The 144,179-nt window shown below is 43.1% G+C and overlaps 8 protein-coding genes across 8 annotated transcripts; 4 read left to right on the top strand and 4 right to left on the bottom strand.

The window, feature by feature from the left end:
• Nucleotides 1-33,178: 33,178 nt before the first annotated feature.
• LOC309517409 (vomeronasal type-2 receptor 26-like) lies at nt 33,179-48,154 on the bottom strand (the record flags this gene model as incomplete). The annotated part of the gene is made up of 7 exons (XM_082196646.1): nt 33,179-33,488; nt 33,545-33,552; nt 39,826-40,938; nt 43,007-43,234; nt 45,778-46,044; nt 46,916-47,207; nt 47,979-48,154. 7 exons carry the CDS (start codon nt 48,152-48,154, stop codon nt 33,179-33,181), a joined length of 2,394 nt encoding a protein of 797 aa, XP_082052772.1.
• A 14,336-nt stretch (nt 48,155-62,490) lies between these two features.
• Nucleotides 62,491-83,896, bottom strand: LOC309517408 (vomeronasal type-2 receptor 26-like; the record flags this gene model as incomplete). The annotated part of the gene is made up of 9 exons (XM_082196645.1): nt 62,491-63,392; nt 63,976-64,102; nt 65,368-65,595; nt 68,178-68,469; nt 68,988-69,100; nt 78,572-78,799; nt 81,338-81,604; nt 82,665-82,956; nt 83,721-83,896. The coding sequence occupies 9 exons, from the start codon at nt 83,894-83,896 to the stop codon at nt 62,491-62,493; spliced, it is 2,625 nt and encodes an 874-aa protein (XP_082052771.1).
• Nucleotides 83,897-87,887: 3,991 nt separating this feature from the next.
• On the bottom strand, nt 87,888-96,707 carry LOC309517407 (vomeronasal type-2 receptor 116-like; the record flags this gene model as incomplete). Its single annotated transcript, XM_082196644.1, has 6 exons — nt 87,888-88,789; nt 89,498-89,624; nt 91,447-91,578; nt 91,685-91,912; nt 95,509-95,800; nt 96,532-96,707. 6 exons carry the CDS (start codon nt 96,705-96,707, stop codon nt 87,888-87,890), a joined length of 1,857 nt encoding a protein of 618 aa, XP_082052770.1.
• A 5,942-nt stretch (nt 96,708-102,649) lies between these two features.
• LOC309517406 (vomeronasal type-2 receptor 26-like) lies at nt 102,650-109,137 on the bottom strand (the record flags this gene model as incomplete). Its single annotated transcript, XM_082196643.1, has 7 exons — nt 102,650-103,551; nt 104,443-104,569; nt 105,048-105,275; nt 106,157-106,440; nt 106,783-107,041; nt 108,102-108,393; nt 108,929-109,137. 7 exons carry the CDS (start codon nt 109,135-109,137, stop codon nt 102,650-102,652), a joined length of 2,301 nt encoding a protein of 766 aa, XP_082052769.1.
• Nucleotides 105,797-125,665, top strand: LOC309517405 (olfactory receptor 10D3-like; the record flags this gene model as incomplete). The annotated part of the gene is made up of 3 exons (XM_082196642.1): nt 105,797-105,870; nt 116,116-117,070; nt 124,754-125,665. The coding sequence occupies exons 2-3, from the start codon at nt 116,156-116,158 to the stop codon at nt 125,663-125,665; spliced, it is 1,827 nt and encodes a 608-aa protein (XP_082052768.1). The 5' UTR covers nt 105,797-105,870; nt 116,116-116,155.
• Nucleotides 111,629-112,558, top strand: LOC309516892 (olfactory receptor 10G4-like; the record flags this gene model as incomplete). The annotated part of the gene is made up of 1 exon (XM_082195847.1): nt 111,629-112,558. The coding sequence occupies one exon, from the start codon at nt 111,629-111,631 to the stop codon at nt 112,556-112,558; it is 930 nt and encodes a 309-aa protein (XP_082051973.1).
• Nucleotides 125,666-130,026: 4,361 nt separating the features above from the next.
• Nucleotides 130,027-130,965, top strand: LOC309516890 (olfactory receptor 10S1-like; the record flags this gene model as incomplete). Its single annotated transcript, XM_082195845.1, has 1 exon — nt 130,027-130,965. The coding sequence occupies one exon, from the start codon at nt 130,027-130,029 to the stop codon at nt 130,963-130,965; it is 939 nt and encodes a 312-aa protein (XP_082051971.1).
• A 4,217-nt stretch (nt 130,966-135,182) lies between these two features.
• On the top strand, nt 135,183-136,124 carry LOC309515929 (olfactory receptor 10S1-like; the record flags this gene model as incomplete). Its single annotated transcript, XM_082194242.1, has 1 exon — nt 135,183-136,124. The coding sequence occupies one exon, from the start codon at nt 135,183-135,185 to the stop codon at nt 136,122-136,124; it is 942 nt and encodes a 313-aa protein (XP_082050368.1).
• Nucleotides 136,125-144,179: the final 8,055 nt, after the last annotated feature.

The raw sequence follows: 144,179 nt of genomic DNA, 5'->3' as shown, positions 1-144,179 counted from the left end.
CTGCATTCTTTACAATAAAAATAACAGCAAATTGTTACCTTGTTTCATGTTTTTTTTGTATTTTCCACTGACCATGTTTTCAGTTTAGAGTACCTATTATTAAATCATTTTAATACCATATACTAAGTCCAGAAATTACTCTAAACTTTAATACTTTCATAGTTTTACCCTAATTTCCTTCAAACATTTTTACTGAAGCTAATTTTCTCCAAAGCTTAGCAAATTCTCAACATTCATATAACTTATAGTATTTTTGTAAATAGTCCTTAAATTTTCTCCAGTCCTCTTCTGTTGTTTCCTCTCCCAGATCACGGATTCTGCCAGTCATTTCCGCCAACTCCATGTAATCCATCAATTGCGTATGCCATTCTTCCAGCGTGGGTAAATCTTGTGTCTTCCAATGTTTGGCAATAAGGATTCTTGCTGTTGTAGTTGCATATAAGAAAAAAGTTCTGTCCTTCTTTAACACTTTCTGGCTGACAATACCCAGGAGGAAGGCCTCTGGTTTCTTATGGAAGGTATACTTAAATACCTTTTTTAACTCATTATAAATCATTTCCCAGAAAGCCTTCACTCTCGGGCAAGTCCACCAGAGGTGAAAGAATGTTCCTTCAGCCTCCCTACATTTCCAACATTTATTATCAGACAAATGGTATATCTTTGCAAGTTTGACTGGGGTCATGTACCACCTATATATCATTTTCATAACATTTTCTTTCAAAGCATTACATGCTGTGAATTTCAAACCGGTGGTCCATAACCTTTCCCAGTCTTCAAACATAATGTTGTACCCAATGTCCTGAGCCCACTTTATCATGGCTGATTTGACTAACTCGTCCTGAGTATTCCATTTGAGCAGCAAGTTATACATTCTTGAAAGCACTTTTGTCTTTGGTTCAAGTAGTTCTGTCTCTAATTTCGATTTCTCCACCTGGAAACCTATTTTTTTGTCCTTTTTAAAAACCTCTTGGATTTGGGCATAGTGTAACCAGTCATGCACCTTGTTTTTTAATTTGTCTAAGCTCTGCAACCTCCAATTATCTCCGATCTTTTCTATAATCTCACAATACTTTGCCCAACCAACCTCCATATTAAGTCTTTTTCGGGCCTTTGCCTCTACTGGTGAAAGCCACCTCGGAGTTTTGTTTTCTAGCAAGTCTTTATATTTAGTCCAAACTATGAACAAAGCTTTCCTGACAATGTGGTTTTTAAACAGCTTGTGAACCTTTACCTTGTCGTACCATAAATATGCATGCCATCCAAAAGCATTATTAAACCCTTCCAGATCTAGGACATCCGTGTTTTCCAATAAGAACCAATATTTCATCCAGCAGAAAGATGCAGCTTCATAATATAACCTTAAGTCCGGCAGGGCAAATCCCCCTCTTTCTTTCGCATCTGTTAATATTTTAAATTTTATCCTGGGCTTTTTGCCCTGCCAGACAAACTTCGAGATGTCTTTCTGCCACTTTCCAAAACATTCCACTCTGTCCACAATCTGTAGGGTTTGAAACAAAAATAACATCCTTGGCAATACATTCATCTTAACAGCTGCAATTCTTCCCAACAAGGAAAGTTTCAATCTTGACCAAATTTCTAAATCCCTTTTGATTTCGGACCAACATTTTTCATAATTGTCTTTAAATAAATTCAAATTTTTGACAGACAAATTAACCCCCAGGTATTTTACTTTTTTTACCACAGTTAATTCTGTCTCCTTCTGAAACCCATCTATTTCTGAAGATGTCAAATTTTTCCCCAACACCTTAGTTTTATGTTTATTCAATTTAAAACCTGCCACTCGACCAAACTCATTTATTAATTCTAAAGCTCTTTTAGTACTGGGTTCTGGCTCCCGTAATGTTAATACCAAATCATCTGCAAAGGCCTTTATTTTATATTGTTTTTCTCCGACCTGTATTCCTTCTACCAACTGGTCCTTCCTAATCAAATTCAATAGCACCTCCAGGACTGAAATAAATAACAGGGGGGATAAGGGGCACCCCGTCGTGTCCCTTTTTCAATTTTGAACTCTTCTGTCACCACATTGTTCACTATCAATTTAGCCTTTTGTTCTGAATAGATTGCTTCTATGCTATTTTGGAATGCCCGTCCCACTCCCATCCCTTCCAATTTTTTCTTCATAAACTTCCAGGAAATGTTGTCAAAGGCCTTCTCCGCATCTATAAAGATTAACACTGCTTTCGTATTCAATTTTATCTGCAATAATTCCAGGACATCTATAATGTTCCTAGTATTGTCTGACAGATGTCTGCCTGGGAGAAAGCCTGCCTGGTCCTTATGAATTACATCATTTAAGACCTTTTTAAGTCTGTTTCTCAAAATATCAGCAAAAATTTTGTAATCCACATTTAGGAGTGAGATGGGACGGTAGTTCTTAAGTTGAGTCTTTTCAGATTCCAATTTTGGTATCAATGTGATGAAAGTTTCTTTCCACGATTCCGGTGCCCCCTTCCCCTCCATAATCTGGTTGCATACCTCCAATAATGGTTGAGTCAAATAGTCCTTTAATGTCTTATAATACTTGGAGGTAAGTCCGTCTGGACCTGGAGATTTACCTAGTTGCATATTCTGAATGGCACTCTCAATTTCCTGTGGTGTTATTCTGTGATTCAGGGTTGTTTGTTTCTCTTGGGATAATTTTTGTAATCCATTTAGTTTTATAAATTGGTTTATCTCCATCTCTTCCTGAGGCCCTTGTTTAAACAATTTTTTGAAATATCTCAGGAAACACTTTCTAATTTCTTCTGGTTTCTGAATACTTTCCCCTTCAACCTCCAGATTGGTAACAAAGTTCAATTTTTGTCTCTTTTTCAACTGCCATGCTAGCAGTTTTCCACATTTATTTGCTGATTCAAATGATTTTTGTCTCATTTGTTTAATTTTCCATTCTACTTCTTGATTTATCAATTTCGAATATTGAGCTTGGTAAAATTTAATTTCTCTTAAAACTTCTTTTGACTTTGGGTTAAGTCTCAGCCTCTTTTCACCATCTCTTATCTTCTCTAATATCTTATCTTTTTTCCCATTCCAGAGTTTTTTCTCTATTGAATTCTGTTGAATCAGAAACCCTCTCATGACCGCTTTGCTCGCATCCCAAATTGTTCTCTTTTCCACCGAGGTGTTCAAATTTAATTCAAAATAGTCCTTCAAGGTTTTTTGGGCCTTCTTCACAATCTCCTGATCTCTAAATAGAGTGTCATTCATTCTCCATCTGAAAGATCCGGTTGGCATAAGTCTCAGTTCCATTTTTAAAGCATTATGGTCGGAGCAGGTTCTAGGGCAGATTTCTACTTTTTTTGTTTTAGGGACCAGTCCTCTAGATGTCCAAATTTGGTCGATTCTTGTCCAAGATAGGTGGGCCTCAGAAAAGAATGTTCCTTCTTTACCTAGTGGGTTCTTTGTCCTCCATATGTCAATCAGGTCCATGTTGTCAGTTAGTTCAAAAAAGATTTTAGGTAATCTACCATCATTAGTCAGGTTTTGGTGTTGTGACTTGTCCATGTAAGTGGAGACCACCCCATTCATATCTCCCATCACGATGATGTTGGTATAGTCAATGTAGTCCAGCATTGTCTCATGCAGCTTTTTGTAAAATTCCGATTTCCCCTCATTAGGTGCATATATTCCTACTATCAAAAATTTTTCTCCTTGTGTTTGTATTTCAATTGCCAAAATTCTTCCTTGTTCATCTTTAAACAAAAACTTTGGTGATAGGTTCTCTTTTGCATAGATCACTACTCCTCTTTTCTTTACCTTGTCTGATGAAATAAATTCTTGACCTAATCTTTTATTGATTAAAACTCTCCTATGAAGCCTAGTCACATGTGTTTCTTGCAAACAAATAATGTCCAATTGTTCTTTTTTCAATATATGAGAGATTTTTTTCCTTTTCTCGGGGGAATTTGCACCATGAATATTCCAACTAAATAGCTGCAGAGACATCCTGGATCAATCTGTCAGTCCAATAGGGATGGATCTCCCTTTTCTAATTTTTACCTTTTTCCCTTTGAAATTAAAAGATAGTCCTTGGGGAAATTCCCACCTGTAGGGAATTGAGTTGTTTCTCAACAATGCAGCGAGGTCTTTAAATGTAATTCTCAAATCCAAAAGTTGTTTTGGTATATCTCTGTAGATTTCTGCTGTCTTACCCTGAATCACCAGTGAGTTTTTGAAATGTAGGCTAAGTATGTTATCTTTTTCTTGCCTAGATCTCAAAATGATCAGGCAATCTCTCGGTTTGTCCTTCCTCGCCACTCTTCCCAATCTGAATGCGGTGACTATTTTAAAGTCCTTGTCTTCTGCTAGGCCCCAAGACTTTGAAATTTCTGCTGTCAGGAAGCCAATCAAATCTTCTTTTTCAGATTCTGGTATATTTCTCAGCCTAAGATTGCTCTCCCTATTTCTCAGTTCCTGCATGGACAGAAAGGCTTGCTGTTCGTTGATCTGTCTACTCAGTGGCCTTACTTCCCCTCTCACTTCCTCAATCTTCTTGTTGGCCTGTTCTGCTTTTAATTTTGCTTCTTCGACCAGTTTCCAATTTTCTGCTGTTGCTGTTTTAATATTCCCTATCACCTGTGTATTTTGATTGACTTGGTCAGTCAATTTGTTAATAGTAGCTGTTACTTGATCAAATTTGATCACCTGTTCATCAGCTTTCTTATTTAAAGCTGCCAGCTGCTCCAGTATTTCTTTAGAAACTGGATCCAATCCTCCTGAGGCCATATCCCCTGGAGCTGGCTGTTTAACTTCTTTCTCCTGTAGGCCTGTAACAGTTGGAACAGATGATCTACGTGGCTGCACAGTTAAAGTTGATTGCAACAGTTCAGTCTGTTTTGCTTTTTTGGCAGCCCTTGTTTTTGCTGCACCACTCATTCCACAGCTGTCCGTGCGTCAAGGTCAAATTGTAAATCCCATGGGAAAGCAGTCCAAGACAAAAACATCCAAGCAGAAGATTTGCAAAACAACCAGCAGTTCTCAGAGACTAGATATTCCACAATCCTGTAGGGGGAGCTCCCCAGAAGTTGAAAGGCAGAGAAAAAGGCAAAAAGTTTCCACCATTAAGTTCCTCAGAAAAAATAGAACAAAGGGAATAAAGGAGAGAACCTTTCAGATTCACTTTAAACTTGCAGTGCTTTACCCAAGCCAGATGATAGTTTTTAACAATGGTGCATGCAACAGTTCCTTATTTGTATCTCACCACTTTGCCCAGATGCAACATTTAACTTTAAGAACAGTTACCGCAGTTTGATGGATCTTTTGTATCCAGGCAGTCCGGGAGCAGGGAGCTAAATTCACAAAGCTTTGTAATCCACCAGAAAGAGGAAAAACCCCAATCCACAATCAATCCATGCACAGAATAAAATTTTTCCTTTCAGCCAAGTCCAAATTTGCGAAGTAAAATCCTTCTTCTTTTAAAGAGCCCCTCTCCACACTTCAGTTTTAAAAGTCTTTGCTTAAAACTTTAAGCAGAGCCGGAAGACGGACTTCCTTTTAACGTCTCCCGCTTTCAGCCGAATTTCTCAATTTAGCGTTCAAAAATCTTGAGTTTCTTACTTACGAGTATGTTGTTTAAAGCCGAATGTTCAAAGAAGAAAGGTCAGCGCTCATCAGCAGCAGCCGCGCAGCTTCACTTCCGCGGAAAGAGCGATGAACTCACAGCACTGCTACCCCTTTCACGTTCCGGAGCCCCTTACGGGGTCCCTTCTGCGTTTCCGAGGTCGCTCCTGGTGCCCGCCGAGTCCCACGGCCACGGGCTCACTCTACCCGTGGCTTTTCTTAGTGGGTCTCCGCTCTGCTGCAGCGGACGACCCTTTTCCGCGGAGCCCCTTTTCACACCGCGAAGAGGACCGCCATTGCTGTTTCGCGCCACCTCTGGCGCGAAAGTCTAGCTAAACAGGTAGCTGAGAGAAATAAACAGATAGCTGAGACAAATAAACAAGTAGTGGAAGCATCAAGTAAAATTGATTTGAATACAACAAGTATTAATATTCTGGGACAGAAGGTGAATACCAACACAGAGACTATTGAAAAATTATTACAGGAATCTGCTTTGACTCGAAAGATAGCCGAGGAAGCAAAAGATATTGCAACTGCTACTCAAGAAAAGATTCCACCAGTATATAAGAAATTGGAGGACCATAATTTGACATTGTCTATGATTGAATTGAAAGACAGACAAATAAATTTAAGAATTAGGGCTGTACCAGAACGGGAGAAAGATAATCTGGTTGACTTTCTTACACAGGAATTCATAGACTTTTGGCAACAGGATTTGGGGAAGGAAGAATTTAAGATAGTGAATGCATTTAGACCTGGAAGAAGACAAAGCAAGAATAAGGTGAGGGACTGTTTGATTACCTTTCGAACAAAAGAAGAGAGAGATAAAATTCTGAATCTGCATTACCAAAAGACTTTGGAAATTGATGATTCAAGTGTGGTGATATTCAAGGATATTCCAAAACATCTTCTGGACTTAAGGTTTAACTACGGAGATCTAGTGGCCCTGTTGAAAAGAAATAGAATCCTTTTCAGGTGGGAATTTCCTCAAGGCCTGTCTTTTAAATATAAAGGAAGAAAGATAAAAATAAAATCAGTTGATGAAAAAGACCGGTTCTTGAAAGATCACGAGGAAGACCTACAGAAAGAAGTGGAATCTGGAGAAGAGCCAAAAGGCCTATTAGACATAGCAAACTTGTCCTTTGGATTGCACGGCCCAGAGAAAGTGACACCACCTACAGAACAAGAACAGACACTCGGAGCAGTTGGAGGTAAAGTGAAGTAGCCCCATCAAGGCTCTGCAACTGTTAAGCTGGAATTGTAATGGTTTGAACTCTCCTCGAAAGAGAAAAAGTGTGTTTCATTTATTAAAAAAAGAACAATTGGACCTGATTTGTTTACAAGAAACACATATAACAAGGGTACACAGGAAGTTATTGATTAATAAAAAATTGGAACAGGAGTTTATCTCATCTGACAAAGTAAAAAAAAAGAGGAGTTGTGATTTATGCAAAGGAGAGACTATTACCGAAATTCATTTTTAAAGACGAACAAGGAAGATTTTTGGCAATTGAAATTCAAGTACAAGGAGAGAAATTCTTGATTGTAGGAATTTATGCACTGAACGAGGGGAAATCTGAATTTTATAAAAAGTTGCATGAGACTTTACTGGACTATTTGGACTATAATTTGATTTTGATGGGGGATATGAATGGAGTAGTATCTACAAATATGGACAAGGCACAAAGACAGGTAGTCATCAAGGAGGGTAGATTACCAAAAACATTTTTTGAGATGACAGATAACATGGACTTAGTGGACATTTGGAGAGTAAAGAACCCCTTGGGAAGAGAGGGAACCTTCTTTTCTGAAGCCAAGATGACATGGACTAGAATTGACCAAATATGGATAACTAGAGGAATGGCACCAAAGATTAAGAAAGTAGAAATCTGCCCAAAAACCTGCTCCGACCATAATGTTGTAAGGATGGAGATGAAACAAATATCAACCGCATCCTTCAGATGCAGGAAGAATTACACCTTATTCAGAGATGAAGAAGTGTATAAAAAGGCCCATAAAACTTTGAGAGACTATTTTGAAATAAATATGAACACCAATGTAGAAAAAAAGAGTAATCTGGGACGCAAGTAAAGCTGTTATGAGAGGGTTCCTGATACAACAGAATGCAATAAAGAAGAGAAGTCAAAATGAGAAGAAAGATAAAATTTTGGAGAAAATAAAAGAAAGTGAGAAGAAATTGAAAGCAAAACCAAAGTCCCAGGAGATTTTGAGAGAAATAAAATTATATCAAGTACAATATATGGAAATGATGAATCAGGAAATAGAATGGAAAATTAAACAAATGAGACAAAAAACGTTTGACTCAGCCAACAAATGTGGGAAACTGCTGGCCTGGCAAATGAAAAAGAGACAAAAATTAAACACTATTACAAACTTAGAAGTGGAAGGGAAGAGTATACACAACCCAATTGAGATTAGAAACTGTTTCCAGAGGTACTTAAAAAAAAATTATATACACAAGGGCCACAGAAAGAAATGGACATAGACCAATTTTTAAAGACAAATGGATTACACAAAATTTCCCAAGAAAGTAAATTAATGTTGAACTACAAAATATCTGAACAGGAAGTAGAAGGTGCCATTCAAAACATGCAATTGGACAAATCTCCAGGAGCGGATGGGCTGACTTCTAGATACTGTAGATCTCTGAAAGAGTGGTTACTGCAACCTTTGAAGGAAGTCTGCAATGAAATACTGGAAGGGAAAAGGGCACCAGAGTCGTGGAAAGATGCGTATATTACACTTATACCGAAAACAGAGACTGAAAAGACTCAGTTGAAAAACTACCGCCCTATATGGTTACTTAATGTGGATTACAAAATTTTTGCAGATATTTTGGCCAAGAGATTGAAAAAAGTTTTGATGGAAGAGATTCATAAAGACCAAGTGGGCTTTCTTCCGGGAAGACACTTGTCTGATAATTGGAGGAATATAATTGATATTTGGGAAAAATTAGAAGTGAATATAAACACTAAAGCAGTTTTGATATTTGTGGACGTGGAGAAAGCTTTTGTCAACATCTCTTGGAGTTTTATGAAGAAAAAATTGCATGGGATGGGAGTAGGCCAAGGTTTTGAAAATGGTATAGGTGCAATATATTCTGAACAAAAAGCTAAATTAATTGTAAATAATGTGGTGACGGAAGAATTTAAGATAGAAAAAGGGACACGACAGGGGTGCCCAATCTCCCCATTGCTTTTTATATCGGTCCTGGAGGTTCTGCTAAATATGATTAGAAGGGACCGGTTGGTTAAAGGTATACAGGTCGGAGCCAAACATTACAAACTAAGAGCATTTGCAGATGATTTAGTATTGACGCTACAGGAGCTAGAATCTAGTACTAAAAGAGTTTTAGAACTAATTCAAGAATTTGGTCAAGTGGCAGGTTTTAAATTGAATAAGTTAAAAACTAAGGTTTTAGAGAAAAATTTAACACCGATTGAAAGAGATAGGTTTCAGAATGAGACAGGATTGACTGTGGTAAGGAAAGTGAAATATTTGGGGATTAACATGACAGCCAAAAATGGGAACTTATTTAAAGACAACTATGAAAAATGCTGGGTCGAAGTGAAAAAAAGATTTAGAAATCTGGTCAAACTTGAAGTTTCACTGCTGGGTCGTATTGCTGTGATAAAGATGAATGTATTGCCAAGAATGTTGTTTCTGTTTCAAACATTGCAAATTGTGGACAAAATGGATTGCTTCAAGAAGTGGCAGAGAGATATCTCTAGATTTGTCTGGCAGGGCAAGAAGCCCAGAATAAAATTTAAGATATTAACAGATGCAAAGGAAAGGGGTGGATTTGCCCTGCCAGACCTTAAACTTTACTATGAATCAGCAGCCTTTTGCTGGTTGAAAGAATGGCTACTTCTTGAAAACACAGACATTTTAGACTTAGAAGGTTTTAACAATGTATTTGGATGGCATGCATATTTATGGTATGATAAGGTCAAAGCATATAAAGCATTCAAAAACCATATTGTTAGGAAAGCATTGTTTAATGTCTGGGTAAGATATAAAGACTTATTGGAAAATAAAACCCCAAGGTGGTTGTCACCAATGGAAGCAAAAGCTCAGAAAAGGCTCAATATGGAGGCCAAATGGCCGACATATTGGGAAATTTTGGAACAAGAAGGAGACAAATTGAAATTGCAGATTTTCGAAAAATTAAAAAAACAAAGTGAGAGATTGGCTTTATTATTATCAGATAATGGAGGCATATAATTTGGATAAGAAAATCGGCTTCCAGGTGGAAAAGTCAAAATTAGAAACAGAACTGTTAGAACCCAAAACTAAGAATCTGTCAAGAATGTATAACTTGCTGTTGAAATGGAATACTCAGGATGAAACGGTGAAATCTGCTATGATTAAATGGGCACAAGATGTTGGACATAATATTATGTTTGCTGACTGGGAACAGTTATGGACCACAGGTATGAAGTTTACGGCATGTAATGCCTTAAGAGAGAATATTATGAAAATGATATACAGGTGGTACATGACCCCAGTCGAGCTTGCAAAAATCTATCATTTGCCCGATAACAAATGTTGGAAATGTAAAGAAACGGAAGGTACATTCTTTCACCTTTGGTGGACGTGCCCAAAGATTAAGGCTTTCTGGGAAATGATATATAATGAACTGAAAAAGGTATTTAAATATACCTTCCTGAAGAAACCAGAGGCCTTTCTCCTGGGCATGGCCGGCCAATTGGTGCCAAAGAAGGACAGAACTTTTTTATGTATGCTACAACAGCAGCAAGAATACTCATTGCAAAGTATTGGAAGACACAAGATTTACCCACTCTGGAAGAATGGCAGATGAAGGTTATCGACTACATGGAATTGGCAGAAATGACTGGCAGAATCCGAGACCAGGGAGAAGAGTTGGTGAAAGAAGACTGGAAGAAATTTAAAGACTATTTACAGAAATATTGTAAAATGAATGAATGTTAGAAGGATGTTGGATAGAAACTAAGGGGTTTCCAGCTGTAATGCTTTAGGAGATACGGGGGAAAAAAAGGTTTATAAATGGGTAAAAGCTTAATGGTAAGGATTTGCTGAACTAACAAATTGAAGTGGAATACAAAGAAGGGAGGTATGAGGAGGTCTGGGGAAATAAGCGTAAGGAAGATATGGTATGGAAAATTATTTGTTTTTTAACTGTTTTTATGTTGTATTTTGTATTTTGTTTCTTTTATTTTTTATTTTTTCATTGTTATATTTTAAAAAACTTTAATAAATATCTTTTGGGGAAAAAAGAAACTGAAATTGACCAATTCTATGAAGACTTACAACACCTTATAGAAATGACACCAAAGAAGGATGTTCTTCTCATTATAGGGGATTGGAATGCTAAAGTAGGAAATCAAGAGATAAAATGAACAACTGGCAAGTTTGGCCTTGGAGATCAAAATGAAGCAGGGCAAAGGCTAATAGCATTCTGTCAAGAGAACAAGCTGGTCATCACAAACACGCTTTTCCAACAACACAAGAGACGACTCTACACATGGACATCACCAGATGGGCAGCATTGAAATCAGATTGATTATATTTTCTGCAGCCAAAGATGGAGAAGCTCTATACAGTCAGCAAAAACAAGACCTGGAGCTGACTGTGGCTCAGATCATCAGCTTCTTATAGCAAAATTCAAGCTTAAACTGAAGAAAGTAGGAAAAACCACAGGGCTGGTAAGATACAATCTAAACCAAATCCCTTATGAATACACAGTGGAAGTGAGGAACAGGTTTAAGGATTTAGATTTGGTGGACAGAGTACCTGAAGAACTATGGATGGAGGCTCGTAACATTATACAGGAGGCAGCAACGAAAACCATCTCAATGAAAAGGAAATGCAAGAAAGCAAAGTGGCTGTCCAACGAGGCCTTACAAATAACAGGGGAGAGAAGGTAAGCAAAATGCGAGGGAGATAGTGAAAGATACAGGAAATTGAATGCAATTTCCAAAAAAAAAGCAAGGAGAGACAAGAAGGCCTTCTTAAATGAGCAATGCAAAGAAACAGAGGAAAACAACAGAATGGGAAGAACAAGAATGGAAAGAACCAGAAAATTGGAGATATGAAAGGAACATTTCATACAAAGATTACCATAATAAAGGACAAAAGTGGTAAGGACCTAACAGAAGCAGAAGACATCAAGAAGAGGTGGCAAGAATACACAGAAGAATTATACCAGAAAGATATGGATGGCTCGTACACCCCAGGTAATGTGGTTGCTGACCTTGAGCCAGACATCCTGGAGAGTGAGGTCAAATGGGCCCTAGAAAGCACTGCTAATAACAAGGCCAGTGGAAGTGATGATATTCCAGCTGAACTATTCACAATTTTAAAAGATGATGCTGTTAAGGTGCTACACTCAATATGCCAGCAAATTTGGAAAACTCAGCAGTAGCCAGAGGATTGGAGAAGATCAGTCTATATCCCAATCCCAAAGAAGGGCAGTACCAAAGAATGTTCCAACTACTGCACAATTGCACTCACTTCACACGCTATCAAGGTTATGCTTAAAATTCTAAAAGCAAGGCTCAAGCAGTATGTGGACCGATAACTCCCAGAAGCGCAAGCTGGATTTAGAAGAGGCAGAGGAACCAGAGACCAAATTGCAAACATGTGCTGGATTATGGAGAAAGCTAGAGAGTACCAGAAAGACATCTACTTCTGCTTCATTGACTATGCAAAAGGCTTTGACTGTGTCGACCACAGCAAACTATGGCAAGTTCTTAAAGAAATGGGAGTGCCTGATCACCTCATCTGTCTCCTGAGAAATCTCTATGTGGGACAAGAAGCTACAGTTAGAACTGGATATGGAACAACTGATTGGTTCAAAATTGGGAAAGGAGTACGACAGGATTGTATATTTTTTCCCTGCTTATTTAACTTATATGCAGAATTCATCATGCGAAAGGCTGGGCTGGATGAATCCCTAGCCGGAATTAAGATTGCCGGAAGAAATATCAACAATCTCAGATATGCAGATGACACAACCTTGATGGCGGAAAGTGAGGAGGAATTAAAGAACCTTTTAATGAGGGTGAAAGAGGAGAGCTTAACATCAAAAAACCGAAGATCATGGCAACTGGCCCCATCACCTTCTGGCAAATAGAAGGGGAAGAAATGGAGGCAGTGAGAGATTTTACTTTCTTGGGCTCCATGATCACTGCAGATGGTGACAGCAGCTACGAAATTAAAAGACGCCTGCTTCTTGGGAGAAAAGCAATGACAAACCTAGACAGCATCTTAAAAACTAGAGACATCACCTTGCCAACAAAGGTCGGTATAGTAAAAGCTATGGTTTTCCCAGTAGTGATGTATGGAAGTGAAAGCTGGACCATAAAGAAGGTTGATCGCCGAAGAATTGATGCTTTTGAATTATGGTGCTGGAAGAGACTCTTGAGAGTCCCATGGATGGCAAGATCAAACCTCTCCATTCTTAAGGAAATCAGCCCTGAGTGCTCACTGGAAGAACAGATTGTGAAGCTGAGGCTCCAATACTTTGGCCACCTCATGAGAAGAGAAGACTCCCTGGAAAAGACGCTGATGTTGGGAAAGATGGAGGGCACAAGGAGAAGGGGACAACAGAGGCCGAGATGGTTGGATAGTGTTCTCAAAGCTACTAGCATGAGTTTGACCAAACTGCGGGAGGCAGTGGAAGACAGAAGTGCCTGGCGTGCTCTGGTCTATGGGGTCACGAAGAGTCGGACATGACTAAACGACTAAACAATAACACCTGCCTGCTTATGCAGAGAGGATGAAGCCAGCAAAGTTTATTTACTTACTCGGGCAATCTAAGAATACCGTGTAATTTTAAAAGCTGTTGCATATTTCTTTATATCTTCAGCAAACCATATTTGTTTTTGCCACCTTGAAAATTTGGGTATCATCAAAAAAGTTAAGTACCATACTACTTGGCTATATGCTTTTCCTATTTTTTATGCCATCTCTTTTCTCATTCTCCTACTCTCTTTTCTATCTCTCTTACCACAATTAGATTCAAAAGAGTTTATTGTTCATTGACAGTATGCACATAGCCTATATGTACAGAGATTTCTAATAAAATCTCTCCATGCATTTAAAAAATAAAGTTCTAAAGCCATCCCCCCTTCAAATCAATCAAAGTTATTTTCTGTCCGATATAGCATATAAGGAATAATTAAAATAATATTAATTAATGGTTACTTACAGTGGGGCCTCAATGAAGTCCTGGGAAGGGTGGTTCTTGAAGGAAACCTTGTGGACTATGTAAACAATATGAGATGCCATTGCACCAATGACCAAGTCACCTGGCTCATGCCACTCGTGTGGAACATGAACAGGATTATTTGTTGCACATTTAGCATTTTGTCCTTGGGACACTATATTGGGGAGCAGCAGAAGCAGCAGGAGGAACATCCTGATTGCAAATACCCTTGTCTGCATGGACTCCCCTGCTTCTCTCAACAGTATTATTCCTCTCCTCCACCTGATCTGAATAATACAAATTGGGTTGCTGCTGACTATGTCAATTTGGTACTTTAAGGGACACGTATCCACCTTATTGTTAACTTGAACACGGTCACAACAGAATGCCTTGGATGCCAAATAAGATGCAGCGGTTGATATGAAAGAGGGAAGCTGATAACTGATAAGTAACAGAGGCCAGCCTTGTTGTCTATGCAGCACAGAGGAGCTTATGATCATTTCAGCCTTGCTTGTTGATCCTTTTTTTTTCACTGTGACATCTGGAGGTTCAGTCAGGTGGATTGATTATTGTAATTTGAGTAATGATAGGGTAGAGAATCACTTGTGCATTGTTTTTGGATTCTATGGCACATCAGCAGCAGGGGAACTTCCAAAATATTACTATTATTATATTTAAAATATATTTTTTATTGCTTTACCAATATTGTCCCAATAGCGACCTCATTATAAGAATACCAATTTTATTTAATTAATGCAATTATGAATGCCTATTATTCAAATGCCAAATTATATAATTTAATTAAACTGGCCCCCATGCATGCTAGATTTGATGGCTTCATTCTTCATTATTTCTGTGTTCCACTATGTTAATAATTTCCATTGTATTCCATGTACATATAATAATCTCTTAGATAACAGCTACAGTCTTGTGATTTCTGTTTGTGTTGGTATATTAGGTAATTTCTAAAGTTTGAAGTGAGGAACTCTAAGTGTAATCCTTATTCTTTCCTGCGTGTGACAATTTCCCCCCATGATGTTTTCCCATCCATATATGATGCTGTATCCTTCATTCCTGCAACTGTTGATGGTTCCCATCATGCCCTGGGAGAAGGGTTATCCCACAGTTTCCAAAAGTCACTGCATCGCTTTGTCCTGTGATTCGGCTTCCAGTAAAAAAGCAGTTTTCACCATTTTTTTCCACCCTAGGAGGAACGCTCTGAATCCGGACTGCAGATAGTGAATCCAAAAGCATCTATTGCCACAGCTGGTAGACAAGAAGCTGGATCGTCAATGTAATTATATTTGTAACATCACAAAATCATAGACAAGGAATGAACCTACAAGGTCAGCAGGATGTCTAGAGTTGAGCTGTCCCCATCCTTTCCCCACTTCATAATTTGTTAGTACTGGGGCATCCTTCACTCTCCCACCTATGTAACACTGATCAGACATAGTTTGCCATCACATTAACTGAATGGTAGCAGCAATTCGGCATAGCATCCTTGCCTTATCAAGAAGTGGGGGCACTGAATTACAGCATCAATAGACCAATGGGATATCAGATCCACACAAGGCATGATGGAGAACAGCAACAACTGCTGTTGTTGCTCACGCCCATGTGCCTGCTCTCACTTTAATATATTGCTCCCACCACACCGAACAACCTTTTACCCGAAGGCTTAAAAACAAAACCTAACTATCCTAGAATATCCTGGGGCGGTTCTTTGTGATGGGAATAACCAAGAAGTTGAAGCAAGTGCTCTTTACATAAACAATAAAGATTTATTTTTAAAACAAGGTAGTATAATATAAGTGGCGAAACTTAGGTTACTTCAATAATAATATGCTAGTTCACTTTAATTCACTTTCAGAGGTTTGGGCTTTATAGTTCAGTCCCTTTCTAAGGCGGTACTTTCCTTCAGTTACCTACCCCTTTAACAAATCCATCTCCTGAGGTACTTTCAGTAATAGTCTTAAGGGCTCACCCCCACCATCCTTCACTGGGATTTGGAAGTCTCTTCTTTCCTCAGAAGGGTATCTCCCCTTCAGATTAGTTGGAGACCTAAGTAGACTCATCTCTTTCAGCTCCTCCTTCTCTTGCCTCACACCCATTCTCCCAGCAAGATTTGGTCCTTTTACTCCTGCAGGACACTGGAGTGGATGTTTTATTCCAGAACCAACTCTTCCTCCTCCACACTCCTATCCTATCTCCCTACCTAACTCCCAACCTCTCCAGCCTCCCTCCTCAACCACCTCAACTCAACTCCCCTCTTAACCACACTCTAACTCCATCTCCCTCGAAATCAGCTCCTTTTAAACCCTCCCTGGAATCACAGCCAATCATAGGCTGCCGTTCTTTAACCATTTTCTGGCAGAAGAAAAAAGTAAAAAGAAATACTGGGGACCAATGTTTCTATCACAACAGAAACAACATTTTACAAGGACTGGAAGAAACACCACGGACAGAATCATCAAATCAGCACTTCTAGCGTGTGTGGGGGGCACCTAAATTACATGATTCACTATTTGAATAATTAGTATTAGTACTATAATTTGGTATTGATATAATGAGGTTATTATTGGCTGGTAATTGAAAATTAATAAAAATTATTATAAAAGAAATAGCATAAATAGAGTTTAGAATCAGGGTTACAGGGAACCAGACAGAGGGCCTTCTTGGTAGTGGCGCCTGCTCTGTGGAACGCCCTCCCTTCAGATGCGAAGGAAATAAGCAGCTATCTTCTCTTTAAAAGGCATCTGAAGGCAGCCCTGTTTACTGAAGTTTATAATATTTAATGCTGTACTGTTTTTAACACTTGATTGGAAGCCGCCCAGAGTGGCTGGGGAAACTCAGCCAGATGGGCGGGATATAAATAATACATTATTATTATTATTATTATTATTATTATTATTATTATTATTATTATTATATAATCAAGTTTAGAAACAACACATCTGTATTCTTAAAGATGGGCTTATTTGAGATATTCTCTGCCACCACTCTTTCAAACTGGTTGGAAGTATAATTCAGAAAAAAAGTTTTGTTCTATTAGTGTTAGTAATATCCAATGCGTTTTCCTCCAGTTAATGTTGCATATCTATGCTACTTTTCTTTCTTAAAACTATTTAAAAATCAAGGGAAATGGCTGTTTTAAACTTCTCCTTCTATTCATCAGCTGCTTTGTGGGTGAGAGATAAAGAATGTAGAGCCCTCAACTATTTCACAATGTTTTTTGCTTCTTGGGGGTTGGACTCGATGGCCCTTGTGGTCTCTTCCAACTCTATGATTCTATGATTCTATGATTCTATGATTCTATGATTCTAGTCCCCTGTGTCGTCTTCAAGATGAATTTGTAGATTCCATGAAGTAATTGATAAGAAACTTTTTATCAAAGTTCATTCATTCATACAGTACATGTACAACACTGAACAACTGAAATTAACTATTTCTAAATGAAAAGGCTTAGAGTTTTGCTATTAAGATTCCATTTGCTTTAAATATACAGAAATACATGACAGGTATGTATGGATGTATGACAGGGATGTATGAAGGGGTAGTAACTCTAGCGGGGAACAAGTCGTGCTCCTTCTGGGGTAGTTTGTCTACCACTGACGCCCACCCTGCGCTCAGTTCTCACCTGTAGCTCCTAGAAGTTGTCAGCTTGCAACAGCAGCCACTTCCCACGAAACAGATTCAACTGGCTCCCTAAACTAGGTGAGGGCAGCCAATGGGCCTCAAATGCTTAGTGAGTTATGGAATTTCTCTGCATGCAAAGACAGGATATAGCAGATGAGAGCAAAAGTGGGCCCATTGCTCAAAAAGGTGGCTACAGCAGGTGCTGAAGAGGAAAATGAGGGGCAGATGGGTCTCATAAATCTAGGAAGGGAGCCCACCTAGGAGAAAGAAATTTTGAACCTAAACCTCCACTGCTTTTCAGCATTACTCATTTGTGAAAAAGGCTTTGGGAGTAGAAACTGAGGAAAAATCTGTACCCATTGACTTTGGGACCTCTTTGGTAGACAAAACAGTTAAGGAGGAAACTCTACAAAGATCCAGAGAAGGAACTTGGAAAGTGATACCCGGCAGCAAGTCCATGTATTATAAGACCCAACAGAACCACAAATTCCACTGTCATTTATACCTTTCTTTTGATAGCTGCTCTTTGTTGTTCAGGTCAGGCCTCACCACAATAATGTAGCATTTAGGGGTGAAAATGCAAGCCAGTAACCCAACACCGGAAGCAAAGATGGAGAAGATCTCCACAGCCACCATGTATTTTCCTCTGGTGCTCAGGTAGGTTGGAATGAAGGAGAGCCAAACACTGCAGAAGACCAGCATGCTGAAGGTGATGAACTTGGCTTCATTGAAAGTGTCAGGCAACTTCCTGGCTAGGAAGGCCACCGTGAAGCTGATAGTGGCCAGGAAGCCCATGTATCCCAAAACACAATAGAACATGGAGACTGACCCTTCATTACAAAGAAATATGATTTCTTCAGGCATTGAGTGCATGTCCACATCTGGGAATGGGGGAGAGGTTGCCAGCCAGAGGACACAGATCCCTACTTGAACAATGGAGCAGGAAAAGACAATCGAATAAGCCAGTTCTTTGCCTACCCATTTCCTCATATTGGATCCTGGTTTGGTAGCCATGAATGCCAAAACCACCAATATGGTTTTGGCTAAGACGCTGGAGAGGGCCACAGAGAAGACAATGCCAAAAGCAGTTTGTCGGAGAAGGCAAGTCACCATATTAGGTTTTCCGATAAACAGCAAAGAAGAGAGGAAACAGAAGAGGAGTGAGATAAGGAGACCGTAGGTGAGGCTTCGGTTGTTGGCTTTGACTATGGCTGTATTGCGATGCTTAATGAAGATGCTGAGCACCAGAATTGTGATTAGACAGAATAGAAGCACAGAGGAAGTTGAAACAATGGCCAAGGTTTCATCAAAGGCTAGGAAGTTTGGAATCTTAGGAATGCATAGATCCTGGCCGCTGTTTGGATACTGATCTGCTGGGCAACTGACACATGTTTCCATGTCTGAAAATACACAAACAATGTGTGGCAATTTGAAGTAATCAAAAGTATTCTTATAAATTTCCTCATCACTCATCCATTTAGCATAGTGTTTACTACATCAGAATGTATAAGACCTTCAAGCCCAAATGCTTTTGTTAAACAACCTAATTCTTAGAGGAGAAAACACCTAGTCCACGCAAATTTTCTAGAAGTTGGAGGTAAAATATTTTAGTTTCTACGTAAAAAAGAAATCTTCAAGGTGTTTTAAAGATTATAATATATTGATGTTATCTATAAACTGTGAGAAGAACACATCTGTTAATTTAAGCCTTCCCTCCTGCAGCAGTCTAATGTCAACAAAATTGCCAGGAGCCCAGAGGTTCTGCATTATCTTAAGATGTCATTTCTAACCTTTCTCATTTGAAATCATTCCTTCTGGACATGGATCACAATCATAGCAGCAAAACTTCTTCCCCTCCTTCTTTTTCTTCCCGTAACCAGGATGGCAGTTGGCATTGCATAGAGAAAGCGGTGGCACCTATCCAAAGAGATAGGAAAAGTTTAATATTAAGATATTGTTTTGGGGAATTTTTCAAATATCCAATTTCAGGTGATTAAACAGGAGTTCACATGGTGTTCCTTTTGTGGTTGCTCAAGGAATTTAAGGTAACCCATTATAGTAGTTCTGCCCCTACCTGCAGGGTCACTACATGCAAATTATCTCATCACTTTTTGGTTGTGGTGTCCTGTTAGGCCCCATTCTGCCTCCTATGCTATTTATCACCTGTATGAAACTCTTAGGAATAATAGGCTAAGATCTGGCACATGTCATCATCTGTATGCTGATGATATGCAGTTCTACCTTTCAATTTCATTAGAATGAAAGGAGTTGCTGAAAGTGTTTGACAGGTTTCTGGAGTGAGTCATGGATGGGATGGGGGCTGAATCCTTAACACAGAGAAATGCTTTGGCTGGGTGGTTCCTACGCCTGCCTTGTTCTGTGAGGGGTTGCATTCCATTTGAAACAAGAGATCTGGTAGGATAAACAAAGAGGGGAGGGATTTGCTGAACTAACAAACTGAACTGGAATACAGAAAAGGGAGGTGTGAGGAGGTCTGGGAAATAAGCTAATGAAAGATAAGTTATTGAAAGATTGAATTGTTTTTAACTATTTTTATTTTGTATTTTTCTTTTTTCTTTTTTATCTTTTTGTAATATTTTGAAAACTTTAATAAATATCTTTTTTTAAAAAAATGAAACAAGAGATCCGGGAGCACTCCTTGATTCTAACTCATCACTAGAGTCTGAAGTATTTTTTGAGTGCTAGCTAGGACTCCTCCACCCACCTTAGACCTATTCACCAGCTACAACCACTCCTAAGTGTATATATATCCTGAACCTGCTTCATACAAAATCAAGAAAATTATGATGTTCATTCTCAACCCAAATACTGATACAGCCAGCTTAGTATTTAATCTAATGCCACTAACTGGAGAACTGCTTCATGGATTTCATAAACAAGAATGGTGGATGATGCTGGACTCTCTGATAGCCATTGCTCCTTCTTAGTGGGAGATGCCTTCTGTGCATGTTGCTCATTTTGGTATTGTGGCTCATTTGTTTTTGTACTGATAGACCTTACAGCGTTTCTTAAAGGACAATATTTTCTCCTGGATGCCTTATTAACATGCAGTAAACAAAAAGGGAATGTCAGTATCACATGTAATGTAATACTATGTACAAAGAAAAGTGCCTTTAGCAAAATTGAAGGCCAACAAGCACAGCTTCAGAGGCTGAAGGTGCAAACATACAGGAAAAGTCACTCTTTCAAAAAGAGAATCTCTACATTAAAGCACTATCATCTAGATATGAAAACTATATATGAAAAATAAGCTATATTAAATAATAAATTTCAAAATTATTAATGCATGAAATGCTTTTGTTACATCCCATTCTGTGGAAAACCAGGGTCTGTGCCATTTTTTTCCATACCTGAGTGAAGGCTCTGTGCCATTTGATTTGGTCCTCCTTAATGGTGAGCTCTCTGCCCGGAGGGGCCTGAGGATCCAGCCTTCCCACTTTGACTCTGACATAGGAATTATTTGGGAAAGTGACCAAGTTGGTAATATCAAGGCCAGCTGCTAACTCTCCATATTCATTTAATGTAATTTCATCCCCAGCACTGTTGTTGAATGAGATTCTCTGCAGGAATGAGTGGAGCTAAGAGGAAGAGCATAAAAAGGTCTATAAAGCATTCAAACAGTCTGATTAACATTGTTGAATAGCTTTCCTAGACAGAAGTTGAACACTTCAGTCCACAATGGAGAGGAGGAGGGAGAAAAGCAGGGTGTAGAGACAATGCTCACACAGTTCCTAGCCTCTTCTGGGGACCTACTAGTGAGTATAGGTTTGGCTTCAGAGTGCCAGAAACCCCTGGCAGTGGGTAGACAGGGAAAGATGGGGTCTTCCAGGACATGCCCAAGCAGTGGAAGCCCCCCAAATGAGGATCCAGTGCCTGGTGTGGGGGAAGCCAATGCCTGGTGTGGGGGTTCTGTTTGTGCTCCCTCAGAATTATGTAAATTGGCCACGGGCCCCTGGCCTCCATCCTTACACCACTGGGTAACTGGGTAGGTACGAGAGACAGAGAGAATCGCGGAGGGATGTGGTTGGCACAGCTTCAGTTACATGTAGTTTTTGGAAGTCTGTTGCTTGTGAAAGCCTGTGTCATCTAAAGTCTGTGCAGTATCATTATAGGAAATATTCTAATTCCCATCTCTGATAAAAATTTCTAAAGGTTTATTTTTTAATTTCTTAAGTTTTATTCTTTTATTTCTTTACTGATAAGTAAATGCCTACTCAAAAAATGTACCAATGCAGTGAATACTTTTTGAGAGGGAACAATACCTGCCAAGGATCTGCATAGTGAGGAGAGAGTTTTCCCTTAGCATCTCTCCTGTTGCGGATGGCTCCAGCCAAGTGCATGCTATTTAAGGCATGTGCCAAAGCGTAGACGGCATTATAAATACTGTAGCTGGGGCCAGTCATGCTCATTTCAAAATATGGTGCAGGGAGGCTCTCCAGCATCTCCTCTCCAGTACACACAATTTTTGAGAGAGTGGAATTTGAAAGTGAACAACTGAATGCATCTTCCCAGAAATCTTGAATAAAACCATCTGTCTCTGTCCAATGAGGATATACACTCTGAAGAAAGTCTTTAAAATTGTGAATCTCCTTGACGTGAATTGCAAAGGAGATAGCACCATGGAGCATTCGTATATTAACATTAAATTTTTTTTGCAGGCTATATAATATGAAATCAATTTGGGTAGTTGTGATCCATACTTTTCCTTCCCGTGACTTCTTTTGAGGAAATAGTAGCTGATATAACTCCCTTGTGCTTAAAGCAACTGACAACCATATAATAAATCTACTTTCTCCGTATACAAGAACTGCATTGGCTCTGCTGGTTGTGAAAGTTGGTAACAAAATCTTTATGTCCACCATTTCTTGTAAGTTAGTATTATCACGTATATTGTGTTTAAATCTTTCTGTGAATGCTGAACAGATTCCATTCTTGAAAAGCATTGGCTCAATGTTCTGCAAGAAACGTTCTCCAACTTCATTAGCTGGAGTCATGACCCCAACCCATTTCCATCTGAAATGCAGAAGTAACTGGATAATTCCCTGAAACTGAAGGTCTTCATTGGGGACCATGCGGTAAAAGGAAGAGAACTTGGTTCCATAATTTATGGCTGGTTCAAATGAACCGTATGAAATCTGGAAAAAGCAAAAGCCAAATGTTTCCAAGTGGAAAGAAGAAATCATGATATCCCAAAAACATTTGTATATAAACATATGCACGCACACACACTAAAATACTGAATATATATTCAATCTATATCCCAAGTTTACCACGTTTAGGGAGAGCACCAACCCCAGCTTATATAGGAAAACACAGATAACCTTGCTCAATGTTTTCTGTTGATATTTATTATTATTATGGCATCATTACAGCTTTATTCTTGTACATATTGATTGTATCCAAGAATAGGGGAGCATTTGGGGGAATAGCTTCCAGTGAGCTGCGATGGAGGATTCCTGAATTCCATCACCGCTGTACGTTCTTGAATCAGAGGCTGAGATGGGAGTAATCAGCCTCCCTACACTCCTCAGGCTGGGGAGTGGCAGCTCATCCACAGATCTCCCAACACCTGGCCCCAAATTCAGAAGGGAGAGGGGAGGCTGGGGGACGCTTGATGGAATGCCTGGAACCTTTCTTGGCAACTCTCCAAAGCTGCCTCCAATTAGCAGCAAGCTTCCAGTTCTTAAGATGAAAAATTGGATTTAAGTTTTGAACATGATCTGAGCGAAGGGGAAGAAACTACTCTGCTAATTAATTCAGCCACTGAGGTGCTAAAAAGGATTTGAACGGAAAAAGGATAAACATCTATGTAGACTTGGTATGTTGGAACTGAAAGGGGGGGGGTTTGGCCTTCTTTATTATTATATTTCATTTTGCTTTCTTATATGGCAAAATTCTACTCTGAAAGAACCAACTGCCTGATTATTTACAGCAAGCGGGACTGGAGAGGTGGTTTATTTGGTGATATAATATGATTCCAACAGTCATTAACTGTGTGGAAATAACAATTATTCAAAGGTGGAAAACCAAGTTCAAAGTATTCGACTTCAGATATATTTGCGTGTTGAGGTCCACCAAAACCCCCCTTTCCCAATAACTCACACATCACACATATATTTTTGTTTAAGGTTTTTGGCATAATTTTTTGGCCACAACTTTATTTAAATACAAATTGAGAGTGGTTGCTTAGGCATTGGTTTATGACTATCTGTCTCCCCCCGCCATGGGGGACAGTACTGACTCCCTAGCCAGTCCCGGAGGAACAAGGGACAGAGTCAGCCGGAGCTGCGTCACAGGCCCTCAGCTACTCCGCGCTTGCTCCTTGAAGCTTACGCGGCCCGCACCCTGCCGTCAGGGTTTGGACGAAGGGGATGGTAAGCTTCAGAATTCCTTTAACGGAATACCCGTCAGCAGCAGCATTGGAGGGGCAGGCCCAGCCTATCCATACCCCTCCACCAATCAATTTAAACCAATGCCTAACCGCCAACCTTACAAGTTGTGACGATTTGCTAAGCAGTAGGCAAAACCCAAAAGGCACGCATTAATCAGCCAAATGGTAAATTCCTACTGGGCCCCCGCACCAAGGCGGACGACCCCATGACAGGCAGAGCAAGGTCAAGGCGCAAGCCCAAGCAAGGGAGGGCGGGCGGGAGATCCGGTGTCCACAGCAAAAGAGAAAGAGAAAGCTGTGGACCCTGCTTATAAAGCCATTGATCCCACCCCTTAAATTGGCAACATCCAAATTGCCCCAGTAACAACATCCTCCAATCTGTTCCCAGGCCTCTGTCCATCTATGGCCTGGTCACTAACATGGGGGGGTTTTGTTCGGCCCCAACCGCAACACGTGCTCTCTTTTGATGTGAACACGCTTTGCGTGTTGAGGTCCACCAAAACCCCCCTTTCCCAATAACTCACACATCACACATATATTTTTGTTTAAGGTTTTTGGCATAATTTTTTGGCCACAACTTTATTTAAATACAAATTGAGAGTGGTTGCTTAGGCATTGGTTTATGACTATCTGTCTCCCCCCGCCATGGGGGACAGTACTGACTCCCTAGCCAGTCCCGGAGGAACAAGGGACAGAGTCAGCCGGAGCTGCGTCACAGGCCCTCAGCTACTCCGCGCTTGCTCCTTGAAGCTTACGCGGCCCGCACCCTGCCGTCAGGGTTTGGACGAAGGGGATGGTAAGCTTCAGAATTCCTTTAACGGAATACCCGTCAGCAGCAGCATTGGAGGGGCAGGCCCAGCCTATCCATACCCCTCCACCAATCAATTTAAACCAATGCCTAACCGCCATCGAGCCCTTACGCTCGCCGCCAACCACTCATAATTCAAGCCACACCCTCAACCTGGACGCCAAAGCATCCAACCACGCATCATTCCCCACTGGCGAGAGATGAACCCCGTCATCCCTATAAAATTCAATCGCCTTGAATGAGATCAGAGGGTGCGGTATAACAAACCCACCCAGATTCACCACCAGCTTACTCGCTGCAGAATTAATCCGCTTCCTTGCACGTTCGGTGGCAGCAGGGCAAGGGCTACCTCGCCAAATGCGGCGTTGAAGAAGCTGTGACCAAATTAACTTGGAGGTCGGCACCAGTGCCGCCAGCTCCCCCAAGTCCTGTAAAATGGCCGCACGCAGCCCGTAGCAGGAAGAGGAAGCCACGTCATTCTCCCCGAGCTGCACCACAATCGCTGAAGGGGGGCCAAGCTGGAGGACACGCCTTCGCATGAGAGGTAAAAATTCTCCCCACAGCATCCCCCTTCTGGAGATCCAGGACACATGTACGTGCTGCGGGAATCCCAGGCCTTCACCCAGTCCGGACTGGCGAGCTCTGTCCGCAGCCCAGTGCACAATACTGTGCCCTACTACCCAGATATGGATAGCGGCCTGACCTAGGGTTAAAACACACACATGTAAGTACAACAACAATTATTTCCGCACATAGCCCTTGAATGCGTCCGATCTCCATCGGCCCATGTCCTTAATCCTTTTTACCGACAAACCCCAGTGGGCAGCGGTTGTGGCAGCTCCGATCCTAAAGGAGTGAGGGGCAAACTCCTGAGCCGGCAGGCCGCAAGCTGCAACAGCTTTTCGCAACACACTGGTAAACTGGTGTCTCACCAGCGGGCGGCCATTTTCGTGAACGAAAAGGGGCCCTTCGCCGCCGGGGCGCAAGGCTAGGTACTTGGTCAGGTCTTTTACTGGGCAAGGGCCACTTTCACCAGTTGCAGGGAGTGTAATAATGGCGCCCCTGCCTAATTGGTCTGTCTTTGAATTCCTGACATTAACCTGCAAGTCACGCGCCGACACACTAACGTCCTGTATCAGCAAACCCCTTGAGCCTCCGTCCTGCTTAGGCTCAAGAACCACCTCACCGACTCTTAAAGCCCCAAAGAAGGCTAATGAAAAAGCTGCTGAAAATAGCCGAGCCTCGAATTTGGACCAACAGATGCTCCGGAGTTTGGAGCGTATTTTCGCTAGGAGTTCAAACGTAATGGGGCGTCTGGGAATGGATCTGGAAGGAGTGAGACGCCCCCAACCCTCCAATGCCCTACGGACTACAAACTTCTGACATGGGTCCTTGTTAAAATACGCCTTGTTAAAAAAGGAAATTGCTGCTGAGTGCAGACGAAGGGTCCTAGCCGCCCGACGGATCTGGAATAAATGCGCCAGATAACGGAGCACCTGAGAGGTGGAATGGGAGGTGGTAATTTCCCCAATAGATTGCCCATTAAATAACAAGAAATCAGCCCAGGCCTTCTCATAGGACCTCAAAGTAGAGGGTGCCACAGATGCAGCTACTCCCTGTAAAACTAAGTTCTGCCAAGGTTCCAGAGATGATCCGGGAAAATTTCCGGACGGTCTCGAGCCACTGGCACCAGGGACCTGAATCGCCGCATCTGAAAACGGGACAGAGCATCAGCAATTTCGTTAGAAATTCCCGGAACAAAACGAGCAGAAAACACGATATTAAAACGCAAGCAGTGCAGCACAAAGGCCCGCAGGAGGGCCGATACCCTAGGTGAGCGTGAAGACTGCTTGGCCAGTACATTCACCACCGCCTGGTTATCAGTCCAGAAACAAACCCGATGATCCTTAAAGTGCTCTACCCACAAGTGCACTGCCACCACAATGGGAAAAAACTCAAGAAACGTTAGGTCCCTAGTAATTGCCTGCCCCTGCCAAGCGGGCGGCCAGCGCTCAGCGCACCACCTACCGTCCCAATACAAGCCAAACCCCAAAGACCCCGCAGCGTCAGAATGTACCTGGAAGTCGTTGTGGAGGTTCAAGGTGTCCTGCCACAAGGACACTCCGTTGAAGTCCTCCAGAAACTCCAACCAAATATCGAGGTCAGCCCGTACCTGGCTAGGAAGTCGAACCCTGTGATGCGGGGCTCGCAACCCTGAGGTAAGTTTTGCCAATCGGGAGCAAAATGGTCGTCCGGGGGAGACCACCCTACATGCAAAATTTAGGTGGCCCAACAACGACTGGAGCTGACGTAGGGTGACCTTTTTTGAGGGCAGAAGATCCTTAATAACCCTTTTCAAATTGATTATCTTCTCCGGAGGTAAGCTAGAAGTTTGTGCTACAGTATCTAACAAGATACCCAAATAAGTCAACTTTGTAGAAGGACCCTCGGTCTTACCGGCCGCTAAAGGGACGCCCAAATCTTCCGTTAAGGAAGCAAAGGCCCGCAATAACACCACACAGTCCCCCGTATTTCCAGCCGAGGCGACCAAAAAATCATCAAGATAATGCGTGACTCCGCCCAGTCCGGTCCTTTCACGCAAGGCCCACTCTAAAAATGAACTGAAACACTCAAAAGCCGCACATGCAACCGAGCAGCCCATGGGCATAGCTTTATCAAAATAGAATCCACCTTCGAACTGAAATCCCAGCAACCAAAAATCGTCAGGATGAATTGGAAGCAGCCGAAAAGCCGATTCAATGTCGCATTTTGCCAGCAAAGCGCCCGTCCCAAATTTCCGAATCATCCTGATCGCGTGATCAAGAGAAGCATATCTCACAGAACAAAGCTCCGGGGGAATCACGTCATTTACTGACGTGCCTGTAGGATGAGAGAGGTTATGAATTAGGCGGAATTCCCCCGGAGCTTTTTTGGGAACTATACCCAAAGGTGAAATGTGGAAATTGGGAAAAGGAGGGGCGGCAAAAGGACCGGCCATGCGACGTAAAGTCAATTCTTTTTCAATTTTCTTGCGTGCCACCTCTGGCATGTCCCTGATCGATTTCTGATTTGCTGGGTTCCTGGCTACTGGGGTGGAGACTATCGGGATTCTGAAACCTGCGGAAAAGCCCTCGCGCAAATAGGACGCCGCTTTGGAGTCAGGGTAGGATTCTAACAATGATAACAACGGTTGCAACCTTATTGGGGTATAAGCTAAGGAGGATAAAACACTACTTTCCTGCTCCGGCAGCAGGGGCCTGGGCGGCTGCTTTTGGAGGCTGCTGAGGGCCCCCCCCTTTCCGAAAGGGCCGGCGGCCCCCTGCACACGTGGATGCAGGATGGTTCCCAAAGCACCTGTCGCACACGTGTGTGTATTTACAAGGCTGCCTTGAGCAAGCACCCTTATTAAAATCCCAGCAGCACTGCTTGCGGCCCGACCTCGCCAGGGCGGGCCTGAACTTCTGCGGATCGGGCAGCTTTTTATCAATACGGGGGGCCACATAAGTGGTCCAGACATCCAAATCTTTCCGATCCCAGCGGGCTGTGGGGATCTTGGCTGCCCTCCGTCTGAAGTTCTGATCGTAGGCCAGCGCAGCAGTCTCACCGGCCATCGTAAAGGCCGAGCGGACAATGGAGAGATAGACCCACAGATGCAGGGATCTCCTAGGATAAGCTGCGGACACAACTCCAGCAAAAACCTGGAAGCTATCTAACCACCTTTCGAAAGTCCTATCTGCTTTTGACACGACCGTCCGCTTCCTAGATACCGGCAGACCCTTGTCTAAGGGCTCCTGACCTTCGAGCGGGGGGGCAAGGGAGAAAATATCGACATAGCGGCCATCCAGGATCCTGGACCGCAATTTGGCAGACAGGTGGGCCCCGGGGATAATGTCCCTGGCCGAATTGGTGGAGACCTTTACATCAGGCACCAATGCTCCGTCAAGACAATCCTGAATCGCCCCATACTTGGCCCTATGGGAGTTGGCCCTCCGCTCCCAAACCCATTTTGGGAGCCCAGAGGTCTCCCCAAAACCCCAATAGAGCTTAAGCGACGCTTCCTCGTCACTACTCGAACTCTGTGAGGAAGTACCTGAAGAAGAAGACGAGGTGCCTCTACGTCTCCTCTTGGCGCGCTTCTTGGAGCTTCTCTTGCGGCGACGGAGCCCTCCAGAGGATGGCCTTGGAGGTAGGGGAAGGCTATCCTCCACTGAAGATTCCGATAAATCAGCCTGCTGCACCGAACCTGGGATCGACTGACAAGAAATTGAGTGTGAAAGACCCGGCGCCTGAATCCCTGCCACCGACGACCGCGAAGGCGAACCCCTCGTGCGGTCCCGTGCTGGTGCCCTCCTGCTGGCCCCCCGCCTGGAACGGCCACGACCCCTTGCCACAGTAACCTGCGACGCAGGTAAAATCGGGGTGCGTGGTGTTTGACCATCAGGCGGCAACCCCCCGGCTAACGATGTTCCACCCTCGTCTTCGCTAGATGACGCCACCGGGGAGGAGGCGCCTAAGGTAGGACTCAATATTGCAGAGGATGACGACGGGGTAGAGGAGCGGCGGAGCAGACCATCCATCTCAGACTCCACCCTTGCCAAGGCCGCTGGGTCACCCGCCAGGCTGTTGACCATAGACTGAATGCGCCGTAGAGACTGGGCAGGTTGCGGGGAACGCAGGGCCTGCGATGGGCCCTTTATGGGCCGCTTTGCAGTAAACGCAGGACCAGACTTCCTTGCTGCCTTCTTTGGCGCCATTCCTGCTATAAGCTTAAACAGAAATCAATAAGGAAGAGGTTAAATTCCGTACCAAAATAGTTAAATTAATTAAAATTAATTAAAATCAAACAAATGTAAAATAATAAAATAATAATAAAATTAATAAAATTAACGATAATTAAATTAACGAATAGTCAACAAAATTAAAGAGAATCAGCAAGTACGGGAATAACCCCAACACCGCCGGCGCAACGGAAGGCCTATGCCAACAATATAGGCACCGGGATTAAAAGGAACTTTACAGCAAATAAAACAGCACCCTGCAATACCTCAACAGCCACTAGAGGCCACTGCAGAGCGAATTCAAAATTACAGGCAGACCCTGTAATTGCACAGTCTGGCCACCAGAGGCCACTGCTTGGCTAGAGAGCACAAAGAAGAAACAGAAGGATGGGGGGAAGATGGCGTTCGCGCCAATTTTCGCCCCGAAAAGGAGGACCTCCTGCCCACCGGTGAAACCCGGGTGGGCAACCGGGGCTCAGACCGCTCCGAGCTCTCTGGGCCTCCGCTATCCCCCCAAACGCCCCCCAACCGCTTATGCAGAATGGGGGGGGGGGGCGCACCGGCTCCCCGGGCCGAAGCAGCAGCCCAAAGCCGGGAAAGCAGCGGAGGCCACGCAGGCCCGCCTAGGCCGCGGCGGGCCACCGATCCACGCGCCGCCCTCCGGAAGCGGCGCGGAGCCGCAGGCCCAACCGGGCCCGAAGGTAAGGCGGGGCGATGGGGCGGCCGATCCGGCCGCCGCCGGGCCGATCCCGGCCGCGGAACGCAGCTCCCCGGAGCCGCCGCCAAACGCGGCCTGCGCAGGGCCGCAGCCGGAGCGGGCGCCGGGAAGCGGCAGCCCGCGGACCGGGGCCGCGACCAGCCGGCGCCCGCAGGCCCCGAGGCCGGCAGGCAGCCGAGGCCCACAGGCCCCGACCAGGCCGCAGCGGGCCGCAGGAGGCCCCGCGCCGCCAAAGGCGGTAGCGATGCGGCGCGGTAGGCCCGCGGAGGCCCACCGAAGCGGCAGCCCGCGGATCGGGGCCGCACCAGCCGGCGCCCGCAGGCCCCAAGGCCGGAAGGCGGCCGAGGCCCACAGGCCCCGACCAGGCCGCAGCGGGCCGCAGGAGGCCCCGCGCCGCCAAAAGCGGTAGCGATGCGGCGCGGTAGGCCCGCAGAGGCCCACGGGCAGACGCGGAGCAGCGAGGGGCCGGCCCGGAGCCTTAGCCGAGCCGAATCTCGCCCGGAACAGGGGGCTCCGTAGCTCCGCCGCCAGCCGCAGGCCACGCGGAGCAGCAGTCACCTCAACCGACCCCCCGCAGGCCGCGGATCAGGGCCGGGAGCCTCCCTAGGGTAGGGGAGGCCGCCGCAATTAACAGGCCCCAACTGGGCTGGACCCGGCGGGGAAACCTAGGGCAAATCGCCCCCACGTCCCAACCAACGGCTCGGCCGAGAGCGGGCCGTAAGCCAGCCGGGACCGGGAGGTCCTGCACCCCCCCCCCACCGACGTCCCCAGGGCCACAAGGAGAAGGTAAGAAAGTATAAAGAAGAGGAAGAATAGAATTAATTACCCTGGGGTAGCTAAATGATAAATCAAAGAGGGGAAGGAAAGAGAAAGAGGGGAAAATGGTTTATACGACCAAGTCTCTTGCTGATTCACTCCGGTGCTGGAGATAGATCCGGTGTCCACAGCAAAAGAGAAAGAGAAAGCTGTGGACCCTGCTTATAAAGCCATTGATCCCACCCCTTAAATTGGCAACATCCAAATTGCCCCAGTAACAACATCCTCCAATCTGTTCCCAGGCCTCTGTCCATCTATGGCCTGGTCACTAACATGGGGGGGTTTTGTTCGGCCCCAACCGCAACACGTGCTCTCTTTTGATGTGAACACGCTTTGGAAGAGGATAAAGAGTTTCCCAACTTTGATTTCGAGAATAACTAGAGAGACGCCAAAAAAATTTAGGAAGTTTGCCTAGAATTAGAATCGGAATGATGCCGCTCCAATTAAACGAGCGGCCATGACCCGAGGTAGATCAGCTTGTCAAATTAAATGCGGTGCCTTAGGGGGATAGGTGCCTTTTAATATCTTACTTAATATTTGCATCCCCAGTTTTATATGGCAAAACCTTCCCTGGACAGGTTAACCATTTGAAGGACACCTGGTCTTAAAGCATTGGGCAGATGCCTTGCTTTGATTTTATCTGGACTGACTTGGGTGCTGCCCGAGGTGAGAAGATTTTTGGACTGGCTTGGCGGAAACATCATTTTGTGAAGAGACATCGTGAACATACAGAGAGAAAGTAAATTCCACACAGAATATATTGTTTTGTTTTATCTCGCTTGTTCAGAGGCTGTGAAATGTAATGAGTATTAAGATTGGAATGATTTATGGGAACTATCATGAAAATTATGAAAGCACCAGAAGTATGAGATGATCATAACCACCCCCGACCTCAGAACATGGGAAGATATCATCAATTTTTTTATAATTTGGCATAATATTTGGAATTATATGTATAATATTTGGATAATATGTATAATTTGGAATATTTAATATGATTGGATAGGATTGTTAAAGTGGAAAATTTGATAAGTAGTATTTTTTTTAAAAAAAGAATAGGGGACCATTTATCATGGCTCATGTTAATATACTAAGTGGATGATGAAGCAAAACTTCAAGGTGGAAGTGGAGTGATAGAAATTGTTGATCATGTACTTATGATCTGTAACCTTTGTAATGATTGTAGGGAGCGGTTGATTCTCTATCTACTAAGAACTCTCTCAGGAAGATTTCCTGGGAAATCCTGAAGATCTCCATTAGATTGTGTATACTATTCATCTCTGAGTACAAAACCAAATCATATAAAATATCAGTAAAATACAAAATACTGTACCAGCACTATTTAAAACAACTAAAATGAAATACAACAATGTAGCAGAATAGCACAATGCTGACACCAGTATATAACGCTCTGAAGTGACAGATGACAAATGCCAGAACAAAGCAAGAAAACACTTTTTCAATTAGCCTCTGAAAGTGAACAATGTTGATTAACATCATACTTTGGGAAAGGACTATCTTGATTTTTAGGGGCAGGAACATTTTTAGTTAATGTGTTCTCAGCTATTTTTGCTTATGAATCCAGTGCCAATGTCATATACTGAGTACCTCACAGGAAGCCAATGCAGTGCTTTCAGGATTGTTGTATATGAACCAGTTTAGGTGCCTGCTTTACATAAAAGGTAAAGGAATCCCTGACCATCAGGTCCAGTCATGACTGACTCTGGGGTTGCGGTGCTCATCTCACTTTATTGGCCAAGGGAGCCGGCATACAGCTTCTGGGTCATGTGGCCAGCATGACTAAGCTTCTTCTGGCGAACCAGAGCAGTGAACTGAAACGCCGTTTACCTTCCTGTCGGAGCGGTTCCTATTTATCTACTTGCACTTTGACAACCTTTCGAACTGCTAGGTTGGCAGGAGCAGGGACTGAGCAACGGGAACCTACCCCGTCACGGGGATTCAAACCGCCGACCTTCTGATCGGCAAGTCCTAGGCTCTGTGGTTTAACCCACAGCACCACTCCACGTCCCATGCCTCCTTTACATACCTGGCAGCTTTACAGCAATATTCTATTACATCTATTACACACAAATGGTCCATGTTACACACATTGTTGGATATGCATATTATATGCCTTTTACTTTGTTCATTCTCCCACTCCATATTTATGAATCAGTAGATTCCTAATGCAAGGACAGCATGAAATCTCTGTTTTTCAAAACCCATATTCTACCTGTGGAATCTTGAAAAGACCTAAGATGTTTGCCATGCACCAGGAGGTATCAGAGCTGAGTCCCCCAATGACTCCTATGACATTTTTCTGGATGCCACACCTGTAGTTGGGAACAAAGTGAAGTGATTTAAAGAGCAGGTCCAGAGTGTTTCGGTAGGTCATCTTTGAATCATAATAGCTATCATAGATGTGGAAGCCGAGAGAGACATTGGGCAACATCCTGGGATTCTTGTTGATCTCATCAACAGCAAACACCAAGGCCAGGATTTGCTGGTAAAACTTTGTCACCACCCTGCAGATGAAATAAGAGTGGGGAAATTAATCATAATCTAGGTATGAGAGACTCACCTGCCTGCCTATCGAAAGAAAGGACAAAGCCCGCAAAGTTTATTTACTTAATAGGTAGTCTCATAATACTGTGTCATTAAAAAAGCCGTTGCACATTTCTTCGATATCTTCAGCAACCCGTGTTTGTTTTCACCAGCTTGAAAATTTGGGTATCATCAGCAAAGTTGAGTACAACACTTTTGGCTATATGTTTCTCCTAGGTTTTCATGCCTTTTCTCTTTCTCCTACTCTCTTTTCCGTCTGTCAACATTGTCAACACCCTGCAAATGAAGTGAGATTTTGTTTGATGGGGAAATTAAACAGTGCTCAGAATCTAGATAGGAGAGATATACCTGCCTGCCTATAAAGAGAGGATGAAGCCAGCAAAGTTTATTTACTTATTTGGGCAATCTAAGAATACTGTGTTTGTTTTCAGTACCTTGAAAATTTGGGTATCATCAAAAAAATTCAGTACTGTTCCTATTTTTTTATTCCATCTCTTTTCTCTTTCTCCTACTCTCTTTTCTATCTCTCTTTACACAATTAGAATCAAAAAAGCTTATAGTTCATTGAGAGTATGAACACAGCCTATAGGCACAGAGATTTCTAATAAAATCTCTCGACACTTTAAAAAAATAAACTTCTAAAGCTATCCCCCCCCAATCAATCATATCAGGAATAATTAAAATAATATTAATTAACGGTTACTTACAGTGGGGCATCAATGAAGTCATGGGAAGGGTGTTTCTTGAAGGATAATTTGGGGACTATGTAATAGATATGAGATGCCATTGCACCAATGACCAGGTCACCTGGCTCATACCACTCGTGTGGAACATGGACAGGATTATTTGTCGTGCATTTAGTACTTTGTCCTTGGGACACTATATTGGGGAGCAGCAGGAGCAGCAGGAGCAACATCCTGATGGCAAATACACTTGTCTGCATGGACTCCCCTGCTTCTCCCGAAAGTATTATTCCTCTCCTCCACCTGATATGAACAAGACAAATTGGGTGGCAGCTGACTCTGTCAATTTGATACTTTAAGTGACATGTATCCACCTTATTGTTAGCTTGAACATTGTCACAACAGAATGCCTTGGATACCAAATAAGATGCAGTGGTTTGATATGAAAGAGGGAAAGTGATAACTGATAAGTAACAGAGCCCTGCCTTGTTGTCTATGGAGCACAGAGAAGCTTATAATCATTTCAGGCTTGCTTGTTGATTCTTTTTCTCCACTGTGACATCTGGAGGTTCAGTCAGGTGGATTGATTATTGTAATTTTAGTAATGATAGGGGAGAGAATCAGTTGTGCAGTGTTTTTGGATTCTATGGCGCATCAGCAGTAGGGGAACTGCCAAAATATTACTATTATTATTTTTTAAATATATATTTTTATTGATTTACCAGTATTGTTCCAATAGCGACCTCATTATAACAATACCAATTTTATCTAATTAATGCAATTATGAATGCCTATTATTCAAATGTCAATTATATGATTTAATTAAACGTTTCCCCTTGCATGCTAAATTTGATGGCTTCATTCTTCTTCATTATTTCTGTGTTCCACTATGTTAATAATTTCCATTGCATTCCATGCACATATAATAATCTCTTATATAACGGCTACAGTCTTGTGATTTCTATTTGTATTAGGTAATTTATAAACTTTCAAGTGAGGAACTTTAAGTGTAGTCCTTATTCTTTCCTGCGTGTGACAATTTCCCCTCATGATGTTTTCCCATCCATATATGATGCTGTATCCTTCATTCCTGCAACTGTTGATGGTTCCCATCATGCCCTGGGAGAAGGGTTATCCCACATTTTCCAAAAGTCGCTGCATCGCTTTGTCCTGTGATTCGGCTTCCAGTAAAAAAGCAGTATTCACCATTTTTTCCAGCCTAGGAGGAACGGTCTGAATTCAGACTGCAGATACTGAATCCAAAAGGATTTATTACTGCAGCTAGTAGACAAGAAGCCGGATCTGCCAATGTAATTATATTTGTAACATCACAAAATTATAAGCAAGGAATGAACCTACAAGGTCAGCAGGATGTCTAGAGTTGAGCTGGCCCCATCCTTTCCCCGCTTCCTAATTTGTTGGTACTGTGGTATGCATCACTCTCCCACCTATGTAACACTGATCAGACATCGTTTGCTATCATATTAACTGAATGGTGGCAGCAATTCTGAATAGCACCCTTGCCTTATCAAGAAGTGGGGACACTGGATTATAGCATCAATAGACCAATGGGATATCGGATCCACACAAAGCATGATGGAGAACAGCAACAACTTGGAAAAGATGGATGCGACAAACTTGGCACCTCAGTTACCACTCAAGCCCATGTGTCTGCTCCCTCTGAAATATATTGCCCCCACCTCACCGAGCAACCTTTGACCTGAAGGCTTAAAAACAAAACCTCACTATACCAGGGGGATCTTTGTGAGGGGGATAACCAAGAAATTGGAGTCTCGGGGTGGGCCGCTAGGGGCGCATTGGAAGATGGCCAGCAATACCGTCTCTCCGGCTCACACGAGGAAATTAAGAGGCTGATATGGGAGTATGCAGCCTCCCTTGTTACCCCAGGGAATGGGGGGACACTGCATTTGCCTGTGGTGCCGATAAATCACCCCCGAGTTCGAAAGATGCAGGGGGTGAGGTGTTACGATATTGAAGCAATGCAGCCGCAAGCTGCTGGTAGCTTGAAAACAAAACATAATGGGAATGTTGGGACTGTTCCGTGGGAAACAGAGGGACAGTCAATTCACAGTGCAGAGGGCACCGGAATTAGCTCAGAGTGTAATATGAGCTGGACAGGAAGTGTTTGTTCTCTCTCGACTGCTGGAGTTTGAAGAGAGCAGTCATGTTTTCTGTAACGCTGCAAAGGCAGAAATAAAGGCGTGTAAATACGTTTCTATCTCTTTCCCCTGCCCGGGGGGGAGGGCAGAAAGAGGGGTGTGTTCTTCTCACGCTGAGAAGGATCGCCTATCGCGACCTCTGCCTGGATCTTGCCGGGAAAGCAGACAGGGAGGTCAACAGGAGACCAAGCCGGGTGCCTGGGAGAGTTGCCACTTTCTCCTGATAAAGGCTTGATTTCCGACATGAGGGCACTAGGCGCATAGCCCTTGTGTGGGTTCTCGGCTCTCCCAGACGCTGTCTCTGATAGCGCGCCTGTTTGCAGCAGCTCAAAATAAACAATTAGAGAGCAGCAAATACACATGTTTCGAGTGAAGAATGGGAGTTGACACTACTATGTGAAGTGACCTCTGTGAAGTCGAGCGACGGGCTGGATTCAACAGGAAAATATATCAAGAAGAAGACACATCAAAGGGTCGGTATGTCGGAACGGGACGGAATGGGGGGGAGGAAACTTTTCTTTTTTTATCTTATGTGATTACCTAACAATCCCCCCCCCCAAGAAGAATCGTTGCAACTACTGATTATAAGCGGGATGATTAAGAACTGTGTGGAAATGAATTACTAATCAAAGACATGGTTTGTGAAATATATGGAAAGGAATGAAAGGCCTTTGGAATGACACAGTTATAAAAAGAGACTCGCTAGGGAGCAGGCCTGGTTGCAGGATTTACGATCGAGGGGGAGGAGACCATGGCTTGGTTATCATATTGGACTGTGAGCTTGACCTGGCAGAACTCCCTAAGAAGATTGAGGAGAGAGTGACAGGCCTGCAAGGATTAATGGGCAGACTTTAAGAACGTTTTGTACGGAGTGATGAAATGGCGTCTGTCTATTTGAATATGGCTCTTGGAGGAATGGAAAATCTACACAGGACAATAACAACGTTTGTTTTTAACCCGCTTGTGGAGACTATCAGAGGTCACAAAGAAAGGATTATATGATACCAAGAAGATGAGGAAAAGAATAGAGAGAAGATTGGACAGAACTGTGAATACTATTTGGACAGAACTGTGAATATTAAAGCAGCAGCAATAGAGATGTTTGGATCCCTTTCTGAGCTCGAAGCATGGGTACCCCCAACAAAAAATTCAAAATTTGGCTCTGTAATTTGGAATTAATGTGATTTGATTGGTTTGTTAATAAAAATATATATTAAAAAAAGAAAAAGAAGTTGGAGTCTCGAGCAGGTGTTCTTTAAATAAACAATAAAGATTTATTTTTAGAACAAGGTAGTATAATACAAGTGGAGAAACTTAGGTTACTTCAATAAGAATACACTACTTCACTTCAATTCACTTTATAGTTTGTTTCCTTTCTAAGGCGGTACTTTCCTTCATTTACCCACCCCTTTAACAAATGCAACTCCTGAGGTACTTTCAGTAATAGTCTTAAGGGCTCACCCCCCCTTCCTTCACTGGGATTTGGAAGTCTCTTCTTTCCTCAGAAGAGTCTCTCCCCTCCAGATTAGTTTGAGACCTAAGCAGACTCATCTATTTCAGCTCCTCCTTCTCCTGTCTCACCCTCAGTCTCCCAGCAAAATTTGGTTCTATTACTCCCGCAGGACAATACACTCAGTCTTCACTTTACACTCAGAGTGGATGTTTTATTCCAGAACCAACTCTCCCTCCTCCACACTCCTATCCTATCCCCCTAACTAACAATCTCTCCAGCCTCCCTCCTCAACCACCTCAACTCAACCCCCCTCTTAACCACACTCTAACTCCATCTCCCTCGAAATGTGTTCCTTTTAAACTCTCCCTCCTGGAACCACAGCCAATAAGAGGCTGCTGTTCTTTAAGCATTTGCTGGCAGGAGAAAAAAGTGAAAAGAAATACTTGTGGAACCAACTTTTCCATCACAATAAGCATAACATTTTACAAGGATTGGAAGAGACACCACAGACAGAATAACTGCCACACACTGGAAGAACAAGGATATAGTTTGAGTGCCTCATTTGTAGTTCTATAAATCATTTAATGTGTCAACACAAATAGAAGTTATTAATATTGCAGTTGTTGTATAAGGGATTATTATTTTCACCGGAATATAATAGAAATTAATAAGATTTTGGAATGCAGAAATAAAGGAAATCATCTAGCATGTGGGGGGGCACCTAAATTATCTGATTTGGTATTTAAATGATTAGTATTAGTATTACAATTTGGTATTGTTTTAATGAGGCTATTATTGAATGGTAATTTAAAATTAATAAAAATTATTATAATAGAAATAGCATAACTAGACTTTAGAATCAACTTTAGAAACAACACATCTGTATTCTCTGAAGCCATTTGGCTTATTTGAGATATTCTCTGCCAACACTCATTCAAACAGGTTAGAAGTATAATTCAGAAAAAAGGCTTGTCCTATTAGTGTTAGTAATATCCAGTGTGTTTTCCTCCAGGTATGGTTGCATATCTCTGCTACTTTTCTTTGTTAAAACTATTTTTTTTTTTAAAAAAGGGAAATGGCTGTTTCAAACTTCTCCTTCTTCTGTTCCTCAGCTGCCTTGTAGGTGAGAGATAAAGAATGTAGAGCCCTTAACTATTTCACAATGTTTTTTGTTTCTTGTACCCTGTGTTGTCTTCAAGATGAATTTGCAGATTACACGAAGTAATTGATAAGAGACTTTTTATTAACAATAATTCATACAGTACATGTACAACATTGAACCACTGAAATTAACCATTTCTAAATGAAAAGGCTGAGAGTTTTGCTATTAAGATTCCATTTGCTTTAAATATACATTAACACATGACAGGGGTGTATGGAGTGTTAGGGAGGGGTAGTAACTCTAGCAGGGAACAAGTCGTGCTCCTTCTGGGGTAGTTTATCTACCTCTGATCCCCACCCTGCACTCAGTTCTCACCTGTGGCTCCTAGACGTTGTCAGCATGCAACAACAGCCACATTCCACAAAACAGATTCAACTGACTGCCTAAATTAGGTGAGGGCAGCCAATGGGCCTCAAATCTTCAGTAAGTTGGGGGATTTCTCTGCATGCAAAGACAGGATATAGCAAATGAGAACAAAAGTGGGCCCAATGCTTAAAAAGGTGGCTACTGCAGGTGCTGTAGAGGGAAATGAGGGGCAGATGGGTCTCATAAACCTAAGAAGGGAGCCCACCTAGGAGAAGAAAACTTTGAACCTAAACCTCCATTGCTTTACAGCATTACTCATTTGTGAAAAAGGCTTTGGGTATAGAACCTGAGGAAAAATCTGTACGCATTGCCTTAGGAAAATCTTTGGCAGACAAAAAAGTTAAGAAGCAAACTCTACACTTATCCAGAGCAGGGACCTAGAAAGTGATACCAGCAAGCAAGTCCATGTATTCTCAGACCCAACAGAACCACAAATTCCACTGTCATTTATACCCTTCTCTGTGTTAGCTGCTCTCTGTTGTTCAGGTCAGGCCTCACCACAATAATGTAGCATTTAGGGGTGAAAATGCAAGCCAGTAACCCAGCACCGGAAGCAAAGATGGAGAAGATCTCCACAGCCACCATGTATTTTCCTCTGGTGCTCAGGTAGGTTGGAATGAAGGAGAGCCAAACACTGCAGAAGACCAGCATGCTGAAGGTGATGAACTTGGCTTCGTTGAAAGTGTCAGGCAACTTCCTAGCTAGGAAGGCCACAGTGAAGCTGATAGTGGCCAGGAAGCCCATGTAGCCCAAAACACAATAGAACATGGAAACTGACCCTTCATTACAAAGAAATATGATTTCCTCAGGCATTGAGTGCATGTCCACATCTGGGAATGGGGGAGAGGTTGCCAGCCAGAGGACACAGATTCCTACTTGAACAATGGAGCAGGAAAAAACAATGGAATAAGCCAGTTCTTTGCCTACCCATTTCCTCATATTGGATCCTGGTTTGGTAGCCATGAATGCCAAAACCACCAATATGGTTTTGGCTAAGATGCTGGAGAGGGCCACAGAGAAGACAATGCCAAAAGCAGTTTGTCGGAGAAGGCAAGTCACCATATTAGGTTTTCCAAGAAACAACAAAGAAGAGAGGAAACACAAGAGGAGGGAGATAAGGAGACCATAGGTGAGGCTTCGGTTGTTGGCTTTGACTATGGCTGTATCGCGATGCTTAATGAAGATGCCAAGCACCAGAATCGTGATGAGAGAGAATAAAAGTGCAAAAAAAGTTGAAACAATGGCCAAGTTTTCATCAAAGGCTAGGAAGTTTGGAATCTTAGGAATGCATAGATCCTGGCCGCTGTTTGGATATTGATCTGCTGGGCAACTGACACATGTTTCTATGTCTGAAAACAAACGTGCATGACAATTTGAAGCAATCAAAACTATTCTTAAGAATTTCCTAATCAGTAATCCATCTAGCATAGTGATTTCTACCTCAAAAGGTTTAAGAACTTCAAACCCAAATTCTTTTAACCTAGTGGCATCAAAAGTAAACCTCATGAATCCAATCTGGAATTTTCTACTTGGAGGATATCTTCTCTTACAGACCCCCTCCTTTGTCTTAGAACCACATAAACTGTACAGCAAATTAAGAAATTACAGCTGAAATCTTAGGAACCTAGAAAGGCAAGTTTAATGAGACTTTCACCCTCTTGTCAAACCACCTAATTCTTAGAGGGGAAAACACCACTTGTATTCCACCCTACGTTTGTAGAGGTTGGAGGTATAATATATAATTTTAAAAAAATTCAAGATGTTTTAAAGATAAAAATATATTGATGTTATCTATAAACTATTAGAACAGGACCTCCATTAATTTAAGCCTCCTATCCTCAACAAAATTGCCAGGAGCCCAGAGCTTTTGTAATATCTGAAGATGTCATCTCCCACCTTTCTCATCTGAGATCATTCCGTCTGGACATGGATCACAATCATAGCAGCAAAACTTCTTTCCCTCCTTCTTTTTCTTTCCATAACCAGGAAGACAGTGGGCATTACATATAGAGAGGGGTGGCACCTATCCAAAGAGACAGGAAGAGTTTAATATTGTTTTGGGGAATTATCCAGCATCAGGTGCTTTAACAGTTGCTGTTCTAAGTATCATACAAACTTAAGAAGATTTCAGTATTCATACCTGGACCATCCAACCTTACAGCTGTGTTAAAATTCGGTGTGATTTCACCCCTGGCTTGGCCTATTGATGGAGTCACCACCTAACGGCATTTGCTTCAAGGAGTCCACATGCTGTTTTTTTGTGGTGGCTCAAGGAATTAAAGGTAACCCATTATAGTGGTTCTGCTCCTACCTGCAGGGTCACAACAAGAAACTAGCACTAGGAAATCATTGAATGACCTTTGGATTGTGGTGCCCTGTTAGACCCCATTCTGTCTCCTATAGTATTTATCATCTATAGGAAATCCTTTGGAACAACATCCTAGGGTCTAGCACATGGTGTCATCTGTATGCTGATGATGTGAACTTCTACCTTTCCATTCCATTTGAATGAGAGGAGGTGGTGAAGGTGCTGTTTTGGTGTCTGGAGGCAGTGATGGAAGGGATGGGGAGAGAGAAATGCTTTGGGTGGGTGGCGCCTATGCCACACCTGTTCTGGGAGGGGTTGCATTCCCTTTCAAGCAAGAGGTCTGGGAGCACTCCCACCTTAGACCTACTCACCTGCTACAACTGGTCCTAGATGCATGCACTCTGAACTTAGCTTCATACAAACTAAAATTTCATGATGTTCATTCTCAACCCAAGTAGTGATACAGCTAGCGTAGTCTTCAATCTAGTGCCACTAACTGGAGAATAGTTTCATGGATTTCATAAACAGGAATGGTAGATGATGCTGGACTCTCTGATAGCCATTGTTCCTTCTTAGTGAGAGATGTCTTCTGCACAGGTTCCTCAATTTGGTATTGTGGCTCATTTGTTTATGTACTGGTAGACCTTACAGCATTTCTTAAAGGACAATATTTCTCCTGGGTGGCTTATTAGGTAAAGGTAAAGGGACCCCTGAGCATTAGGTCCAGTCGTGGCCGACTCCGGGGTTGCGGCACTCATCTCGCTTTATTGGCCGAGGGAGCCGGTGTACAGCTTCCAGGTCATGTGGCCAGCATGACTAAGCCACTTCTGGTGAACCAGAGCAGTGCACAGAAACGCTGTTTACCTTCCCGTCAGAGCGGTACCTATTTATCTACTTGCACTTTGACGTGCTTTCGAACTTCTAGGTTGGCAGGAGCTGGGACTTAGCAACAGGAGCTTACCCGGTTGCGGGGATTTGAACTGCCAACTTTCTGATCGGCAAGTCCTAGGCTCTGTGATTTAACCCACAGTGCTACCCGCGTCCCTGGCTTATTAGCATGGAATAAATAAAAAGGGAATGTCAGTATCCCATGTAATGTAATATTATGTACAAATAAAAGTGCCATTAGCTGAAGGTGCAAACATACAGAAAAGTCACTCTTTCAAATAGAGTATCTCTCAATTAAAGCACTATGAAGCACTTATTTTAAGCCATATTTAATATTGAATTTCAAAATCAATAATGTATGAATTGCTTTTGTTACAATGCATTTTGTGGATAACCACAAATTTTGGCATTTCACAGATTGCACCGTTATTCCCATACCTGAGTGAAGTCTCTGTGCCATTTCATTCTGTCCTCATTAATGGTGAGCTCTTTGTCCGGAGGGGCCTGAGGATCCAACCTTCCCACTTTGACTCTGATGTATGATCTATTTGGGAAAGTGACCAAGTTGGTAATATCAAAGCCAGCCGCTAACTCTCCATATTCATTTAATGTGATTTCATCCCCAGCACTGTTGTTGAATGAGATTCTCTGCAGGAATGAGTGGAGCTAAGAGGAAGAGAATTAAAAGGTCTATGAAGCATTCCAATAGTCTAATTAAGATTGTTGAATAGCTTTCCAAGATGGAATTAATTCCTTTTCCTCTAGGAGGTAAACACTTCAGTTCACAATGTAGAGCATCCATATTTCAGTTGCACATTCAGGAGGAGGTGGAAATCATGAATCTGTGTCAATTCAGAATCTGACAGACTTCCATAAAGATATTATGAAGGAGAGTTGAGCCCCTAGACCTGCTTGCTTGGGACCTGACTTTGTCATGATCCATGACGGGGACAGAATTTGAGAAGTCATGTAAGAGAAGCAATGGGAACTCATGTTCTCAAAGATAGGAATGCAAGATGAGAAGATCTGAATGAACCTTTACATATTTTATAGAGCAGAGCTGAGCATAGTGTCATGGGCTTGCTGGATGCAGAGGAGTGGCAGGAAGCAGCAGCTGGGGAACCCCCAAGGGACACCCCAAGGAAAGGAGGCTCAGAACCAGGGATTGATGGTGGGATGACAAGGGGTGGTCAGTGACAGAAGAGGGAGCAGACTGGGAGGAGGGGTTTTTGGAAACAGAAGAGACAACAGGGTTATTTGAGCAGGAAGAGGTTGTGACAGACAGCAATCCAGTCTCCAAGGCAGAAGAGGAATCTGGAGAGAAGGGGGCAAAGGGGCAGAGAACAGATGGTTGCCAGGCCAGGCTCCAGGCCCCATAGAAAACTGGTGGCAGGCATGCATGCAAGGAAGGACTGGGTACTTGGGGAGGAGGACTGCCAGGATGTCCCTGGGTGGTGACCTCTCCCAATGGGCTGCTCTTCTGTTCTCCTCCCCCATTCTACACCACTGGGTAATTGGAGAAGGTCATAGAGACAGAGAGATTTGCGGAGGGATTTGGAGCGGTAACAGAGATTTTCAGAGTGTGGAGGAAGAGGTGGTTGGCAGGGCCTCAGACTGCAGAATAGCTCCGAAACACAAGGCATTATCATTGCCATCATCAGCTGCTGAGAAACCAAAAAGTGTAAGGCAGTTTCCACACTGGAAAAGAAGTTGGAGGTGCTGGACTTCTTGAAGGATAGGACGTCTGTGAATGCTGAGGCATGCAAATTTGGCCGCAACGAATCCAGTATCCAAGTCATCAATGTTCATGAGAGGGAGAAACATGGGACTGTGGCAGCACTGACTGCAAATTTGACCAGCCAGGGGGGACAAGGCTTTGGTGAAGCAGAGATGGCACTGAACTTATGGGTGGAAGATATGAACTGGACATTGGTTTCTGTGGATAGCAGTATTGTAAACCAAAATCCTCCGATCCTCTAAGACCACTCCCAATCATTCACAGATGAGGACCAGCTTGCCAATGGAATCTAAAGCCAGCCCAGGTTTGCTTAGCAGCTTTAAGATTTGCTTAAACCTGAAGAATGTCTGAATGACAGGGTAGGCTGCATATGCAGAAAAAGAGGCTTCCAAAATGAACCCTGCACAACAAGCTGAACACAACATCTGACAGTCAGTCAGACCCTCTGGTGCTTTTATCATATGAAGAATCATTCGGTGAGGGAGAAGAAGAGGAAGAGGAGGAAGAGGAAGAGGAAAAGCCACATTTGTCCCTCACTGGTAAGTGAAGCAGTTTTTTAAAAAATAGCTTTAAATTGGTTTTCTAGGAGTTATTCTGGCTTTACATGAGTCTGCTTATATGTGTGATGGCCAGGAATGTGAGTTAACTGTCATAGTTATTGCCTGGTTAGATATGAAAGCTTGAGTCATGTAAAGTCAGTTCAGTATCACTATGGGAAATATTCTAATTCCCATCTTTGATATAATAAAATTACTTAAGGTTTATCGTTAATTTCTTAACTTCTATTCTTTTATTTCATTACTGATAATTAAATGCCAACTCACATAATGGATCAATGCAGCGAATGTTTTGTAAGAGAGAACATTACCTGCCAAGGTTCTACATACTGAGGAGAGAGTTTTCCCTTAGCATCTCTCCTTTTGCGGATGACTGCAGCCAAGTGCATTCTATTTAAGGCATGTGCCAAAGCATAGACAGCATTATAGATACTGTAGCTGTGGCCAGTCATGCTCATTTCAAAAAATGGTGCAGGGAGACTCTCCAGCATCTCCTCTCCAGTACACATGGTTGGTGAGAGAGTGGCATTTGAAAGTGAACAACTGAATGCATCTTCCCAGAAATCTTGGATAAAACCATCTGCGTCTGTCCAGTAAGGATGTACATTCTGAAGAAAGTCTTGAAATTTGTGAATCTCCTTGGAGTGAATCGCAAAGGAGATAGCACCATGGAACATTCGTATATTAATAGTAAATTTTTGAAGGCTATATAATATGAAATCAAGTTGGGCTGTTGTAATCCATACTTTTCCTTCATGTGACTTCTTATAAGGAAGTAGTAACTGAGTTATCTCCATTGTCTTTATAGCACTTGCTAACCATATAATAAATCTACCTTCTCCATATACAAGAACTGCATTGGCTTTGCTGGTTGTGAAAGGTGTAAATGAAAACCATGCATTCAGCGTTCCTACTATGTTACCGTTATAATGCACATTGGGTTTAACTTTTTCTGTGAATGCTGAACAGAGTCCATTATTGAACAGCATTGGTTCTATTGTCTGTAAGAAACGTTCTCCAGCTTCATTAGCTGGAGTGATCAGCCCGACCCATTTCCATCCAAAATGCAGAAGTAACTGGATTATTCCCTTGTACTGATGATCTTCATTGGGGACCATGCGGTAAAAGGAAGGGAACTCGATTCCATCATTTATGGCTGGTTCAAATGAGCCAAATGAAATCTGGAAAAGGAAAAAGCCAAACATTTCCAAGTGTAATAAAAAACTAATGGTATTCCAACTACTTTGAATATAAATATAAATCCCATATATCCCAAATATATGAAGCTTAGGGACAGCACCAACCTCAATTTACTGTTCCTTTGCTCTGTAACCTTTACAGTGGTTGTAGAGATTGGCTGATTCTCCATCTGCTAAAAACTCTCCTGGGAAGATCTCCATAAGATTATATATGTTATTATTCTCTGACCACAAGAAACCACATTATTTAAAATATCAGTAAAATACAGAATCATAGACTGGTTGCAAAGATTGAAACAACTAAAATGAAAACTAACTATACAGCAGAACAACATAATATTGCCACTTCCATATAACTTTCCAGAATGTCAAATGTCTGAACAATAACAAGAAAACTGTGTTTTTAATTAACTTCTGAAAGTGAGCAATGCTAAATAAAACCATACTTCCCCAGGAAAGGAATTTCATAAGTTTGAAGGGAAGGAAAATTCTTAGTTACTGCATCCTGAGTTATTTATGCATTTGTAAGGTAGTGTCAACAGCATAAATTGATACGGGTAGCTCAGATACATGCAGTGCAGTCCTTTCTGGACTGATTCAATACGAACCATTGAGGTGCCTCATTTATGAACCTAGCACCTGACAGCAATCTTCTATTACATCTATTAGACACAAATTGCCCACATTGTTGGATATGCATATTAAGCCCCGACCCCAATTATATCCACATTTTGCAGTCCCCTTTTACTATTTCCATTTTACCATATTTATGAATCAATAGGTTCCTGCTGCATGGAAACGAGAAGAGTGAATTATGGAACGAAATACCCATTTTTCAAAATCCATATTCTACCTGTGGAATCTTGAAAAGACCTAAGACGTTTGACATGCACCCGGAGGTATCAGAGTCAAGTCCCCCAATGGCTCCTATGACATTTTTCTGGATGCCACACCTGTAGTTGGGAACAAAGTGATTTGCATTAAAGATCAGGTCCAGAATTGTTCGGTAGGCCATCTTTGAATCATAATAGCTATCATAGATGTGGAATCCCAGAGAGACATTGGGCAACATCCTGTGATTCTTGTTGATCTCATCAACAGCAAAGACCAAAGCAAGGATGTGCTGGTAGAACTTTGTCATCACCCTGCAAATGAAATGAGTTAATGTTTAATGGGAAAATTAAACAGTGCATATTATCTAGATATAGGAGAAATTCACCCACCTGCTTATAAAGGGCACAGCCAGCAAAATTTATTTATTTATTTAGACAACCTTTATATAATACTGTGTCAATAAAAATATATTAAAGTGTTTTCTACAGCTGCTGCAAACTTAATCGACGTCTTCATCAAACTATCTACTAGGACCACAAAATCTTATTGATGATTTCTTACAACCAGTTGAGACCCCATGACCGTAGAATGAAGTTAATTTTTTTGCTCATCACTTTGCACTTGCTTACAGTCAATTGCTTTTCCCATTTTCCTGCCCATGCATTCAGTTTATCATTTTGTTGCTGTTTGCAACCCATGTTTGTTTTCTCCACCCTGGACATTTTGGTATCATCAGCAAAGTTCAGTACCTCACTGCTTGCCCATTTGTTCTTCATATGTTTTTATGCCATCCCTTTTCTCTTGCTCTTACTCTCTTTTCTCTCTGCCTTTATAGACTTAGACAAAAAAGCTTAATGTTCATTGCCATTAAGCTTTTGTGCATAGCCTATGTGCATGGATATTTCTAATAAAATTGTGTGTGTGTGTGTGTGTGTGTGTGTAGAAAATCCTTCCATTCTTTTTCTTAAAAAAATTCTAAAGCTTTTTTTTCCAAACCAATCAAAAGTTTTTTTCCAGTCAGCCATGACATATAAAGAATAAATAAAATAATATTAAGTACCATATAAGTACCACTTACTTACAGTGGGGTATTAATGAAGACCTGGGAAGGGTGTTCATTGAAAGAAACTCTGGGTAATATGAAATACATATAAGATACCGTTGCACCAATGACAAGGTCACCAGGTTCATACCACTCATTTGGAACATGAACAGGATTATTTGTGGTGCATTTGACACTTTGTACTTGGGACCCCATGTTGGTGAGAAGCAGAAGTAGAAGCAACATCCTGATGGCAAATGTCCTTCTCTGCATAGACACTCCTGTTTCTCTTTACAATATTATTGCTGTCCTCCACGTGATTTGAACAAGAGAGATTGGGTGGTCATTGACTGTTAATTTGGTATTTTAAGGGACATGTATCCACCTATTGTTAACTTAAACACTGTCACAGCAGAATGCCTTGGATGCCAAATAAGATGCAGTAATTTGATATGAAAGAGGGAAACTGAAAACCGAGAGGTAACAAAGTCCAGCCTCTCTCTCCTCCTTTACCATAGCTGTCTATGAAAAACTGGGGAACTAATAATCATTTCAGACTTACATGTTGCGTGTTTTCCACTCTGACATCTCAAGCTTCAGCTTGTGGAATTGATTATAGTAATTCTAATAATTACAGGGGAGAGAATCACTTTTGTAGTGCTTTTGGAGTCTATGGCGCATCAGCAGTAGGGGAACTGCCAAAGTAATAATATTTGTGATGTTTCAGAATAATAGGTTAGGACTGTACCTAGAAGGTCATCCAGTTCATACCCTGTCAATGCAGAATACCCACAAGTATTTGCTATTTTTTAAAATCCACTGATAAGCAGGAAACAACACTCTTCATAAAATTTCTCTATCAAGTATTTTTTAGAGTTTCTGAGTGTCAGAAGTACATTGAAGGAAACTAGGGAAGATACCATTAGCAGTTTGGGAGGAAAGCTGATAACCAACTACAGCGAGAAGTAATCCTTGAGCATATATGCCAACAATTTTGAATAATTGTAATACTTACAATTGGCAGATAGCGATGTGGAAGTACCCATTTGTTTTTACTTTCTTTGTTTTTCCTCCTTTTTATCTTTTTGCATTGTTTTGTTTGTTCTTTCTGTTTCTTTCTTTCTCTCTCCTTGTTTTATTTTTGTATCGTTATCATTCAGATTTGGAAACATTTTTAAGAAGATTTGGAAGTAAGAAAACAACTCACTCTGAAACTTACTTACAGGTGGTACCTAACACCACAGAAACTACGCCCAGGAACCTCACCAAAATGCTGGAGAGGATACACCTCCACAGGCACATACCTCCACATGTGATGGGAATGTCCTAAAATCCAACTCTTCTGGACCTCGATCATACAAGAAATATGCAAAATAACTAAGCAATATTAGAAGTCATTACAGAACTGGCCCGACTAAACATCTTCCAAGACAATAATGCCCACTCACAACACAAAGAGCTTATAACCCACCTACTCTCAGTAGCCAGAAGCATCATAGCCTGACACTGGAAAAACTTCTCAGGAGTAAGCGTAGATCAATGGTATCAAATAGTATGGGGAACAGCCTTACGGGAAAACCAACCAATAAACTGAAACTGACAAGGGGACAAACAGAAGATGATGCCTTCACTCCTGTATGGTTAACCTTGATCATATAGCCCAACAAGGCAACAACAAGAACCTGCCAACAGCATATGAATCAGTCTGGCTAACCTGATCCAAACACACACACACACACACACACCACTCACACATGAAAATAAATTTCACTATATCCAGTCAAAGACAACCAGCCACACCCTTAGCCACCCCCAACCTCTTTCACCACCAACGGAATACAAGCGAATAGTAAAGAGAACCCACACAAGTGATGCTGACACAAAACCCCACACATACACTAAGCAGAATAGAAGCATTGCCACCCGACCCCACTCTACTCAGCATCCACCCCTTTCTTTCTTTTTTTATAAATTTTTATTGGTTTTTCAACATTTATATAAACACAAACAAAACACAATACAAACAAACAAAGACATAAACAAACATGTATAATTTCAAAATCCTTTTTTCTTAAACCCTACTTCCCCGACTTCCCCGTACCACCCCTTTCCGCATCCCAATTTCAAAATTAATTTCAGCACATCCTCCTCCTTAATTTTATCCAATTTTCCCTTGTTCTTTTCTTTTACTTAATCATCTGCAGCTGTGATCCCCTTTTTTCTCGAACCCACCATCCCCCCTTTCTTCCTAATGTAGTCCTAACGTCTCAACAAATGAAACTGATCTGTAGAAAATGTAACTTGAAAAAAGAGACATTGCACATAGTTTATTAAACCAAGAAATTTTAATAAAAATATAGCTTTCTTTTTTAAAAAATGCTTGGGAGGTGGGGAAGGAAGCAAGAGGGTCCCTGGATGAAAGGCATGGCAGAAAGTGTCTCCCAGGGGGAGAGACTGGGAGAAGAAGTAGGGTCTCAGGGGGGAGATTGGAAGGTCTACTTCTCTGTGTGTGAATAAATGAGTAGATATATATGATATAAATATGATAAAGGGCCCATCTTCTTTCTCTTTCTCTCCTTATTTTTGGGTTTTTTCTTTTTATTCACCTTGTTCTGTAGACTAGGTTGATTTTTATTGCATTCCATGTTGAAATTTTTCAATAGGATAGAATTGAATTTATTATGGTCCCAGACCAGAGTCACATACCGTATTAAACAAATCAGAAACACAATAAAATTAAGTTTAAATTAACAATCAATATAACAATAAACAATACAGTTATGACAGCAGTTAAAATATAGTTTAAGTCTTAATCTCTACAATATTATCTATAATTTGCTTCTAAGGCCTTAGTCTTTATAATACACAGCTTGTTCCCTAGGTTTTATGGCAACCGCGCAAAATTTGGCCACCTTTAACATGATCTCTGGATCCTTGTCCTCTATCAGAGATTTTAAACATTGAGGTTGGGGCCCACTTGGAATTTTCTGTATAACAGGGGTGATAAAAACTGAGCGTATATCCCTGTAAAAACAGCATCGTAGCAGGGCATAAGAGATGGTTTTCACCTCTAATGCGCCGCAGGGGCAAACTCGTTATAAAAATTATACATATAAGAACTTCCAGATTGGCAAAGCCAAATGTATGCACTTGTTTGAGTGGTAGTGCACTAAGGCATATGGAAAATAAGAACAGTTTGAACAAGTAAATCTAAAACCGAATGAAAATAGTAAAACACCTCCTGCTAAATAGCATCAGGATGTGTTCACTACTGAGGACAAAGCTTTAAAATGAAGCAATTTCAAATCCAAATAGACCAAGGTCAGCAAGAACTTCCAGCCCTCACAAGCTTCATCTTCTTCTGTTCTTGGAGTCTCCTAGTCTTACTTCATTTTGTTCTGCATTAGCCTTCCAAGACAAACACAAAAATCTCTGAAAAACCCTGGTGACAGCTTTATTTGCATACATTGTTTCTTTCCACTTCTTAGCCAATCTTCTTAGCACAGTAGAACTCTGTTTAGATTCCCATTACCCAAAATCTGAAGTTTCTTTTTTGAAATTTTGTCCTTCCTGTGCAGCTGCTAAAGAGTTTCAAGGGAAAAGTGGTCATTATTCCAAAAGCAAAATCAATGAGAGAGGGTGCCATGTTATTGTATCCACATGTGAATACAGCAGATTTCCATGAGCAAACAAGGGAAGGACCATAGTTTAGTAACATATTCTTTTTATTGAATGAACCCAGTTCACACAGTTGGCAATCACTTACTAGATCGGTATTCTTTGTCAGTCTTTGGTTCTCATTACATGTGAAACCAGATATCCATACAGGTAGCTATTGTGCAAGATGAGGTCCACAAAAGGTCAGGGAGCTGGCATGGATATGGAGTGAAGTTGGAAACAGGGGTGAAAAGCAATCCAGGGCCCCCCAAACAGTCCAGGCCACACTTGATGAAGCCAGGGACCTCTGGCATGATCTGAGATCCATTCTGAAGCAGTTCAAGAGCTGGCCTAATGTCTAATTAGTGTCAAAAACTCTAATTAAATATATGGCTGGAAGCAGAGTGGGAGGATATGAAGTTGAAACTTCTCCAAACTCAGGATTGGGGAAGGGGTCCAATTCCACAGGGTTCTCTTTTGCAAACAACTTATTTGTGGAGAAACTGCATGTAGTTGAGCACCCTGCAGGATCTCTGCAGGCCTCTGCACCTCAGTTACCACTCAAGCCCATGTGTCCGCTCTCTCTGAAATATATTACCCCCACCTCACCGAACAACCTTTGACCCGTAGGCTTAAAAACAAAACCTCACTATACCAGGGGGATCTTTGTGAGGGGGATAACCAAGAAGTTGGAGTCTCGGGGCGCGCGCTAGGGGCGCATTGGAAGATGGCCGGCAATACCATCTCTCCGGCTCACACGAGGAAATTAAGAGGCTGATATGGGAGTATGCAGCCTCCCTTGTTACCCCAGGGAATGGGGGGACACTGTCTTCACCTGTGGTGCCGATAAATCACCCCCGAGTTCGAAAGATGCAGGGGGTGAGGTGTTACGATATTGAAGCAATGCAGCCGCGAGCTGCTGGTAGCTTGAAAACAAAACATAATGGGAATGTTGGGACTGTTCCGTGGGAAACAGAGGGACAGTCAATTCACAGTGCAGAGGGCACCGGAATTAGCTCAGAGTGTAATATGAGCTGGACAGGAAGTGTTTGTTCTCTCTCGACTGCTGGAGTTTGAAGAGAGCAGTCATGTTTTCTGTAACGCTGCAAAGACAGAAATAAAGGCATGTAAATACGTTTCTGTCTATCTCTTTCCCCTGCCCGGGGGGGGGGCAGGAAAGAGGGGTGTGTTCTTCTCACGCTGAGAAGGATCGCCTATCGCGACCTCTGCCTGGATCTTGCCAGGAAAGCAGACAGGGAGGTCAACAGGAGACCAAGCCGGGTGCCTGGGAGAGTTGCCAGTTTCTCCTGATAAAGGCTTGATTTCCGACATGAGGGCACTAGGCGCATAGCCCTTGTGTGGGTTCTCGGCTCTCCTGGATGCTGGCTCTGATAGCGGCCTGGCTACACCTTCACAGATGAAGGATGAACCACTGTTTACTATTGGAACTGGTTCTGCAAAGAGTCCTGAGACTGAACCAGTGAGCAGAGAGGATCAGCACCTCATACGTAGGTCTGAGAGAGTTACAAAGGGTGTACGACCCAAGAGGTATTCCAAAGAGTTTGTTAACTCAGCTGTAGCATGTGTTACTATTGTTGACAACTCAAGACAGGTTAAAGGTGTGTCTAAGTCAGAGACAAAGACACAACAGAGAGTTGCTAAGCGTAACGCTACATTCCCTAGCCAAGATAATGCAGATGCACTCATTCCTTGGAAGTCAGACAACCAGAGAGGTACACTGGGGAAAGCAGTGGTGGGTAGTTCCAAGGGTGGAACTGAAACAACAGGGGAGTGTTATATGTATAACAACTGTTTGTTTTCTTCTCTGGATCATGCTTTGCTCACAGCGCACATTGATTAATATGGGCGCGATATGATATGTTATGATATGTTACGATATGTTATGATACGTATGATATGTTACGATATGCAATATGTTACGATATTGAAGCAATGCAGCAGCGAGCTGCTGGTAGCTGGAAAACAAAACATAATGGGAATGTTGGGACTGTTCCGTGGGAAACAGAGGGACAGTCAATTCACAGTGCAGAGGGCACCGGAATTAGCTCAGAGTGTAATATGAGCTGGACAGGAAGTGTTTGTTCTGTCTCGACTGCTGGAGTTTGAAGAGAGCAGTCATGTTTTCTGTAACGCTGCAAAGACAGAAATAAAGGCATGTAAATACGTTTCTGTCTATCTCTTTCCCCTGCCCGGGGGGGGGCAGGAAAGAGGGGTGTGTTCTTCTCACGCTGAGAAGGATCGCCTATCGCGACCTCTGCCTGGATCTTGCCAGGAAAGCAGACAGGGAGGTCAACAGGAGACCAAGCCGGGTGCCTGGGAGAGTTGCCAGTTTCTCCTGATAAAGGCTTGATTTCCGACATGAGGGCACTAGGCACCTAGCCCTTGTGTGGGTTCTCAGCTTTCCCGGACGCTGTCTCTGATAGCGCGCCTGGTTGCAGCAGCTCGAAATAAACAATTAGAGAGCAGCAAATGCACATGTTTCGAGTGAAGAATGGGAGTTGACACTGCTATGTGAAGTGACCTCTGAGAAGTCGAGCGACGAGCTGGATTCAACAGGAAAATATATCAAAAAGAAGACACATCAAAGGGTCGGTATGTCGGAACGGGACGGAATGGGGGGAGGAAACTTTTCTTTTTTTATCTTATGTGATTACCTAACAACCCCCCCCCAGAAGAATCGTTGCAACTACTGATTATAAGCGGGATGATTAAGAACTGTGTGGAAATGAATTACTAATCAAAGACATGGTTTGTGGAATATCTGGAAAGGAATGAAAGGCCTTTGGAATGACGCAGTTATAAAAAGAGACTCGCTAGGAAGCAGGCCTGGTTGCAGGATTTACGATCGAGGTGGAGGAGACCATGGCTTGGTTATCATATTGGACTGTGAGCTTGACCTTGCAGAACTCCCTAAGAAGATTGAGGAGAGAGTGACAGGCCTGCGAGGATTAATGGGCAGACTTTAAGAATGTTTTGTACAGAGTGATGAAATGGCGTCTGTCTATTTGAATATGGCTCTTGGAGGAATGGAAAATCTACACAGGACAATAACAACGTTTGTTTTTAACCCGCTTGTGGAGACTATCAGAGGTCACAAAGAAAGGATTATATGATACCAAGAAGATGAGGAAAACAATAAAGAGAAGATTGGACAGAACTGTGAATATTAAAGCAGCAGCAATAGAGATGTTTGGATCCCTTTCTGAGCTCGAAGCATGGGTACCCCCAACAAAAAATTCAAAATTTGGCTCTGTAATTTGGAATTAATGTGATTTGATTGGTTTGTTAATAAAAATTATATTAAAAAAAGAAAAAGAAGTTGGAGTCTCGAGCAGGTGTTCTTTAAATAAACAATAAAGATTTATTTTTAGAACAAGGTATTGCCCCCACCTCACCGAACAACCTTTGACCCGAAGGCTTAAAAACAAAACTAATTATCCCAGAATATCCTGGGGAGGGGGATCTTTGTGAGGGGGATAACTAAGAAGTTGAGTTTCAAGCAGGTGTTCTTTAAATAAACAATAAAGATTTATTTTTAGAACAAGGTAGTATAATACAAGTGGAGAAACTTAGGTTACTTCAATAAGAATACACTACTTCACTTCAATTCACTTTATAGTTTGTTTCCTTTCTAAGGCGGTACTTTCCTTCATTTACCCACCCCTTTAACAAATGCAACTCCTGAGGTACTTTCAGTAATAGTCTTAAGGGCTCACCCCCCCTTCCTTCACTGGGATTTGGAAGTCTCTTCTTTCCTCAGAAGAGTCTCTCCCCTCCAGATTAGTTTGAGACCTAAGCAGACTCATCTATTTCAGCTCCTCCTTCTCCTGCCTCACCCTCAGTCTCCCAGCAAGATCCGGTCCTTTTACTCCTCCAGGACAATACACTCAGTCTTCACTGTACACTCAGAGTGGATGTTTTATTCCAGAACCAACTCTCCCTCCTCCACACTCCTATCCTATCTCCCTAACTCACAATCTCTCCAGCCTCCCTCCTCAACCACCTCAACTCAACCCCCCTCTTAACCACAGTCTAACTCCATCTCCCTCAAAATGTATTCCTTTTAAACTCTCCCTCCTGGAACCACAGCCAATAAGAGGCTGCTGTTCTTTAAGCATTTGCTGGCAGGAGAAAAAAGTAAAAAGAAATACTTGTGGAACCAACTTTTCCGTCACAATAAGCATAACATTTTACAAGGATTGGAAGAGACACGACAGACAGAATAACTGCCACACACTGGAAGAACAAGGTTATAGTTTGAGTGCCTCATGTGTAGTTCTATAAATCAACACAAATAGAAGTTATTAATATTGCAGTTGTTGTATAAGGGATTATTATTTTCACCGGAATATAATAGAAATTAATAAGATTTTGGAATGCAGAAATAAAGGAAATCATCTAGCATGTGGGGGGGCACCTAAATTATCTGATTCGGTATTTAAATGATTAGTATTAGTATTACAATTTGGTATTGTTTTAATGAGGCTATTATTGAATGGTAATTTAAAATTAATAAAAATTATTATAATAGAAATAGCATAATTAGACTTTAGAATCAACTTTAGAAACAACACATCTGTATTCTCTGAAGCCATTTGGCTTATTTGAGATATTCTCTGCCAACGCTCTTTCAAACAGGTTAGAAGTATAATTCAGAAAAAAGGCTTGTCCTATTAGTGTTAGTAATATCCAGTGTGTTTTCCTCCAGGTATGGTTGCATATCTCTGCTACTTTTCTTTGTTAAAACTATTTTTTTTAAAAAAGGGAAATGGCTGTTTTAAACTTCTCCTTCTTCTGTTCCTCAGCTGCCATGTAGGTGAGAGATAAAGAATGTAGAGCCCTTAACTATTTCACAATGTTTTTTGTTTCTTGTACCCTGTGTTGTCTTCAAGATGAATTTGCAGATTACACGAAGTAATTGATAAGAGACTTTTTATTAACAATCATTCATACAGTACATGTACTGTGGAGTTTGGAACTGACAGGGTTAAAACTCACTGGTGTCCTGTATCTGGATCTGGGAGGAGCTGGGAGGAGCTCCATGCAGAGAAGTGCGTCACAGGATGTTGTTCTGACGCTCTTCAGATCTGTCTCTGCAACGGACAGAGAAGCAGCTCAACTTAGAGGCTGCTGTGAGAGTGCTTTTGGAAAGCACAAAGATGCCGGAATGCTCTGATGGTGTCTGATGGAAATTTATTGCTCTGTAAATAAAGCTACTAGAGATTAGAACGGACTGTCTCTGGACCTGATTTATCCCTATTCTCACACGAAAGCAGGACCGTTGCCGCTACTTTGCTATCTTGCCAGGTCATTTTTCCCAGCAGAGTTCTCACAGGGAAGAGTGACTGGACGGCAATTTATCTTCACTCGAAGAGGTTATGGATGATCCACGTCTCCTGATAAGTGTGAGAAGGGAGGAAGGCTGCCAGCTTTGAGTTGCTGTGATCTCCTGCCAGGAAGGGCAGTGAGGAATGCTGGTGATCGGAGCCAAGAGCCAAGAGAGACGGCTGCTTCGGAGGACCAGCTTGCTGGCAAACTTGTGAGTATGCTTGAAGCCCCAGGGGGAGGAGATGGCTGCTGCTCAGGCACAGCAGGGCCATGAAAGCTTAAATATCCCCTTCAAAAGGCTCAATGGAGCCAATTGGGAAGCCTGGAGTACACGCATGTACTACTGGCTGGCAGAGAGGAAGCTGTGGGACTGCACCCAGGCAGATCCAGTCTTTGCCCAGCCCAGTGAGAGGTCTGCAAAAGCTTCTGAAGCAGACGTGGCTGCTCTGGAGAGAGAGCAAAGGGTGCTAGCCATTTTAAGGGCCAGCGTTGATACTTGGCTGTTGCCAAAGCTCCAAGGGAGGAAGTCCTGGGTCGCGTGGCAGGCACTGAAGATGGCATGTCAAGCCTCAGTGGGAGCCACACCAGAGGGGGCTGAGAGTTGCCCAGAGAATGCCCTAAGATCAGAGGGGGCTGGAGCTGTTTTGGGAAGCTGTGTCCATGCTTCACCACATCTGTATGATGGACTGTGTGCTGGAGAGCGGCTGAGAGCTGGGAAGAGGAACGCAGTTGCAGGCTGTTCCTTAGGCAGCAGAGCACCCAAGAGTGGGGGTGCACGCCGATCCAAGAGCTCTGCGAAAGCCAAAGTCTCCAAGAGTTGTTTGTGCTTTGAGGCGACGTCCAACAGCGCTGGGAAGCATCCGCTAGAAGCCCAGGCTGCCAAGGACACCGGCCGGCATGGAATGTCAACAAAGCAGGTTCCCAGAGCCGGTGCTCAGCAGAGGTGTGGGAAAGCTGCAGGCCAGGAGGAAGACAAGGCATCTTATCACCTCACAGCTGCATTGGTCTGTCTGGGAAGCAGCGAAAGCCCTAGTCGGGGGAAGGCTGTGGCCATGGCAACCAGGAAGGACACTGACAGTGGGGGTGCAACCGACGCCATGGCATCTTTGGAAAACAGCCAAAGCAACAGTTTTTCTTTTGTTGTCGACAGTGGAGCGTCACATTGCCTCGTTAACTCCAGAGAGCTCCTGAGGAACTGCAAGACAGTTAAAACTGCACGCTCTGTTATTTTAGCAGATGGGTCAAAAAGACCACTGACTGAATCTGGGTCTTTGTTTTGCTCTTTTCTAGGTTGTGAAGTGCCAGCCTATTTTGTCCCAGAACTTGCGCATTCTCTTTTGAGTGTGTCAGCATTATTGGCTATTGGAATTGATGTCCTGTTCTCTAACAATTTGTGCTTTTTTTACAGGGATGGGAAGAAGATCTACAGTGTTGGGAGGAAAGACAGGCTCTTTCTGGTGGAGCTGCCCATTGAAAATGGGGCTGGTGGGAAAATGGGGCTGGTGGAAAATGTGGCTAGTGGGGAGTCCATTGATGATGCCCAAGTGCAGTGTGCTAATGTCCCACCACACAATTATTGTATTCATCTGTGGCACAGAAAATTTGGGCACGCAGCGTGGTCGTATGTGCGTAAAGGCGCAGAGAACACAATTGGGTGTAGGTTCAAGGCATGTGACAAATTCCTAGATTGTCAAGCCTATAAGCAATCAAAGGTCACAACATGCACATACCCCAGGTCAGAGAGAAGGACCAGCAAACCCTTTGAACTGGTCCATGCAGATTTGTCAGGGCCCATGCAAACACCTTCTTTAGCTGGGTCTAAATGGATTCTGATTGATGATTTTTCGAAACACACCTGGCTGTTTACGCTTAGATGCAAATCAGAAGCAGCTGCACTGATCAGGGATTGGATCACAGCGGTAGAGCTGTGTTTCTCTACCAGGGTGATTTCCTTTCAATCTGATCGCGGGGGGGGGGGGAATTCACAGGTTCTGCGCTGCAATCGTTTTTCAGGCAGAAAGGTATCAGTCATCGTTTGACTGCCCCCTACTCTCCGCAACAGAACGGGGTGGCGGAGAGGAAGTTTCGCACTTTACAGGAATCAGCGAATGCTATGATGGCAGACTCGGGATTGCCACAGCGCTTTTGGGCTGAAAGTTATAAGACAGCATGCTTTGTGCAGAACAGGGTGTTCAATTCAAGTGTAGGAGACACACCGTACTTTCTGCTTCATGGAAAGAAACCGAAGGTGGACTTTCTGCACGTTTTCGGTTTGCAGGCTTGGGTTCTGGTTCCAAAGGCCATGCGCAGAAAGGGTGAGCCAAGGTCTAGGAAGATGATCTTTGTAGGCTATGAGCCGGGTTCAGAGGCGTGGCGTTTCGCATACCCTACTGGCAACCAGTCTAAGCTGCTTATTAGCGGCAGTGCTGAGTTTTGCGAGCAGAGTGGGTGGAAACGTCTTCACGGAAACCCAGATGTTCTGTTAGACTCAGGTGATGAGGAGGAGGAGGACGAGGCTGAACCTGCTGCTGAGGCACAGAGTCCAGAGCAGGGATCTCCAAGGCAGAGGCCCCAAACCTCTCCAAAAGGGAGTCCCAAGACCCCTCCACAGGTCTCTGTCAAGTCTGAGCCGAGGAGTGAGCCATCCTCACCAGCAGAACCAGCTGTACGCCCAAAACGGCGCAGCAGGTCAGAGGGGGAGGTTTCTGACACAGGAGATGGTAGGGCTGATCCAGGTGAATCAGGCGCAGGTCCAGAATTCACGCTGAGGAGGTCAGCTAGGTCAACCAAGGGTAAGCCTCCTGAAAGGTATGAAGCCACTAGTGTTTGGGTTGGTGTGGCTAAGTGTGAGCCTGAATCCTTTGAGGATGTTCAGAAGTTGCCTCAGGAAGAAGCTAGCAAATGGCGTGAGGCGATGCAGAAGGAGATGAACTCAATGGAGTCTCTTGGTGTGTTCTCTCTCACTCAGCTGCCGGCAAACCAGCGGGCTGTTAGTTGTAGGTGGATTTACCGCTTGAAACCCACAGAAACGGGAGAACCACAGTACAAAGCGAGATTAGTGGCACGTGGATTCACACAGAAAAAGGGTGTCCACTTCACAGAGGTCTATTCGCCGACCTCAAGAGCGGAGACTTTGAGAATGCTTTTGGCGATAGCAGCACAGAGAGGTTGGAAGGTGAACCATTTTGATGTAGATGTCGCCTACCTGAATTCAGATCTCCAGGAGGAGTTGTACATGCTTCCTCCTCCAGGGTTTGAAGTCAGTGAGCAAGGAGTCGTGTGGCGGTTGCACAAATCCATCTATGGATTACGCCAATCTGCCAGGAATTGGAATATGTGCCTACATGAAGCCTTAGAAGAGCTAGGTTTTAAGAGGTCTGTTGCAGACACTTGCCTGTACCTGAAGGGGTCAGGAGAGACACAGGAAGTGATTCTTGTCTTTGTTGATGATATCTTAATGATGTCACAGACTAGTGAGCAGGTGAAGAAGTTTGCTAGGGAGCTTGGAAAGCGGTTCAAGCTGAAGCAGCTTGGGGATGTCAAAACCTACCTAGGTGTTCAGATAGCGAAGACTGAGGATGGTAGCTTTTTGCTTTGCCAGAAAGGTAAGATTGAACAGTTGCTTGGAAAGTTCAGGATGTCTGATTGTGCAGGTGCCAGGTCACCCATGGAGGATGGATACGTAAAGGAATTTCAGCAAGTAGAACGCGCTGCGTTCGAAAATACTGAAGTGTTTCAGTCAGCCCTAGGGAGTTTGTTGTACTTGTCTCAGTGGAGCAGACCAGACATTGCGTTTGCTGTCAATCTGCTCAGCAGAGAAGCATCAAACCCCAGTGTGCAAGCCTGGAATGGCATCAAGAGAGTTCTGAGGTATTTGCAGGAAACCAAAGACTTTTGTCTTAGGTTGCCAGCGCAAGGAGAAGTGAAGCTGACTTGCTTTGTGGACTCGGATTGGGCTAACTCTGAAGACCGCAAATCAGTGTCAGGCCTAGTGGTAAGGTTTGGGGACTCAGTAGTTGGGTGGAGGTCCCGGAAGCAAAGTCTCATAGCGCTTTCATCTACTGAAGCGGAGTTCAGTGCGCTATCAGATGCTTGCAGAGAGCTGGAGTTCTATTTGTGTTTGGTCAAGGAAATCTGTGGAGAGAATTGTCTGCCCATTGTGGTGCATGAAGACAATCAACCTTGCCTCAAATTGGCTGAGACGGGGCAATTCAAGGCGAGGACCAAACATTTGGACATACGTTTCCGGAATGTATGTCAGAGCGTTCATGAGGGGCTAGTTGCTCTGAAATACTGTCCCTCAACAAAGAACCTCGCTGATGGTTTCACAAAACCATTAACCTTCCAGAAGCACGAGGAGTTCTGTGAGGGTCTGTGTATGGGGAAAGCATTGTTGACTGTTGTCTCCAGATGCAGGACAAGAGGGGGTGTGGAGTTTGGAACTGACAGGGTTAAAACTCACTGGTGTCCTGTATCTGGATCTGGGAGGAGCTGGGAGGAGCTCCATGCAGAGAAGTGCGTCACAGGATGTTGTTCTGACGCTCTTCAGATCTGTCTCTGCAACGGACAGAGAAGCAGCTCAACTTAGAGGCTGCTGTGAGAGTGCTTTTGGAAAGCACAAAGATGCCGGAATGCTCTGATGGTGTCTGATGGAAATTTATTGCTCTGTAAATAAAGCTACTAGAGATTAGAACGGACTGTCTCTGGACCTGATTTATCCCTATTCTCACACGAAAGCAGGACCGTTGCCGCTACTCTGCTATCTTGCCAGGTCATTTTTCCCAGCAGAGTTCTCACAGGGAAGAGTGACTGGACGGCAATTTATCTTCACTCGAAGATGTACAACATTGAACCACTGAAATTAACCATTTCTAAATGAAAAGGCTGAGAGTTTTGCTATTAAGATTCCATTTGCTTTAAATATACATTAATACATGACAGGGGTGTATGGAGTGTTAGGGAGGGGTAGTAACTCTAGCGGGGAACAAGTCGTGCTCCTTCTGGGGTAGTTTATCTACCTCTGATCCCCACCCTGCACTCAGTTCTCACCTGTGGCTCCTAGACGTTATCAGCATGCAACAGCAGCCACATTCCACAAAACAGATTCAACTGACTGCCTAAATTAGGTGAGGGCAGCCAATGGCCTCAAATCTTCAGTAAGTTGGGGGATTTCTCTGCATGCAAAGACAGGATATAGCAAATGAGAACAAAAGTGGGCCCAATGCTTAAAAAAGTGGCTACTGCAGGTGCTGTAGAGGGAAATGAGGGGTAGATGGGTCTCATAAACCTAAGAAGGGAGCCCACCTAGGAGAAGAAAACTTTGAACCTAAACCTCCATTGCTTTACAGCATTACTCATTTGTGAAAAAGGCTTTGGGTATAGAACCTGAGGAAAAATCTGTACGCATTGCCTTAGGAAAATCTTTGGCAGACAAAAAAGTTAAGAACCAAACTCTACACTTATCCAGAGCAGGGACCCAGAAAGTGATACCAGCAAGCAAGTCCATGTATTCTCAGACCCAACAGAACCACAAATTCCACTGTCATTTATATCTTTCTTTGGGTTAGCTGCTCTTTGTTGTTCAGATCAGGCCTCAACACAATAATGTAGCATTTAGGGGTGAAAATGCAAGCCAGTAACCCAGCACCAGAAGCAAAGATGGAGAAGATCTCCACAGCCACCATGTATTTTCCTCTGGTGCTCAGGTAGGTTGGAATGAAGGAGAGCCAAACACTGCAGAAGACCAGCATGCTGAAGGTGATGAACTTGGCTTCATTGAAAGTGTCAGGCAACTTCCTGGCTAGGAAGGCCACAGTGAAGCTGATAGTGGCCAGGAAGCCCATGTAGCCCAAAACACAATAGAACATGGAGACTGACCCTTCATTACAAAGAAATATGATTTCTTCAGTCATTGAGTGCATGTCCACATCTGGGAATGGGGGAGAGGTTGCCAGCCAGAGGACACAGATTCCTACTTGAACAATGGAGCAGGAAAAGACAATGGAATAAGCCAGTTCTTTGCCTACCCATTTCCTCATATTGGATCCTGGTTTGGTAGCCATGAATGCCAAAACCACCAGTATGGTTTTGGCTAAGATGCTGGAGAGGGCCACAGAGAAGACAATGCCAAAAGCAGTTTGTCGGAGAAGGCAAGTCACCATATTAGGTTTTCCGAGAAACAGCAAAGAAGAGAGGAAACACAAGAGGAGGGAGATAAGGAGACCATAGGTGAGGCTTCGGTTGTTGGCTTTGACTATGGTTGTGTTGCGATGCTTAATGAAGACGGCGAGCACCAAAACTGTGATCAGAGAGAATAGAAGTGCAGAGGAAGTTGAAACAATGGCCAAGGTTTCATCAAAGGCTAGGAAGTTTGGAATCTTAGGAATGCATAGATCCTGGCCGCTGTTTGGATACTGATCTGCTGGGCAACTGACACATGTTTCCATGTCTGAAAATACACAAACAAAGCATGACAATTTGAAGTAACCAAAAGTATTCTTAAGAATTTCACATGACTAGTCCATTTAGCATAGGGTTTTCTACGTCAGAATGTATACGAGCTTCAAGACCAAATGCTTTTGTACTAGGTGTATCAAAAATAAAACTTTTGTATCAATTCTGGAATTTTCTACATGGTTAATGTCTTTTTTTTCTTTATTGTCTTCCTGCTTTTTCTTAGAGCCACATAAACAGTACAACAAAATGAGAAATAAATTACACCTGAAATCTTTGGATCTCAGAAAAGCGAGTTTGATAAGATTTTCACCCTATTGTCAAACAGCCTGATTCTTAGAGGAGAAAACCCCACTTCTATTCCACCCTAATTTTGTAGAAGTTGCAAGTAAAATATATTAGCTTCCACTTAAAAAAGAAATCTTCAAGATGTTTTAAAGATTAAAATATATTGATGTTATCTATAAATGAGATGAACACATCTGTTAATTTAAGCCTTCTCTCCTGCACCAGTTTAATGTCAACAAAATTGCCAGGAGCCCAGAGGTTCTTCACTATCTTAAGATGTCATCTCTAACCTTTCTCATTTGAAATCATTCCTTCTGGACATGGATCACAATCATAGCAGCAAAACTTCTCCCCCTCCTTCTTTTTCTTCCCGTAACCAGGATGGCAGTTGGCATTACATAGAGAAAGTGGTGGCACCTATCCAAAGAGATAGGAAAAGTTCAATATTAAGATATTGTTTTGGGGAATTTTTCAAATATCCAATTTCAGGTGATTAAACAGGAGTTCACATGGTGTTCCTTTTGTGGTGGCTCAAGGAATTTAAGGTAACCCATTATAGTAGCTCTGCTCCTACCTGCAGGGTCACTACAAGCATATTATCCCATGAATTTTGGGTTGTGGTGTCCTGTTAGGCCCCATTCTGCCTCCTATGGTATTTATCATCTATATGAAACTCTTAGGAATAATAATATGATGATGATGATGATTATTATTATTCTTATTCTTATAGGAATAATAAGATCTAGCACATGGCATCATCTGTATGCTGATGATATGCAGTTCTACCTTTCCATTTCATTAGAATGAAAGGAGGTACTGAAGTTATTTGACAGGTGTCTGGAGTGAGTCATGGATGGGATGGGGGCTGAATCCTTATCACAGAGAAGTGCTTTGGGTTTGTGGTTCCTATACCTGCCTTGTTCTGTGAGGGGTTGCATTCCCTTTGAAGCAAGATATCTGGGAGCACTCCCTGATTCTTACTCATCACTAGAGTCTGAAGTATTTTTTGGTGCTAGGTAGGAGTCCTCCACCCACCTTAGACCTATTCACCAGTTACAACCACTCCTAGGTGTATATATCCTGAACTTTCTTCATACAAAATCAAGAAAAGTATGATGTTCATTCTCAACCCAAATACTGATACAGCCAGCTTAGTATTTAATCTAATGCCACTAACTGGAGAACTGCTTCATGGATTTCATAAACAAGAATGGTGGGTGATGCTGGACTCTCTGATAGCCATTGCTCCTTCTTAGTGGGAGATGTCTTCTGTGCATGTTGCTCATTTTGGTATTGTGGCTCATTTGTTTTTGTACTGATAGACCTTACAGCAATTCTTAAAGGACAATATTTTCTCCTGGATGGCTTATTGACATGCAGTAAACAAAAAGGGAATGTCAGTATCCCATGTAATGTAATACTATGTACAAAGAAAAGTGCCATTAGCAAAATTGAAGGCCAACAAGCACAGCTTCGGAGGCTGAAGGTGCAAACATACAGGAAAAGTCACTCTTTCAAAAAGAGAATCTCTCCATCATTAAAGCACTATCCATTTAGATATGAAAACTATATATGAAAAATAAGCTATATTAAATAATAAATTTCAGAATTATTAATGTATGAAATGCTTTCTTACATCCCATTCTGTGGTAAACCAGGGACTGTGCCATTTTTTTCCATACCTGAGTGAAGTCTCTGTGCCATTTGATTTGGTCCTCCTTAATGGTGAGCTCTCTGCCCGGAGGGGCCTGGGGATCCAGCCTTCCCACTTTGACTCGGATGTATGATCTATTTGGGAAAGTGACCAAGTTGGTAATATCAAGGCCAGCTGCTAACTCTCCATATTCATTTAATGTAATTTCATCCCCAGCACTGTTGTTGAATGAGATTCTCTGCAGGAATGAGTGGAGCTAAGAGGAAGAGCATAAAAAGGTCTATAAAACATTCAAACAGCCTGGTTAAGATTGTTGAATAGCTTTCCTAGACGGAATGAATTCCTTTTCCTCTAGAAGTTGAACACTTCAGTCCACAATGGAGAGGAGGAGGGAGAAAAGCAGGGTCTAGAGACAATGCTCACACAGTTGCTAGCCTCTTCTGGGGACCTACTAGTGAGTATAGGTTTGGCTTCAGGGTAACAGAAACCCCTGGCAGTGGGTAGACAGGGAAAGATGGGGTCTTCCAGGACATGCCCAAGAAGTGGCGGCCACTCAAATGCAGAAGCCAGTGCCTGGCGTGGGGGTTCTGGTTGTGCTCCCTCAGAATGATGTAAACTGGGGCATGGGCCCCCGGCCTCCATCCTTGCACCACTGGTTAACTGGACAGGTAAGAGAGACAGAGGGAATTGTGGAGGGATGTGGATAGAAAATGGAGGGGTTTGTAGCATGGAGAAGGTGGTTGGCACAGCTACAGTTACGTGTAGGTTTTGGAAGTCTGTTGCTTATGAAAAGCTGTGTCATCTAAAGTCTGTTTAGTATCATTATAGGAAATATTCTAATTCCCATTTTTTATACAATTACTAAAGATTTATTTTTTAATTTCTTAAATTTTATTCTTTTATTTCTTTACTGATAAGTAAATGCCTACTTATAAAATGTACCAATCCAGTGAATGCTTTGTAACAGAGAAGAATACCTGCCAAGGATCTGCATAGTGAGGAGAGAGTTTTCCCTTAGCACCTCTTCTGTTACGGATGGCTCCAACCAAGTGCATGCTATTTAAGGCATGTGCCAAAGCATAGACAGCATTATAAATACTGTAGCTGTGGCCAGTCATGCTCATTTCAAAAAATGGTGCAGGGAGGCTCTCCAGCATCTCCTCTCCAGTACACGTGGTTGGTGAGAGAGTGGAATTTGAAAGTGAACAACTGAATGCATCTTCCCAGAAATCTTGGATAAAACCATCTGTTTCTGTCCAATGAGGACGTATACTCCGAAGAAAGTCTTGAAAGTTGTGAATCTCCTTGGAGTGAATTGCAAAGGAGATAGCACCATGGAACATTCGTATATTAACAATCAATTTTTGAAGGCTATATAATATGAAATCAATTTGGGTAGTTGTAATCCATACTTTTCCTTCACGTGACTTCTTTTGAGGAAATAGTAGCTGAGAAAACTCCGTTGTGCTTAAAGCCAGTGACAACCATATAATAAATCTACTTTCTCCATACACAAGAACTGACTTGCTTTTGCTGTTTCTGAAAGTTGGCAACAAAATCTTTATGTCCACCATTTCTAGTAAGTTACTGTTATAATGTATATTTGGTTTAACTCTTTCTGTGAATGCTGAACAGATTCCATTCTTGAAGAGCATTGGCTCAATGTTCTGCAAGAAACGTTCTCCAGCTTCATTAGCTGGAGTCATGACCCCAACCCATTTCCATCTGAAATGCAGAAGTAACTGGATAATTCCCTGAAACTGAAGGTCTTCGTTGGGGACCATGCGGTAAAAGGAAGGGAACTTGGTTCCATAATTTATGGCTGGTTCAAATGAACCGTATGAAATCTGGAGAAAGCAAAAGCCAGACATTTCCAAGTGGAAAAAAGAACTCATGATATTCCAAAAACATTGTATATAAACACACGTGCGCGCGCGCGCACACACACACACACACACACACTCAATATATATCCCAAATGTACCAAATTCCATAGAAAAACAGATATAATTTTGCTTTTGGTTTCTGTAGATATTTATTGTTATTATTATGGCATCATCACAGCTTTATACTTGTACGCATTGATTGTCTCCAAGTAGAGAGAAGCATTGATCATTGCTCATGTTAATATATTAAGTGGATGACTCAACAAAAGTCCAAAGTGGAGGTGGATCATGTCCTTTTGCTATGTAACCTTTATAGCGTTTGAAGAGAGAGGTTGATTCTCTATCTACTAGGAACTCTCTCAGGAAGATTTCCTGGGAAATCCTGAAGAGCTCCATAAGATTATGTATGCTATTGTTCTCTGAGCACAATAAACCACATTATTAAAAAAATCAGTAAAATGCAAAATAATGTACCAGGCACTAGTTAAAACAATGAAATCCAACAATGAAGTAGCACAATGCTGACACCACTATGTATATAACTCTCTGAAATCGCAGGTGACAAATGCCAGAACAATAGCAAGAAAACAGTGTTTTCCATTAGCATACTTTGGGAAAGGACTATCTTGCTTTTTAAGGGAAGGAACATTTTTTAGTTAAAGAGTCCTGAGTTTTCATACCTTTGAAGCCATTGTCAATGTCATATATTGAGTAGCTCACAGTCAGCCAGTGCAGTGCATTCAGGATTGTTGTACATGAACCCATCTAGGTGCATCTTTGCAGCAATCTTCTATTACATGTATTAAACACAAATTGCCCTTCTCACACACATTGTTGGATATGCATATTATGGACCTTTTACTTTGTCTATTTCCCCACTCCATATTTATGAATCAGTAGATTCCTAATGCAAGGAAAGCATGAAATCTGTTTTTAAAAACCCATATTCTACCTGAGGAATCTTGAAAAGACCTAAGACGTTTGCCATGCACCAGGAGGTATCAGAGCTAAGTCCCCCAATGACTCCTATGACATTTTTCTGTATGCCACACCTGTAGTTGGGAACAAAGTGACGTGATTTAAAGATCAGGTCCAGAGTGTTTCGGTAGGTCATCTTTGAATCATAATAGCTATCATAGATGTGGAAGCTGAGAGAGACATTGGGCAACATCCTGGGATTCTCGTTGATCTCATCAACAGCAAAGACCAAGGCCAGGATTTGCTGGTACAACTTTGTCACCACCCTGCAGATGAAGTTCGAGTGGGAAAATTAATCATAATCTAGATATGAGAGACTCACCTGCCTGCCATTAATAAAGAAAGGACAAAGTCAGCAAAGTTTATTTACTTATTGGGCAGTCTCATAATACTGTGTCATTAAAAATGTTGTTGTACATTTCTTCGATATCTTCAGCATCCCATGTTTGTTTTCACCAGCTTGAAAATTTGGGTATCATCAACAAAGTTGAGTACAACACATTTGGCTATATGTTTCTCATAGGTTTTTAGGCCATCTCTTTTCTCTTTCTCCTACTCTCTTTTCTGTCTGTCTTTACAGATAAGTTTTTTTATTTTTGTTTTTTTTAAAAAGCTTAATGTTCTTGACACTATGCACACAGCCTAAGTGCACAGAGATTTCTGATAAAATCTCCTCACTGATTAAGAAAAAAATAAAGTTCTAACGCTATATTTATTATTTTATTTTCAGTCACATTCAGCATATAAGGAACAGATAAAATAATGCTAATTACTGGTTACTTACAGCGGGGCATCAATGAAGTTCTCGGAAGGGTGTTTCTTGAAGGATAATTCGGGGTCTATGTAATAGATATGAGATGCCATTGCACCAATGACCAGGTCACCTGGCTCATACCACTCGTGTGGAACATGAACAGGATTATTAGTTGCGCATTGAGCACTTTGTCCTTGGGACACTATATTGGGGAGCAGGAGAAGCAGCAGAAGCATTATCCTGATGTCAAATACCCTTGTGTGCATGGACTCCCTTGCTTGTCTCTATGGTATTATTCCTCTCTTCCACCTGATCTTAGCAAGACAAATTGGGTGGCAGCTGATTCTGTCAACTTGGAACTGTAAGGGACATGTATCCACCTTATTGTCACAAACAGAATGCCTTGGATGGCAAACAAGATAAAGTGATTTGATATGAAAAAGGGAAACTGATAACTGATAAGTAAGCCTAGCAGTCTATGGAGCACTGAGGAGCTTATGATCAGTTCAGGGTTACTTGTTGATTCTTATTTCCCACTGTGGCATTTGGACGTTCAGTCAGGTGGATTGATCATTGTAATTTGAGTAATGATAGGGGAGAGAATCACTTGTGCAGTGTTTTTGGATTCTATGGCGCATCAGCAGTAGGGGAACTGCCAAAATATTACTATTATTTTCTTTTAAATATTTTTTTTCTTGATTTACCAATATTGTTCCAATAGCAGCTTCATTATAACGATACCAATTTTATCCAATTAATGCATTTATGGATGCCCATTATTCAAATGTCAAATTATATAATTTAATTGGCCCCCTTGAACGCTAGATTTGATAGCTTCATTCTTTCACATTATTTCTGCATTTCACTATGTTACTAATTTCCATTCCATGCATATATAATAATCCCTTATATAACAGCTACAGTCTTGTGATTTCTATTTGTGTTGGTATATTGGGGAATTTATAAAGTTTCAAGTGAGGAACTCTAAGTGTAATCCTTATACTTTCCTGCGTGTGACAATTCCCCCCCCCCCACGATGTTTTCCCATCCATATATGGTGCTGTATCCTTCATTCCTACAGCTGTTGATGGTTCCCATCATGGCCTGGGAGAAGCGGTTATCCCACAGTTTCTAAAAGTCACTGCATCACTTTATCCTCTGATTTGGCTTCCAGAAAAAAGGAGTGTTCACCATTTTTTCCAGCATAGGAAGAATGGTTAAATCCAGACTGCAAATAGTTAATCCAAAAACTTCAAATCCTGCAGCTGGTAGACAGGAAGCTGGATCTGCCAATGTAATTATATTTGTCACATCAAAAAATCATAGGCAATGAATGAACCTACAAGGTCTACTAGTTCAGTCCTTGCTATGGGAGGATATCTAGAGTTGAGCTGGCCCCATCCTTTCCTCGCTTCCTCACTTGTAGTTCTATAATTCATTTAATGTGTCAACATGAATACAAGTTATTAGTTTTTCAGTTGTTGTATAAGGGATTATTATTTTGACCAGAATGTAATAGAAATTAAGATGATTCTGGAATGCAGAGATAAATAAATTCATCAAACCATCACTTCTGGCATGGTGGTGGTGGGGGACACCTAAATTATATGATTCGGTATTTGATTGATTAGTATTAGTATCATAATTTGGTATAGTTTTAATGAGGGTATTTTTGGATGGTAATTGATAATTAATAAAAAGTATTATAAAAGAAAATAACATAAATAGGCTTTAGAATCACATTTAGAAACAACACACCTGTATTCTCTGAAGCCATTGGGCTTACTTGAGATATTCAACCCTTCCATCTAGTTAGAAATGTAATTCAGAAAACTAAAAGGCTTCTCCTATTAGTGTTAGTAATATCAATAATAATAATAATAATAATAATAATAATAATAATAATAATAATAATTTATTATTTATACCCCACCCATCTGGCTGGGTTTCCCCAGCCACTCTGGGCGGCTTCCAAAAGAATATTAAAATACTATGATACATCAAACATTAAAAGCTTCCCTAAACAGGGCTGTCTTCAGATGTCTTCTAAAAGTCTGGTAGTTGTTGTTCTCTCTGACATCTGGTGGGAGGGCATTCCACAGGGAGGGCGCCACTACTGAGAAGGCCCTCTGTCTGGTTCCCTGTAACTTGGCTTCTCGCAGTGAGGGAACCGCCAGAAGGCCCTTGGTGCTGGACCTCAGTGTCCGGGTAGAACGATGGAGGTGGAGACGCTCCTTCAGGTATACTGGACCGAGGCCGTTTAGGGCTTTAAAGGTCAGCACCAACACTTTGAATTGTGCTCGGAAACGTACTGGGAGCCAATGTAGGTCTTTCAAGACCGGTGTTATGGTCTCGGTGGCCGCTCCCAGTCACCAGTCTGGCTGCTGCATTCTGGATTAGTTGTAGTTTCCGGGTCACCTTCAAAGGTAGCCCCACGTAGAGCGCATTGCAGTAGTCCAAGCGGGAGATAACCAGAGCATGCACCACTCTGGCGAGGCAGTCCGCGGGCAGATAGGGTCTCAGCCTACGTACCAGATGGAGCTGGTACACAGCTGCCCTGGACACGGATTTAACCTGTGCCTCCATGGACAGCTGTGAGTCCAAAATGACTCCCAGGCTGCGCACCTGGTCCTTCAGGGGCACGGTTATCCCATTCAGGACCAGGGAATCCCCCACACCTGCCCGCCTCCTGTCCCCCAGAAACAGTACTTCTGTCTTGTCAGGATTCAATCCCAATCTGTTTGCCGCCATCCATCCTCCACCCGCCTCCAGACACTCACACACGACTGTCACCGCCTTCACTGGTTCTGATTTGAAAGAAAGGTAGAGCTGGGTATCATCTGCATACTGATGAACACCCAGCCCAAACCCCCTGATGATCTCTCCCAGCGGCTGCATGTAGATGTTGAAAAGCATGGGGGAGAGGACAGAACCCTGAGGCACCCCACAAGTGAGAGCCCAGGGGTCTGAACACTCATCCCCCACCACCACTTTCTGAACACGGCCCAGGAGGAAGGAGCGGAACCACTGTATGACAGTGCCCCCAGCTCCCAGCCCCTCAAGACGGTCCAGAAGGATGTTATGGGTCGATGGTATCAAACGCCGCTGAGAGATCCAGCAGAACTAGGAAACAGCTCTCACCTTTGTCCCTAGCCCGCCGGAGATCATCAACCAGTGCGACCAAGGCAGTTTCCGTCCCGTGATGAGGCCTGAACCCCGATTGGAAGGGATCCAAGTGGTCCGCTTCTTCCATGCGTGCCTGGAGTTGTTCAGCAACCACTCGCTCAATTACCTTGCCCAAGAATGGAAGATTTGAGACTGGGCAATAGTTGGCCATCGTGGCCGCATCTAAAGATGGTTTTTTAAGAAGCGGTTTAATAACCGCCTCTTTCAGCGGGTCTGGGAAGGCTCCCTCACGGAGGGAAGCATTCACCACCCCACGAAGCCCATCGCCCAGCCCTTCCCGGCTAGCTTTTATAAGCCAGGATGGGCAAGGATCAAGGAGACAGGTGGTTGGTTTCACTCGTCCAAGCAGCCTGTCCACATCCTCGGAGGAAACAGATTGGAATTGATCCCACGCAATTTGACTAGACAGGACTCTAGCACTCTCCCGCCCTGGCCCTGCTCCCACAGTGGCGTCTACCTCTTCCCGAATCTGAGCGACTTTATCTGCAAAAAACTTTGCAAAATCATTGCAGGAGATCATGTGGCCCGTACTGGGCCCCGATGTAACAGGTGGTTCCGCTAAATTGCGGACCACCTGAAAAAGTCTCCTGCTGCTGTTTTCTGCAGATGCAATAGAGGCGGCGAAGAAAGCCTTCTTCGCCGTCGCTACTGCCACTTGGTAGGCTTGACACTGAGCTCTAACCTGTGTCCGGTCAGCTTCAGAATGGGTCATCCGCCACCGGCGCTCTAGCCGTCTCAACGATTGTTTCATTGCACTCAGATCCGTGGAAAACCACGGGGCTGTCCGGGCTCCATGCAATCGGAGAGGGCGCTTCGGAGCCAAACAGTCAATAGCCCTGGTTAACTCCACATTCCAGCGGGCCACCAGGGAATCAGCTGAAGGGCCATCAACATGGGATAAAGCATCCCCTACCGCTCTCTGGAAACCATTTGGATCCATTAAGTGGCGGGGGCGGACCATCCGAATTGGTCCCACCTCCCTGCAGAGGGGATGGGTCGCAGAGAAGTCCAGTTGCACCAGGAAGTGGTCTGACCATGGCACTTCTTTCGTTTCGCTTTTACTTAGTGTCAGAACACCAACATCCATGGAGGTAAACACCAGGTCCAAGGCATGTCCGCGGCTATGGGTTGGGCCAGACTTATTCAGGGACAGCCCCATGGAGGCCATGCTTTCCACAAAGTCCCGAGCGGCCCCTTGTAAGGTCGTGTCGGCATGGATATTAAAATCCCCTAGGACAACCAAACTAGGTGTCTCCAGGAGAACATCCGCCACGACCTGAAGCAGCTCGGGCAGGGAATCCTTGGTGCAGCGGGGAGGTCAGTACACCAAAAGGAATCCTGTACTGCCCCTATTGCCCAACTTCCAGAACATGCACTCAGAGAACTGGGTCTTCCCAATAGGACGCCTGGTGCAAACTAATGACTTCCTAAAAATCACTGCAACCCCCCCTCCCTGCCCACAAGGCCTGGGTTGCTGTGCGTAAGAGAAACCTGGTGGACAAGCAGCGGCAAGAACAGGCCCATCTGCTTCACCCAACCAAGTCTCTGTTACACAAGCCAGGTCAAATCCTCCATCCATGATCAAGTCATGGATGGCAGTGGTCTTATGAATCATTGACCTGGCATTGCACAGCAGCACCTTCAGGCTATGTGGGTATCCCTTGCTGATTCTAGTATCCGTCTGGACAGGACCAGACCCGGAGGCAGGGATAGTCCTCAGACAACGACTAAATCTGCCTCCTCTGTAATGACATGGTCTGGTCTTAGTGTAACTCCTCCTCCTACCCGTGATCACTGAGATCGCTTGTCCCAGCGCATCCCCCTCTGTGGAACATATCCCAGCCATTTTGTTGGCTGGGACCCACTGCCCGGCAGCCCTTCCCCTTCCCCTTAAGAACAAAATAAGACCTTAAAACAATAAAAAACCCAGAAAACAAAAAAACAATACAAATGAAAAACTATAAAAATTACAAATCCATTAAAATCAAACAAATTCCCAACTAAACATCCATCCCACCCCCATCCCCGTCCCCGCATATACAGAAAATAAAAGGAAAAGGAAAAGGAACATTTTAAAACATTTTAAAAAGAACTCTGCGCCCCTCCGGATCCCCCTGGGCCGCAGCAGCAGTGATAGCAACCGTCCCTGTGAGGCCTGTCAGGCCCTGCCCTGGGCCAGGTGGTGAGTGGCAGGAAGGAGCAGGGCCCTCAGACACTCACACAGGAGAATCCAATGTGTTTTCCTCCAGATATTGTTGCATATCTCTGCTCCTTTTCTTAAAAATTATTTAAAAATCAAGGGAAATGGCTGTTTTAAACTTCTCCTTCTTCTATTCCTCAGCTGCCTTGTGGGTGAGAGATAAAGAATGTAGAGCCCTCAACAATTTCACAATGTATTTTGTTTCTGGTACCCTCTGTTGTCTTCAACATGAATTTGCAGATTAATGTAATAGAAAAGAGACTTTTTATTAACAATCAGACATCCATAGATTTACAAAATCCATCAAATGAATTTAACCATTTCTAAATGAAAAGGCTGACAGTTTTGCTATTAAGATTCCATTTGCTGTAAAGGTACAGTAATACATATCGGGGTGTATATAGTGTTAGGGAAGGGTAGTAACTCTAGTGGGGAACAAGTCATGCCTCTTCTGGGGTAGTTTGCCTTCCTCTGATCCCCACGCTGCACTCACCTCTCACCTGTGGCTCCTAGAAGCTGTCAGCATTCAACAGCAGCCACACCCCACCCCAGAAAATGCAACTGGCTGCCTGAACCAGGTGAGGGCAGCCAATGGCCCTCGAATCCTCAGTGAGTTGGGGAATTTCTCTGCATACAAAGACAGGATCAGACTGAGTGAGTGGATGAGAGCAATAGCAGGTCCAATGCTCAAAAAGGTGGCTATTCCAGGTGCTGTAGAGGGAAATGATGGGCAGATGGGTCTCATAAACCTAGGAAGGGAGCCCACCTAGCAGAAGGAAACTTTGAACCTAAATCTCCACTGCATTACAACATTACTCATTTGTGAAAAAGGCTTTGGGAGTAGAACCTGAGGAAAAATCTGTACCCATTGCCTTTCAGACATTTTGGCAAACAAAAAAGTTGAGAAGCAAACTCTACACATATCCAAAATAAGGACCTGGAAAGTGATACCAGCTAGCAAGTCCATGTATTTTGGGACCCAACAGAGCCACAAATTCCACTGTCATTTATACCTTTCTCTGTGTTAGCTGCTCTCTGTTGTTCAGGTCAGGCCTCACCACAATTATGTAGCATTTAGGGGTGAAAATGCAAGCCAGTAACCCAGCACCGGAAGCAAAGACGGAGAAGATCTCCACAGCCACCATGTATTTTCCTCTGGTGCTCAGGTAGGTTGGAATGAAGGAGAGCCAAACACTGCAGAAGACCAGCATGCTGAAGGTGATGAACTTGGCTTCGTTGAAAGTGTCAGGCAACTTCCTAGCTAGGAAGGCCACAGTCAAGCTGATAGTGGCCAGGAAGCCCATGTAGCCCAAAACACAATAGAACATGGAAACTGACCCTTCATTACAAAGAAATATGATTTCTTCAGTCATTGAGTGCATGTCCACATCTGGGAATGGGGGAGAGGTTGCCAGCCAGAGGACACAGATTCCTACTTGAACAATAGAGCAGGAAAAAACAATGGAATAAGCCAGTTCTTTGCCTACCCATTTCCTCATATTGGATCCTGGTTTGGTAGCCATGAATGCCAAAACCACCAGTATGGTTTTGGCTAAGATGCTGGAGAGGGCCACAGAGAAGACAATGCCAAAAGCAGTTTGTCGGAGAAGGCAAGTCACCATATTTGGTTTTCCAAGAAACAACAAAGAAGAGAGGAAACACAAGAGGAGGGAGATAAGGAGACCATAGGTGAGGCTTCGGTTGTTGGCTTTGACTATGGCTGTATCGTGATGCTTAATGAAGATGCCAAGCACCAGAATTGTGATGAGAGAGAATAAAAGTGCAAAAAAAGTTGAAACAATGGCCAAGTTTTCATCAAAGGCTAGGAAGTTTGGAATCTTAGGAATGCATAGATCCTGGCCGCTGTTTGGATACTGATCTGCTGGGCAACTGACACATGTTTCTATGTCTGAAAACAAACGGTGCATGACAATTTGAAGCAATCAAAACTATTCTTAAGAATTTCCTAATCAGTAATCCATCTAGCATAGTGATTTCTACCTAAAAAGGTTTAAGAACTTCAAGTCCAAATTCTTTTAACCTAGTGGCATCAAAAATAAACCTCATGAATCCAGTCTGGAATTTTCTACATGGAGGATATCTTCTCTTACAGCCCCCCTCCTTCGTCTTAGAACCACACAAACTGTACAGCAAATTAAGAAATTACAGCTGAAATCTTAGGAACCTAGAAAGGCAGGTTTAATGAGACTTTCACCCTCTTGTCAAACAACCTAATTCTTAGAGGGGAAAACACCACTTGTATTCCACCCTAAGTTTGTAGAGGTTGGAGGTATAATATATAATAAAAAAAATATTCAAGATGTTTTAAAGATAAAAATATATTGATGTTATCTATAAACTATTAGAACAGGACTGCCATTAATTTAAGCCTCCTATCCTCAACAAAATTGCCAAGAGCCCAGAGCTTTCATAATATCTGAAGATGTCATCTCCCACCTATCTCATCTGAGATCATTCCGTCTGGACATGGATCACAATCATAGCAGCAAAACTTCTTTCCCTCCTTCTTTTTCTTCCCATAACCAGGAAGACAGTGGGCATTACATATAGAGAGGGGTGGCACCTATCCAAAGAGACAGGAAGAGTTTAATATTGTTTTGGGGAATTATCCAGTATCAGGTGCTTTAACAGTTGCTGTTCTAAGTATCATACTAACTTAAGAAGATTTCAGTATTCATACCTGGACCATCCAACCTTACAGCTGTGTTAGAATTCTGTGTGATTTGACCCCTGGCTTGGCCTTTTGATGGAGTCACCACCTAACGGCATTTGCTTCAAGGAGTCCACATGCTGTTCCTTTGTGGTGGCACAAGCAATTAAAGGTAAGCCATTATAGTGGTTATGCTCCTACCTGCAGGGTCAGTACAAGAAACTAGCACTAGGAAATCATTGAATGACCTTTGGATTGTGGTGCCCTGTTAGACCCCATTCTGTCTCCTATAGTATTCATAATCTATAGGAAATCCTTTGGAACAACATCCTAGGATCTAGCACATGGTGTCATCTGTATGCTGATGATGTGAAGTTCTACCTTTCCATTCCATTTGAATGAGAGGAGGTGGTGAAGGTGCTGGTTTGGTGTCTGGAGGCAGTGATGGAAGGGATGGGGAGAGAGAAATGCTTTGGGTGGGTGGCGCCTATGCCACACCTGTTCTGGGAGGGGTTGCATTCCCTTTCAAGCAAGAGGTCTGGGAGCACTCCCACCTTAGACCTACTCACCTGCTACAACTGGTCCTAGATGCATGCACTCTGAACTTAGCTTCATACAAACTAAAATTTCATGATGTTCATTCTCAACCCAAGTAGTGATACAGCTAGCATAGTCTTCAATCTAGTGCCACTAACTGGAGAATAGTTTCATGGATTTCATAAACAGGAATGGTAGATGATGCTGGACTCTCTGATAGCCATTGTTCCTTCTTAGTGGGAGATGTCTTCTGCACAGGTTCCTCAATTTGGTATTGTGGCTCATTTGTTTATGTACTGATAGACCTTACAGCATTTCTTAAAGGACAATATTTCTCCTGGATGGCTTATTAGATAAAGATAAAGGGACCCCTGACCATTAGGTCCAGTCGTGGCCGACTCCGGGGTTGCGGCACTCATCTCGCTTTATTGGCCAAGGGAGCCGGTGTACAGCTTCCAGGTCATGTGGCCAGCATGACTAAGCCACTTCTGGTGAACCAGAGCAGTGCACAGAAACGCTGTTTACCTTCCCGCCAGAGCGGTACCTATTTATCTACTTGCAGTTTGACGTGCTTTCGAACTTCTAGGTTGGCAGGAGCTGGGACTTAGCAACGGGAGCTTACCCCGTTGCGGGGATTCGAACTGCCAACTTTCTGATCGGCAAGTCCTAGGCTCTGTGATTTAACCCACAGTGCTACCCGCGTCCCTGGCTTATTAGCATGGAATAAATAAAAAGGGAATGTCAGTATCCCATGTAATGTAATATTATGTACAAATAAAAGTGCCATTAGCAAAACTGAAGCCAACATGCACGGCCTCAGAGGCTGAAGGTGGAAACATACAGAAAAGTCACTCTTTCAAATAGAATATCTCTCAATTAAAACACTATGAAGCACTTATTTTAAGCCATATTTAATAGTGAATTTCAAAATCAATAATGTATGAATTGCTTTTGTTACAATGCATTTTGTGGATAACCACAAATTTTGGCATTTCACAGATTGCGCCGTTATTCCCATACCTGAGTGAAGTCTCTGTGCCATTTCATTCTGTCCTCATTAATGGTGAGCTCTTTGCCCGGAGGGGCCTGAGGATCCAACCTTCCCACTTTGACTCTGATGTATGATCTATTTGGGAAAGTGACCAAGTTGGTAATATCAAAGCCAGCCGCTAACTCTCCATATTCATTTAATGTGATTTCATCCCCAGCACTGTTGTTGAATGAGATTCTCTGCAGGAATGAGTGGAGCTAAGAGGAAGAGAATTAAAAGGTCTATAAAGCATTCCAATAGTCTAATTAAGATTGTTGAATAGCTTTCCAAGATGGAATTAATTCCTTTTCCTCTAGGAAGTAAACACTTCAGTTCACAATGTAGAGCATCCATATTTCAGTTGCACATTCAGGAGGAGGTGGAAATCATGAATCTGTGTCAATTCAGCATTTGACAGACTTCCATAAAGATATTATGAAGGAGAGTTGAGCCCCTAGACCTGCTTGCTTGGGACCTGACTTTGTCATGATCCGTGACAGGGACAGAATTTGAGAAGTCATGTAAGAGAAGCAATGGGAACTCATGTTCTCAAAGATAGGAATGCAAGATGAGAACATCTGACTGAACCTTTCCTTACTTTATAGAGCAGAGCTGAGCATAGTGTCATGGGCTTGCTGGATGCAGAGGAGTGGCAGGAAGCAGCAGCTGGGGAACCCCCAAGGGACACCCCAAGGAAAGGAGGCTCAGAACCAGGGATTGATGGTGGGATGACAAGGAGTGGTCAGTGACAGAAGAGGGAGCAGACTGGGAGGAGGGGTTTTTGGAAACAGAAGAGACAACAGGGTTATGTGAGCAGGAAGAGGTTGTGACAGAGAGCAATCCAGTCTCTGAGGCAGAAGAGGAGGCTGGAGAGAAGGGGACAAAGGGGCAGAGAACAGATGGTTGCCAGGCCAGGCTCCAGGCCCCATAGAAAACTGGTGGCAGGCATGTATGCAAGGAAGGACTGGGTACTTGGGGAGGAGGACTGCCAGGATGTCCCTGGGTGGTGACTTCTCCCAGTGAGCTGCTCTTCTGCCCTCCTCCCCCATTCTACACCACTGGGTAATTGGAGAAGGTCATAGAGACAGAGAGATTTGTGGAGGGATTTGGAGAGGTAACAGAGATTTTCAGAGTGTGGAGGAAGAGGTGGTTAGCAGAGCCTCAGACTGCAGAATAGCTCCGAAACACAAGGCATTATCATTGCCATCATCAGCTGCTGAGAAACCAAAAAGTGTAAGGCAGTTTCCACACTGGAAAAGAAGTTGGAGGTGCTGGACTTCTTGAAGGATAGGACGTCTGTGAGTGCTGAGGCATGGAAATTTGGCCGCAACGAATCCAGTATCCAAGTCATCAATGTTCATGAGAGGGAGAAACATGGGACTGTGGCAGCACTGACTGCAAATTTGACCAGCCAGGGGGACAAGGCTTTGGTGAAGCAGAGATGGCACTGAACTTGTGGGTGGAAGATATGAACTGGACATTGGTTTCTGTGGATAGCAGCATCGTAAACCAAAATCCTCCGGTCCTCTAAGACCACTCCCAATCATTCACAGATGAGGACCAGCTTGCCAATGGAATTTAAAGCCAGCCCAGGTTTGCTTAACAGCTTTAAGATTTGCTTAAACCTGAAGAATGTCTGAATGACAGGGCAGGCTGCATATGCAGAAAAAGAGGCTTCCAAAATGAACCCTGCACAACAAGCCGAACACAACATCTGACTGTCAGTCAGACCCTCTGGTGCTTTTATCATATGAAGAATCATTCGGTGAGGGAGAAGAAGAGGAAGAGGAGGAAGAGGAAGAGGAAAAGCCACATTTGTCCCTCACCGGTAAGTGAAGCAGTTTTTTTTAAATAGCTTTAAATTGGTTTTCTAGGAGTTATTCTGGCTTTACATGAGTCTGCTTATATGTGTGATGGCCAGGAATGTGAGTTAACTGTCATAGTTGTTACCTGGTTAGATATGAAAGCTTGAGTCATGTAAAGTCAGTTCAGTATCACTATGGGAAATATTCTAATTCCCATCTTTGATACAATAAAATTACATAAGGTTTATCTTTAATTTCTTAACTTCTATTCTTTTATTTCTTTACTGATAATTAAATGCCAACTCACATAATGGATCAATGCAGCGAATGTTTTGTAAGAGAGAACATTACCTGCCAAGGTTCTACATACTGAGGAGAGAGTTTTCCCTTAGCATCTCTCCTTTTGCGGATGACTGCAGCCAAGTGCATTCTATTTAAGGCATGTGCCAAAGCATAGACAGCATTATAGATACTGTAGCTGTGGCCAGTCATGCTCATTTCAAAAAATGGTGCAGGGAGACTCTCCAGCATCTCCTCTCCAGTACACGTGGTTGGTGAGAGAGTGGCATTTGAAAGTGAACAACTGAATGCATCTTCCCAGAAATCTTGGATAAAACCATCTGCGTCTGTCCAGTAAGGATGTACATTCTGAAGAAAGTCTTGAAATTTGTGAATCTCCTTGGAGTGAATCGCAAAGGAGATAGCACCATGGAACATTCGTATATTAATAGTAAATTTTTGAAGGCTATATAATATGAAATCAAGTTGCGCTGTTGTAATCCATACTTTTCCTTCATGTGACTTCTTATAAGGAAGTAGTAACCGAGTTATCTCCATTGTCTTTATAGCACTTGCTAACCATATAATAATACCTTCTCCATATAAAAGAACTGCATTGGCTTTGCTGGTTGTGAAAGGTGTAAATGAAAACCATGCATTCAGCGTTCCTACTATGTTACCGTTATAATGCACATTGGGTTTAGGTTTTTCTGTGAATGCTGAACAGAGTCCATTACTGAACAGCATTGGTTCTATTGTCTGTAAGAAACGTTCTCCAGCTTCATTGCCTGGAGTGATCAGCCCGACCCATTTCCATCCAAAATGCAGAAGTAACTGGATTATTCCCTTGTACTGATGATCTTCATTGGGGACCATGCGGTAAAAGGAAGGGAACTCGGTTCCATCATTTATGGCTGGTTCAAATGAGCCAAATGAAATCTGGAAAAGGAAAAAGCCAAACATTTCCAAGTGTAATAAAAAACTAATGGTATTCCAACTACTTTGAATATAAATATAAATCCTATATATCCCAAATATATGAAGCTTAGGGACAGCACCAACCTCAATTTACATAGAAAAACATAGACAATCTTGCTCTATGCTTTCTGTGGATATTATTATTACTATTATTACTATTATTGTTATATCAGTTTCATACTTGTGCACATTGATTTTTTTCACGTAGAGGGAAGAAAGTATCATTGCTTATTTTAATATATTAATAAAGGAATGATTGAGGTGGAGATAGAGCAATAGAAACTGTTCCTTTGCTCTGTAACCTTTACAGTGGTTGTAGAGATTGGCTGATTCTCCATCTGCTAAAAACTCTCCTGGGAAGATCTCCATAAGATTATATATGCTATTATTCTCTGACCACAAGAAACCACACTATTTAAAATATCAGTAAAATACAGAATCATAGACTGGTTGCAAAGATTGAAACAACTAAAATGAAAACTAACTATACAGCAGAACAACATAATATTGCCACTTCCATATAACTTTCCAGAATGTCAAATGTCTGAACAATAACAAGAAAACCGTGTTTTTAATTAACTTCTGAAAGTGAGCAATGCTAAATAAAACCATACTTCTCCAGGAAAGGAATTTCATAAGTTTGAAGGGAAGGAAAATTCTTAGTTACTGCATCCTGAGTTATTTATGCATTTGTAAGGTAGTGTCAACAGCATAAATTGATACGGGTAGCTCAGATACATGCAGTGCAGTCCTTTCTGGACTGATTCAATACGAACCATTGAGGTGCCTCATTTATGAACCTAGCACCTGACAGCAATCTTCTATTACATCTATTAGACACAAATTGCCCACATTGTTGGATATGCATATTAAGCCCCGACCCCAATTATATCCACATTTTGCAGTCCCCTTTTACTATTTCCATTTTACCATATTTATGAATCAATAGGTTCCTGCTGCATGGAAACGAGAAGAGTGAATTATGGAATGAAATACCCATTTTTCAAAATCCATATTCTACCTGTGGAATCTTGAAAAGACCTAAGACGTTTGCCATGCACCCGGAGGTATCAGAGTCAAATCCCCCAATGGCTCCTATGACATTTTTCTGGATGCCACACCTGTAGTTGGGAACAAAGTGATGTGATTTAAAGAGCAGGTCCAGAATTGTTCGGTAGGCCATCTTTGAATCATAATAACTATCATAGATGTGGAAGCCGAGAGAGACATTGGGCAACATCCTGGGATTCTTGTTGATCTCATCAACAGCAAAGACCAAAGCAAGGATGTGCTGGTAGAACTTTGTCATCACCCTGCAAATGAAATGAGTTAATGTTTAATGGGAAAATTAAACAGTGCATATTATCTAGATATAGGAGAAATTCACCCACCTGCTTATAAAGGGCACAGCCAGCAAAATTTATTTATTTATTTAGACAACCTTTATATAATACTGTGCCAATAAAAATATATTAAAGTGTTTTCTACAGCTGCTGCAAACTTCATTGACGTCTGCATCAAACTATCTACTAGGACCACAACATCTTATTGATGATTTCTTACAACCAGTTGAGACCCCATGACCGTAGAAGTGAAGTTAATTTTTTTGCTCATCACTTTGCACTTGCTTACAGTCAATTGCATTTCCCATTTTCCTGCCCATGCATTCAGTTTATCATTTTGTTGCTGTTTGCAACCCATGTTTGTTTTCTCCACCCTGGACATTTTGGTATCATCAGCAAAGTTCAGTACCTCACTGCTTGCCCATTTGTTCTTCATATGTTTTTATGCCATCCCTTTTCTCTTGCTCTTACTCTCTTTTCTCTCTGCCTTTATAGACTTAGACAAAAAAGCTTAATGTTCATTGCCATTAAGCTTTTGTGCATAGCCAATGTGCATGGATATTTCTAATAAAATTGTGTGTGTGTGTGTGTGTAGAAAATCATTCCATTCTTTTTCTTAAAAAAATTCTAAAGCTTTTTTCTCCAAACCAATCAAAAGTTTTGTTCCAGTTAGCCATGACATATAAAGAATAAATAAAATAATATTAAGTACCATATAAGTACCACTTACTTACAGTGGGGTATCAATGAAGACCTGGGAAGGGTGTTCATTGAAAGAAACTCTGGGTAATATGTAATACGTATAAGATACCGTTGCACCAATGACAAGGTCACCAGGTTCATACCACTCATTTGGAACATGAACAGGATTATTTGTGGTGCATTTGACACTTTGTACTTGGGACCCCATGTTGGTGAGAAGCAGAAGTAGAAGCAACATCCTGATGGCAAATGTCCTTCTCTGCATAGACACTCCTGTTTCTCTTTACAATATTATTGCTGTCCTCCACTTGATTTGAACAAGAGAGATTGGGTGGTCGTTGACTGTTAATTTGGTATTTTAAGGGACATGTATCCACCTATTGTTAACTTAAACACTGTCACAATAGAATGCCTTGGATGCCAAATAAGATGCAGTAATTTGATATGAAAGAGGGAAACTGAAAACTGAGAGGTAACAAAGTCCAGCCTCTCTCTCCTCCTTTACCATAGCTGTCTATGAAAAACTGGGGAACTAATAATCATTTCAGTCTTGCATGTTGCGTGTTTTCCACTCTGACATCTCAAGCTTCAGCTTGTGGAATTGATTATAGTAATTCTAATAATTACAGGGGAGAGAATCACTTTTGCAGTGCTTTTGGAGTCTATGGCGCATCAGCAGTAGGGGAACTGCCAAAGTAATAATATTTGTGATGTTTCAGAATAATAGGTTAGGACTGTACTAGAAGGTCATCCAGTTCATACCCTGTCAATGCAGAATACCCACAAGCATTTGCTATTTTTTAAAATCCATTGATAAGCAGGAAACAACACTCTTCATAAAATTTCTCTATCAAGTATTTTTTAGAGTTTCTGAGTGTCAGAAGTACATTGAAGGAAACTAGGGAAGATACCATTAGCAGTTTGGGAGGAAAGCTGATAACCAACTACAGCGAGAAGTAATCCTTGAGCATATATGCCAACAATTTTGAATAATTGTAATACTTACAATTGGCAGATAGTGATGTGGAAGTACCCATTTGTTTTTACTTTCTTTGTTTTCCCTCCTTTTTATCTTTTTGCATTGTTTTGTTTGTTCTTTATGTTTCCTTCTTTCTCTCTCCTTGTTTTATTTTTGTATCGTTATCATTCAGATTTGGAAACATTTATAAGAAGCTTTGGAAGTAAGAAAACAACTCACTCTGAAACTTACTTACAGGTGGTACCTAACACCACGGAAACTACGCCCAGGAACCTCACCAAAATGCTGGAGAGGATACACCTCCACAGGCACATACCTCCACATGTGATGGGAATGTCCTAAAATCCAACTCTTCTGGACCTCGATCATACAAGAAACATGCAAAATAACTAAGCAATATTAGAAGTCACTCCAGAACTGGCCCTACTAAACATCTTCCAAGACAATAATGCCCACTCACAACACAAAGAGCTTATAACCCACCTACTCTCAGTAGCCAGAAGCATCATAGCCTGACACTGGAAAGACTTCTCAGGAGTAAGCGTAGATCAATGGTATCAAATAGTATGGGGAACAGCCTTACGGGAAAACCAACCAATAAACTGAAACTGACAAGGGGACAAACAGAAGATGATGCCTTCACTCTTGTATGGTTAACCTTGATCATATAGCCCAACAAGGCAACAACAAGAACCTGCCAACAGCATATGAATCAGTCTGGCTAACCTGATCCAAACACACACACCACTCACACATGAAAATAAATTTCACTATATCCAGTCAAAGACAACCAGCCACACCCTTAGCCACCCCCAACCTCTTTCACCACCAACGGAATACAAGCGAATAGTAAAGAGAACCCACACAAGTGATGCTGACACAAAACCCCACACATACACTAAGTAGAATTGCCACCCGACCCCACTCCACTCACCACCCCCCCCCATTTTCTTCCTAATGCAGTCCTAACATCTCAACAAATGAAACTGATCTGTAGAAAATGTAACTTGAAAAAAGAGACATTGCACATAGTTTATTAAACCAAGAAATTTTAATAAAAATATATCTTTCTTTTTTAAAAAAATGCTTGGGAGGTGGGGAAGGAAGCATGAGGGTCCCTGGATGAAAGGCATGGCAGAAAGTGTCTCCCAGGGGGAGAGACTGGGAGAAGAAGTAGGGTCTCAGGGGGGAGATGGGAAGGTCTACTTCTCTGTGTGTGAATAAATGAGTAGATATATATGATATAAATATGATAAAGGGCCCATCTTCTCTCTCTTTCTCTCCTTATTTTTTGGGTTTTCTTCTTCTTTTTATTCACCTTGTTCTGTAGACTAGGTTGATTTTTATTGCATTCCATGTTGAAATTTTTCAATAGGATAGAATTGAATTTATTATGGTCCCAGACCAGAGTCACATACCGTATTAAACAAATCAGAAACACAATAAAATTAAGTTTAAATTAACAATCAATATAACGATAAACAATACAGTTATGACAGCAGTTAAAATATAGTTTAAGTCTTAATCTCTACAATATTATCTATAATTTGCTTCTAAGGTCTTAGTTTTTATAATACACAGCTTGTTCCCTAGGTTTTATGGCAACCGCGCAAAATTTGGCCATCTTTAATGCGATCTCTGGATTCTTGTCCTCTATCAGAGATTTTAAACATTGAGGTTGGGGCCCACTTGGAATTTTCTGTATAACAGGGGTGATAAAAACTGAGCATATATCCCTGTAAAAACAGCATCGTAGCAGGGCATAAGAGATGGTTTTCACCTCTAATGCGCCGCAGGGGCAAACTCGTTATAAAAATTATACATATAAGAACTTCCAGATTGGCAAAGCCAAGTGTATGCACTTGTTTGAGTGGTAGTGCACTAAGGCATATGGAAAATAAGAACAGTTTGAACAAGTAAACCTAAAACAGAATGAAAATAGTAAAACACCTCCTGCTAAATAGCATCAGGATGTGTTCACTACTGAGGACAAAGCTTTAAAATGAAGCAATTTCAAATCCAAATAGACCAAGGTCAGCAAGAACTTCCAGCCCTCACAAACTTCATCTTCCTCTGTTCTTGGAGTCTCCTATTCTTACTTCATTTTGTTCTTCATTAGCCTTCCAAGACAAACACAAAAATCTCTGAAAAACCCTGGTGACAGCTTTATTTGCATACATTGTTTCTCTCCACTTCTTAGCCAATCGTCTTAGCACAGTAGAACTCTGTTTAGATTCCCATTACCCAAAATCGGAAGTTTCTTTTTTGAAATTTTGTCCTTCCTGTGCAGCTGCTAAAGAGTTTCAAGGGAAAAGTGGTCATTATTCCAAAAGCAAAATCAATGAGAGAGGGTGCCATGCTATTGTATCCACATGTGAATACAGCAGATTTCCATGAGCAAACAAGGAAAGGATCATAGTTTAGTAACATATTCTTTTTATTGAATGAACCCAGTTCACACAGTTGGCAGTCACTTACTAGATCACTATTCTTTGTCAGTCTTTGGTTCTCATTACATGTGAAACCAGATATCCATACAGGTAGCTATTGTGCAAGATGGGGTTCACAAAAGGTCAGGGAGCTGGCATGGATATGGAGTGAAGTTGGAAACAGGGGTGAAAAGCAATCCAGGGCCCCCCCAAACAGTCCAGGCCACACTTGATGAAGCCAGGGACCTCTGGCATGATCTGAGATCCATTCCGAAGCAGTTCAAGAGCTGGCCTAATGTCTAATTAGTGTCAAAAACTCTAATTAAATATATGGCTGGAAGCAGAGTGGTAGGATATGAAGTTGAAACTTCTCCAAACTCAGGATTGGGGAAGGGGTCCAATTCCACAGGGTTCTCTTTTGCAAACAACTTATTTGTGGAGAAACTGCATGTAGTTGAGCACCCTGCAGGATCTCTGCCCCGAGGCAACTGTTGAGTGAAGGCAAGGAATCTGTGGGGTGGGGCATCAGGTAGGAAGGAGAATCAGGCACTCAATCTCCTACATTATACTGGGAATACACACTTTGCAGCTTCCAATGGTCTCTCCAAATTTGTTCAGGAAAGGCACAGAGCCTCATGAGTAGAAATGTGGGGCACCCATGGGGATGAAGGAGAAGAGTAGGAAGGCAAAGTAAATTTCCTGGTAAAGTCTTGGTGAGGAAACGACAAGTGAAGCCTGCTAGAAAGTCCATTTAGCCTAAGAACCAAACGAGCCACAAATTCATCTGTCCCTTAAACCTTTCTTTGTGTTAGCTGTTCTCTGTTGTTCAGGTCAGGCCTCACTACAATAATGTAGCATTTGGGGGCAAAAATACAAGCCAGTAACCCAGCACCAGAAGCAAAGATGGAGAAGATCTCCACAGCCACCATGTATTTTCCTCTGGTGCTCAGGTAGGTTGGAATGAAGGAGAGCCAAACACTGCAGAAGACCAGCATGCTGAAGGTGATGAACTTGGCTTCATTGAAAGTGTCAGGCAACTTCCTGGCTAGGAAGGCCACCGTGAAGCTGATAGTGGCCAGGAAGCCCATGTAGCCCAAAACACAATAGAACATGGAGACTGACCCTTCATTACATAGAAATATGATTTCTTCAGGCATTGAGTGCATGTCCACATCTGGGAATGGGGGAGAGGTTGCCAGCCAGAGGACACAGATTCCTACTTGAACAATGGAGCAGGAAAAGACAATGGAATAGGTCAGTTCTTTGCCTACCCATTTCCTCATATTGGTTCCTGGTTTGGAAGCCATGAATGCCAAAACCACCAGTATGGTTTTGGCTAAGATGCTAGAGAGGGCCACAGAGAAGACGATGCCGAAAGCGTTTTGTCGGAGAAGGCAGGTTACCTTATTAGGTTTTCCAATGAACAACAAAGAACAGAGGAAGCACAAAAGGAGGGAGATGAGGAGAGTATAGGTGAGGATTCTGTTGTTGGCTTTGACTATGGCTGTATTGCGATGCTTAATGAAGATGCCAAGCACCAGAATTGTGATTAGAGAGAATAAAAGTGCAGAGGAACTTGAAACAATGGCCAAGGTTTCATCAAAAGCTAGGAAGTTTGGAATCTTAGGAATGCATAGATCCTGGCCGCTATTTGGATACTGATCTGCTGGGCAACTGACACACGTTTCCATGTCTGAAAACAAAGAATGCATGACAGTTTGAAGCATCCAAAATTATTTTAAAGAATTTCCTCATCAATCCATCTAGCACAGTATTTTCTACCTAAAAAGCTTTAAGAACTTCAAGCCCATATGCTTTTAACCTAGAGGCATAAAAAATAAATCTCATGAATCAAACCCATAATTTTCTACATGGAGGACTTCTGCTCGTACAGTCCCCCTGCTTTTTCTTAGAACCAAATAAACTGTACAGCAAATTAAGAAATAAATTACAACTTAAATCTTTGGAGTCCAGAAAGGCAAGTTTAATGAGACATTCGCCCTCTTGTGAAACAACCTAATTCTTAAAGGAGAAATCACCACTTTTATTCCACCCTAATTTTGTAGAACTTGAGCAGGTATAGGAAAACTCGGCCCTCCAGATGTTTTGGGACTACAATTCACATCATCTCTGACCACTGGTCCTGTTAGCTAGGGATGATGAGAGTTGTAGTCCCAAAACATCTGGAGGGCCGAGTTTGCCTATGCCTGAACTTGAAGGTGAAATATATTTTTTAAAAATTCTTCAAGATGTTTTAAAGATAAAAATATATTGATGCTATATATAAACAATGAGAACAACACATCTGTTAATTTAAGCCTTTTGTCCTGCAGCAGTTTATCGTCAACAGAATTGCCAAGAGCCCAGAGCTTTCGTAATATCTGAAGATGTCATTTCCCACCTTTCTCATTTGAAATCATTCCTTCTGGACATGGATTACAATCATAGCAGCAAAACTTCTCCCCCTCCTTCTTTTTCTTCCCGTAACCAGGATGGCAGTTGGCATTACATACAGAAAGTGGTGGCACCTATGCAAAGAGATAGGAAGAGTTTAATATTATGATACTGTTTTGAGGAATTTATCAAATTTCCAATATCAGGTGATTTAATAGTAAATAGGAGGACTAATTGCATGAAATGATCCGTAGGTACACAAGTGGCACATACATTGTGGTAAAAAGCTGCTGTTCTAAGCATCATACAAACTTAAGAAGATGTCAGTATTCATGCCTGGACCATCCAACCTTACAGCTGTGTTAGAATTCGGTGTGATTTGACCAGTGGCGTAGCGTGGGGGGTGCCAGGGGTGCCGGCCGCACCGGGCGCAACATCTGGGGGGGGTGCCAGGGGTGCCGGCCGCACCGGGCGCAACATCTGGGGGGGCGCTCTCGCTGCCTCCGGAGTCGCCAAAGAGCCTCGGGCGCAGGCTGTAGCGGAGCCGCACGTCTTGCGGAACCGACGAGCTGTGCGCGCGTCCGGGCTGAAGGCGCCCGGCAGGCAGCGGCTCTCAGCGCTCGCCGCGGAGGACGTGCCAGGCAGCCCCTCCTCACAGCCCCGCCTCCGCCAGGGCTGCTGCAGCTGCTGGGCCGTTGCATTTTCCTCGCCTCTCTGCCCCCCTCCAGGCAAGCGGCGTCGTTTGGGCGGCAGCGCCAGCGGCAACTTGCAGGTTAGGGGGGGGCGCAAGTTACTTGTCTTGCCCCGGGTTAGGGGGCGCAAATTACTTGCGTTGCCCCGGGTGCTGACAACTCATGCTACGCCGCTGGATTTGACCCCTGGCTTGGCCTTTTGATGGAGTCACCACCTAACGGCATTTGTTTAAGGTGTTCACATGGTGTTCCTTTGTGGTGGCAGAAGGAATTAAAGGTAAGCCATTATAGTGGTTCTGCTCCTACCTGCAGCATCAGTACAAGAAACTAGCACCAGGAAATCATTGAATGACCTTTGGATTGTGATGCCCTGTTAGATCCCATTCTGTCTCCTATAGTATTTATCATCTATAGGAAACCCTTTGGAATAATATCCTAGGATCTGACACATGGTGTCATCTGTATGCTGATGATGTGAAGTTCTGCCTTTCCATTCCATTGGAATGAGAGGAGGTGGTGAAGGTGCTGGACAGGTGTCTGAAGACAGTGATGAAAGGGATGGGGGCTGAATCCTTATCAGAGAGAAATGCTTTGGATGTGTGGTTCCTATGCCAGACCTGCTCTGGGAGGGGTTGCATTCCCTTTGAAGCAAGAGGTCTATGAGCACTCTTCTAACTCATCACTAGAGTCTGAAGTGTTTTTTGGTGTTAGGTAGGATTCCTCCAGCCACATCAGACATATTGACCAGTTACAAACAGTCCTAGATGCATGCACTCTGAAGTTAGCTTCATACAAACTAAAAAAGATTATGATGTTCATTCTCAACCCAAGTAGTGATACAGCTTGCTCCTTCTTAGTGGGAGATGTCTTCTGCGCATGTTGCTCATTTTGGTATTGTGGCTCATTTGTTTATGTACTGATAGACCTTACAGCATTTCTCCAAGATGGCTTATTAGCATGCATTAAATAAAAAGGGAATGTCAGTATCCCATGTAATATTATGTACAAATAAAAGTGCCATTAGCAAAATTGAAGGCCAACAGGTGCAAAAATTAAAGGCGCAAAAATAAAGGAAAAGTCACTCTTTCAAATAGAGTATCTCTCCAATAAAGCACTATCCATCTAGATATGAAAACTTCTTATTTTAAGCTATATTTAATAGTGAATTTCAAAATTAATAATGTATGAATGGCTTTTGTTACATCGCATTTTGCGGATAACCACAAATTATGGCATTTCACATATTGTGCCATTATTCCCATACCTGAGTGAAGTATCTGTGCCATTTGATTCTGTCCTCATTAATAGTGAGCTCTTTGCCAGGAGGGGCCTGAGAATCCAGCCTCCCCACTTTGACCCTGACATATGATCCATATGTCTGAAGTGGTTTCAGGTGCTAGTGAATTTCAAAATGAATAATGTATGAAGTGCTTTTGTTACATCCCATTTTGTGGATAACCACAAATTCTGGGTTTTCAGGGACTGTGTCATTATTTCCATACCTTAGTGAAGCGTCTGTTCCATTTGATTCTGTCTTCATTAATGGTGAGCTCTTTTCCTGGAGGGGCCTGAGGATCCAAACTTCCCACTTTGACTCTGATATAGGAATTATTTGGGAAAGTGACCAAGTTTGTAATATCAAAGCCAGCTGCTAACTCTCCATATTCATTTAATGTAATTTCATCCCCAGCACTGTTGTTGAATGAAATTCTCTGCAGGAATGAGTGGAGCTAAGTGGAAAAGAATAAAAAGGTCTATAAAGCATTCCAATAGTCTGATTAAGATTGTTGAATAGCTTTCCAAGATGGAATTAATTCTTTTTCCTCTAGGAGTTGAACACTTCAGTTCACTATGGAGAGCATCCATATTTCAGTTGCACATACAGGTGAAGGTGGAAATCATGAATCAGTGTCAATTCAACATTTGACAGTCTTCCATAAAGATATTATGAAGGAGAGTTGAGCCCATAGACCTGCTTCCTTCGGACCTGCCTTTGTCAATATCCATGACAGGGACAGAATTTGAGAAGCGATGGGAGCCCATGTTCTCAAAGGATAGGAATGCAAGATGAGAACATCAGGCTGAACCTTTCCTTAGTCTATAGAGTGGATTTGAGCATGGTGTCATGGACTTGCTGGATGCAGAGGAGTGGCAGAAAGCAGCAGCTGGGGAACCCCTAAGGGACACCCCAAGGAAAGGAGGTTCGGAGCCAGGGATTGGTGGTGGGATGACAAGGAGTGGTCAGTGGCAGAAGAGGGAGCAGCCTGGGAGGAGGGGCTGTTGGAAATTGAAGAGGCAACAGCAGGGGTCAGCAACCTTTTTCAGCCGTGGGCTGGTCCACTGTACCTCAGACCTTGTGGGGGGCCGGACTATATTTTGGGGAAAAAATATGAACGAATTCCTATGCCCCACAAATAACCCAGAGACGCATTTTAAATAAAAGGACACATTCTACACATGTAAAAACATGCTGATTCCTGGACCATCCGTGGGCCTGATTGAAAAGGTGATTGGGCCGCATCCAGCCCACGGGCCTTAGGTTGCCTACCCCTGGGCAACAGGGTTAAGTGAGATGGAAGAGGCTCTGACAGACAACAATCTAGACTCAGAGGCAGGAGTATGGAGAGAAGCAGGGTCTAGAGACTGTGGCCACACAGTTGTTAGCCTCTTCTGGGGTAAGGCTTCATGGCCCAGAAACCTCTGGCGGTGGGCAGGCAGGCAAATTTGAGGAGTTGGGGACAGTGGCCTGCCTGCCTGTTTTCTCTTGGATAGGCTGAAGATCCCCATAGAAGCCAGTGCCTGAGGTGGGGTTCCTGGTTGTGCTCCCTCAGAATTATGGGTCTGGGGCCATGGACCCCAGCCTCCAACTTTACACCACTGGGTAACTGGACAGGTAAGAGAGACAGAGAGAATTGCAGAGGGATATGGGGATAAAACGGAGGGGTTTGCAGTGTGAAGAAGGTGGTTGGCACAGCTTCAGTTACTTGTACTTGTTGGTAGTCTATTGCTTATGAAAGTCTGTATCATCTAATGTCTGTTCAGTATCATTATAGGAAATATTCTAATTCCCATCTTTGATTCAATATAAATTCCTTAGCTTTATTTTTAATTTCCTAATTTCTATTCTTTTATTTCTTTACTGATAATTAAAAGCCATCTCACATAATTTATCAATGCAGTGTACCTGCCAAGATTCTACATATTGTGGGGAGATTTCCCCCCTGGCATCTCTTCTCTTGCGAATGACTCCAGCCAAGTGCATGCTATTTAAGGCATGTGCCAAAGCATAGACAGCATTATAGATACTGTAGCTGTGACCAGTCATGCTCATTTCAAAAAATGGTGCAGGAAGGCTCTCCAGCATTTCCTCTCCAGTACACGAGTTATCAGTGAATGCTGAGAGAGTGGCATTTGAAAGTGAACAACTGAATGCATCTTCCCAGAAATCTTGGATGAAACCATCTGCCTCTGTCCAATAAGGTTGTATATTCCGAAGAAAGTCTTGAAAGTTGTGGATCTCCTTGGAGTGAATTGCAAAGGAGATAGCACCATGGAACATTCGTATATTAACATAAATTTTTTTTTTGAAGGCTGTGTAATATGAAATCAAGTTGGGTTGTCGTAATCCATACTTTTCCTTCACGTGACTTCATATGAGGAAATAGGAGCTGAGTTAACTCCATCACGATTAAAGCATTTGCCAACCATAGAATAAATCTACTTTCTCCGAATACAAGAACTGCATTGGCTTTGCTGGTTGTGAAAGTTGGTAACAATATCCTTGAGTCAGCCAGCGTTTCTAGAAAGTCACCATTATAATGCAGATTGAGTTCAACTCTTTCTGTGAAAGCTGAACAGATTCTATTCTTGAAAAACATGGGTTCAATTGTCCGTAAGAAATGTTCACCGGCTTCATTAGCTGTAGTCACGAGCCCAACCCATTTCCACCTGAAATGCAGAAGTAGCCGGATAATTCCCTGATACTGAAGGTCTTCATTGGGGACCATGCGATAAAAGGAAGGGAACTTGGTTCCATAATTTATGGCTGGTTCAAATAAACCGTATGAAATCTGGAACAAGCAAAAGCCAAATGTTTCTAAGTGGAAACAAGAACTTATGAGATTCCAATTTATTCAAATATAAACACACACACACACACACACACTATATTGAAAATATATCCTAAATGTACCAAGTTTAGGGACAGCACCAACCCCGGCTTATATAGGAAAACACTGATACTCTTGCTCAGTTCCAGGGCTGTCTTAAGAATATGCGGTGCTGGCATGCAAAGATCCACCAGGCGCCTCTTCCCCAGGTTGCCCAGTCCCAGGTGCACAGGAGGTCAGAGCTGGCTGGCCATCTCAGTGTCTCGCTGGCTCGGTCGCCCCCAAACCTGCTGCCTGGCGCCCCTAAGAGCCCGGCGCCTGGATGCCCAGCACCCCTAGCGCCTATGGGTAAGTCGGCCCTGCTCAATGGTTTCTGTAATTATTATTTTTTTTATTATGGCATCATGGCAGCTTTATACTTGTGCACACTGATTGTATCCACGAATAGGGGAGCATTTATCATCACATGTTAATATACAAAGTGGATGATTGAATAAAACTCCAAAGGGAAGGTGGATCATGTCCTTTTGCTCTGTAACCTTTATAGCGGTTGAAGAGGGAAGTTGATTCTTTGTCTACTTAGAACTCTCTTGGGAAGGTTTCCTGGGAAATCACGAAGAGCTCTGAAAGATTATATATGTTATTGTTCTCTGACTACAATAAACCACATCATATAAAATATCAGTAAAATGAAAATTAACGTACCAGCAGTAATTTAAAAAAATGAAATCCAACAATGAAGTAGAACAGCACAATGCTCACACCACTATGTATATAACGCTCTGAAATCACAGGTGACAAATTCCAGAATAATAGCAAGAAAACAGTGTTTTCACTTAGCCTCTGAAAGTGAACTTTGGGAAAGGACTATCTTGATTTTTAAGGGGAGGAACATTTTTAGTTAATGTGTCCTGAGTTATTCATACCTTTGAAGTCATCTGTCAATTTCATAAATTGAGTAGCTCACTGGAAGCCAGTGCAGTGCTTTCAGGTTTGATATACATGAACCAGTCTAGGCTTCTCATTTACAAACCTGGCAGCTTTGCAGCAATCTTCTATTACATCTATTAAACACAAATTGCCCTTCTTACACACATTGTTGGATATGCATATTATGCCCCTTTTACGTTGTCTATTTCCCCAATCCATATTTATGAATCAGTAGATTCCTAATGCAAGGAAAGCATGAAATCTGTTTTTCAAAACCCATATTGTACCTGTGGAATCTTGAAAAGACCTAAGACATTTGCCATGCACCAGGAGGTATCAGAGCTAAGTCCCCCAATGACTCCTATGACATTTTTCTGGATGCCACACCTGTAGTTGGGAACAAAGTGATGTGATTTAAAGAGCAGGTCAAGAGTTGTTTGGTAGGCCATCTTTGAATCATAATAGTTATCATAGATGTGGAATCCCAGAGAGACATTGGGCAACATCCTGGGATTCTCATTGATCTCATCAACAGCAAAGACCAAAGCAAGGATGTGCTGGTAGAACTTTGTCATCACCCTGCAAATGAAGTCAGTTAATGTTTAATGGGAAAATTAAAGAGTGCATATTATCTAGATATAGGAGAGATTCACCCACCTGCCTATAAAAAATGGCACAGCCAACAAAATTTATTTATTTATTTAGACAACCTTTATATAATATTGTGTCAATAAAAATGCATTAAAGTGTTTTCTATAGCTGCTGCAAACTTCATTGACGTCTGCATCAAACAATCTACTAGGACCACAACATCTTATTGATGATTTCTTACAACCAGTTGAGACCCCATGACTGTGAAATTAATTTTTTTGCTCATCACTTTGCACTTGCTTACAGTCAATTGCATTTCCCATTTTCCTGCCCATGCATTCAGTTTATCATTTTGTTGCTGTTTGCAACCCATGTTTGTTTTCTCCACCCTGGATATTTTGGTATCATCAGCAAAGTTAAGTACCCCACTGCTTGCCCATTTGTTCTTCTTATGTTTTTATGCCATCCCTTTTCTCTTGCTCTTACTCTCTTTTCTCTCTGCCTTTATAGGATTGGATAAAAAAAGCTCAGCGTTCATTGATAGTATATGTGTGGCCTATGTGCATTGAGATTTCTAATAAAATGTGTGTGTGTTTGGAAAATCTTTCCATTTTTTTAAAAAAAAGTTCTGAAGCTTTTTTTTCCAAACAAAAGTTTTTTTTCAGACAGACATGGCATATAAAGAATAAATAAAATCATATTAAGTACCAGTTACTTACAGTGGGGTATCAATGAAGACCTGGGAAGGGTGTTCATTGAAAGAAATTTCGGGTAATATGTAATACATATAAGATACCGTTGCACCAATGACAAGGTCCGCTGGCTCATACCACTCGTGTGGAACATGAACAGAATTATCTGTTGTGCATTTAACACTTTGTACTTGGGACCCCATGTTGGGGAGAAGCAGAAGCAAAAGAAATATTCTGATGACAAATGTCCTTCTCTGCATAGACACTCCTGTTTCTCTCTACAATATTATTGCTGTCCTCTACCTGATTTGAACAAGAGAGATTGGGTGGTTGTTGACTCTGTCAATTTGGTACTTTAAGGGACACGTATCCACCTTATTGTCAACTTAAAGACTATCACAGCAGAATGCCTCGGATGCCAAATAAAATGCAGTAATTTGATATGAAAGAGGGAAATTCATAACTGAGAGATAACAAAGCCCACCCTCTCTCCTCCTTTACCATAGCTGCCTATGAAGCACTGGGGAGCTTACAATCATTTCAAACTAGCGTGTTGATTCTTTTTCCCCCAGTTTGACATCCAAAGCTTCAGCCAGGTGAATTGATTACTGTAATTCTAATAATGATAGGGTAGAGAATCATATGTTCAATGTTTTTGGAGTCTATAGCACATCAGCAGTAGGGAAAATGCCAACGTTTTCATATTTCTTACAGTGTAGAAAGAGCCTCCCTGGGTGAAAAACTGGGACAAGAAGATGCACAGGAATGACAAAATTGCAAGCAAAAGAAACTTAAGATTTGGGGTAATGGGAATATAACTAGATTTCTACTGTGCTTCTGATTGGCTAAGAAATTGAGAGAAACAATGTAGGAAAGTAAAGCTGTCAGTCAGGGATTTTCAGAGAGTTTGTGTTTGTCTTGGGAAACTGATGAAGAACAAAATGAAATTAGAATAGGAGACTCCAAGAACAGAAGAAGATGAAGTCTGTGAGGGCTGGAAGTTCTTGCTGACCTTGGTCTATTTGGATCAGCAATTCCTCCATTCTTAAGCATTGTCTTCAGTAGTGAACACTTCTAGATACTATTTAGCAGGAAGCATTCTGCTGTTTTCATTCGGTTTTATGTTTACTTGTTCAAACTGTGGTTATTTACCACATGCCTTGGTGTGCTACCACCCAAAGAATTGCATACACTGGAAGTGCGCGCATATATATATATATATATATATATATATATATATATATATATATGCAGGTTTTGGTGTCTTCGGGTGTCTTCCCGTGTAAGAGTCGGGGTGTCTGTGCGACGTTTCGACGAGGTCTCACTCGTCATCTTCAGGCTGGTGCTTTCGGCTTCTTGTTACTGGAACAGAGCAGAGTCTGGTGTTTGAGTTCCTATAAATACTGTTGAGGGGTGTGGTGTATAGCCTCCAACGTTCTGGGTAGAGAGGAAGTTCCTAGATTAGTGTGCCTTTTCTTCTTTTGTTCCTTAATTACTTGAGGGATATTTTGGGTGATTTCATGAGTGATATTCTGAATATCACTGGGTGGGTCATTAATTACTTGAGGGATATCTTGGGTGATTTCATGAGTGATATTCTGAATATCACTGGGTGGGTCATTAAGTGTAGATTAGATTGCTAAAGCTCTCGTGTCTTGACCTCTTGAGCTTGTGAAGAGTTTTTCTGAGAAGATGGCTGTGCTGCATTTAGTTGTGCTCTGGCTTGGCTTCGTGTATAGGGGCGAGCTATGGTTTTGTGCCTTGTGCCAGCCAGATCTGTGTAGGGATTGCAGGGGGGTGCAGCATCCGGAGGTGCCACTATAGTTTGGTTGCTGGATGGAGTCTGTAATATGTCTGTGGAGAGGGTCTGGGTTTGGGTCTGGTGTGGTTGATTGGTGACGGCGTTCTGTGTGCCTCTGGTTCTGGTGTCGGTTTTTGTGGGGAGGGCTAATTTCCAGATGTCTGGCAGGCGGGACGTGTCGTCACGCTTGTTCATGTTGTGAGGGTGTTTCTCTATCTCGATGGCTTCCATGATTATTCTCTTGTGGTGATGTTCCATGTTAAAGAGCAATTTGGAATCTGCAAAATTAATTTCGTGTCCTGTTTCTTTCATGTGTTGGAAAAGAGAGGAAGTTTTTTCTTCTTTTTTGACGGCATTCTTGTGTTCTGCGATACGTGCATTTATTCGTCTGTTTGTTTGTCCAATGTACGTGGCTGGGCAGACTTTGCAGGGTATTTCATAGACCCCTTGGTTTTCCAGCTGGATTTTGTCTTTTGGGTTTCTGAGGATATTGGCTATTTTTTGGTTGGTGCAGAAGGCTGTTTTGATATTGTGTTTATGGAGGATTTTGCTGATTTTGTCTGTAGTGCCCTTGATATAAGGAAGGAGGGCCATGCCATTGTTTTCTTCTGTGTCTTGGTTTTTGGGGGGTGTTTCTTTTTGGATTAGCTTCGTAACCCTGTTTTTCTGGTATCCATTGGCGATTAACACATTTGAGAGATTCTGTAACTCAGTTGTCAAGTGGTCTTTGTCAGCCAGGCGTTTGGTTCTGGAGATGAGAGTCTTGGCTACGGAGTTTATTTGTGCAGGGTGGTGGTGTGATTGTGCATGTAAGTAACGGTTGGTGTGTGTTTTTTTCCGGTAGATAGTGTGTCCTAGGGAGCCATCAGGTTTTTTGTAGATTAGGACGTCAAGAAAGGGGAGTTGGTTGTTGTCTTCTATTTCCATAGTGAATTGTATTTTGGGGTGTAGGCTGTTGAGATGTGTGAGGAAGCTATCTAGTTTTTCTTTTCCGTGTGGCCAAATTACAAAGGTGTCGTCAACATATCTGAGCCAAAGTTTGGGTTTGTGTTCTGACTTGTCTAAAGCATTGGTTTCAAAGTGTTCCATGTACAGATTTGCGATGACCGGTGAGAGGGGTGATCCCATGGGTGCTCCTTCTATCTGTTTGTATCTTTGTCCATTGTGGATGAAGTACGTGTTGGTTAGGCAGTGGTTGGTCAGGTCCAGGATGTATTTGGGGGGGTTGTATTTGTTTTGAATGGCTGTCAAGGCTTCATTAATGGGCACTTGAGTGAAGAGAGATACAACATCGAAGCTCACAAGTAGGTCATCGGGATGTAGGTATTGTTTCTTTATTGTTACTTACATGCACAATCACACCACCACCCTGCACAAATAAACTCCGTAGCCAAGACTCTCATCTCCAGAACCAAACGCCTGGCTGACAAAGACCACTTGACAACTGAGTTACAGAATCTCTCAAATGTGTTAATCGCCAATGGATACCAGAAAAACAGGGTTACGAAGCTAATCCAAAAAGAAACACCCCCCAAAAACCAAGACACAGAAGAAAACAATGGCATGGCCCTCCTTCCTTATATCAAGGGCACTACAGACAAAATCAGCAAAATCCTCCATAAACACAATATCAAAACAGCCTTCTGCACCAACCAAAAAATAGCCAATATCCTCAGAAACCCAAAAGACAAAATCCAGCTGGAAAACCAAGGGGTCTATGAAATACCCTGCAAAGTCTGCCCAGCCACGTACATTGGACAAACAAACAGACGAATAAATGCACGTATCGCAGAACACAAGAATGCCGTCAAAAAAGAAGAAAAAACTTCCTCTCTTTTCCAACACATGAAAGAAACAGGACACGAAATTAATTTTGCAGATTCCAAATTGCTCTTTAACATGGAACATCACCACAAGAGAATAATCATGGAAGCCATCGAGATAGAGAAACACCCTCACAACATGAACAAGCGTGACGACACGTCCCGCCTGCCAGACATCTGGAAATTAGCCCTCCCCACAAAAACCGACACCAGAACCAGAGGCACACAGAACGCCGTCACCAATCAACCACACCAGACCCAAACCCAGACCCTCTCCACAGACATATTACAGACTCCATCCAGCAACCAAACTATAGTGGCACCTCCGGATGCTGCACCCCCCTGCAATCCCTACACAGATCTGGCTGGCACAAGGCACAAAACCATAGCTCGCCCCTATACACGAAGCCAAGCCAGAGCACAACTAAATGCAGCACAGCCATCTTCTCAGAAAAACTCTTCACAAGCTCAAGAGGTCAAGACACGAGAGCTTTAGCAATCTAATCTACACTTAATGACCCACCCAGTGATATTCAGAATATCACTCATGAAATCACCCAAGATATCCCTCAAGTAATTAATGACCCACCCAGTGATATTCAGAATATCACTCATGAAATCACCCAAAATATCCCTCAAGTAATTAAGGAACAAAAGAAGAAAAGGCACACTAATCTAGGAACTTCCTCTCTACCCAGAACGTTGGAGGCTATACACCACACCCCTCAACAGTATTTATAGGAACTCAAACACCAGACTCTGCTCTGTTCCAGTAACAAGAAGCCGAAAGCACCAGCCTGAAGATGACGAGTGAGACCTCGTCGAAACGTCGCACAGACACCCCGACTCTTACACGGGAAGACACCCGAAGACACCAAAACCTGCATTCCTATACCCGTGAAAATCTACGAAAGCATATATATATATATATATATATATAACTTTTTTATTGAAAATTTTTGATATAGAATATAATAAGAATCAACCTAGTCTACAGAACAAGACTAATAAAAAGAAAAACCTAAAAAAATAAGGAGAGAAAGAGACAGAAGAGAGACCCTTTATCATATTTACATCATATAAATCCAGTAATTTAGTCACACAGAGAGAAGTAGACACTACCATCTCCCACCTTTGACCCTACTTCCTGTGCAGCTGCTAAAAAGAGTTTCAAGGGAAATATGGCCATTATTCCAACAGTAAAATAAATGAGATAGGGTTCCATGCTATTGTATCCACATATGGGTAGAGCAAATTTCCAAAAGCAGATAAGGGAAGGAGCATAACTTAGTAACATTTTCTTTTTATTGAAGTGAGCCCAGTTCATACCGTTGGCAGCCACTTGCTGAACTGCTTTTCTTTGTCCGTCTTTGGAGTCTTTTGTCCTCTGTTACATGCAAAACCATGTATCCATACGGGTAACTAGTGTTCCAGAGATTGTTCACAAAAGGTCATTGAGCTGGCATGGACATGGAGTGAAGGTGGAAACGGGTGAAAAGCAATCCAGTTCAGGCCCTACTTGATGAAGACCTCTGACATGATCTTGGATCCATCATGAAGCAGATCAAGAACTGGCCTAATGTCTAATACAGTGGTACCTCGGGTTAAGTACTTAATTCGTTCCAGAGGTCCGTTCTTAACCTGAAACTGTTCTTAACCTGAAGCACCACTTTAGCTAATGGGGCCTCCTGCTGCTGCCGCGCTGCCGGAGCACGATTTCTGTTCTCATCCTGAAGCAAAGTTCTTAACCTGAAGCACTATTTCTGGGTTAGCAGAGTCTGTAACCTGAAGCATATGTAACCTGAGGTACCACTGTAATGTCAAAAGCTCCAATTAAACATATGTCTGGGAACAGAGTGGGAGGATATGAAGTTGCAACTTCTCCAAACTCAGGATTGGGTGGGGGCGGCGGGGGCGGCGGCGGGGGGGTATAATTCCAAAACTTTCTCTTTTGCAAACAATTTATTTGTGGGGAAGCTGCTTATGGTTGAGCATTCTACAGGTTCTCTGTCCCCAAGCAACTATTTGGTGAAGGAAAGGATGCCGTTGGGTGGGACATCAGGTAGGAAGGAGAATCAGTCAGTGAATCTCCTACATTATCCCGGGAAGACACACCGAGAACACAGTTGGGTCTAGATTATTTCACAGGTAAGCCAGCCTAATATCTGAGTTTAGTTCCTTCCTGATGCACCACTGCCGGACAACCCCAGAAAATTTTGAGGCAGCCACAGTCCCATTAGATAGACAAATGGTCTGACTCAGAATTAGGCAGTTTCCTATTCTTGTGGTTTTCTTCCTCTCTTCTCTTGGCAGCTTCCTATGGTTTCCCCAAATTTGTTCAGGAAAGGCACAGAGACTCTTGAGCAGAAATGTGGGGCACCCACATGAATGCAGGAGAAGAGTAGGAAGACAAAGTAAATATTCTGGTAAGGTCTTGGTGGGGAAACAACAGAGGAAAGTGATACCTGCCAGCAAGTCCAGGTAACCTAAGAACCAACAGAGCTACAAATTCCTCTGTCATTTAAACCTTCCTTTGTGTTAGCTGCTCTCTGTTGTTCAGGTCAGGCCTCACCACAATAATGTAGCATTTAGGGGCAAAAATACAAGCCAGTAACCCAGCACCAGAAGCAAAGATGGAGAAGATCTCCACAGCCACCATGTATTTCCCTCTGGTGCTCAGGTAGGTTGGAATGAAGGAGAGCCAAACACTGCAGAAGACCAGCATGCTGAAGGTGATGAACTTGGCTTCGTTGAAAGTGTCAGGCAGCTTCCTGGCTAGGAAGGCGACTGAGAGGCTAACAGTGGCCAGGAAGCCCATGTAACTCAAAACACAATAGAACATGGAGACTGACCCTTCATTACAAAGAAATATGATTTCTTCAGGCATTGAGTGCATGTCCACATCTGGGTATGGGGGAGAGGTTGCCAGCCAGAGAAGACAGATCCCTACTTGAATAATGGAGCAGGAAAAGACAATGGAATAAGCCAGTTCTTTGCCTACCCATTTCCTCATATTGGATCCTGGTTTGGTAGCCATGAAAGCCAAAACCACCAATATGGTTTTGGCTAAGATGCTGGAGAGGGCCACAGAGAAGACAATGCCAAAAGCATTTTGCCGGAGAAAGCAAGTCATCTTATTAGGTTTTCCAATAAACAACAAAGAAGAGAGGAAACACAAGAGGAGGGAGATAAGGAGACCATAGGTGAGGCTTCTGTTATTGGCTTTGACTATGGCTGTATTGCGATGCTTAATGAAGATGCCAAGCACCAGAATTGTGATGAGAGAGAATAAAAGTGCAAAAAAAGTTGAAACAATGGCCAAGTTTTCATCAAAGGCTAGGAAGTTTGGAATCTTAGGAATGCATAGATCCTGGCTGCTCTTTGGAAATTGATCTGCTGGGCAACTGACACATGTTTCCATGTCTGAAAACAAACAAAGAATGCATGACAATTTTAAGCATCCAATACTATTCTTAGGATTTCCTCATTGAAATTTTAGGATAGTATTTTCTATCTCAAAATGTTTAAGAACTTCTGTATGAAATCTGGAATTTTCTACATGGGTGACATCTTTTCTACTGGTTCCCTTCTCTTTTTGTTGTAACAACTTGTAGTGCATAGCAAAATTAAAAATACATTACTGCAGAAATCTTTGGAGCACAGAAAGGCAAGATTAATGGGACTTTCAACCTTTTGTCAAACAACCTAATTCTTTCAGGAGAGACCACCACTTCTATTCCACCTTAACTTTGTAGAAGTTGGAGGTAAAATAGACTTTCCATTTTAAAATATTTTTAATATTTTTTTTAAGGATGGAATTAAATTGATACTAACTACAGTGGTGCCTCGCAAGACGAAAAGAATCTGTTCTGTGATTCTCCTCGTCTAGCGGTCTTTTCGTCTTGCGAAGATAGCCCATTGAAGGATTAGCGGATTAGCGCTATTAGCGCTATTAGCGGCTTTTAGCTGCTTTTAGCGGCTTATCTGCTGATCGGATCAGCTGATAAGCGGGTTAGCGGCTTAGAAAAAAGGGGGGGAAACCAGCAGGAACTCGCAAGACATTGTCGTCTTGCGAAGCAAGCCCATAGGAAATTCGTTTTGCGAAGCACCTCCAAAACGGAAAACTCTTTCGTCTAGCGAGTTTTCCGTCTTGCGAGGCATTCGTCTTGCGGGGCACCACTGTATAAACAATGACAACAACACATCTATTTAAGTTAAGCCTTCCCTCCTCCATCAGTTTAATGACAACAAGTTTGCCAAAGAGTTCAGAGCTTATTAAAATAAATTGGTATATCCTAAAATGACATCTCCCACCTTTCTCATTTGAGATCATTCCTTCTGGACATGGATCACAATCATAACAGCAAAACTTCCTTCCTTCCTTCTTTTTCTTCCCATATCCAGGATGGCAGTTGTCATTACATATAGAAAGAGGTGGCACCTATTCAAAGATATAGGAATAGTTTAATATGAAGACAAGGTTTGGGTGAATTATTTCTGTTACTTCTTGTAGGGTCATTTGAGAAACTAGTACTAGGAAACCACCCCATGGCTTTGGGGTTGTAGTGTCCCAATATGGTCCATTCTGTTTCCTGTGCTATTTATTATATCAATGAAACTGTTAGGAATAATATCCTAGAATCTGGCTCATGGTATCATCTGGATGCTGATGATGTGAAGTTCTACCTTTCCATTCCATTGGAACGAGAGGAGGTGGTGAAGGTGCTGGACAAGTGTCTGAAGACAGTGATGGATGGGATGGGGGCTGAATCCCTATAGAAGAGAAATGCTTTGGATGGGTGTTTCCTACATTTGACCTCTGCAGCAAGAGCTTCTTAAGTCTGGAATACTCCTTGATTCTATCTCATCACTGGAGTCTTAATTATGGAATTTCATGGCCTGTGCAGTTATTTCTGTACCTCAGTGAAGACTCTGTGCCATTTAATTCTGTTCTCATTAATGGTGAACTCTTTGCCGGAAGGGGCCTGAGGGTCCCACCTTCCCACTTTGACTCTGATGTAAGATCTATTTGGGAATGTGACCAAGTTTGTAATATCCAAGCCAGCTGCCAACTCTCCATATTCATTGAATTTAATTTCATCTCCAGCACTGTTGTTGAACGAGATTCTCTGCAGGAATGAGTGAAGCTAGGTGGAAAGAGAATCAAAAGGTCAATACAGCATTCTAATAGTCTGATTATGATTGTTGAAGAGCTTTCCTAGATGGTATTAAATCCCTTTCCTCTAAGAGTTAAACACTTCAGTTTACAATGGAGAGCATCCTTGTTTCAATTCCCCATATGGGAAGACTAGGAAAACATGAATCATTGTAAATTCAACAGTTGACAGAATTCTATAAATAAATGTGAAAGAGTTAAGGATATAGACCTGCTTGCTTGGGACCTGCCATTGTCAAGATCCAAGAAAGGGAAGGAATTTGAGAAGTCAAGTAAGAGCTCATGCTCTCATGTTCATGTTCTCAAAAATCATGTTCCCTGAGCGTAGGAATGGAATATGAGAACATCTGACTGGACCTTTCATTAGTTTCTGCTGTCAAGATGTATGAGAAGGATAAGGGTGTGACTGTGGTCTCACTGAATGCAAAGCTCCACAATTGTGCAACAGGCGAAGCATTCTTCTGGCTATCTCTCAAACACTTTGGTCCTTGTAGCATCTGAAGCATCATTCAGTGAGGGAGAGGAGGGGGAGAAGGAAGATGAAGAGCCACATTTGTCCCTCGCCAGTAAGTACAGCAATTCTTAAGATTTTTTTAAAAAATTGGTTTTCTAGAGGTTATTCTGGCTTTAAATGATTTTGCTTGTATGTGCAACTGCCCCCTGTAAAATGTGAGTACGTTTGCTGCTTATGAAAGTCTGTGCCATCTAAAATCTGTTTACTATCATTATGGGAAATATTCTAATAGTCTTTCTAATTTCTCAAGTCCTTTTCTGTTATTTCTTTACTGATAATTAAATGCTTACTTCCATAATGGATCAATGAAGTGAATGCTTTGTAAGAGAGAATGTTACCTGCCAAGGTTCTACATATTGAGGAGAGAGTTTCTCCTTAGCATCTCTTCTGTTGCGGATGGCTCCAGCCAAGTGCATGCTACTTAAGGAATGTGCCAAAGCATAGACAGCGTTATAGATACTATAGCTGTGGCCAGTCATGCTCATTTCAAAAAATGGTGCAGGGAGGCTCTCCAGCATTTCTTCTCCAGTACACATGTGATCATTGAATATTGAGTGAGTGACGTTTGAAAGTGAACAACTGAATGCATCTTCCCAGAAATCTTGGATAAAACCACCTGTGTCTGTCCAATGAGGACGTATACTCCGAAGAAAGTCTTTAAAGTTGTGAATTTCCTTGGAGGCAATTGCAAAGGATATAGCACCATGGAGCACTTGTATATTAACATTTAATTTTTTTTGAAGGCTATATAATATGAAATCTAGTTGGGCTGTTGTAATCCATACTTTTCCTTCACGTGACTTCTTTTGAGGAAATAGTAGCGGAGTGAACTCCATTATGTTTAAAGCACTTGACAACCATATATTAAATCTACTTTCTCCATATACAAGAACTGCACTGGCTTTGCTGGTTTTGAAAGTTGGTAACAAAATCTTTGAGTCATACAGCATTTTTAGTAAGTTACCATTATAATGCAGATTGAGTTCAACTCTTTCTGTGAATGCTGAACAGATTCCATTCTTGAAAAACATGGGTTCAATTGTCTGCAAGAAATGTTCTCCAGCTTCATCGGCTGTAGTCATGAGCCCAACCCATTTCCATCCAAAATGCAGAAGTAACTGGATTATTCCCTGATACTGAAGGTCTTCATTGGGGACCATGCGGTAGAAAGAAGGGATCTTGGTTTGATCATTTATGCCTTGTTCAAATGAACCATATGAAATCTAGAGAAGGGAAAAGGCAACCATATCCAAGTGCAAAAAAATTCTCATGTTAATAAAATTTCTTTGAATATCAATAGAAAACCTCTGAATCCCTACTGTACAAAGTTTGGGGACAGCACCAACCTCAATTTGCATAGATAACAAAGACAATCTTGCTCAATGTTTTCTGCATTTATGATGATGATGATGATGATGATGATGGCATCATCAGATCTTCATACTTGTACACATTGATAGTCTCCAAGAACAGGGGAGCATTTATCGTGGCTCATGTTAATATACTGTAGGTGGATGAATCAACAAAACTCCAAGGTGGAGGTGGAGCAATAGAAATTGTTGATCATGCTCTTTTGCTCTCTAAACTTTATAGCAATTGTAGAGACAGGTTGATTCTCTATCTACTTATAACTCTCTTGGGAAGATATCTCGGGGAATCCTGAAGATCTCTGTTCGATTGTATATGTTATTCTTCTCTGAGCACAAAGAACCACATCATATAAAATATCAGTAAAATACAGAAATACCATACCAAACACTTTCAGCCAAGTTTAAAACAACAAAGAATGAAATCCAACAATGCAGGAGAACAGCCCAATATAGACACCACTATATAACTCTGCAGAATGCCAAATGCTGGAACAATAACAATAAACAGTGTTTTCAATTAGCTTCTGAAATTAATAATGCTGGATAACATCCTAGTTCCCTAGGAATGGAATATCTTGATTTTTAATGGGAGGAACTTTATTAATTAACGTCTTGTGAATTATTTATGCATTTGTCTTTATTAAAATATTTTTTATTAAAGATTTTCCTCATTTACAAAAGCACATGCATTGTCTCTTTCTTCATGTTGTGTTTTCTATAGATCAGTTACATTTGTTGTGAGACATTGGTGTTATATGCATTATAGGACTGGGAAGAAAATAGGTGGGGAGAGGAGAGAGGGTGTGGGGTGGTCAACCTTATGTTCTTTTACTTAGTGTATGTGTGAGGTTTTTATTTCAGCGACTATGGCATGAATAGTTTTCTTCTTTTCTGTTCAAAACCCATATTCTACCTGTGGAATCTTGAAAAGACCTAAGACGTTTGCCATGCACCAGGAGGTATCAGAGCTGAGTCCCCCAATGACTCCTATTACATTTTTCTGGACGCCACACCTGTAGTTGGGAATAAAGTGACGTGATTTAAAGATCAGGTCCAGGGTGGTTCGGTAGCTCATCTTTGAATCATAATAATTATCATAGATATGGAATCCCAGTGAGACATTGGGCAACATCCTGGGATTCTCGTTGATCTCATCAACAGCAAAGACCAAAGCAAGGATGTGCTGGTAAAACTTTGTCATCACTCTGCAAATGAATTGAGTTACTGTTTAGTGGGAAAATTACAGAGTGCGCATAATCTAGATATGAGAGATTCACTTGCCTTTCTGTAAAGAGAGGACACAACCAGAAAGGTTTATACATTTTTTAGACAATACAGTCATACCTCATGTTACATTTGCTTCATGTTACGTTTTTTCAGGTTGTGTCCCGCAGTGACCTGGAAGTACCGGAAAGGGTTACTTCTGGGTTTCACCACTCGCACATGCGCACAAGCGCACAAGCACCAAATCGCGCCGTGCACCTGCGCAGATACGGTGCTTCAGGTTGCAGGCTTTTCATGTTGCAAACGGGCCTCCAGAACGGATCCCACTCGCAACCAGAGGTACCACTGTAGTATTATACCGCTGTGTCAGAAGAATATACTCAAGTTCCTGTGTGCCTGGAGATTTCTAAAAAACAAAGTTCTAAAGCTTTCATTCCAAATCAATCCAAGCTATTTTAAGTCAGATACAACATTTAAGGAATAAAAAAACAAAAACAAAAAACACTGGTTACTTACATTGGGTTATAAATGAAGGCTTGGGAAGGGTGTATATCGAAGGATAAATTGGGGACTATATAACAGATATGAGATGCCATTGCACCAATGACCAGGTCACCTGGCTCATACCACTCGTGTGGAACATGAACAGGATTATTTGTTGTGCATTTAGCACTTTGTCCTTGGGACACTATATTGGGGAGCAGCAGGAGCAGCAGGAGCAACATCCTGACGGCAAATACCGTTGTATGCATGGACACCCCTGCTTCTCTCTAAAGTATTATTCCTCTCCTCCACCTGATCTGAACAAGACAAATTGGGTAGCAGCTGACTCTTTCAATTTGGCACTGTAAGGGACACATATTCACCTTATTGTCAACTTAAAGACTGTCACAACAGAAAGCCTCAGATGCCAAACAACATACAGTGATTTGATATGAAAGGGGGAAACTGATAACTGATAGGTAACAAAGCCCAGCTTCTCTCTACTCCCTTACCATAGCTGCCTATGAAGCGCTGGGGAACTTATAATCATTTCAGACTTGCCTGTTGATCCTTTTTCCACTCTGACTTCTGGAGCCTTGGCCAGGTGAATTGATTATTGTAATTTTAATAATTACAGGGGAGAATATCAATTGTGCAGTGCTTTTGGAGACTATGGTGTATAAGCAGTAAGCAGTGTTTTTTTCTGATGGTACTCGAGGTTATGTAGTACCGGCACTTGTTTTCCAGGGTGAAAAGCACTGGTTAAAAATGTGGCATTTAGTGTAACAACTTCATGGTGAGTGCACTATTTTTCTAGAAGAAAAGCACTGGCAGAAGGGGAACTGCCAATGTAATCATATTTGTCACACTATAGAATCTTAGATAAGGAATGAACCTACCGTCCACTCCCTATGAACGCCCTCTTATTGCAACATTAATCCTGTCCCTTGCTTAGGAAATAGCAAGGGAAATAAATCAATATAATTTATGAACACATGTTTGCCTGCGTCTCAGCACCTTTACTCTGAGGGGAATTATTTGGTTGTCTCCCTGGGGTTACAGGATGTTTATAAAATGTTTTCTCTTTCCATCCTGCCCATGTTCAACATGCACAACAGGAGAGTCTCCATAAATTCCTTCATGACGATAAAGTGATCAGCTGCAATGGATTAAAATGTAGAAGGGACTTTCAAATGTATCAGATGTACCCATGGTGGAATTTCTGTAGTCCTTTGGAGGAAAGGTAGCTTGGATGACTCTTCAACATATTTGTTTTGTTTTGTTTTACTCTGACAAACTGAGTAATGTAAATCAGATTCAAGGTTGTTTTTGTGTTAACACAGGGGTGCAAAACTAGTGTTTGTTCATCAAGTGTGGTTCAGAGATAGTTTGAAAGGGATTTTAAGCATAAGATAAAGGTAAAGGGACCCCTGACCATTAGGTCCGGTCATGGCCGACTCTGGGGCGCTCATCTCGTTTTATTGGCCGAGGGAGCCGGTGTACAGCTTCTGGGTCATGTGGCCAGCCTGACTAAGCTGCTTCTGGTGAACCAGAGCAGCGCACGGAAATGCCGTTTACCTTCCCGCTGGAGCGGTACCTATGCACCTATTGCTTCTGTGACAATGCTGGGGAATTCTATTGCCAGAGCCTTCACTCAAATCTGGATTTACTTGCAAAAAAATGGCTTGGACTCATGTGAACACATGATGCTGCCTTTTACTGAGTCAGAAGCACATTGATCCATCTAGCCCAAAATGATCTACTCTGAGGCCCCATCTACACAGAGGGGTTTAACACTCAGTCCCAGGGAACTCTGGGAATTGTAGCTCTGTGAGGGGAATAAGTGTCTCCTAACAACTCTCAGCACCTTTAGCAAAAACCTGTAGCAGTTTCCCTCAGTATAAACATATCTGCAAGCCATTTCCCCTTATATAATGCATTTTTGTAGGTTATTTTCACTAATATATTTTTCAATGCACATGTTAACCTAGCATGTGCATTGTTGTACACACTACATGGTAGTATTTAGGGTTACCATATTTCAAAAAAGTAAAATTCCGGAGTTTTTGTTGAGTTTGTGGGGGGAACAAACCAAAATTGCTGGGGAAACACCTCCCCCCCTAGTGATTTTTAGCTTTTGGAGCTGTTTCCGCTGCTTTTCCCATCACGCTTTCCCAGACATTTCCCCAATTCTGCAAAAATCCCCCCTGACACCATTTTTACACCCAAAAACTAGGACATGTCAGGAATTTTTCTGATGTATGGCAAATCTAACTGCATTGCAAAATTCAGAGAAGTGAGAATTTTGAATGAATGGCTGCATTTTGGTTTGTGAGTTGTGCTGGGAAATGTAAATTAGGCAGGTTTGCCTTCAGATGTGAACTGATCCAAATTTCTCCTCCATTCCTAGAAGTAGCCTGTGCTCAATTTGCCAGCACCTCTACTATCACCAAACACCCAATCCACTTCCATCCTCATGCTTGCCTACACCACATCTCATCCATCAAATGTACCTGCATCCAATATTTCTGCTTATTAAATCCTGCTCATTGTGTTCTGTCCAGTGCTCAGTAAAGGGATAGCATAGTGATGTGTATTTAACATTTCTTTCTCCGTTTTTTCTAATGGCAGCTGTGGAGGAAGAGAAGAATTTCTGCTTTTGTTTGATCTTCTTGCTTAGGTGCTATACCTTCTTACTTAGGCTCCCATGATCTGGAACACAACCACTATTAGATGAAGAAACCCAACCTGACTGTGGGGATTCAGTTCACTCTCTCTGGGTTTTCTGATGTTCTGGAGCTCCAGCTCCTCTTTTTCCTGCTCTTTCTTTTCATCTACATGTTGACTCTTCTCGGAAACATCCTCATATTCCTCACCATCTGGTTCAGCCCTGTGCTCCATTCCCCCATGTACTATTTTCTTAGCGAGCTTTCCATCCTGGATGTGCTTTATTCCAGCACCACCGTGCCCAAGATGCTGACCAGCTTCCTGACTGGTTCCCAAGCCATTTCCTTTGAGGGCTGTGTGGCTCAGCTCTATGCCTTCCACTTCTTTGGAGGCACCGAGTGTTTCCTGCTCACTGTCATGGCATATGACCGCTATGTGGCCATCTGTGACCCTCTCCGCTACTCTGGGATCATGAGCAACGTGTCTTGCATCAGACTGGTGACTGCAACCTGCCTGGTGGGGGCACTTCATTCGACTCTGCAGACTGTGCTCACGTTTCGCCTCCCTTACTGTGGGCCTTACAAACTTGACCACTATTTCTGTGATGTTCCGCCCTTACTGAAGGTAGCCTGTGCAGAAACCTCTCTGAATGAGACCGTGGTCACAGTAAACATTGGTGTTGTGGCACTGAGCAGCTTTGCTTTGATCCTTGGTTCTTATATCCGCATTGCCACCACAATTCTCAAGATGCGCTCCGAGGAAGGGAAGAGGAAGGCCTTCTCCACCTGCGCGTCTCACCTCACTGTAGTCCTCCTGCTTTATGGCCCTTGCATAATCATTTACATGCAGCCATCCACCAACCACTCTGCCCTGAACATTGTGGCCCTCTTTTACACATCTGTGACACCTGCCCTGAACCCCATCATCTACACCTTGAGAAATGAAGAAATCAAGAAGATGGTGAAGAAACTGGCATTCAAGAAGGTGTTTTCTTGAAGGACAGCAATGCAGCTCCTGTAGACAGAAGCACCATGAGTTGGGATGAATTGTACCTCTATGAGTTGTCGCCACTGCTAATCTTGCTCAGAGTAGAACCTCTGAATGCCAGTTGCTGGGAATCACAAGTGGGGAGAGTTGCTGTTGCGCATAGATCTTCCTGTGGGTTATTGGTTTGCCATTGTGAGAACAGGACGTTGGGCTAGCTGGGCCTTGGGCGTGATCCAGTAGTGGTCTTCTGATGTTATGTTCTTAATGGACATGACTATATTTGCTCCAATATTTTCAATGGGTCTATTCTGAGCATAACTTTGTTAGATACAATCCTATGTCTATTTGTGGGGGGTAGTCGTGCCATGAATACTACTCATATTGATCCAGAGGAGAACTCCAACGTATAGTTAGCAGAGTAAAAACTTAGCTGCAGGATTCCCCAAAAATAGACCAGAGGCAATTAATATTTCATTCAGCAGAGCTTTATGGCTACTGAAGGCAGATGGTCACAAATCCAATACAGTGGTACCTCGGGTTACATACGCTTCAGGTTACATACGCTTCAGGTTACAGACTCCACTAACCTAGAAATAGTACCTCGGGTTAAGAACTTTGCTACGGGATGAGAACAGAAATCGTACAGCAGTGGCACAGTGGCAGCAGGAGACCCCATTAGCTAAAGTGGTGCTTCAGGTTAAGAACAGTTTCAGGTTAAGAACAGACCTCCAGAACGAATTAAGTTCTTAACCCAAGGTACCACTGTACATTCAGGATTGGCACTGTCCATAAGAAATCCAGTTGCAGCAGACTTAACTTAAACTTACAGTAACTTATAATAAGACTGAAATCGTAACACTAAGTAAGCATACTATATACAGAACACCATACCAGAAGGAAAGAGAGATAGAAAGGTGAAACCCAGGCTCCTTCTGGCCTTATTATTATAGTCAGCATGACCTTGACAGAAAGAAATAACAGAACCATTTTAAGCCAGCCGTACTCAGCTTCTCTGAAGGAATAACCCAAACATCAGGAACCAACATTTCTTCTTCTCCCCCCTTTATTTTTTCTTCTTTTTTCTTTTCTTCGTTTCTTCTCTTTTGTTCCTTTTTTCATATATATGTGCTTATTTGAAATATATATGTATGTATGTATTTGTAACATTTTGCTTATATTTTGTAACAATTATGTTAAATAAACAATAAAATTATCCAAAAAATAGAAAATGAAAAAACCACTTTATTTTTCTGTTATTAAACCTGATCTCATTCTAAAATGTTATTTGTTGTATTTTATGACCGAATGTAGTAAGACCAGGTGTCTGATGAAATCAGAAGTCCTTTGGAGAGATAAAATACTGCATGGAAACAAACACAACATTCCTTACATTGAAAACTCTCATTTCTCACTGGTAGTTATTATTCTGCACGAATGATGCAAACACCAGTAATTGCTCATTAAACTTGGTGTGCAGATCCTTTAAGGTACTTTTCCTTGGAGTCACCAAACTGATGTCAAAATATGCTTGGGGAGAATTCTCGTCTCCCATGATGAATAAGAACCAGAGATATGGTGAGAAGAGGGTTCATAACTCCCCCAGCTGGTGTACTCAAACCGACCTTGAAATGTGGCTGAGGAAGACATTTGTTTTGTCCTTGTACATTCTAGAGCTTCTAGTTCAAGTGTCTTGCAACTTCTGAATAAGATGCAAACACTGGCTCCTTCTCAAGGCAGATAAGGAAGCTGCATGGGTCATTGACTTGGATCACCCCTCTCTAAAAATACAGGGAGATCTATTTGTCAGAGTATTTGCAAGTTGCAAGAATATTGTGCACGTGAATACAACTAATCTGACATTTACCAGCAGTTCAAATCCTTCCAACTGGAAATTTCCATAGTTGAGGGACTCATGTTCTTGTAGATCACGTATTGACTTTGATGCAAGAATCATTGTCTGGAGACATCCTAGAGCTCTTATAAAGACAGGGAGATCTTCTGCCAGAGAGATACAGCTATGTTCTGCATTTGAAGGCCAATGCAACTGATTTTTGCCGGCTTATTTGTGGTTCAGGTAAGTTCAAATACTGCTGACTGAAAAGGTCCATAGTTAAGAATCAATGTTCTCATAGCTCAGTATGTCTTCAAGAGGGCTATCTCCTCAACCCAGATATTTCAGGGTGAGAACACACCTGATCTGCATATTGCTCCCAATTTGATTAGGGAGACTATGCTGTGGGAAGTGGCTGTGGGAAGTGGCTGTTGGAAGAAAAAAGAAGCAAACCTGCTTAGTTTCAACTTTCTGAAATAAAAAATGAAGGAAAACACAGCTACCCATCAAAATTGGCTATTCTCTGTATTTCACAATGCTGCTCTCTAACCAAATGCTGTGTACAAAAATGCACATATTAGGGGGAAGAGTGCGTAGAAATGCATATATTAGTGAAATCAATATACAGAATGCATTATGTTAGGCAAAATTATTTGCTTGTCGAGGTCCCCAATACACCCCAAAGGAAAACACAATTGACACTTAATTTTTGTTTAATTTTTTTGGCATAATTTTGGCCACAACTTTATTCAAATACAGCAATGTGAGTGGTTGCTTAGGCATTGGTAGCACTAACTGACCCCGCACGGGGACAGCTCTGACATTCGCACCCCCCGCGAAGTCAGGAAGGGTAAGTCACCTGGGGAGAGAGACGGGACTGGAAACCATGCCTCACCTCTCCCCAGCATGCTCCCAGGGGCTTGCGTGGCCCTAGCCCCTTGCCAGGGGGTTTCGGACAAAAGCATGGGGGAGCCTCTGGGTTCCTTTAATGGTAAAACCCTTCAGCAGCAGCAGCAGCATTTTGGAGGGGCAGGCACAGCCGAATCCATACCCCTCCACCACCAGCAGCATTTTGGGGGGCAGGCACAGCCGAATCCATACCCCCCCAGCAACCAATTCCAGACCAATGCCTAACCGCAAACCTTACAAGTTGTGACGATTTGCTACGCGGTAGGCGAAAACCAAGTGGCACACACTAATCAGCCAAATGGCAAAATTCCTACCGGGCCCCTGCCCCAAAGCAGACGACCCCATGACAGGTCAAGCAAACAGCCTAACATTAGGGAAGGGAGGGCGGGTGATCCGAACCACGCAGCGAAAGAGGACGTCCTTTGCTGCGTGCCTTGTATTTAACAAATAGGGCTGTCAATCACTAAATGGCAACATGTAATTTTCCCCAGTAACAGCCCGCCCCTGCTTACGAGTTGGCCAAACCATCTGCCCAGAAACAGCAAGGTGTCTTGGAATCCCCAACCGCAACACGTGCTCTCCATGATGGAGAACACGCTTTGCCAAAATGTGTGTATTAGCCAAAATTGCATGCAGAATTCTGACTATATTTGGAGAAATGCTGGTGAATTTCCATGAGGATTTTTAAAAAATGTAAATTGATGTGGAAATGTGGCAAACTGATTGGAAAAAATGAAATGTAGATAAATCAAAATGGACTGATTAGTTTCTTGTCCTCCTCCTCCACTTCCCCTCCTCAAAATTCTCATTTTCTTCCCACATTCAGGTGTGTGCCATTAACAACCACAACAATCAATTGAAGGTAGATGGAGAAAGACAACTTCACTCTTGTGATTAAATTCACCCTCCTGGGTTTCTCTGAAGTCCAGGGTCTTCAGATCTTTTTCACTCTCTTTCTTGCCATTTACCTCTTGACGTTGCTCGGGAATGCCGTCATACTCTTCACAATCCGCCTCAGTCCTCAGCTCCACTCCCCTATGTACTACTTCCTCTCTGAACTGTCCCTCCTAGATGTGTGTTACTCCACTACCACCGTTCCGAAGATGATGGCTGGCTTCATCAATGGCTCTCAAAGCATCTCTTATCAGAGCTGTGTGGCTCAGCTTTACTTCTTCCACTTTTGTGGGGGCACAGAGGGCTTTCTCCTCACTGTCATGGCCTTTGATCGTTATGTGGCCATATGCAACCCCCTTCGCTACTCTTCCATTATGAGCAAGATGGTTTGTGCCCAGTTCATAGCTGGAACGTGCCTCGTCGGGACCATCCATTCTACTATTCAGACCGTCCTCACTTTCCGTCTCCCTTACTGTGGCCCTTATGAGCTTGAGCACTACTTCTGTGATGTCCCACCTTTGCTCAAAGTGGCCTGTGCTGACACATCGATAAACAAAGTTGTCATCATGATCAATGTTGGCGTGGTTGCCCTCTGTTGCTTCATCTTGATCGCGGGCTCCTATGCACATATTGTTGCCACCATACTGAAGATGCGCTCGGAGGAAGGAAAGAGAAAAGCTTTCTCCACCTGCACAGCTCATCTTATCGTGGTCTTGACTCTCTACGTCCCTTGTGTCCTCATATACTTGCAGCCAGCCACAACCAACTCAGTTCAGAAGGTGATGTCCATTTTCTACACAGCTATCACCCCTGCACTAAACCCCATCATCTATTCCTTGAGAAGTGAAGAAATCAAAAGGGCAATGAAGAAACTTGTATTTAGGAAGGTATCTTGCTGAATGAAAGGGAAGGAATGAAGCAGAGAGAGAGCTTGGCAAGTGGTGAGTTCAAGTAAACTGGTCACTATGTAGCCCTCATTACCAGTAGCCACCAATTGCTGTATCCTCCATCAACTTCTCCAATCCTATTCTAAAACCATCTTTGTTGGTGGCTCCCACCATGTCCTGTGGTAGCAAATTTCGCAGTCTAATGGAGTGTATGGGATGATGAATACCCTTCTTCCATCTTGAATCTCTTTGCTTTCAGCTTTGTTCCGTGGCCCTGGATCTAGTACTATGAAAGGGGGAGCAAACTGTTTCTGTCTGGTTCAGTCATAATCTCTTGACCTGACCTACTTCATGGGTTGCTGTGAGAATAATGGTGGTGGGATGTTTCATCCTCTCCACCCACCCACCCACCGTTTTTTGGTTTTTTTGAAACTGAATCTTCCACCTGCCTCTTTCTACACATCCCTGCTTGAACACTGAGGACTTCAGGGGAGTTACAGTCATTTGTCTCCCATAATTTGGTGGCACAGCTCATATTCATGAAACATCATGCATTCAATATGGTGGGTTCAATTTTGTGGAACTGAGATGAGACAGGGCCACTCCCTGATGGAACTTCTGGAGACTAGTCGGTAACTTTTTATTTCAGTAAGAATTTAAGGTCATTTGTGATTTTATAGCTGGCTTGTAATGGAGTTTGTCTCTGTTGTATTTGTTCAGCTTATTGTACACTGCTTAGAGACAATTGCAGTTAAGTGGTATAAATAATACATAAATAACCCAATTAATCCAATTCTGCATTAAGACATCTACTTGTATCTTGGCTGGCCCCGGCACAGTATCATATGTGCTAAAAATCCAGCTCTGCTCTGCTCACCACCTATCATCTTGCTGAAAGTTTTGCTGCTGTTTATGGGTCTGTTTATAGATTATTGTATGACTTTTATTGTAATGTACCATTCTTTTTTTATTTTGTGTCATGCTTTATGCTCTCGAATTCTGCAAGTTGCTTGGAGCCGCCTTATGTGGGTAGCAACTAATAAACTGAAATAATAATAACAATGGTAATGTTGTAAACCACTGTCATATATATTTTTATACAGATAGATAGATAGATAGATAGATAGATAGATAGATTGTAGTTCGAGGACCCGATCCCCACTTTGTGGAATGAAGACACACGGACACAGTGTATAAGGTTAATGGGCAAGAAAAGGCCACAACTTTATTGATTACAGCAAATGAAAAGGTATTGGCTTAGGCATTAGACCACGACAGATTGACTCCACCCACTTGGAGAGGGGTGAGCCTGAAGGGGGTTTATTCACCAGAAGGTGGAGCTTGTTGATGCCAATACAACTATAAGCTCTCCCCTGATGTCACTGAGGGTTGTGCTGTAGCACCCTGCTTGTGGTTAATGCCTAGCTGGAATGAAATATTCAACGCAGCAATAGAGAAATTAAAATAATAATTTATTTGTCAGACAAATAAATGATAGGCACAGTGGTATATGGTTACTAAAGTCTTCAGGAGCCAAGACGTATGAGTACCAAGGCATTTGAGAACTAAGGTACTAAGGTTGATGAATCTCAACCAAAACTCTTGCTACCAGCTGCCAAACAGGAACAGAACTTGCTTGACTAGTAACTTGATTTTTAGTTAGTTTTATTATATGTTGTTGCTGTTTAGTTGTTTAGTTGTGTCCGACTCTTCGTGACCCCATGGACCAGAGCACGCCAGGCACTTCTGTCCTCCACTGCCTCCCGCAGTTTGGTCAAACGCATGCTGGTAGCTTCGAGAACACTGTCCAACCATCTTGTCCTCTGTCATCCCCTTCTCCCCATCTTTTCGAAGATCAGGGTCTTTTCCAGGGAGTCTTCTCTTCTCATGAGGTGGCCAAAGTATTGGAGCCTCAGCTTCACGATCTGTCCTTCCAGTGAGCACTCAGGGCTGATTTCCTTCAGAATGGATAGGTTTGATCTTCTTGCAGTCCATGGGACTCTCAAGAGTCTCCTCCAGAACCATAATTCAAAAGCATCAATCCTTTGGTGATCAGCCTTCTTTATGGTCCAGCTCTCACTTCTATACATCACTACTGGGAAAACCATAGCTTTTACTATACGGACCTTTGTTGGCAAGGTGATGTCTCTACTTTTTAAGATTTATATACAGCAGAGTAAAGCACAGCTTTGTACAAGTTGCTTTATGTACAGACTATTCAACTATTCAGACCATACACAGAAGATTCAAACTTCTTTCCAAACTTCAACACTCCAATACTCCAACAAGAAAACTGCTTTGTCATTCTCCTTATAAGGAAGAACTCAGCCAATCACCATCTGTTGCTAGGCTTCCTTAACTCCAAGCAGTCTTTCTCACATACTCCGTTTAACTTGGCTTGTTGCCAGCCCACTAACTGTTCACCCCAAAAGCTGCTAGAAAACCAAAGTCTCAACAATGACTGTATTTTCTTTGTCCTTTGTCTAGTTTCATTAGATGCCCATGAGTTCTAATGTTATGACAGAGGGAGAAAAACCATCTGTGTAGGTGAGACATGTCTAGTCATGGAGAGAACTTTTTTTTGCCCTGGGGGCCTCTTGCGCCAACGCAGGAGGAATCTATTGAATTGGACTTCATCTCATATGCTGGTGGGAATGTAAAACTGATAGCTATTTGAGGATTTCCCTAATTCAAATCCATTACATCATTAGTTTGTGGAGTGAATGCTGCCAGTTCTCTACTGTCAGGGCTTGGGAAGTCTATTCCTCCCTTTGTGACAGCAAGAGGTAGAGATAACAAGGTAGAGTCCACTAATCCAGAATGCGGCAGCTAGACTGGTGATTGGGAGCGGCCGCCGAGACCATATAACACCGGTCCTGAAAGACCTACATTGAATTGTGCTCAGAAACGTACCAAGAGCCAATGTAGGTCTTTCAGGACCGGTGTTATATGTTGGTGTTGACCTTTAAGGCCCTAAACGGCCTCAGCCCAGTATACCTGAAGGAGCGTCTCCACCCCCATCATTCTGCCCGGACACTGAGGTCCAGCGCCAAGGGCCTTCTGGCAGTTTCCTCACTGTGAGAAGCAAAGCTACAAGGAACCAGGCAGAGGGCCTTCTCGGTAGTGGTGCCCGCCCTGTAGAATGCCCTCCCATCATATGTCAAAGAGTTAAACAACTACCTGACATTTAGAAGACATCTGAAGGCAGCCCTGTTTAGGAAAGTTTTTAATGTGTGACATTTTAATGTATTTTTAATCTTTGTTGGAAGCCGCCCAGAGTGGCTGGGGAAAGCCAGCAAGGTGGGCGGGGTACAATATTTATTTATTTATATTTATTTATTTATTTATTATTATTTCATTCATAATAGTGAGAGACAAAAGAGTGCAGCAAGCCCTAACAATGGTGTTGCTCCAGCTCATCCCTTCCTCCCTCCTTCCTAGCAACAGCATTTCCCTTTACGGTGGTTTATCCTAACACTTCCCAACTCATCATTCTTATCATCCTCATCCTTATCCTCATCATCACTTTTAATTTGTATACCGCCTTTCTATCTTGCAGTACTCAAGGCGGTTTACAAGCTGAAGAAACAAAGAATGTACACCTTATAACAATCTAATGCAATACAAAAACATAGCTTTAAAATAAGCAATCTACATCAAATAAAGTAACATCCAACAATAATTAGAATAGTATAGAATAATAATAACATCAGCATATAAAAATTAAACAGAAACCCACTCTTAACAATTACAATAAATAATTTCAAAACTGCAACCAATAAAACAACGGCAAGCCACGTTACATAAAATAATACAATACAAATTCAGAAGCAGAGACTGGAGGGTGGGGCAAGGCAGGTGGAAGAAGGCCTTGCCTGATGGAGTCTCTCCCCTCTTCTGTTCATCTATCTCTGAGCTGTGACCTTCCTCAAACCCCTGCTGTAAATCAAGACTACATTCCTCCTCTCCTGCAGCATCCGGAGAATGGGTGTGTGTGTGTGTGTGTGATCTCCACCATTCCTCCTCCATCTCGTCCTCTTGAGTCCGATCCCTGACATCTACTGAATGATGCAACTGACCGTGTGTTTTGAATAAGTCTTATGTTATTTATGAACCTCATTTTTTGTATTTGTTTTAATCATTGATGCAATCCCTGGATTCGGTTGGAGAAAAGGTGATTCATAAATGCAATATATAATGTAACAGTAATAATATACCACCACCTCCTCCTTTTCAATACCTCTCATTATAGTTTGCCAACATGAGATATCATTATAGATTTACAGTGGTACCTCGGGTCAGTGGCGTAGCGTGGGTTGTCAGCACCTGGGGCAAGGCAAGTAATTTGCGCCCCCTAACCCGTGGATTTGCGCCCCTAACCCTAACCCCCAGATGTTGCGCCCGGTGCGGCCGGCCCCCCCTACGGCCCCCCCTACTGCCTCGGGTTACATACACTTCAGGTTACAGACACTTTGGGTTACAGACTCAGCTAACCCAGAAATAATACCTAGGGTTAATAAATTTGCTTCAGGATGGGAACGGAAATTGCGCGGTGGTGGCAGCGGGAGGCCCCATTAGCTAAAGTGGTACCTCAGGTTAAGAACAGTTTCAGGTTAAGAACAGACCTCCGGAACGAATTAAGTTCTTAACCAGAGGTACAACTGTATTTTGAAAACAAACGAAATCCCCACCCACTAGTTGGCTGTGGGTGATCCTGAGGGAAATAGATTGATGTTATGGGAACTGGTGGTGATGAAGCCTGATGACATAAATTGCTATGATGCTACCATCTAGGACTAGGTGAATCCCAGAACCATTGGTGCAATACCCAAGACAAAGGGAGGGTTATTGCTATGCTCGCAGCATGCATTCTGGAGTGACTTTGGATTAGAGATTATTTTACTGTAACAGGAGAATATTTTTGTCTTCTATGGTTTCAGGTTAAAGAGATACACAGGTTGCTCATATGTCGCAGTCAAAAAGAGTACAATTTGTGTACCTGCATACCCGAATAGTTGAGCTATACACTCATACAGCAATTCATCTATAATGTTCAATGAGTGTACAGTGTGTACATGTGTACACAACAGCAGAATTGTACAGATCAACAAGTGTAGACTCTTTCACATAGAAACTTGTACATGTCTACCTCTGTTCAGTGTAACATGTGAACAAGCCTAAGTTGAGAAAGGATTGGAGTTCTTTCCTCACCTTGGCATTGACTTTATGTTTAAGAGTGGTGACTGTCTTGAAATGCAGAGAAGGAAGACTAAGGAAACACTGAAAAGGACTGCGGCATAAAATAAAGAGAGCTTCAATTTCAGCAGGCTACAGAACATCTGACATTACATCAAGCAGAAAGGTAAGATTGCGTGATGGGATGAGTTCAACATAGTTAAGCATTATGAGACATAATCTAGCACCAGGACCAGCCCTGCTATCAGGTGGAGTGGACAGTCATCTCAAGCAGCTGCTTAAGGTGCCATTTGCTGTTTATCCTGAATGTCTTTGGCCAGTCCTGCTAGTTTTCTCCAGTTCTGCATGCTCTTCTCTCCTTTGCCACTGTGAGGAGAAGTTTTGATTAACCACAGTTTGCTGTGCCATTAAAACCTGGACAGACTGTAGTTATTCTTATCTACCAATAGAAACAAGCCAATGACAAACCATGGTTGATACAAATTTAATAAATAATAATTTATTAATTAAATTTACATAACAACAACAGCAACAACAGCATCAATTAATAACCAACTAGGTTTTTGCTAACCATCATTAACCACAGTTAAGGAGTTTGGATGGCACAGGAACGTAAGGCACACTAAACACTGGTTACTCTAAATCAGAACCTGAAAGAACCTGAAGCATCTTATCTCCTCCTTATGCCTATACCAGAGGAGAGAAAAGGAAGATGTGTGTACATTCTTGAAACACCATACCACAATTTGGTGTTTTCTCTGAACACAGTCAATATCTAGAACTATTGAGCTTCAGAACCTAGGGAACGCCATTCTGCTGAGATAGCTTATCATCCTTTCCTGCATCAGCTCCCCAGAGTCTCAGGCCAGTACTGATTCCCCCCATTGATTTCCTGAGATTATTTCTGCAGGTGACGATTTCAGGGTCTGAACCAAGGGATATATTCTGTTTCTGAGTGAATATTAATTCACCTTTCATCTTCAAGAAAGAAATGGAACCAAAATGGACACATTCCAAATTCAAATTGTTTTGCAAATTCTGGATCTGAGAACACTTGTTTGAGAATTGCCTCCCAGACTGAAGATTGCTTGTAAGATTGGTGTGCCAAGCCAATTTGTATGGCAAGCCAGTGCCATTTTTGTTTCTTAGGATCATACAGAGCTGTTATAGTCTGTGTCAGTCCTGGGTGGCTCTCCAGGGTTTTAGGCAGGAGGTCTCTCCCAGACCTACCCAGAGATGCCTGGGATTGAAAATGAGACCTGTTTTATGTAATTCCTGGAGAATAGCTGGAGTGAGTAAACAGAGATGATACAGTGGTACCTCGGGTTACATACGCTTCAGGGTACAGACTCCGCTAACCCAGAAATAGTACCTCGGGTTAAGAACTTTGCTTCAGGATGAGAACAGAAATCGTGCTACGGCGGCAGCAGGAGGCCCCATTAGTTAAAGTGGTGCTTCAGGTTAAGAACAGTTTCAGGTTAAGAACGGACCTCTGGAACGAATTAAGTACTTAACCAGAGGTACCACTGTAGTAAGTTTCAAAGACAACTTCTGCTTTCAGTTGTAGCCAAGGTCTTCTGAAATCGGAGTTACAAAAAATTAACTTGTGTTTTGGCTGCTGTACAAAGCTATAATACAAAAACCTGCTAGTGAAAAATGAAATCCTTACAAAAAACAAAGCAGAACAACCTATTCTTACAGCGCAAACAACTTTATTTGGCAATCAGTACTATGATCTATTTGGCAATCAGTACTATGGATGCAGGTGGCGATGTGGGGGATGCGGGTGGTGCTGTGGTCTAAACCACAGAGCCTAGGGCTTGCCGATCAGGAGGTAAGCAGTTCAAATCCCTGCAACGAGGGGTGAGCTCCCGTTGCTCGGTCCCAGCTCCTGCAAACATAGCAGTTTGAAAGCATGTCAAAGTGCAAGTAGATAAATAGAAACTGCTCCGGTGGGAAGGTAAACAGCATTTCTGTGTGCTGCTCTGGTTCACCAGAAGCGGCTTAGTCATGCTGGCCACATGACCTGGAAGCTGTACGCCGGCTCCCTCGGCCAGTAAAGCGAGATGAGCGCCGTAACCCCAGAGTCGTCCGCGACTGGACCTACTGGTCAGAGGTCCCTTTACCTTTACCTTTACCTTTACTATGATTTTCAGCAAAATTAATCTCTGAGCATAGCAGTCCAACTAAAAACTTGAACACCTAGTTTGAAATTCATATAACTAATGGTCTAGATGTTTGATATTCCATGTGAAAATTGAGGGTACGGTTTGGAATCTGCCACCCACCCGCAATGTTAATTTTATCTGTACTTTCATTTTATCTCCTAGAAATAACCTAAGTGGTTGCAAGTAATTTTATCCAGAACTGAGCAGTTGATGTGGCATGCCAACGCCTTCTCTCCCTTGTTTGGATTGTGCTGTCTAATCATTAACAACGCTAAGGTGAACATTAAGTTACATGGAGTGTGAAAACCAAACGGGACAGTACCATTTCATCATTGTCGGGTTTCCTTATCCCCGTGAACTACGAGTCCCATTGTTTCTCTTCTTCCTGCTCATCTACCTGCTCACCTTCGTAGGAAACCTCATGATCCTCTTGGCAGTGGCATTTGAGCCCCGGCTGCACAAACCTATGTATTGGTTCCTTTGCCACTTGTCCTTCTTGGATATGACTGTCTCCTCAGTGGTGGTACCCAAGGTGGTCGCTGGGTTTCTTGAAGGTGGTGGGGTCATCTCCTTTGGTGGTTGCGTGACCCAACTCTTCTTCTTCCACTTCCTGGGCTGCACTGAATGTTTCCTTTATACCGTCATGGCCTATGACCGCTTCCTGGCCATCTGCAAGCCACTCCGTTATGGCACTATTATGAGCCGTAAAGCTTGCCTCTGCCTCTCCTTTGGGACCTGGTTTGGGGGCTCCTTGCACTCTATGATACAGACCACTCTCACCTTCCACTTGCCCTATGGCCATGGGGACCAAGTGGGCTATATCTTCTGTGACATCCCAGCTGTGCTTAAGCTGGCCTGTGCTGACACGGCCCTCAACGAGATGGTGACCTTTGTAGACATTGGCTTCTTAGCCATGACCTGCTTCTTCCTCATCCTCACATCCTACGTGTACATCATCTCTGCAATCCTGAGGATCCGTAGTGCTGAGGGACGCCGCCGAGCATTCTCCACTTGCGCTGCTCACATCACAGTTGTCATAACTTACTATGTTCCCCTTGTGTTCATCTATCTGAGACCACGGTCTGAAGACCCACTGGACGGAGTGGTGGCTGTGTTCTACACCACTGTAACCCCACTCCTGAATCCCGTCATTTATACATTGAGGAACAAGGAGATGAAGTGTGCATTAAGAAAACTGTGGAGCAGGAAGATGTCCTCACCAATTGAATGATTCCCTGGGCAACTAATAGGATTTCACTGGCCATTAGCTGTGTTCACTCAGACAATATGGGGAATGTTATCTTTTACTATGTTGGTGCATAACAGAAATATGTTCGTTTTCCAATGGTGTCTGTGGTGAACAAGAATCTTGGGTGATCTAAAGAATGCTTCTAGCTAATCAGTTTTCTTAAAGGTGGGCATACGGGAAAGGGAATGTGGAATGAATCAACTTCCCCATACCTAAGGGGCTGGGGTTTGTTGTGGGGGTGCTGTTGGTTTTTCTGTATCTTTATTCTAGATCTTGTTGTGATTTATATGGAAACTGTTCTATTTGGTTGGGTATTTTTTAAATGTTTATGACTACTTTTGTTATGTTGTAGTTATGCGTTTTTTTAAAAAAAATGTAAGTTGCCTTGAGCGTGGTTTTAACTGTGCAAAGGTGGCATACATATAAAGTCATATATGTATATATATGTAATTTTGTTTGTATGCCAACTTTCCATAGTTGAAACCATGCTCATGGGAAAAAACCACAAAGTTCTGACATAACAAAACTAGTCACAAAATACACAAAAATACACAACCAAATTAAACAATTTCCACATAATAAGATATAAGTAAAGATTTTTTTTTTTTGGTATAACAATAACAGCAACAACCTCCCCAACAAAATCCCATAAACAATATCCCAGCCCAAGAGTCCGTTTAGCAGCCTCAGGTTCTGGAGCTGAAGTCAGTCAGAGCCCTGTGCTCCCAGGCCAAGTGGAAAAGGGTTGCATGGCAGGGAGACGGCCTTCCAAGATTCACGCTTCTGACGGGAATAAGCACCACCCATGGCAGAACTCAACAAACCTTTCCCACCAAGTCCTCACCTGCTCAAGCTGTACAACTGCAGCAACACAAAGGCTACCCATGCTCTTAACTTGCGGTGGGAGGAAGATATAAAATCCTCAATCAGGCTGAACCAATTTGCTTTGGCTTCTTCATCACCCCTTCCCCCAACCTGGCTGCAACTCCTTTGGGCGACTGACCAGAGTCAGCGGAGCAATGTACGTAAAGATACAGCAAGCTTTGTGTACACACACACACACACACACACACACACACACACACTTCTGTATCCATCCAGAGAAGCAAGATGAATGGATTCATCCAGAGAAGCAAGATGGCACTATAAGAGTCTGATGACACATTCCCACTAGGCAAAAAAACTCAATGTGCAAAGCAGGACAAATGAAGGGGTGTGTGGTAGATGAGTACAGGACTTACTCCCTGATAAATGTTATAGTAGGGGTGTGAACCTCAGGACCCAGGACCAAATGCAATCCTCTGCCCCCTTAAACCAAGTAAATAAAATAAAATGTCAAGTAAATAAAATTTCTACTAAAAGTAGAAATAATCAGAATATTTGAAACTGAGATGCTCACTGGGGTCACTTGGGCGACGTTGTAGCGCATTCTAGCAATGCAACTGGCAACCTGACTGAGTGATAGGTGTGGCTTCTGTGAACTGACCAAGCAGGTAGTTCAGTTCTGGAACAGGACAGGTTAGTGTCCTCCCTTCCTCCTCTGCCCATGTGTCTAGGCCACACCCCCTTTCCCAAGCCACACCCCTCATCAGACCTACTTCATACTCTGATAATGCTCTTTGCTTGCCTGAATGGAGAATAGAATGAGAGCCCTGCTGGTTCAGGCAGAGTTTCATCTAGCCCAGCAACCTGTTCTCACAGTGGCCACCCAGATGCCCATGGGAAGTTTTCAAGGAGGACCTGAGTGCAACATCATTTTTCCCTCCTGTACTTTCCAGCAGCTGGAATTAAGACTCATACAGTGGAGATAAAACATAGCCATTAGGGTTTGTGACCACTGATAACCTTATCCTCCATGAATCTCTCTAATCTAAAGTCATCAAAGTTGGAGTCTATCATTGTGTCTTCATGGCTTAAGCATGATGTTGATGATGATGATGATGCTTACAATTTATATTTCACCCTTTACCAGAAGATCCTAGGGCAGTGTACCACATTAAAAACACATTAAAAGGTAAAGGTAAAGGGACCCCTGACCATTAGGTCCAGTCGTGACCGACTCTGGGGTTGCGGCGATCATCTCGCTTTATTGGCTGAGGGAGCCAGTGTACAGCTTCCAGGTCATGTGGCCAGCATGACTAAGCCGCTTCTGGAGAACCAGGGCAGCACACGGAAACAGCGTTTACCTTCCCACCACAGTGGTACCTATTTATCTACTTGCACTTTGATGTGCTTTTGAACTGCTAGGTTGGCAGGAGCAGGGACCAAGCAACGGGAGCTCACCCTGTCGCGGGGATTCGAACCACCGACCTTCTGATCGATAAGTCCTAGGCTCTGTGGTTTAACCCACAGCGCCACCCGCGTCCCAAAAACACATTACAGAGCATCAATGATGAAAACATAATAAAAAATCATAACGCCAGACAGCCTAATAGGATACAGAGAGGCATACAAGCATGTGTAGAAATTAACTTATTGTACAAAGGTAAAACTCACATCCATAGCTGTGTCTACTTTTGCCTCTGGCCTCACCCACAACTGGAGTATGGCCCCTGTAAACCCAGAGGGAATGTAGCTTTTGCTATGTAAAAGTTATCCCTCCCCTGTGTTTGCTAGGAAAAGGAAGCTTTTGTCTCTCAACAGGGGGAATTAATGAAGTGATCTTGCTAGAATACCCAGAGGAAACGATTATATTTGTCCTAGCTGGTTATGCCCTTGCTGATATCAGCAGCACAATGTTGCTGTGTCAGTCGCGTTGGGCAAAAGGAAGAGAGCGACAAGATTGCCCCCGTAATGGTGGGACCATCCCTGATACTCCCTGGGCATCACCCAAGGCCCTCTCAGGCCCCCATGGAGTGTATCCTTCCCCTAGAAGGCTGTGGTTTGGACTGTGCAAGTATATAGACTGGTGGACACTCAAGAACTGTGCCACACTGAAAACAATGCCTATATTCATCTTCACACTGCAGGTTTACAGGAGGTGAGAATATCTGAATGCAAAAGTTATGCTTCTATTAAGATATGCACATATCCTTCTCGGAAGCTCTCTAGCTGGTGGTTCATTCCTTAAACAGCATTGGGGAGCAGGTTCTGCTAGAACATCTATTTCTGAATTTCAGTTGCTGGAAGCTACAGGAGAGAAGAGTGCTGCTGCACTCAGGTCTCATAGGCCTCCAGTTGACTGTAAGAACAGAATGCCGGACCAGATAGGCCTTTGGATGTTCTTATGTTTTAAAATGATTTTTTAAAATTAAAAGGAATCCAGACTAGCAGCAAGCTAGTTCAGTAGAAAGCAATGCTTGCTCCCATTGTATGCTTGTCCGGAAAATATGCTGGAAGCTTGCAGACCAAGATCTGTAAAAAGCAGCTGTGACAAAGCGAGGAAAGTGTCCCCCTCCAAAACTTCAGAGAACTTAATTCTTCTAAAATTGGCTTTTCTTTTACAACGTTATAAAACACTGATGAAATTTAGGGAAATTCCGGAAGTTTACTTTTAAACCTCAACGCTTTAATACCCATCAAGAAAACGTGACATCTTCTTTTAAATTTTGAGTTTGAGGTTTCGTTGTTTTTGTAAAAATAGCCAAATGTCAAATTCTAGTTCTGCATCCTGATATGATGGTGGCCAAGTTAGTAGATGCCTAAGAGAAGCTTAGGAAGCAAGGACTTCCATGCAGCAGCACTTTTCCCTACTTGTGATTTCAAGCAAGTGGGATTCAGAAGCATCCTTTCTCCAACAGTGAAGGTGGAATATAGTTATCAGGGTTAGCAATAAATACCCATGGCAGTTAAAAGAGAAAAAGGAGGGAGAGGGGGAGGGAGAAGGAAAAGGAGAAGGAAAGGATAAAGAAAGAGACAGAGACAGAGAAAATGAAACGAGCCTGACAATTATTATTTTCTTTCATCATTTGAATGCTTAAATTACTTTTCTTCCTGTTAGGAGCTGCAGGGCTCATACTGCCAACCTTTGTGTATACAGTGGTACCTCAGGTTACATACGCTTCAGGTTACACACTCCACTAAGCCAGAAATAGTGCTTCAGGTTTAGAACTTTGCTTCAGGATAGGAACAGAAATTGGGCTCTGGCGGCGTGACGGCAGCAGGAGGCCCCATTAGCTAAAGTAGTGCTTCAGGTTAAGAACAGTTTCAGGTTAAGTACGGACCTCCGGAACAAATTAAGTACTTAACCCGAGGTACCACTGTATATGTAACTACCCCTTGTGGTGAGCCACTGAACTGCATGTTGCAACGTGCATGTTCTCACATCCTTTGGTTATCCTTTGATCTTGTCTTGCCCTTCGGTTCAGATTACTCACTTTGTTCCTTGCCTCCTGTGCTATCAGATGGACCCTGCCAACCAAACTGTGAAGGTCTTCATCCTGCAGGGATTGCCAAACACAGCCGAACTCCCCCTTCTATTCTTCTTCATCTTCTTGGTCATCTACATGCTGACTGTGATGGGGAACCTCCTCATCCTGATCACCATCTTGTTCGAACCCCAGCTCCATAGTCTCCCCATGTACTTCTTCCTCTGCCACCTCTCCTTCCTAGACACCTGTCTCTCCTCTGTCACAGTGCCCAAAGTTTTGATGGGCTTCATAAGGTCCAGCTACAGAACCATCTCCTTTAGAGGCTGCATTGTCCAGCTCTATACCTTCCATTTTTTGGCAAGCACCGAGTGCTTCCTTTACACCGTCATGGCTTATGACCGCTACCTTGCCATCTGCCACCCGCTGAACTACAGTACACTCATGAACAGGAGGGTCTGCTCTGGTCTCACAGCTGGGACCTGGCTCACTGGTTCCCTTCACGCCGCTATCCATACCAGCCTGACGTTCCGTCTGCCCTACTGTGGTCCCAACCAAGTGGACTACTTCTTTTGTGACATACCACCAGTGCTCAAGCTAGCCTGTGCTGACATAGCTGTGAACCATGCCGTCATACTGGCCAACATTGGTGCCGTGGCTGCCGGCTGCTTTGTGCTCATATGTATCTCCTATGCCTACATCACATCTGCCATTTTGAAAATCCAAACAACGGAGGGAAGGCGCCGGGCCTTCTCCACTTGCAGTGCTCACCTTACAGTGGTGCTGCTCTACTACGGACCTCCAGTCTTTATATACTTGCGTCCATCTTCAAGTGCCTCCACCTATGGGACTTTGGCTGTTTTCTACACCATCATCACTCCTATGTTGAACCCGTTCATATACACATTGCGGAACAAGGAAGTGAAAAGAGCTTTGAGGAAATCATTCAAGAGACATATTGCTTCTCAGGAATGATAGTTTGGGCAGTCAGATTCCACAGGGCGGATAAGCTCTGTACAAATTTTAGGAGCAGATTTATTGGACCAGGATAGAAGAGGAGTTGGGGAACCATTTTCAACATGAGGGCCACAGTCCCATCTGTGAAAACCTCTTAGGGACACATACCAGTGGTGGCATGACCAGAAGCAAAAACACGTAGAGCAACAGAACTGGAGCGGTCCAACTTTCATACAATATAGTAGTGAGTGATTTGAATGTTCTTACTCTTAGCTGTGGTATGCCTTCTCTTTATAGGTGTTGCTAGGATCTGAAGCAAAAGCCATATCCGAAACATCACAGTGAGATTCCTGAGATGTGTGCGTCCACAGTTGCCTAATTTGAAGTCAGTTAAGTGCTCAAGATTAAGTCTACAATCACACAGCAGTTTATTCCTATTCCCCTCACCAAACTGCAGTTGTTGCAATAGTTTTTACAACACTCTGTCTTCCTAGGGAATCCTGGGAACTGTAGCTTTTGTGAGAGGAACAGGGGTTAGCACCCTTAACAAACTACAGCTCCCAGATTTATTTTGGGGAAGGCATGACTGATGTAAGTGGTACCATGGTGCTTTAAATGCATGGTGTGAATGTCTCAGGGACTGAACGGAGGGGGAATGGCAGAAACCACTTCCTCAGCCTGACCCTTCCAGGGAGGAGGAAGAGGAAGACAGTTTAGATTTGCAACCCGGAGGTCACAGCTCAGAGGCTGCTGAGGGAAAAAGTTGGGAGATAAATGGGAGAGGAGGAGGAGGATGCAAGGAAACAGCTGATGGGCACGGTGTCATTGGAAAGCCTTCCAGACCCCCCTCTCCCAGAACCAGGTGAGCCTTAAAAGTAGGAGAGCAAAGAGCTCAAAGACAGAGGGCATGTAGCAGCACCCATGGAAGTGATGCATGAAGAAGTGGGAGAGACAGAGGGTGGAGATTCACTCGGGACAACACCATTATCCAAGAGGCTCTAGCCTCTCTCTGTAATTATTGAATAAAAAAATGGTAAGAACCTTCCCCTGTCTTTATACTTTCCTGGGGCAAATGGCTGGGAGCCGCTGACAGCATCCTACAGAATGTGGCTTCATAGCTTAGTGGAAGTTCCTAGGCTGAATCCCAGGCATCTCCATATCAGGCTGGGAGACAGTCATTTCAGGCGGTATAGCGCATATTAATATTGTGCATGCATGAAGCAATTGGATATATAAAAGCTCATTCCTTTGGGAATAAAAATTGTCCAGACCCATCATTATGATTCAAAGCTTTACTAACCAGAACGTCTTCAAAATAGGTACAAAAACAATCAATGATACATCCAAATAATTCCATAAAGCATATTCTTATCCAAGCATAGGCTTCTCTTCTTAAATATATAACATAATTATGACCAGGGCAATAAACCAAAGCTCTGTCTCTTCCATAGCTTGCATTAGCCTGCATCCAGTCTAAAGCTAAGCAGTTCCTGAAGAGGCTTTCTGACTGCCCAGTAACAAAAACCCAAGAGGCAACTGTTTCAAAATGGAGATTTGCAATTAAATACATTAATCACGTGTGTTCTAAGGTTAAACATTCATGTGAGAACTAGCAGAGAACATCAACAGTTAATAATCAACTCAGTTAGAAGCTTAGAGACCACTCTTCTAGCTTAGTATACTCAATGGAATTTTCTAATGTTAAACCTTTAGTAATATACACACAAGCAATTTCTATTTCAGTGTGAATTAAACAATTATACTTAACAGAGTGTGTGTCACTTGTTTGGATATGCATCCTAGCTTGTTTAGTCCTGCATGACACCTAATTTATAACACTTTCCTGCTTTCCACTCTGTTCCGATTTGAGATATATAGAGAGATACATAGTCTGAGTTTGATTCCTTCATCCAATGGCCACCAGTTCAATCTGCACTATACATTTCAAGCAGTATGATACCACTTTAAACTGCCTTGCCTTCCTCCAAAGAATCCTGGGAACTCTAGTTCCTCAAGGAACTGAGAGTTGGTAGGAAACCCCCTTTCCTCTCCCAGTTACAATCCTCAGCAGTCCATGAGAAGAGGGATTGAGGAATTGAGTGTTAAAGAGCTAGTGTGGTGTGGTGGTTAAGAGCAGTAGTCTCGTAATCAGGGGAACTGGGTTCACGTCCCCACTCCTCCACATGCAGCTGCTGGGTGACCTTGGGCTAGCCACACTTTTCTGAAGTCTCTCAGCCCCACTCACCTCACAAAGTGTTTGTTGTGGGGGAGAAAGGGAAAGGAGAATGTTAGCCACTTTGAGACTCCTTCTGGTAGTGATAAAGCGGGATATCAAATCCAAACTACTAAAGCACTCTGGGAATGGTAGCTCTCTGAGGGCAATAGGGGTCTTCTAACAATGCTCAGCACCTTCAATAAAGCAGAATTCCCATGATTCTTTGGACGAAGCCATGGCTGTTTAAAGTGCTTTGATATCTCTTTAAATGTATAGTGCAAATGAGGCCTACATATCCGACTTCTGATTGAAGCCAGCTGGGCCACTGTAGCGTAAGGAATGACAACCATGCCCTCTGGGTAATCTCAATGATTGAGGCAGGGAGATAAGAGCCAGTGGCGTAGCGTGGGTTGTCAGCACCCGGGGCAAGGCAAGAAATTTGCGCCCCCTAACCCGTGGATTCGCGCCCCCTAACCCTAACCCCCAGATGTTGCGCCCGGTACGGCCGACCCCCCCTGCACCCCCCACGCTACGCCACTGATAAGAGCTCTGGGAGTTCTTAAGCTATCCTGGACCCAACTTGCACAGGCCTTTATAAATTAAGAGCCTCACATAAGGAGCACTGTGGAATTTTGAGATTTCAAAACCGGTCTGTGGAAAACCAACAGCAAGTTCCATTGTTCTTGGTTGGGGGCGGGAGCGGGGCAAGCAGTTTTGCTAAGCACAGTTCTGGATATAACCAAACCGCATCCTCTCATTTCAAGGTTGTATCATTTCAAACTGAGAGGAAGGGGAACAAATGCTGAATGCTCCTCAGCCCAGACATGGGTTTAAGGAAACATGACCGGTTTTTCGAACTGGGCACAGAACCTTGCGAGTGCCACAACTATGATCTAGAATGGAAGGGAAGAGGTGGGGGAGGGGCACACAGAATTTGGGCATCACACAGAGTGCTGGTGAAATTTGAGGTGCCAAGGTCTGCCACTACTCAGCCCCACGAAGAGCTCCATGCACATGGATTGAGTCAGGGAGAAAGTTGCTGGCTAGACTTTCTCCTTGCCCATTAGTTTCCTATGGTTAAAAAATTATTATGATGAGTCAGTGAAACCTTCAGCATCAACTGCTCCCACTGAAATGGTAGTTTTCCTCCCTGTCTTACTGTTATTGGGGCTACCCAGTGAAGGAGGGAGCATTCCTGATATCCCCTGGGCATCAGCCAAAGGCCTCTCAGCCCCCTATGGAGCGTATCCTTCCCCCTGTGGTTTGGACTGTACAAGTATATAGACTAGTGGACACTCAGGAACTGTGCACATTGAAAACAATGCCTACATTCATCATAGCACTGCAGCTTTACTGGAGGTGAGTGTACCTGAATGCAAAAGCTATGCTTCTATTAAGATATGCATGTGTTCTCCTTCTGGGAAGCTCTCTAGATGATGGTTCAATACCTAAACAACGCTGGAGGTCAGGTTCTCCTAACAATATCTCTTCCTGAATTCCAGTTGCTGGGAGCTGCAGGAGAGAAGAGTACTGTTGCTTCTGGCCTCCTCATAGCATACTCTCCAAGTTTTAGGTAGTGAGACTATCATTTAACTGCAAGACCTGTAGGCATTTCCACACATAGAGGGAATGTGTGTAGAGCAGTGGCTGAGACAAAGACAGACAAAATGCAATGAGCCTGACAATTATTATTTTCTTCCTTCCTTTGAATGACTGATTTACTTTTCTTCTTGTTAGGAGCTGCAGGGCTCAGACTGCAAACCTTAGTGTATATGTGTTGCTGTCCCATGTAGTGAGCCACTGAATTGCATGTTGCAACTGCTGCCTAGATAATTTAATATCCTCAAACCTTGGACTGAGCTTGCCAACCCAGGCTGGGTGAAGAAGGAGAAGGCAGTCTGTTTCAGTTAAGATTTGTTCAAGGTCTGGGCATGTTGTTGCATCCTTTGGTTATCCTGTGATCCTGTCTTGTCCTTCGGTTCTGATTGCTCGCTTTGTTCCTTGCCTCCTGTGCTATCAGATGGACACTGCCAACCAAACTGTGAGGGTCTTTGTCCTGGGGGTGCTGCCAAACACAGCCGAACTCCCCCTTCTCTTCTTCCTCATCTTCTTGGCCATCTACATGTTGACTGTCCTGGGGAACCTCCTCATCCTGATCACCATCTTGTTTGAACCTCAGCTCCATAGTCTCCCCATGTTCTTCTTCCTCTGTCACCTCTCTGTCATAGAAACCTGTCTCTCCTCTGTCACAGTGCCCAAAGTGTTGGCGGGCTTCCTAAGGTCCAGCTACAGAACCATCTCCTTTGGAGGCTGCATCATCCAGCTCTATTCATACCACTTTTGGGCGAGCGCCGAGTGCTTTCTTTTCACCGTCATGGCTTATGACCGCTACCTTGCCATCTGCCGCCCGCTGAACTACAGTACACTCATGAACAGGAGGGTCTGCTCTGGTCTTACAGCTGGGACCTGGCTCACTGGTTCCTTTCATGCCGCTATCCACACCAGCCTGACGTTCCGTCTGCCCTATTGTGGTCCCAACCAAGTGGACTACTTCTTTTGTGACATACCACCAGTGCTCAAGCTAGCCTGTGCCGGCAATGCTGTGAATCATGTCGTCACACTGGCCAACATTGGCGCCGTGGCTGCCGGCTGCTTTGTGCTCATATGTATCTCCTATGCCTACATAGCATCCGCCATTTTGAAAATCCGAACAACGGAGGGAAGGCGGCGGGCCTTCTCCACTTGCAGTGCTCACCTTACTGTGGTGCTGCTCCAGTATGTGCCTCCAGTCTTTATATATTTACGTCCATCTTCAAGTGCCTCCACCTATGGAGCACTGGCTGTGTTCCAAACCATGATCACTCCCATGTTGAACCCATTCATATACACACTGAGGAATAAGGAAGTGGAAAGGGCATTGAGGAAATTGTTCGACAGGCATGCCGCTTCTCAGGAACGATAGTTTGGGAGATCAGATTCCACAGGGCGAATAGGCTCTGCACAGGTTTAGGAGCACAACAGTGTTGAGTCTGCAGAACCATGTTCCCACTGTCAGAACTGCAAGATGTCCCCACATTTGGAGCTACAAGCCCAGTTACACCTGAGCTCGAGATAAGGGAGGGTCAGGAAGTAACTTTTCTGTAGCCAAGTAGATGAATACCTGACTTAAGTATGCATTCCTAGCCACAAGTGACGCAGGAAATCATGCAACTGTGTGCTTGCTACAATTGTATAAATGCTTTGTGCTTTGTGTGCTCTACACTCAGTCTTTTGGAGATATCTTGCCAAGACTCACTGCTACAGCCTTGAGTAAACTCTTTTAACCTTTCTGCCTGCGGTTTCTTTATTGGCTTGGGAGGGACAGTGTTCTGAACTTGGTTCCAATAACAGGGCCACAGCCCCTTTTGCGCAACCTTGTTTGGGACACACGCAAGTGGGAGGCATGACTAGAGGCAGAAATTAGCAGACCAACAAATTTTGGGTGGCCCAACCATAGGCGCCGACTCCATGGGGCTTGAGGGGGCTTGAGCCCCCTCAAAAAATTTTTTTTGGGGGCACAGCCCCCCCAATAATCTCGGGCGCCCTTCCAGCAGAGCGCCGCCACTGCCCCCGCCTCCTCCCCACCTGCTCCCTCGCCAGCCAGCCAGCCAGCCGCGCGCCCTAGCCGGAGAGCCCCGGCCGTCCCCCGCGAGATTAGGGAATCCCCGGGGGCGGGGGCTCCTGCCTCTAGCCCCAGGTTTCCCGCATATCAGCTGTTCCGGAGCTGATTAATAGGCAGCAGCACGCTCTCCCCTATTCGCTCACGAGGGGGCGGTGCCACTTTATTTGCATATTCATGAGCTTATTTGCATATTCATGAGCTTATTTACATTTCACGAGCTTTCCCGGGGCCCCCCAATATTTTTTATAAGTCCGCGTCCCTGGGCCCAACTGTCATATAATTGTTATAAGAAAAACTGCTCCCTTTCTCTATACGGAGCCCATATAGAGTCCTTAAGTGTGTTCCCTATGGGTAGGAGAAAATAGCAGAGGCCAACCAGAGTATATTGAGAAGCAAAGCGGCTAGTAAGCCTGATCTTTATTCAAAGAACTGTTGCAACAGGGTCCCCACTCACCCCACGCAGGAGGGAGGAGAACCCCGAACAATGGTGTGCAAGCCCTTATGTAGACTTTTGAAATTGCTCACCCTGTAGCCCAAGACCACCATCCCCCAAAAACATCATACATACATCACAGAATGAGGCAGTCTACAGCAGAAATCCTGCCTGCCAGAATACCTGATAATGGTCGCTGATTTAATTACCTGGGCAGTCTGGCCATTCTTTTGTGATGGTTAATACTTATTCAGACACAAATATGCCCTTCAGACATGATTTGCAAGCAAAAAGACAATTTGAAGCCAGTTAAGAGCCCAGATATAAGGCTGCCTTCACATGGAAGTTTATTCCCATTCCACTCACCAAACTATGATGGTTGCAATAGTTTTAAAATAAATTCCTCTTCACAGGGAACCTTGAGAATTGTTTTTGTGAGGGGGGCAGGCATCTGTTAACAGCTCTTAACAAATTACAGCTCCCAGAATTCTTTGGGGGAAGCCATGACTAGTGTAAGTGGTATGTGCTATGTTTACAGTCGTACCTTGGTTCCCGAACAAATCACCTCCTGGACGATCAAAACCTGGAAGTGAGTGTTCCGGTTTTTGAATGATTTTTGGAAGCCAAACATCTGGCATGGCTTTAAATGTAGAGTGCAGATGGGACCTCACTCACTGGTGTCACGTGACTGTGACAGCAGCGTCCAGGTTCTGGCGAGATCTCACAAGAGGCCTGTGAGGATCATAGATCATAGATCTCACAAGAGGCCTGTGAGGATCATAGATCATAGATCTCACAAGAGGCCTGTGAGGATCACAGATTTGTGGGGTTGGAAGGGACCCTGAAGGTAATCTTGTCCCAACTCTCTTTGATTCAGAAATCCTGCCTATGGCCATCCCTGGGTGCCTCATGGATGGGTTGACCCTGCCTTTTTCAGACAGGTAGCACTGGCCACAAACTCAAATGGCTTTAAAGGAGAATTAGACAAATTCATGGAGGATCAATGGCTCCTAACCACAATGGTCTACTCCATACAGGGCAAATATCTCTCTGCCCCCTCCCCCCGTTCCCCAGAGTTGTTGACCCTTTTTAAGGGGGGGGGACTTCTAGACTGGCTACATTACTATCAGATAATGGAGGCATATAACTTGGATAAGAAAATTGGCTTCCAGGTGGAAAAATCAAAACTAGAAACAGAACTGTTAGAACCTAAAACTAAGATTTTGTCAAAGATGTATAACTTGCTGCTGAAATGGAATACCCAGGATGAAACGGTCAAATCTGCTATGATTAAATGGGCACAAGATGTTGGACATAACATTATGTTTGCTGACTGGGAACAGTTGTGGACCACAGGTATGAAATTTACGGCATGTAATGCCCTAAGAGAGAATATTATGAAAATGATATACAGGTGGTACATGACCCCAGTCAAGCTTGCAAAAATCTATCATCTGCCCGATAATAAATGTTGGAAATATAAAGAAACTGAAGGTACATTCTTTCACCTTTGGTGGACGTGCCCAAGGATTAAGGCTTTCTGGGAAATGATATATAATGAATTGAAAAAGGTATTTAAATATACCTTCTTGAAGAAACCAGAGGCCTTTCTCCTGGGCATAGTCGGCCAATTGGTGCCAAAGAAGGACAGAACATTTTTTATGTATGCCACAACAGCAGCAAGAATACTCATTGCAAAGTATTGGAAGACACAAGATCTACCCACCCTGGAAGAATGGCAGATGAAGGTGATGGAACTGGCGGAAATGACTGGCAGAATCCGAGACCAGGGAGAAGAGTCGGTGGAAGAAGATTGGAAGAAATTTAAAGACTATCTACAGAAATATTGCAAAATTAATGAATGTTAGAATGATGCTGGATAGAAACTAAGTGGTCTTTAGCTGTACTGCTATAAGAGAATATGAGAAAATGGTTATTAATAGGTAAAAATTTAATGCTATAATATTTTAAAATTGAAGTTTAAGATGATTGAAGAGGGGAGGGATTTGCTGAATTAAAAATTTGAATTGGAATACCGAAATGGGAGGCGTGAGGAGGTCTGGGAAATAAGCAAATGAAAATATGTGATGGAAGGATTGAATTGTTTTTAACCATTTTTATTTTGTTTTTTCTTTTTCCTTTCTATTTTGTATTTTTTTTGAAAATCTTAATAAATATTGTATAAAAAAATAAATAAGGGGGGGGACTTCTGTCTGGCTTGTTTACATCGTGTGGTCCAACACACGCTCGGCGCTGCACGTAAGAGCGCTGGGATCGCAGCCCAGATGGCCTCCCGCGAAGCCTCCCTCTAAGAGCCTGGTGCCCCTTACCTGCCCCCATCTGGGGCAGTCTGTGCCACAAGAGGGCTAGCAAGCAGATCAGGTGGCTGGCCAGCTGTGCCATCCTCACTCAGCACCAGGATCGCACAGGGCACTTCCCCGCTCTGCTCGCAGACTCCACAGGGAGGCACGCAGGCAGGGACATGGCCAGAGAGGGGCGCCCCGTGCCCACCCCTGATTGCGCCCATCAGGCTGCCCCAGTGGGAGGGGACACCAGGAAGTGCCCTGAGAGGAGAGGAGCGGGCTGTCCCAGAGTGGAGAAGGGAGCGCGCCCTGACTCTTCTTCCCGGACACTCAGTCCCGGTGCCCCACGCAACTAACGTCTATGGGTAAGAAGCCCCTGACTCCATTGTCAGATGCCCCTGATTGGCAGTTGCAGAGAATCAAAGGTGGCAAGAATGGTATTGTGATCAGTTTCTGCTTGCAGGCTTCCCATAGTCATTTGGTTGGCTTGCTGAGAGAAGATGTTGCTAGACTACTCGATTGACTTGATCCACCAGGGTTTTTCCATTGCTCTTATCCTGGAATATTTCTATTTCCTGTTTCCTCACTAGTTTTATCCCTTAAGCATGCCAGCACATGGGAACACATGATGCTGCCGTACACTGAGTCAGACCACTGGTTCACCTCGCTCAGTATCTTCTCTGGAAGAAACTTTCCAGAGTTTGAGGGAGGGACCTCTCCCAGCCCTTCCCACAGGGGATTGAACCTGTGACCTCCTGAATACAAGGCAGAGGCCCTACCACTGAGCTACTGAGCCAGCAGAATTTCCAAGAGAAGCAAAGGCATTTGTTTTTCATTCCCCAGCATGCCTCACTAGTCCATTTGCTTCGGAAATGTTACACAATGCCCTTTCCCCTGTCCTCAGCATCTGCTTAGCGTTTGCTCATTTCATTGGAGAGCAAAACCCACAGGGGGAAGGAATCCGTGCGGTTGCCATGCTAATGAAGTCAATCGAGTGACCTCCCCGATTGGTGTAATTGGAACATTAAACCCACTGCTTGCTTGCAAAGAGTGCGCGAAGCACAGGAACCACACAGCTGCCGCTCGAATATACCTATTGTTACCTGTTAACACTGTAATTGGCCTGGAGGGAACGGCAGGAGTTCAAACTGTTTGATTTGACTTTGGCTTGCCTCCATTTCGGCTGTGCCATAAATTGCACGGGGCATTGAATTCTCTCCTTAAGCTTTCAAACACTGGTGCCGCTCCCAAGGCCTTGCCTAACTAGACACCAGGGAGGGCTCTAATTACAGGCGCTGTTTAATTAGACAGGGGGGATTGCATGACCCAAAAGCCATTAGCACCAAATGAGACAATTAAGGATTCAGCAAAGTTCAGAGCTGGGAAATCCCTGTGGTTGCCTCTAATGAGCTCCGTGGAGGATCAGAAATTAACATGGAAACACTTTCCCTTAGCAACTGCAGAAATACAAGTTGAAATTGGATGGTTGTCAAATAAATCTTCTTTATCAATGTTCCTAATGTCAGACACTTGAATACTTAGTAAACATTAGCTTTGAGCCATAACTGGATCACAGAAAATAAATATTGTAGTATCTCTCTCTCTCTGAGTTGCTCCAATACAAATGATGCTGTTTCCAAAATAGTATGCACTGAACCTTTGGAACGGAAAGCTCAGAGGTCCTTCAATCCACTGAGCTGAAGAAATGCTGATACTATCCTCCAGGTTGAAGCCGTGTGGTGTTAATATGTCTAGCATGTTAATCCAGATGTTCTCCCTCTTTGTTGGCATCTCTATAGCAATTATTGATAAGTCCGACAGGCTACACTTCTCAGAATTAAAGTGTTTAGCAACAAGTTGCTCCATTATTATTATTTTGGTCACAATTGCTGACCTGCTGTTTCTAAAACTTGTGTGTAGGTCGATTGCAGTTTTGCCTACATGCTGTATATCTCGTTTTTGTGCCAGGGTTGTGCACGAACATCTGACGTTAACCTGCCCGCTGGTGTGCATGCCTGATTCCAGCGGGTGCGCTGATGCCATGTGCATGCACTGGCGGGCATGCTGATCTTGGATGTGCATGCCCCCATGCTGTGTGCAGCCCTGGCACAAAAAATTGTGGGTGCCCGGCCCCTTCATGGCAAATGTTGTGGAGGCTGGAGCCCCGAGAGCTCCAGGCACCCTACACCTATGCTCACCCATTTTCTGTCAGGCAGAGCCACTCCTTTTTTTATCTTGGTGACCCATAAAGGTAAAGGTAAAGGGACCCCTGACCATTAAGTCCAGTCGTGGCCGACTCTGGGGTTGCAGCGCTCATCTCGCTATTGGCCAAGGGAGCCGGCGTACAGCTTCCGGGTCATGTGGCCAGCATGACTAAGCCGCTTCTGGCGAACCAGATCAGCGCACAGAAACGCCGTTTACCTTCCCGCTGGAGCGGTACCTATTTATCTACTTGCACTTTGAACTGCTAGGTTGGCAGGAGCAGGGACCGAGCAACAGGAGCTCACCCCATCGTGGGGATTCAAACCACTGACCTTTTGATCGGCAAGTCCTAGGCTCAGTGGTTTAACCCACAGCGCCACCCTTGGCTATTGGCCAAGCTAGCCTGGCTATTCCAGGAATTGTCTCCATGCTGGATCCAGGAATAAACAGGGGGCCCAGGCATGCAGCCTACCACCCCCAGACCTCATAACGATATAAATTATATTGCGTGTCGAGGTCCCCAGGTCCACCCCAATAACTCACACATCACACAGAATTTTTGTTTAAGGTTTTTGGCATAATTTTGGCCACAACTTTATTAAAATACAAATTTGTGAGTGGTTGCTTAGGCATTGGTTGCAACTATCTGTCCCCACCATGGGGGACAGACTGACATTCCGCACAATGCGAAAGTCAGAATGGGGGAATACACTTGGGGGTTACGCGGAGCAGGGAATCTGCCCTCACCCCAAATGCAACCAGGAGCTCATTGCTATGGCCCGAGCCCCCTTGACAGAGTGGACAAGCAATAGTTAGCCCCCAATTCCTTTAACGGAATCCCTTGCAGCAGCAGCATTAGAGGGGCAGGCACAGCCAATCCATGCCCCTCAACCAACCAAACCATAAACCAATGCCTAACCGCAACCTTACAAGTTGTGACGATTTGCTACGCAGTAGGCAAAAACCAAATGGCCCCAGCCAATCAGCCAGATGGACAAAATTCCTACCAGGCCCCCACTCCAAAGCAGACGACCCCATGACAGGCATAGCAAGGTCAAAGCGGACAACCCTATTCTAGGGAGGGAGGGATGGGCAATCTGCTGCACGGGCGAAAAGAGGAAGCCCTAGCCTCGTGCAAGGAGTTTTAGCATTTCTGGCTGTCAATCAATAAATGGCAACATTAATTTCTTCCCAACAACAAGGGAAGCCCCAATCGCATCAGTGGCCAACGATCAGTTAGCCCGCCCCCAACTTTGGAGTGTCCTGGCGGCCCCCACCGCAACACGTGCTCTCCATGAAGGAGAACACACTTTGCGTGTCGAGGTCCCCAGGTCCACCCCAATAACTCACACATCACACAGAATTTTTGTTTAAGGTTTTTGGCATAATTTTGGCCACAACTTTATTAAAATACAAATTTGTGAGTGGTTGCTTAGGCATTGGTTGCGAGTATCTGTCCCCACCATGGGGGACAGACTGACATTCCGCACAATGCGAAAGTCAGAATGGGGGAATACACTTGGGGGTTACGCGGAGCAGGGAATCTGCCCTCACCCCAAATGCAACCAGGAGCTCATTGCTATGGCCCGAGCCCCCTTGACAGAGTGGACAAGCAATAGTTAGCCCCCAATTCCTTTAACGGAATCCCTTGCAGCAGCAGCATTAGAGGGGCAGGCACAGCCAATCCATGCCCCTCAACCAACCAAACCATAAACCAATGCCTAACCGCCACCGAGCACTCAAGCTCGCCGCCAACCACTCACAACTGCAACCCTTCCTTCAATCCCAAAGCAACCGCATCCAGCCATGTGTTGTTCCCCATAGGGAAAAGATGCACCCCATCTGCCCTAAAGAGGGCAACAGCCTTTAAGGAAATAGCAGGGTGCAATATCACAGAAACACCTAAAGCAAGGACCTATTTTATTTTATTTATTTATTTATTTTATTTTATATTCCACCGCCTTATTAACATGCTTTCTGGCCTGCTCGGTGGTAGTTTGTCTAGGCATTGGTTCCGACTATCTGCACCTGACCGCAGCAGGGCAGCACTGACGTCTGGGCCCCACCATATCGTCAGTACAAGCAAACATCGTGGGGGAGCAATGAACCAGGATCAGACTCAAGCACACCCCAAATGCTCCAGGGACCCTTGCGTGGCCCTACCCCTCAAAAGGGGTCTACAAAAGCATGGTGAATCCTTGGATTCCTTTAAAGGATTACCTTTGCACATTGGAGGGGACAGGTGCTCCGACCCCCCTCCAGACCACCTTGAACCAATGCCTTAAATTATTTTGAGTCCAGGGAGAGCTGCCATCAACTCATCTAAGTCCTCCTGCATGCAGGAACGCAAACTTATGCTGTAAGAAGACGGCAAGTCATTCTCGTCCAGCTGCACCACTAGCACTGCGGGAGGACCTG

This window comes from Podarcis vaucheri (genome assembly GCF_965113315.1).
Source record: "Podarcis vaucheri genome assembly, chromosome: 13".
In the NCBI taxonomy this organism is placed as follows: domain Eukaryota; kingdom Metazoa; phylum Chordata; class Lepidosauria; order Squamata; family Lacertidae; genus Podarcis; species Podarcis vaucheri.
Note: the sequence above shows the minus strand (reverse complement) of the source record. Positions and strands in the feature narration are given on the sequence as shown.